The following is a 144,179-nucleotide window of genomic DNA, read 5'->3' as shown; positions in this document are numbered from 1 at the left end:
AGCCCAGAATTTTGCAGAATTTTAATGCATGTTGGTGCCGTTTGTTAATTCATGTATCCAGCAATGCAGATGGAGATGCTGCTAAGTGACATCAGGTTGCCCACCCTTTACCCCCACCCTATATGACTTGATTGGCATCCATAAGGATAAGGGTCATCATCATAAGCCCATCATGAGTCAGTGGGAGACCAAAATCTGAGTAATAGCTACACACTTTACTATGTGATTTAATGGTAAAGAATACTAAAACTAACAGAATAGGACTCTTAACCAAAAGCATTCACAGTGTGTGGCGAGGATGGCGTAATTACATAATGTAGAAGAACTTCTTGGTAACTTTCTCCATTGAATGCAACTTTCGGGAAAGAACACAGGACATTCTAAACCTAACAGTTATCATTGTAAGTAAGGCTATGTTCACACGTTGCATTTTTGCAGCTTTGTAAGCAACATTTTTGTAACTTAAAAACTGCTTTTGACAGTACCGACAAAAGCTATGAGATTTCAGAAATCTCATTAATAAACTTGTTTTTTTTTCTGATTGAATTGGAAATCTGCTGCATGTCAATTCTAAGCGTTTTGGCAATGTTTTTTTTTAATTATGGAAAGCAAAAATGCAGCAAAAACTCTGCTATCAGGTTGTGCGCAGTTTCTGGTAAAGAAAAAACACACGCAGGTACAACAGGATGCGAAACCCATTTATTTTTGTGATTTTCCCAAGTAGAAAACATAATGTCTTTGTTTTGTCGCATGAACATGAATTTTAGTTTATTTTTTATTGTAATGTAATTTGCACTTTTTTTAAATGCAATCTCTTTATTTCCCCCACTCAAATCATCATTAAATTAGTGATAATTAGATTGTTTAATTTAAGACATAATTAATGTCCTACCTTTTCAATTTTGTTCAGAATATTCACTATTTTTTCAGACACACAAAAACTATTTTTTAAAGCAATCCTTGTGTGTCTCCCACTCCAAGCATAGTTTAATTGATTTAGTGATAATTAAATTAATGGTGTGTTAAAGTAAACAATGTCCTAATTAGGAAACGTAAAAAACATTTCCCCCTAAAAAATTCAATAAATCAAATTGCCCCTTTTTTTGCAAAATTGTTTCCCATACTTCGTGCATTGGTGGCCTAACATCTTGCATTGTTTACGCTTGCAAGGTAGAAGCAAAGCTGAACTTTTGGATCCTGAAAAATGCAGCAAAACACTCAGCTAAAACACAGAAAAAATTCAGCAAGAAAAAGCAGCAAAAACCGCCTGCAATTTGGTTGTAGCTTTTTTAGTGCCAAGAGATCAGGTTCTGGCTGAAAAAAAATGCCGCAAAAATACAAAGTGTGAACATAGCCTAAGAGTACTACCCTTCGATTGCTTTTTGGACAGGAAGAAGCAAGCAGGAGGTAATATGCAGGGTGGTCCAAAAGTAGGTGGACAGAAAATAATAACATTTGAATTAGGCTGTTGCTGTAACTGGGGAACAACTTGATTCATTAGAATTTTGAGATGCTTATCTCCTGTGACTGTTCCATCAAAAAATATTAGTCCTAAAACACCAAAACTTGAAATACCACCCCAAACATTGACACCAGGCTCATTTAGTTGTTGCTCTAATGTTAAATGCATGTTCTCATTTTACCAGTAAATACAATTATGTCTGTTAATATGGCCGGATGATGTGAAAGAAGCTTCATCACTCCACATAATGTTATCGAAAATTACTGGATTTTGTTTGATAAATATCCCCCTTCATAACCTTAATACACTATCTGTCCACCTACTTTTGGACCACCCTGTATATTAAATATACATTTACACACACCTGAAAGTCCCAATTCTTTTGACGTTTTTCATTTTACATTACCTGCGGTATTTAAAAGGGTTATCCAAGAAATGTAATTAAATAAATAACACACATTTAAAATATTAAACATTTTTCCAAATATCATTACTCAGCAATAAGGTATGCTTTATCGACTGCACAGTCAGGATTTTAAATATGGCAACTGCCTGGACATGCAGTAGGACGGGCTGCATGACCACATGACAGACGCACTAAAACTGTCAGGTTGACTGAGATGGATGTTCATTCTCAGTCTGATAAAGAAAGGTGTTTATCTTCTCCTTTAGTCCGGCTCCACTCAGTGTCCTGTCAGGCTGACTGCACAGAGGAATGTGTGTTCACTATGCCTGACAGGACGCTGCTCTGTCAGTGACCTCTGTCTCATGCTTCACACAGCCCATCCTACTCTTATTGGGTGTAATCAGAAATCTAGGACAAGTTTTGATTGATAGTAGCTGCCATCTTGAAATCCTGACAGAGTGCAGTAGATGAAGAATATCTTTTTGCTATATAAAAAGGTATTTACAAGAATGTTTAATATTTATGTATTGTTTATTTTAGTACATTTCTCGGAGGAACCCTTTAATATTTGTGAATGGCTGTAAGAATTTTTGTTGATTTTTTTATCATTTACTATGCTTTATAAAGATTCCTGAAATCTTGCAATTTTCGCTCTAACCACTAATCTTCATAATGGTCTTAACTTTACAGCAGTCACCTCATTATTATTACAAGAAGAGTACAGCTGCTCATCCAATCATTGTTAGGCTTAATACCTGCAGCCTGCAGCATTGAGCAGTCAGATGATCGAAACCTGCAAGGAAGAACATTATGAAAGCCTGACATTCTATTCTGTAAGTAATTGGTGAGCTAGAGCTTGGGGCCCACCTGAGGATTTTCCGATCCTCTGGTGGGCCAGCCCAATGCAGACTTATTAAAAGATCTTTATTCACTTTCCTGGAGACACTGCTGCTGTTGTCCTTGGCTATGACATAGCTCCCTGCTGCATGTCACAGCTTAGCTACTCTCCCCTAAAGTATTTGCAAACAGTGCCAATTAACCCCACAGGAGCACAGTCACTGTGGTGGGAGGACTTGTGATTGCCATTTAGCTGCCTGCCCAGATGTTTTTGGCTGTAATGCCTTCTCTCCTCTCCGGTCTCATCAGCACAACTTGTTGCTCTTGTCTCTTCCTCACCAAACCAGACTCCATTCCTTCAACTGGCATCCTGCCATCTATTCCTTCTGCTCTCATGGTTATATAGCATCCTGTCCATTGGCTTGCTTTCTTCCATGGGTGTGCAGCTGAACCGCAGTGCTAAAGAAAGAGGTCATTTTTGATAGGGGCTTTGGCCAGCTGACCAGTTTGGCCCCTTGGCTCTATCAGTGCACACTGTACTGACTTGTGGAGCAACAGAGCAGACAGAAATATAAGGATCGCTGCTGAACAAGTATGCACTCAGGACACTGCAGAGGGGAGGGAGGACTAACGCTAGTCTCCTAATCACACTTTCTGCCTTGCAATCCTCCAAATAGCTGTATATTTCATGCCAACACCCCCCTCCCTCTAGAAATGCACCAGATTTGCTATTAGGTCCGCCAAAGGAAGGGGAGGAGTTACGATGGCCCCACCCCCCGCTATTTGCTCTCATACACACTGGACCTCGACATACTGGCAAATGTGGCCCTGCCTACCTGAAGAGGTAGAGCAAACATGCAGGGGAGCTCATCATAAATCATAACCTAAACTTTACAAGCTAATATCTCTGCAACAAAGATGAGAAATTAAAAAAATTAAAATAAAAGATACTTTATTATATTTATACGATTCCATGATGTGGCGCCAGTTTACCATGCAAAACTGGTGAAAGGTCCTATTTACATTTTCTTATTCTCCACATTATTTTAGCCACTTTCTCAGGGTAAATATGAAACCCTTTGGAATACTTTTTTGGAGAGAGAACAATTTAGAATCAGATAAGTTCATATTTCATTTTATCTAGATTTACATTACTATTTCTTTGTACCGTCAGTAATTTTTATGAATGCAGTAAGTAAAAAGCCAAACTTCCCCACTAATGTGCAGCCACAGTAACATCTTTCAAAGGGTTTGACAACACCAAGCACCTGATTAAAATTACAGCTCAGTTATGGCTGACAATAAAGCAAGTCTGCAGCGGTGATAAATGTCTTTTATGTAGACTTCGCACAAATTACCCCCTCTACATAAATTGCCTCTGAAAGAAGGAATATCTTCCCATTTACCATCTTTTTGTAACTGGGATGTGAATACACTATCTGGAGAGAAACTACAAGACAAGACATTAGAATCTCCCAGAGCTACATTATATGGCAATGACAATTATAAGCCATAAATTCATTTTTCACAGTCCATACTGACCATAGCCTCATTTCACAATCTTGCAATCAAAGGGATTAATTACCAGATTACATTTATAGGCAATACAGTATAATTGCAGCCTTTGAGGTTGCCTCAACTTATTAAATTGGTTAAATTGCAAAAAGCAACTTTGCAATTTAAATCTTTTTATTAACCCCTTCCCACCATAGCAAAATTTAGTATTTTATTTTTTTCCTCCCATTCTTATAAACGTGATACCGTTTTTAATTTTGCAAACCACATAGCTATCATGTATGGCGGCTTGTTTTTTTTTTGTTAGTCAGGTTTTTAATGACACCATTGATTTTACCATACAGTGTATTTTAAAACAGGAAAAAAATCCAAAGTGGTTAAATTGCGAAAAAACTGCAATCGAAAATTATTTTTGAGTTATGCTTTTACGGCATTCCTTTTACTGTAAGAATGATTCTCCATGTCAGTTCTAAGAAGGCGATGCCACACTTGTCCAGTTTATTTTTATTACATCAGAGGTGAAAAAAATTGCAAATTTTATATAAAAAAAAAAGAAAAAAAACAAAACAAAACACACCAATGTTTGTATCACCATTTTCCTAGTCCCATAACTTTTGAAATTTTCAGCTAACTGAGCTCTGTGACAGCTTTTCACATTTTTGGTATGGAGGTTACTGAATATGTTTTTTATTCTTTCTTAATATGTTTATTTTAAATGAGAAAAGGAGGGGTGAATAAGTTTTTTTCCATATATGTTAAAATATACATACATATTTAAATATATATGGACAAGAAAAAATCTAAAAAGTTGAAACCACCCCTCCTCTTCTCATTTAAAATAAATATATTAAGAAAGAATAAAAAAAACATATTCAGTAACGTCCAGAAAAGTCCAACCAACCAAAATAATAAAAAAAGTTCATATATACTACATATATGTATATATACACATATACACATACATTGCATACATACAGGTGCTTCTCACAAAATTAGAATATCATCAAAAAGTTCATTTAGTTCAGTTCTTCAATACAAAAAGTGAAACTCATTATATAGAGTCATTACAAACAGAGTGATCTATTTCAAGTGTTTATTTCTGTTAATGTTGATGATTATGGCTTACAGCCAATGAAAACACAAAAGTCATTATCTCAATAAATTAGAATACTTTTTAACAGCTTGAAAAATGATTTTAAAATCCGAAATGTTGGCCTACTGAAATGTATGTTCAGCAAATACACTCCATACTGGGTCGTGGCTCCTTTTGCATGAATGCGGCGTGGCATGGAGGCGATCAGCCTGTGGCACTGCTGAGGTGTTATGGAAGCCCAGGTTGCTTTGATAGCAGCCTTCAGCTCGTCTGCATTGTTGGGTCTGGTGCCTCTCATCTTCCTCTTGACAATAACCCATAGATTCTCTATGGGGTTAAGGTCAGGCGAGTTTGCTGGCAAATCAAGCACAGTGATACTGCTGTTTTTAAACCAGGTGTTGGTACTTTTGGCAGTGTGGACAGGTGCCAAGTCCTGCTGGAGAATTAAATTTTCATCTCCAATAAGCTTGTCAGCAGAGGGAAGCATGAAGTGCTCTAAAATTTCCTAGTAGATGGCTGCGAAGACTTTGGTCTTGATAAAACACAGTGGACCTACACCAGCAGATGACATGGCTCCCCAAACCATCACTGATTGTGGAAACTTCACACTAGACCTCCAGCAGCTTGGATTGTGGCCTCTCCACTCTTCCTCCAGACCCTGGGACCTTGATTTCCAAATGCAATGCAAAATTTACTTTCATCTGAAAACAACACCTTGGACCACTGAGCAACAGTCCAGGTCTTTTTCTCCTTGGCCCAGGTAAGACAATTCTGGCGTTGTCTATTGGTCATGAGTGGCTTGGCACAAGGAACGCGACACTTGTAGCCCATGTCCTGGATACGTCTATATGTGGTGGCTCTTGAAGCAATGGTCCAGCAGTAGTCCACTCCTTGTGAATCTCCCTCAAATTTTCGAATGGCCTTTTCTTAACAATCTTTTCAAGGCTGTGGATATCCCTGTTGCTTGTGCACCTTTTTCTACCACACTTTTTCCTTCCACTCAACTTTCCATTAATATTCTTGGATACAGCACTCTGTGAACAGCCAGCTTCTTTAGCAATGATCTTTTGTGGCTTACCCTCCTTGTGGAGTGTGTCAATGACTGCGTTTTGGACATCTGTCAAGTCAGCAGTCTTCCCCATGATTGTGGAGCCTACTGAAACAGACTAAGGGACCTTTTTAGACGATTAGGAAGCCTTGCAGGTGTTTTTTGTTAATTATTCTAATTTACTGAGATAATGACTTTTGTGTTTTCATTGGCTGTAAGCCATAATAATCAACATTAACAGAAATAAACACTTGAAATAGATCACTCTGTTTGTAATGACTCTATAATATTTGAGTTTCACTTTTTGTATTGAAGAAGTGAAATAAATTAACTTTTTGTTGATATTCTAATTTTTTGAGAAGCACCTATACATATACATACATACATGTGTATATATAATTTTCCTTTTTATCCCCCTAATGCAGTGTTTCTCAACTTCAGTCCACAGGACCCCCCAACAGATCAGGTTTTCATGATCTCCTTAGTATTGCACAGGTGATGGAATTATTATCAAGGCATTAAAAAATGCCACAGGTTCTCTCACCTGTCCAATACTAAGGAAATCCTGAAAACCTGATCTGGAGTTGAGAAACACTATCCTAAGGGGACTTGAACTTATGATTATTTGATCATCAGTTGTATATATTACAAAACAGCTGTATTGTAGTATATACAGAAAATTACAATCGCCTATTAAACTTAATCAAAGGCACCATCATGGCAACCCATAAGCACCCCGAGATATTATCTTGAGTAAGAGGCGATGGGATTGTGAAATGGAGAGCCCCAGAACACAGCAGCAATTGAGGGGTAATAGAAGTGTTCGCAGCTCAGCTCCTGAGCCTGCTCCATGCACCTCTGCCTGACTTGTCATGTACTTGTATGGTGAATGCTGGGAAGGGGTTAAAGATACTGTTCTTTTTCAAAAATGGTGTGACTTTTAAATCTATAGATTACTGCTCATTGCCTAAGTTACCAGCCACCTCTGCTTTCTATCAAAGGTGTCCAGTTTCCTAGGCAAGAAATGTGCGATTGCAACTCTTTAGGCCTCATTCACACGTCTGTATTTATTAAACATATCCGTGAAAAAATGGTATCGGTGTCATCAGATGGATAAAGAAAGAAATTACAAATCTTCTCCTATACTTTGCAATGTTAAACGCGGATTGTACACTGATGCCATCTGTGTGCTTTGCCTGTTTTCACTGACCCATAGACATGTATTGGCCCTTTTCATCTATGCTGCTGAAAAAAAAAAGGACATATATCTGAGTTTTGCACAGAGATGGTCGGTGAACACGGACGGACATGTGAATAACATTGTAGATTATAACTGGTATGTGTTGTATCCGTGATAAAAACCGATACAACACGTACGTGTCTAATGCAGGTGCCGGAATGCAATGCACAGAGACACAAGGCGAGAACAGTCAGAGATGAATATAAACAGTTTATATATATATAACATGTATTCTGAACAAGGGATTGTCAACAAGGGTAATGAACAGTAATTTGAAATATTAGCAAGATACAAAGTCTCTCAAAGTAATGTGGTGCCCTCAGTCATGGGAGACACCACGTGAGTTCTTTAACTCTGTATATGGCCCTAGCGGGGGTCACCGGTTATTCCCGCTAGGCCGAAAGTCTTTTCCGGACAAATTCAATTAGATCACGTTGAGCTCCTTTAACCCCAACCGTTCCCCTCCCAACCTGAGTACCTAAACCCAATTGGCCCCGGTACCGTGAGTGAACAGTAGAAGTGACGGCCCTGTTCACTTATGCAGCTCCTCTGCTTTCACTGGCGTGACTTTCCTGGCTCAGCAGTCTCTCAACTCCTCTCTTCTTTGCTGTTGGAGGCAATCTCTCAAGCCTTGGGTAGGGGGGTCAAGACCTCATCTGTCGGCGGGCGACGTCGGGTTCCGCAAACTCACTCAGCACCGCATGCAGGCTCCGAGTCTCCTCAGCAGGCACAGCACTCGGGTCACATCTGTGAGGGATCTGGAGCTCTTCCACCGGCGCCCGGCTGTGGCACCTCACAGACCTCTGGCTTAGGCCTGCCACACGGGGCTTCTCAGCACGCAGAGAACGCGTCTCCTCCTCTCTGCTGCTTGGCACCAAAAACTCCTCAGGCTTGGAGCGCTGGCCTCTTATCTCCAGGAACTCCTTCCTGGAAGTCACCTGATCGGGTCCAGCATCTAAATCTGCTCTCTCTTCAACTTCTCTTGTATATCTTGGTTCCGCTTGACTGTGTCTGGCCAGCAGATGGCAGTCTCTCTCCATCTTTGAAGCATCATATCAGAGTTCTCTTAAAGGCTCTCTCGCCTCTGCTACACGTGCAACACTAACGTCTGAATGAGGCCTTAGAGCTTGCATGCACTGCTCTGAAGCTGGCTTTATAGCTAGATCTGGCCAGCATTAACACTTCTCTGATGCTGAAGAGGCAAAGCTGCTTCTGTTTGCAACATGGGAGACTACATAGTTTGGTCCTGCATTGTAATTGTGTCGCTGTTCTTAATCTTCAGGAGTGCACTGCCCCCTCAGCAAGCGGAAAGCAAGGAAGCAGACGAGCTAAACACAAGACATTCCTTTTAAACATACATGTGATGTAACATCCCGTCCTTTGTCAGATCGCCGTGTATGGAGTAGCTTAGGAGCTGAACCAGCATCATGCCAAGCAGATGCTGGCTGTGTTACACAAGCACAAGAAAAATGGATAAAATGGAAGTTATTACCTGCTCGTAATTCAGCCTTTGAGCCTCAGAAATCTCTTTTGGTTTGGCTTCTAAAATGTAGTCACATAAAAAAAAAACCTTTATAAAGTATAGACAAAGTTACACTTTTCCATTTTTTAAAAGCCAGCAAAAAAGGAAAGCATAAAGAAAATCAGCCAACAGAAACATTAATTTTGCATCAAAGAAAAAAACAACTTTTGACATGTCTGTTATGAAATCTTCATTAATATCGGTGCATTCAGTTAAACTCAGTTTTTTTTATTATGCCCAATCCGAAACTCATGGCTTAAAATGGTTAATCTGAACCAACAGTACAATACACTAAACTGGAATTTGTAGCTGCCATGCCCAAAACACAAGCTTGGGAACCAAATTTTACCACATAATGGCACAAGCACAAAGTGTTCCAGTCCCGATGCTGAATGCTTTCAGCATCAGAGTTTTCAAGCTTAAACTGTATTAAAGGCCACATATTTAGTGAAGCCTGAAATAAATCAGATTATAATATCATACGTAAAATCACAGTATAGACATAATAATGATATGCAAATACTAAAAACGAAAAGTAAAAACTCATCGAGTATGAGTACCACACCCAGAATTATATGAACTTGCATGCCGTGGCTGTCATTAATGAGGTTTTTAATAGTTACGTGAGGAATGTTCTGCCACGTTGAATGCAAATTATCAAAATTTGTTTCTTGCAGCTCACTTTGTAGTTCCTGACCAATCACGTTCCAGATATGCACGATGGGAGACAAGTCCGGAGATGCTGCAGGCCATGGTAGCACGTTTAAGTCATACAGGCTGCTCACAGTAGCATGAGCAACATGTGGCCTGGTGTTGTCATGTTGAAAAATGGTTTCTGTTACGCTTGAGAAATGGCCATATCACTGATTCCACAACTGAATCAATGTAATACTAAGCTGTTCATGTACCCAAAATAAAAACTAGAGGGGTCCGGCAACAGTACATTATGAAACTGCACCCAGGAGAAGGGCCAGTTTAATGTTCTTTATAAAGGTCTTTTCATGGCGTTGTCCAAGTGGTCTCCAGACCAATCTCCAGCTATCACTGTGTCCAGCAATGAGTCTCTCTCTTGTCTTGAAGAATTCATACCTCCAATTCAGCCAACATTGTTGTCCTGCTCTCCTTCATGATAGCCTTTGAGAGCAGTGGCATGTGGTCAAAGGAACATCTGTAGCTGAACATCTCTCTCATAGCCCAACGTGATGCAAATGCCTTCTGATGGTTTGTGTGGACACTGTTTGAAGCCTTAGGCTTGGGAAGTGACGTCCAATTTCACTTACAGTACAGATTGGATCACCATGCACCATTCTTCTAATCTGACAATCCATCTATGAAGAAATTCATCTCTGTGCACCTCTTTCTAGTTCATTGTCGTTCTCCCAACCACTGGGACAAACAATGAACACTGCAGACATCTCGGTGTATGTGCGTTACGGTCTGCTGGAGGGATAAACCAAGGCCTCCCACATTAAGGGCTTGCTCACAACGTATAAATCGGACGAGCGCAATCCAATTAAAATTTGGATTGCACTCGGTCCAATGTTATACTATGGGGAAGTGCAGATGTGCAATTATTTTCTCATGCCGATTTGCGGTTGTATTAAACAGACATTCTACACCACTATCAGAAATCTACTCTAACAGTCCTTGTAAGGACTACTTCTGAAGAATATTAATCCTACTTATTGCCTAACTAGTGCTGAGTTTGTGGAGACATAGTATAGTACAGAATAAGGTCCATTGCACATTCTTTCTGCTTGCTGGAACTCCTATCAATGGCCTTAGATACCAAGACTAATAGTATTCCTTTTGCTCTTAATCCTGATAATTTTGGTGAAAAGCAATATAATACACTATTTTTACTGTTCCATTTGCTTGTTAGCAACATACAGCCAGATTTGGTTGATTTGAATAGGATTGCTGTATTGTGCAAGCTGAGAAACTTGTCCATCATCTCAGGTGGTCAAATATTATTGCAGTATTAATCCTGATTTTTTTGTAGAAACTGCAAAATATTATACTGCATTGAAAGTCTGCTACTTGTGTGTCCAAAATATATCCACACTTGCTCGCTTACCAATAGCATCGTTATAGCGACACTACCCAAAAGAATCTGTCATTAGATGTGATCAAATACTGCGGTATTAATCCTGACATTTTTTTGCAAGCTGCAAAATATTAAGCTCCATTTAAAATGGGCAAAGCGTGTGGTAAGGGACGGGGAAGTGGACGTGATGCTGATGGTGCACTCAGAGACCGAGGCCATGGGTAAGATGAAACTGTGCCTGCTGAGGGAGCACAACAAGCACCCACATCATGTCGACCTAGCTTACTGTCCCACTTTCTACGGGGCCGCGGAACACCACTCCTGAAGCCAGAGCAGTGTGAAAAGGTTGTTAGTTGGATACTTAAATATTATTTGCTAAGTCTGTGTCTACCTTTAGTAAGTAACATTAAACTTTATTAACCATTTTTTGAAAGAATAAATATAAGTACTTCAAGTGAACACTATGATCTCCAATCATGAAAATTAGTAATGTATTCCCATAATTAAATATCTATAACGAATCATGCCAATATGTATATTATCCATGGTGGAAAAAACCTATAAAACGAAATAATACTAATATATAAAGAAGAAAGGTTTTTCATTATTATTATTATTATTATTATTTATTATTATAGCGCCATTTATTCCATGGCACTTTACATGTGAAAAAGGGGTATAATACAAGAACAATTACAATAATCTTGAACACAATGTGACAGCGACTGGTACAGGAGGAGCGAGGACCCTGCCCGTGAGAGCTCACAATCTACAAGTGATGGGTGAGGATGCAGTAGGTGAGGGTAGAGCTGGTCGTGCAGTGGTATGGTGGAGCGGTGGTGCGGGGGGTCGTGTAGCTAGCTCATTAATCAATGAGGTTTCATATCTTTGTGTTATCCCAGATGCTGCACCTTTATTCTTTTAATCCTCTTTAAGTCTTTTATTCACTATTTGTATTACAACCACGATTTCTTCTCTTTGTTACAGTCTTGGTTATCCTTCCACTGCCATCAGTCCCACTCCGCAAGCTGATGAGACTCTCTAAAAGCAGATTATGCAGAAAGTAATCAGCCAACCCGAGCATCCACGCACAGTCCACTCTAAGGTGAGTACATGAAAGTACCCATTAGTGCAATACGAAAAAAAAAAAGCAAATAAACTGGAGCAGTGGGCAGCAAACAACAGAATGGTTTTTAACAGGGAAAAATGCAAAGTACTACATCTGGGCAATAAAAATGAAAAAAGCATATACAGAATGGGAGGAATAGAGCTAAGCAACAGTACATGTGAAAAAGACTTAGGTATACTAATAGATCATAGACTGAACATGAGTCAACAGTGTGATGCAGCAGCAAAAAAGGCAAATACAATTCTGGGATGTATTAACAGAAGCATACAGTCTAGATCACGTGAAGTCATTATCGGTCTTTACTCCTCTTTGGTCAGACCTCATCTGGAATACTGTGTACAGTTTTGGGGACCACATTTTAAAAAAGACATAGACAAACTGGAGCAAGTTCAGAGAAGAGGGACCAGAATGGTGACTGGTCTGCAAACCATGTCCTATGAGGAACGGTTGCAGGATTTGGGAATGTTTAGCTTGCAAAAAAGAAGACTGAGAGGAGACTTAATAGCTGTCTACAAATATGTCAAGGGCTGTCACATTGTAGAAGGATCATCTTTATTCTCATTTGCACAAGGAAAGACTAGAAGCAATGGGATGAAACTAAATGGGAGGAGACACAGATTAGATATTAGAAAAAACTTTTTGACAGTTAGGGTGATTAATGAGTGGAACAGGCTGCCACGAGAGGTGGTGAGTTCCCCTTCAATGGACGTCTTCAAACAGAGGCTGGACAGACATCTGTCTGAGATGATCTAGTGAATCCTGCTTTGAGCAGGGGGTTGGACCAGATGACCCAGGAGGTCCCTTCCAACTCTACCATTCTATGATTCTATGATTCTATGAGGGTGATCAACAATTTAAAAATATAAAACATAAAATGTCAAGCTTAGCCCCTGTATTTTGAAGCCTATAACATATAAATTCATACTTTAATCAATGCTACACTATTATTAATAATGATTTACAACAATCTAAAAAAAGGACCCAAAGCCAAAGCTTTCATTTAGGCCATGTGGAGAAAGGGTAGCCAGCCGGTATATCCACCTGCCCTTCAACTGTGCCAGTACCTTGCCCAGATCCTCACCTCTCAATCCCATTCCTACTTAGTCGATACCTCTGATCGTCAGGCACTAAGCAATTTATTTAATTGTATTACAGATTTGTTTTTCCACCTAGGTGACTTTGTATATCAATTAACATTTTCTGACATATCAGCAGTTCACTGTATTTTGATATATGTTTAGCTCTAGGTCTTTAACATCAGATGTTTTTTTTTGGATTGCTGTTTTTCCTCTCCATTGTGAGGTTCCCTTCCCTGTTCTTCTGATATTGTCTTGACTGTTTTTAGTATTTTCATCAATAAAATTCTATTTTTATGATGTTGTGTAGCTAGAGTCTCTTTTTCCTTGGTCTGTGACTTTGACCAATTGAGATCGTGAAGCTTTATGACTGTTTAAAATGTCTAGCAGTAATTTATAGTGTTGAGAGAGCACTAACATGCTCGGGTGCTCGAAGCTCGGGCTCAGCTCACCGTGATACACTTGTGCTCGACCCGAGCAACAAGCCCAATGTTAGTCTATGGGAGACCCTAGCAATTTTGCGGCGGCACCCCCGGCAGTCTGTAGAAAGCCTAAAAAGTGCCCAAAACTATAGTGACAGTGCTCAAATCACATGGGGACAGCATGGTGATCGCCCCAGGAAGCATTTCTAACCCCCAGGACACTGCTGTCAACAACGTGGTCAGAGGTATTAAGCCACTTTTACGGGCTCACAATAAAACGTTCAAAAACTAAACTGAAACTGTTTTCCTGTGAAATATGTTAAGGAACATCCTTTCCAGGGTAAAGACTTGTGTATAAGGTAAAATAACCAAAAACAAAAATACTCCTCCACACCTTGGGCTATGTTCACAAGTAGCTTTTTTTATACGTTTTTGCACTTTTGTATTGCTTTCAACCATGACAAATGCATTCAATGGGAAATGTAATTTTAACATTTTAAAACCTTATCTGGCCATGTGCTGTGTGACACATGCTTACAGTGTTGAAAACAGTTGGGAACAGCATGGGGAAGAGCTGTGGAGTTCAAAGTAGTTTAACAAGACGGTTTTAATGCCCCTTGGAAGAGACATGGAGGTCACAGTAGCTTAACAAGATGGTTTTAATGCCCCTTGGAAGAGTTGTGTATGTCGCAATGGAATAAAAAGACAATATCAATGCCCCGTGGAAGAGACTTGGAGGTCACAGTAGCTTAACAAGATGGTTTTAATGCCCCTTGGAAGAGTGGTGGAGGTCACAGTGGAATAAAAACACAATAACAATGCCCGGTGGAAGAGACGTGGAGGTCACAGTAGCTTAAAAAGACAAATTTAATGCCGCTTGGAAGAGTTGTGGAGATTGCAGTGGAATAAAAACACAATATCAATGCCCCGTGGAAGAGACATGGAGGTCACAGTAGCTTAACAAGACTGTTTTAATGCCCCTTGGAATAGTGGTGGAGGTCGCAGTGAAATTAAAACACAATATCAATGCCCCGTGGAAGAGACTTGGAGGTCACAATAGCTTAACAAGATGGGTTTAATGCCCCTTGGAAGAGCTGTGGAGTTCAGAGTGGTTTAACAAGACGGTTTTAATGCCCCTTGGAAGAGTGGTGGAGGTCGCAGTGGAATAAAAACACAATATCAATGCTCCATGGAAGAGACTTGGAGGTCACAGTAGCTTAACAAGACGGTTTTAATGCCCCTTGGAAGAGCTGTGGAGTTCAGAGTGGTTTAACAAGACGGTTTTAATGCCCCATGGAAGAGTTGTGGAGGTTGCAGTGGAATAAAAAGACAGTATCAATGCCCCTTGGAAGAGACATGGAGGTCACAGTAGCTTAACAAGACTGTTTTAAAGCCCCTTGGAAGAGTGGTGGAGGTCGCAGTTGAATAAAAATACAATATCAATGACCCGTGGAAGAGACGTGGAGGTAACAGTAGCTTAACAAGATGGTTTTAATGCCCCCTGGAAGAGTGGTGGAGGTCGCAGTGGAATAAAAACATAATATCAATGCCCCGTGGAAAAGACGTGGAGGTCACAGTAGCTTTACAAGACGGATTTAATGCCCCTCGGAAGAGCTGTGAACTTCAGAGTGGTTTAACAAGATGGTTTTAATACCCCTTGGAAGAGACGTGGAGGTCACAGTAGCTTAACAAGACTGTTTTAATGCCCCTTGGAAGAGTGGTGGAGGTCGCAGAGGAATAAAAACGCAATATCAATGCCCTGTGGAAGAGACGTGGAGGTCATAGTAGCTTAACAAGACGGTTTTAATGCTCCTTCGAAGAGTGGTGGAGGTCGCAGTGGAATAAAAACACAATATCAATGCCCCGTGGAAGAGACATGTAGGTCACAGTAGCTTAACAAGACGGTTTTAATGCCCCTTGGAAGAGTGGTTGAGGTCGCAGTGGAATAAAAACACAATATCAATGCCCCGTGGAAGAGACGTGGAAGTCACAGTGGCTTAACAAGACGGTTTTAATGCCCTTTGGAAGAGCTGTGGAGTTCAGAGTGGTTTAACAAGATGGTTTTAATGCCCCTTGGAAGAGTGGTGGAGGTTGCAGTGGAATAAAAAGACAATATCAATGCTCCTTGGAAGAGAGGTGGAGATCACAGTAGCTTAACAAGACGGTTTTAATGCCCTTGGAAGAGCTGTGGAGTTTAGAGTGGTTTAACAAGACGGTTTTAATGCCCCTTGGAAGAGACGTGGAGGTCACAGTAGCTTAACAAGACTGTTTTAATGCCCCTTGGAAGAGTAGTGGAGGTCGCAGTGGAATAAAAACACAATATCAATGCCCTGTGGAAGAGATGTGGAGGTCACAGTAGATTAACAAGACGGTTTTAATGCCCCTTGGAAGAGTGGTGGAGGTCACAGTGGAATAAAAACACAATATAAATGCCACGTGGAAGAGACGTGGAGGTCACAATAGCTTAACAAGACGGTTTTAATGCCCCTTGTTAGAGCTGTGAAGTTCAGAGTGGTTTAGCAAGACGGTTTTAATGCCCCTTGGAAAAGACGTGGAGGTCACAGTAGCTTAACAAGACTGTTTTAATGCCCCTTGGAAGAGTAGTGGAGGTCGCAGTGGAATAAAAACACAATATCAATGCGCTGTGGAAGAGATGTGGAGGTCACAGTAGATTAACAAGACGGTTTTAATGCCCCTTGGAAGAGTGGTGGAGGTCACAGTGGAATAAAAACACAATATAAATGCCACGTGGAAGAGACGTGGAGGTCACAATAGCTTAACAAGACGGTTTTAATGCCCCTTGTTAGAGCTGTGAAGTTCAGAGTGGTTTAGCAAGACGGTTTTAATGCCCCTTGGAAAAGACGTGGAGGTCACAGTAGCTTAACAAGACGGTTTTAATGCCCCTTGGAAGAGTGGTGGAGGTCGCAGTGGAATAAAAAGACAATATCAATGACCCTTGGAAGAGTGGAGGAGGTTACAGTGGAATAAAAAGACAATATCAATACCCCGTGGAATAGTCATGGAGGTCATAGTAGCTTAACAAGACGGTTTTAATGCCCCTTGGAAGAGTGGTGGAGGTCGCAGTGGAATAAAAACACAATATCAATGCCCCGTGGAAGAGACGTGGAGGTCACAGCAGCTTAAGAAGGCGGTTTTAATGCCCCTTGAAAGAGTGGTGTAGGTCGCAGTGGAATAAAAACACAATATCAATGCCCCGTGGAAGAGACGTGGAGGTCACAGTAGCTTAACAAGATGGTTTTAATGCCCCTTGGAAGAGCTGTGGAGTTCAGAGTGGTTTAACAAGGCAGTTTTAATGCCCCTTGGAAGAGTGGTGGGGGTCGCAGTGGAATAAAAAGACAATATCAATGCCCCTTGGAAGAGAGGTGGAGTTACAGTAGCTTAACAAGACGGTTATAATGCCCCTTGGAAGGGCTGTGGAGTTTAGAGTGGTTTAACAAGACGGTTTTAATGCCCCTTGGAAAAGACGTGGAGGTGACTTTAGCTTAACAAGACTGTTTTAATGCCCCTTGGAAGAGTGGTGGAGGTCGCAATGGAATAAAAACACAATATCAATGCCCTGTGGAAGAGACATGGAGGTAACAGTAGCTTAACAAGACTGTTTTAATGCCCCTTGAAAGAGTGGTGGAGGTCGCAGTGGAATAAAAACACAATATCAATGCCCCGTGGAAGAGACGTGGAGGTCACAGTAGCTTAACAAGATGGTTTTAATGCCCCTTGGAAGAGCTGTGGAGTTCAGAGTGGTTTAACAAGGCGGTTTTAATGCCCCTTGGAAGAGTGGTGGGGGTCGCAGTGGAATAAAAAGACAATATCAATGCCCCTTGGAAGAGAGGTGGAGTTTACAGTAGCTTAACAAGACGGTTATAATGCCCCTTGGAAGGGCTGTGGAGTTTAGAGTGGTTTAACAAGACGGTTTTAATGCCCCTTGGAAAAGACGTGGAGGTGACTTTAGCTTAGCAAGACTGTTTAAATGCCCCTTGGAAGAGTGGTGGAGGTCGCACTGGAATAAAAACACAATATCAATGCCCTGTGGAAGAAACGTGGAGGTAACAGTAGCTTAACAAGACTGTTTTAATGCCCCTTGGAAGAGTGGTGGAGGTCGCAGTAGAATAAAATCACAATATCAATGCCCTGTGGAAGAGACGTGGAGTTCACAGTAGCTTAACAAGACGGTTTTAATGCCCCTTCGAAGAGTGGTGGAGGTCGCAGTGGAATAAAAACACAAAATCAATGCCCCGTGGAAGAGACATAAAGGTCACAGTAGCTTAACAAGACGGTTTCAATTCCCCTTGGAAGAGTGATGGACATCGCAGTGGAATAAAAACACAATATCAATGCCCCGTGGAAGAGACGTGGAGGTCACAGTAGATTAACAAGACGATTTTAATGCCCCTTGGAGCAGCTGTGGAGTTCAGAGTGGTTTACCAAGACGGTTTAATGCCCATTGGAAAAGACGTGGAGGTCACAGTAGCTTAAGAAGACTGTTTTAATGCCCCTTGGAAGAGTGGTGGAGGTCGCAGTGGAATAAAAAGACAATATTAATGCCCCTTGGAAGAGTGGTGGAGGTTACAGTGGAATAAAAAGACAATATCAATGCCCCGTGGAAGAGACGTGGAGGTCATAGTAGCTTAACAAAATGGTTTTAATGCCCCTTTGAAGAGTGGTGGAGGTGGCAGTGGAATGAAAACACAATATCATTGCGCCGTGGAAGAGACATGGAGGTCACAGTAGCTTAACAAGCATATTTTAATGCCCCTTGGAAGAGTGGTGGAGGTTGCAGTGGAATAAAAACACAATATCAATGCCCCGTGGAAGAGACGTGGAGGTCACAGTAGCTTAACAAGATGGTTTTAATGCCCCTTGAAAGAACTGTGGATGTTCAGACTGGTTTAACAAGGTGGTTTTAATGCCCCTTGGAAGAGTGGTGGAAATCGCAGTGGAATAAAAGACAATATCAATGCCCCTTGGAAGAGACATGGAGGTCACAGTAGCTTAACAAGACAGTTTTAATGCCCCTTGGAAAAGCTGTGGGGTTCAGCGTGTTTAACAAGATGGTTTTAATGCCCCTTGGAAAAGTGGTTTAGGTCGCAGTGAAATAAAAAGACAATATCATTGCCCCTTGGAAGAGTGGTGGAGTTCACAGTAGCTTAACAAGACGGTTATTATTCCCCTTTGAAGGGCTGTGGAGTACAGAGTGGTTTAACAAAACGGTTTTAATGCCCCTTGGAAGAGACGTGGAGGTCACAGAAGCTTAACGAGCCGGTTTTAATGCACTTTGGAAGAGTGGCGGAGGTCGCAGTGGAATTAAAACACAATATCAATGCCCCGTGGAAGAGACTTGGAGGTCACAGTAGCATAAAAACATGGTTTAATGCCCCTTGGAAAAGTGGTGGAGGTCGCAGTGGAGTAAAAACAGAATATCAATGCCCCGTGGAACAGACGTGGAGGTCACAATAGCTTAACAAGACGGTTTTAATTCCCCTTGGAAGAATTTTGGAGTTCAGCGTGGTTTAACAAGATGGTTTTAATGCCCCTTGGAAAAGTGGTGGAGGTCGCAGTGGAATAAAAACACAATATCAATGACCCCTGGGAAGAGACTTGGAGGTCACAGTAGCTTAACAAGATGGTTTTATTGCCCCTTGGAAGAGCTGTGGAGTTCAGAGTGGTTTAACAAGACGGTTTTAATGCCCCTTAGAAGAGTGGTGGAGGTCGCAGTGGAATAAAAAGACAATATCAATGCCCCTTGGAAGAGAAGTGGAGGTCACAATAGCTTAAGAAGACTGTTTTAATGCCCCTTCGAAGAGTGGTGGAGGTCGCAGTGGAATAAAAATACAATATGAATTCTCCGTGGAAGAGACGTGTAGGTCACAGTAGCTTAACAAGATGGTATGAATGACTCTTGGAAGAGCTGTGGAGTTCAGAGTGTTTTAACAAGACAGTTTTAATGCCCCTTGGAATAGTGGTGGAGGTTGCAGTGGAATAAAAAGACATTATCAATGCCCCTTGGAAGAGACGTGGAGATCACAGTAGCTTAACAAGACTGATTTAATGCCCCTTGGGAGAGTGGTGGAGGTCTCAGTGGAATAAAAACACAATATCAATGCCCTGTGGAAGAGAAGTGGAGGTCACAGTAGCTTAACAAGACGTTTTTAATGCCCCTTTGAAGAGTGGTGGAGGTCGCAGCGGAAATAAACACAATATCAATGCCCTTTGGAAGAGAGTTGGAGGTCACAGTAGCTTAAGAAGACGGTTTTAATGCCCCTTGGAAGAGCTATGGAGTTCAGAGTGGTTTAACAAGACGGTTTTAATGCCCCAAGGAAGAGTGGTGGAGGTCGCAGTGGAATAAAAACACAATATCAATGCCCCGTGGAAGAGACGTGGAGGTCACAGAAGCTTAACCAGACGGTTTTAATGCCCCTTGGAAGAGTGTTGGAGGTCGCAGTGGAATATAAACACAATATCAATGCTCCGTGGAAGAGACGTGGATGTCACAGTACCTTAACAAGACGGTTTTAATGACCCTTGGAAGAGCTGTGGAGTTCAGAGTGGTTTAAGAAGACTGTTTTAATGCCCCTTGGATGAGTCGTGGAGGTCGCAGTGGAATAAAAAGACAATATCAATTCCCCTTGGATGAGTGGTGGAGGTTACAATGGAATAAAAAGACAATATCAATGCCCCATGGAAGAGACGTGGATGTCATAGTAGCTTAACAAGACGGTTTTATTGCTCCTTGGGAGAGTCGTGGAGGTCGCAGTGGAATAAAAACACAATATCATTGCCCCGTGGAAGAGACGTGGAGATCACAGTAGCTTAACAAGACTGTTTTAATGCCCCTTGGAAGAGTGGTGGAGGTCGCAGTGGAATAAAAACACAATATCAATGCCCCGTGGAAGAGACGTGGAGGTCACAGTAGCTTAACAAGACGTTTTTAATGCCCCTTGGAATAGTCGTGGAGGTTGCAGTGGAATAAAAAGACAATATCAATGCCCCTTGGAAGAGACGTCGAGGTCACAGTAGCTTAACAAGACTGATTTAATGCCCCTTGGGAGAGTGGTGGAGGTCGCAGTGGAATAAAAACACAATATCAATGCCCTGTGGAAGAGAAGTGGAGGTCACAGTAGCTTAACAAGACGTTTTTAATGCCCCTTTGAAGAGTGGTGGAGGTCGCAGCGGAATAAAAAGACAATATCAATGCCCTGTGGAAGAGACTTGAAGGTCACAGTAGCTTAACAACACAGATTTAATGACCCTTGGAAGAGTGGTGGAGGTTTTCAGTGGAATAAAAACACAATATCAATGCCCTTTGGAAGAGAGTTGGAGGTCACAGTAGCTTAACAAGACGGTTTTAATGCCCCTTGGAAGAGCTGTGGAGTTCAGAGTGGTTTAACAAGACAGTTTTAATGCCCCTTGGAAGAGTGCTGGAGGTTGCAGTGAAATAAAAAGACAATATCAATGCCCCTTGGAAGAGACGTTGAGGTCACAGTAGCTTAACAAGACGGTTTTAATGCCCCTTGGAAGATCTGTGGAGTTCAGAGTGGTTTAGCAAGACTTTTTAATGCCCCGTGGAAGAGTGGTGGAGGTCGCAGTGGAATAAAAACACAATATCAATGCCCCGTGGAAGAGACGTGGAGGTCACAGAAGCTTAAAAAGACGGTTTTAATGCCCCTTGGAAGAGTGTTGGAGGTCGCAGTGGAATATAAACACAATATCAATGCTCCGTGGAAGAGACGTGGATGTCACAGTAGCTTAACAAAATGGTTTTAATGACCCTTGGAAGAGCTGTGGAGTTCAGAGTGGTTTAAGAAGACTGTTTTAATGCCCCTTGGACGAGTGGTGGAGGTCGCAGTGGAATAAAAAGACAATATCAATTCCCCTTGGAAGAGTGGTGGAGGTTACAGTGAAATAAAAAGACAATATCAATGCCCCATGGAAGAGACGTGGAGGTCATAGTAGCTTAACAAGAAGGTTGTAATGCCCCTTGGAAGAGAGGTAGAGGTCGCAGTGGAGTAAAAACACAATATCATTGCCCCGTGGAAGAGACGTGGAGATCACAGTAGCTTAACAAGACTGTTTTAATGCCCCTTGGAAGAGTGGTGGAGGTCGCAGTGGAATAAAAAGACAATATCAATGCCCCGTGGAAGAGAGGTGGAGGTCACAGTAGCTTAACAAGATGGTTTTAATGCCCCTTGAAACAACTGTGGATGTTCAGAGTGGTTTAACAAGGCGGTTTTAATGCCCCTTGGAAGAGTGGTGGAGGTCGCAGTGGAATAAAAAGACAATATCAATGCCCCTTGGAAAAGTGGTGGAGTTTACAGTGGAATAAAAAGACAATATCAATGCCCCGTGGAAGAGAAGTGGAGATCACAGTAGCTTAACAAGACGGTTTTAGTGCCCCTTGGTAGAGCTGTGAAGTTCAGAGTGGTTTATCAAGACTGTTTTAATGCCCCTTGGAAAAGACGTGGAGGTCACAGTAGCTTAACAAGACTGTTTTAATGCCCCTTGGAAAAGTGGTGGAGGTCGCAGTGGAATAAAAAGACTATATTAATGCCCCATGGAAGAGACGTGGAGGTCATAGTAGCTTAACAAGTAGGTTTTAATGCCACTTGGAAGAGTGGTGGAGGTCGCGGTGGAATAAAAACAGAATATCATTGCCCCGTGGAAGAGACGTGGAGGTCACAGTAGCTTAACAAGACTATTTTAATGCCCCTTGGAAGAGTGGTGGAGGTCGCAGTGGAATAAAAACACAATATCAATGCCCGGTGGAAGAGACGTGGAGGTCACAGTAGCTTAACAAGACAGTTTTAATGCCTCTTGGAAGAGCTGTGGAGTTCAGAGTGGTTTAACAAGACGGTTTTAATACCTCTTGGAAGAGTGGTGGAGGTTGCAGTGGGATAAAAAGACAATATGAATGTCCCTTGGAAGAGTGGTGGAGTTTACAGTGGAATAAAAAGACAATATCAATGCCCCGTGGAAGGGATGTGGAGGTCACAGAAGCTTAATAAGATGGTTATAATGCCCTTTGGAATAGTGGCGGAGGTCGCAGTGGAATAAAAACACAATATCAATGCCCCGTGGAAGAGACTTGGAGGTCACAGTAGCTTAAAAAGACGGTATAATGCCCCTTGGAAAAGTGGTGGAGGTCGCAGTGGAATAAAAACAGAATATCAATGCCCCGTGGAAGAGACGTGGAGGTCACAGTAGCTTAACAAGACGTTTTTAATGCACCTTGGAAGAGTGGTGGAGGTCGCAGTGGAATAAAAACACAATATAAATGTGCCGCGGAAGAGACGAGGAGCTCACAGTAGCTTAACAAGATGGTTTTTAAGCCCCTTGTAAGAGTGGTGGATGTCGCAGTGGAATAAAAACACAATATCAATGCCCCGGGGAAGAGACTTGAAGGTCACAGTAGCTTAACAAGACGGTTTTAATGCCCTTTAGAAGAGATGTGGAGTTCAGAGTGGTTTATCAAGACGGTTTTAGTGCCCCTTGGAAGAGTGGTGGAGGTCGCAGTGGAATAAAAACACAATATCAATGCCCGGTGGAAGAGGCGAGGAGGTCACAGTAGCTTAACAAGACGGTTTTAATGCCCCTAGGAAGAGTGGTGGAGGTCGCAGTGGAATAAAAACACAATATAAATGTGCCGTGGAAGAGACGTGGAGGTCACAGTAGCTTAACAAGACTGTTTTAAAGCCCCTTGGAAGAGTGGTGGAGGTCGCAGTGGAATAAATATACAAGATCAATGACCCGGGGAAGAGACTTGAAGGTCATAGTAGCTTAACAAGACGGTTTTAATTCACCTTGAAGAGTTATGGAGTTCAGCGTGGTTTAACAAGATTGTTTTAATGCCCCTTGAAAGAGTGGTGGAGGTCGCAGTGGAATAAAAAGACAATATCAATGAGCCCTGGGAAGAGACGTGGAGTTCACAGTAGCTTAAAAAGATGGTTTTATTGCCCCTTGGAAGAGCTGTGGAGTTCAGAGTGGTTTAACAAGACGGTTTTAATGCCCCTTGGAAGAGTGTTGGAGGTCGCAGTGGAATAAAAAGACAATATCACTGCCCCTTGGAAGAGTGATGGAGTTTACTGTGGAATCAAAAGACAATATCAATGCCCCGCGGAAGAGAAGTGGAGGTCACAGCTTAACAAGATGGTTTTAATGCCCCTTGGTAGAGCTGTGAAGTTCAGAGTGGTTTAACAAGACTGTTTTAATGCCCCTTGGAAAAGACGTGGAGGTCACAGTAGCTTAACAAGACTGTTTTAATGCCCCTTGGAAAAGTGGTGGAGGTCGCAGTGCAATAAAAAGACAATATCAATTCCCCTTGGAAGAGTGGTGGAGGTTACAGTGGAATAAAAAGACAATATCAATGCCCCATGCAAGAGACGTGGAGGTCATAGTAGCTTAACAAGAAGGTTTTAATGCCCCTTGGAAGAGTGGTGGAGGTCGCAGTGGAATAAAAACACAATATCATTGCCCCGTGGAAGAGACGTGGAGGTCACAGTAGCTTAACAAGACTGTTTTAATGCCCCTTGGAAGAGTGGTGGAGGTAGCAGTGGAATAAAAACACAATATCAATGCCCGGTGGAAGAGACGTGGAGGTCACAGTAGCTTAACAAGACAGTTTTAATGCCCCTTGGAAGAGCTGTGGAGTTCAGAGTGGTTTAACAACACGGTTTTAATGCCCCTTGGAACAGTGGTGGAGGTCGCAGTTGAATAAAAAGACAATATCAATGTCCCTTGGAAGAGTGGTTGAGTTTACAGTAGAATAAAAACACAATATCAATGCCCCGTGGAAGAGACGTGGAGGTCACAGAAGCTTAACAAGACTGTTTTAATGCCCTTTGGAATAGTGGCGGAGGTCACAGTGGAATAAAAACACAATATCAATGCCCCGTGGAAGAGACTTGGAGGTCACAGTAGCATAAAAAGACGGTATAACGCCCCTTGGAAAAGTGGTGGAGGTTACAGTGGAATAAAAACAGAATATCAATGCCCCGTGGAAGAGACGTGGAGGTCACAGTAGCTTAACAAGACGGTTTTAATGCCCCTGGGAAGAGTGGTGGAGGTCGCAGTGTAATAAAAACACAATATAAATGTACCGTGGATGAGACGTGGAGGTCACAGTAGCTTAACAAGACTGTTTTAAAGCCCCTTGGAAGAGTGGTGGAGGTCGCAGTGGAATAAAAACACAATATCAATGCCCCGTGGAAGAGACGAGGAGGTCACAGTACCTTAAGAAGACGGTTTTAATGCCCCTAGGAGGAGTGGTGGAGGTCGCAGTGGAATGAAAACACAATATAAATGTGCCGTGGAAGAGACGTGGAGGTCACAGTAGCTTAACAAGACTGTTTTAAAGCCCCTTGGAAGAGTGGTGGAGGTCGCAGTGGAATAAAAACACAATATCAATGCCCCGGGGACGAGACTTGAAGGTCACAGTAACTTAACAAGACGGTTTTATTTCCCCTTGTAGAATTGTGGAGTTCAGCGTGGTTTAACAAGACGGTTTTAATGCCCCTTGGAAGAGTGGTGGAGGTCGCAGTGGAATAAAAAAACAATATCAATGACCCCTGGGAAGAGACGTGGAGGTGACAGTAGCTTAACAAGATGGTTTTATTGCCCCTTGGAAGAGCTGTGGAGTTCAGAGTGGTTTAACAAGATTGTTTTAATGCCCCTTGGAAGAGTGGTGGAGGTCGCAGTAGCTTAAGAAGACGGTTTTAATGCCCCTTGGAAGAGTGGTGAGGGTCGTAGTGGAATAAAAACACAATATCAATTCTCCATGGAAGAGACGTGTAGGTCACAGTAGCTTAACAAGATGGTTTTATAGACCCTTGGAAGAGCTGTGGAGTTCAGAGTGTTTTAACAAGACGGTTTAATGCCCCTTGGAAGAGTGGTGGACGTTGCAGTGGAATAAAAAGACAATATCAATGCCCCTTGGAAGAGACGTGGAGGTCACAGTAGCTTAACAAGAAGGTTTTAATGCCCCTTGGAAGAGTAGTGGAGGTCGCAGTTGAACAAAAACATAATATCAATGCCCCGTGGAAGAGACGTGGAGGTCACAGTAGCTTAACAAGATGGTTTTAATGCCCCTTGGAAGAGCTATGGAGTTCAGAGTGGTTTAAAAAGACGGTTTTAATGCCCCTTGGAAGAGACGTGGAGGTCACAGTAGCTTAACAAGATGGTTTTAATGCCCCTTCGAAGAGTGGTGGAGGTCGCAGTGGAATAAAAACACAATATCAATGCCCCGTGGAACAGACGTGGAGGTCACAGTAGCTTAACAAGACAGTTTTAATGCCCCATGGAAGAGTGGTGGAGGTCGCAGTGGAATAACAACACAATATGAATGCCCTGTGGAAGAGAGGTGGAGGTCACAGTAGCTTAACAAGACGGTTTTAATGCCCCTTGGGAGAGCTGTGGATTTCAGAATGGTTTAACCAGACGGTTTTAATTACCCTTGGAAGAGTGCTGGAGGTTGCAGTGAAATAAAAAGACAATATCAATGCCCCTTGGTAGAGACGTTGAGGTCACAGTAGCTTAACAAGACGGTTTTAATGCCCCTTGGAAGAGATGTGGAGGTGACAGTAGCTTAACAAGACTGTTTTAATGCCCTTTGGAAGAGTGGCGGAGTTCGCAGTGGAATAAAAACACAATATCAATTCCCCTTGGATGAGTGGTGGAGGTTACAGTGGAATAAATAGACAATATCAATGCTCCATGGAAGAGACGTGGAGGTCATAGTAGCATAACAAGACGGTTTTAATGCCCCTTGGAAGAGTGATGGAGGTCGCAGTGGAATAAAAACACAATATCATTGCCCCGTGGAAGAGAATTGGAGATCACAGTAGTTTAACAAGACTGTTTTAATGCCCCTTGGAAAAGGCTTGGAGGTCACAGTAGTTTAACAAGACTGTTTTAATGCCCCTTGTAAGAGTGGTGGAGGTCGCAGTGGAAGAAAAAGACAATATCAATTCCTCTTGGAAGAGTGGTGGAGGTTACAGTGGAATAAAAAGACAATATCAATGCCCCATGGAAGAGACATGGAGGTAATAGTAGCTTAACAAGACGGTTTTTATGCCCCTTGGAAGAGTGGTGGAGGTCGCAGTGGAATAAAAACACAATATCATTGCCCCGTGGAAGAGACGTGGAGGACACAGTGGCTTAACAAGACTGTTTTAATGCACCTTGGAAGAGTGGTGGAGGTCGCAGTGGAATAAAAACACAATATCAATGCCCTGTGGAAAAGATGTTGCGTTCATAGTAGCTTAACAAGACGGTTTTAATGCCTCTTGGAAGAGCTGTGGAGTTCAGAGTGGTTTAACAAGACGGTTTTAATGCCCCTTGGAAGAGACGTGGAGGTGACAGAAGCTTAACAAGACTGTTTTAATGCCCCTTGAAAGAGTAGTGGAGGTCGCAGTGGAATAAAAACACATCAATGCCTCGTGGAAGAGACGTGGAGGTCACAGTAGCTTAACAACATGGTTTTAATGCCCCTTGGAAGAGTGGTGGAGGTCGCAGTGGAATAAAAACACAATATAAATGCCCCGTGTAAGAGACATGGAGGTCACAGTAGCTTAACAAGATGGTTATTATGGCCCTTTGAAGGGCTGTGGAGTTCAGAGTGGTTTAACAAAACGGTTTTAATGTCCCTTGGAAGAGACGTGGAGGTGCCAGTAGCTTAGCAAGACAGTTTTAATGCCCCTTGGAAGAGTGGTAGAGGTCGCAGTGGAATAAAAACACAATATCATTGCCCCGTGGAAGAGACGTGGAGATCACAGTAGCTTAACAAGACTGTTTTAATGCCCCTTGGAAGAGTGGTGGAGGTCGCAGTAGAATAAAAACACAATATAAATGCCCCGTGGAAGAGACGTGGAGGTCACAGTAGCTTAACAAGACGGTTTTAATGACCCTTGGAAAAGACTTGGAGGTCACAGTAGTTTAACAAGACTGTTTTAATGCCCCTTGTAAGAGTGGTGGAGGTCGCAGTGGAATAAAAGGACAATATCAATTCCTCTTGGAAGAGTGGTGGAGGTTACAATGGAATAAAAAGACAATATCAATGCCCCATGGAAGAGACATGGAGGTCATAGTAGCTTAACAAGACGGTTTTAATGCCCCTTGGAAGAGTGGTGGAGGTCGCAGTGGAATAAAAGCACAATATCATTGCCCCGGGGAAGAGACGTGGAGGACACAGTAGCTTAACAAGACTGTTTTAATGCACCTTGGAAGAGTGGTGGAGGTCGCAGTGGAATAAAAACACAATATCAATGCCCCATGGAAGAGACGTGAAGGTCACAGTAGCTTAACAAGACCGTTTTAATGCCCCTTGCTAGAGCTGTGGAGTTCAGAGTGGTTTAAAAAGACGGTTAAAATGCCCCTTGGAAGAGTGGTGGATGTCGCAGTGGAATAAAAAGACAATATCAATGCCCCTTGGAAGAGTGGTGGAGTTTACAGTGGAATTAAAAGACAATATCAATGCCCAATGGAAGAGACATGGAGGTCACAGTAGCTTAACAAGACGGTTGTAATGCCCCTTGGAAAAGACGTGGAGGTTACAGTAGCTTAACAAGACTGTTTTAATGCCCCTTGGAATAGTGGTGGAGGTCGCAGAAGAATAAAAAGACAATATCAATTCCCCTTGGAATAGTGGTGGAGGTTACAGTGGAATAAAAAGACAATATCAATGCCCCATGGAAGAGATGTGGAGGTCATAGTAGCTTAACAAGACGATTTTACTGCCCCTTGGAAGAGTGGTGGAGGTCGCAGTGGAATAAAAACACAATATCATTGCCCTGTGGAAGAGACGTGGAGGTCACAGTAGCTTAACAAGACTGTTTTAATGCCCCTTGGAAGAGTGGTGGAGGTCGCAGCGGAATAAAAACACAATATCAATGCACTGTGCAAGAGATGTTGCGTTCACAGTAGCTTAAGAAGACGGTGTTAATGCCCCTTGAAAGAGCTGTGGAGTTCAGAGTGGTTTAACAAGACGGTTTTAATGCCCCTTGAAAGAGTGGTGGAGGTCGCAGTGGAATAAAAACACAATATCAATGCCCCGTGGAAGAGACGTGGAGGTCACAGTAGCTTAATAAGTCGGTTTTAATGCCACTTGGAACAGTGGTGGAGGTCGCAGTGGAAAAAAAACACAAAATCAATGCCCCATAGAAGAGACGTGGAGGTCACAGTAGCTCAACAAGATGGTTTTAATGCCACTTGGAAGAGCTGTGGAGTTCAGAGAGGTTTAACAAGACGGTTTTAATGCCCCTTGGAAGAGCTGTGGAGTTCAGAATGGTTTAACAAGATGGTTTTAATGCCCCCTGGAAGAGTAGTGGTGGTCGCAGTGGAATAAAAGACAATATCAATGTCCTTTGGAAGAGAAGTGGAGGTCACAGTAGCTTAACAAGACGGTTTTAATGCCCACTTGGAAGAGCTGTGGAGTTCAGAGTGGTTTACCAAGACGGTTTTAATGCCCCTTGGAAGAGTGTTGGAGGTCGCAGTGGAATAAAAACACAATATCAATGCCCCATGAAAGAGACTGGAAGGTCACAGTAGCTTAACAAGATGGTTTTATTGCCCCTTGGAAGAGCGGTGGAGGTTGCAGTGGAATAAAAACACAATATCAATGCCCCGTGGAAGAGACGTGGAGGACACAGTAGCTTAACAAGACGGTTTCAATCTCCCTTTGAAGAGTGATGGAGGTCGCAGTGGAATAAAAGTACAACATCAATGCCCGTGGAAGAGACGTGGAGGTCACAGTAGATTAACATGACGGTTTTAATGCCCCTTGGAAGAGCTGTGGAGTTCAGAGTGTTTTACCAAAACGATTTTAATGCCCCTTGCAAGAGTGGTGGAGTTGGCAGTGGAATAAAAACACAATATAAAAGCCCCGTTGAAGAAACTTTTAGGTAACAGTAGCTTAACAAGACAGTTTTAAAGCCCCTTGGAAGAGTTGTGGAGGTCGCAGTGGAATAAAAACGCAATATCAATGCCCCAGGGAAGAGAATTGAAGGTCACAGTAGCTTAACAAGATAGTTTTAATTCCCCTTGGAAGAGTTGTGGAGTTCAGAGTGGTTTAACAAGACGGTTTTAATGCCCCTTGGAAGAGAGGTGGAGTTCACAGTAGCTTAACAAGACAGTTTTAATGCCCCTTGGAAGGGCTGTGGAGTTCAGAGTGGTTTGACAAGGCAGTTTTAATGCCCCTTGGAAGAGACGTAGAGGTCATAGCAGCTAAACAATACTGTATTAATGCCCCTTGGAAGAGTGGTGGAGGTTGAAGTGGAGTAAAAACACAATATCAAAGCCCCGTGGAAGAGACGTGGAGGTCACAGTAGGTTAACAAGATGGTTTTAATGCCACTTGGAAGAGTGGTGGAGGTCGCAGTAGAATAAAAACACAATATCAATGCCCGTGGAAGAGACGTGGAGGTCACATTAGCTTAACAAGATGGTTTTATTGCCCCTTGGAAGAGCTGTGGAGTTTAGAGTTGTTTAACAAGACGGTTTTAATGACCCTTGGAAGATTGGTGGAGGTCGCAGTGGAATAAAAACACAATATCAATGCCCCTTGAAAGAGATGTGGAGGTCACAGTAGCTTAACAAGACGGTTTTAATGCCCCTTGGAAGAGCTGTGGAATTCAGAGTGGTCTAAAAAGACGGTTTTAATGCCCCTTGGAAGAGTGGTGGAGGTCGCAGTGGAAAAAAAAACACAATATCATTGCCCTGTTGAAGAGACGTGGAGGTCACAGTAGCTTAACAAGACGGTTTTAATGTCCCTTGGTAGAGCTGTGAAGTTCAGAGTGGTTTAACAAGACAGTTTTAATGCCCCTTGGAAAAGACGTGGAGGTCACAGTAGCTTAACAAGACTGTTTTAATGCCCAATGGAAGAGTGGTGGAGGTCGCAGTGGAATAAAAAGACAATATCAATTCCCCTTGGAAGAGTGGTGGAGGTTATAGTGGAATGAAAAGACAATATCAATGCCCAATGGAAGAGATGTTGCGGTAACAGTAGCTTAACAAGACAGTTTTAATGCCCCTTGGAAGGGCTGTGGAGTTCAGAGTGGTTTGACAAGGCAGTTTTAATGCCCCTTGGAAGAGACGTGGAGGTCACAGCAGCTAAGCAAGACTGTTTTAATGCCCCTTGGAAGAGTGTTGGAGGTCGCAGTGGAATAAAAACACAATATCAATGGCCCGTGGAGGAGATGTGGAGGTAACAGTAGCTTAACAAGACGGTTTTTATTCCCCTTGGTACAGTGGTGGAGGTCGCAGTAGAATAAAAACACAATATCAATGCCCCGTGCAAGAGACATGGAGGTCACAGTAGCTTAAGATGACGGTTTTAATGCCACTTGGAAGAGCTGTGGAATTCAGAGTGGTTTAACGAGAAGGATTTAATACCCCTTGGAAGAGAGGTGGAGGTCGCAGTGGAATAAAAACACAATATCAATGCCCCTTGGAAGAGACGTGGAGGTCACAGTAGCTTAAAAATACGGTTTTAATGACCCTTGGAAGAGCTGTGGAGTTCAGAGGGGTTTAAAAAGACGGTTTAAATGCCCCTTGGAAGAGTGGTGGAGGTCGCAGTGGAATAAAAAGACAATATCAATGCCCGTTCGAAGAGAGTTGGAGTTCACAGTAGCCTAACAAGACGGTTTTAATGCCCCTTGGAAGGGCTGTGGAGTTCAGAGTGGTTTGACAAGGCGGTTTTAATGCCCCTTGGAAGAGACGTGGATGTCACAGTAGCTTAACAAGACTGTTTTAATGCCGCTTGGAAGAGTGGTGGAGGTCGCAGTGGAATAAATACACAATATCAATGGCCCGTGGAAGAGACGTGGAAGTCACAGTAGCTTTACAAGATGGTTTTAATGCCCCTTGGAAGAGTGGTGGAGGTCGCAGTGGAATAAAACCACAATATCAATGGCCCATGGAAGAGACGTGGAGGTCACAGTAGCTTAACAAAACAGTTTTTATGCCCCTTGGTGGTGTGGTGGAGGTCGCAGTGGTATAAAAACACAATATCAATGCCCCGTGTAAGAGACATGGATGTCACAGTAGCTTAATAAAACTGTTTTAATGCCCCTTGGAAGAGTGGTGGAGGTCGTAGTGGAATAAAAACACAATATAATTGCCCATTGGAAGAGACGTGGATGTCACAGTAGCTTAACAAGACGGTTTTAATGCCCCTTGGAAGAGCTGTGGAGTTCAGAGTGGTTTAACAAGACGGTTGTAATGCCCGTTGGAAGAGTGGTGGAGGTCGCAGTGGAATAAAAAGACAATATCAATGCCCCTTGGAAGAGTGGTGGAGTTTACAGTGGAATAAAAAGACAATATCAATGCCCCATGGAAGAGACGTGGAGGTCATAGTAGCTTAACAAGATGGTTTTAATGCTCCTTGGAAGAGTGGTGGAGGTCGCAGTGTAATAAAAAAACAATATCATTGCCCGTGGAAGAGATGTTGCGACCACAGTAGCTTAACAAGACGGTTTTAATGCCGCTTGGAAGAGCTGTGGAGTTCAGAGTGGTTTAACAAGACGGTTTTAATGCCCTTGGAAGAGTGGTGGAAGTCGCAGTGGAATAAAAAGATAATAACAATGCCCCTTGGAAAAGTGGTGGAGGTTACAGTGGAATAAATAGACAATATCAATGCCCCGTGGAAGAGACGTGGAGGTCACAGTAGCTTAACAAGATGGTTTTAATGCCCTTTGGAAGAGTGGTGGAGGTCGCAGTGGAATAAAAACACAATATGAATGCCCCGTGGAAGAGACGTGGAGGTCACAGTAGCTTAATAAGTCAGTTTTAATGCCTCTTGGAACAGTGGTGGAGGTCGCAGTGGAATAAAAACACAATATCAATGACCCGTGAAGGAGGCTGGAAGGTCACGGTAGCTTAACAAGATGGTTTTAATGCCCCTTGGTAGAGTGGTGGAGGTCGCAGTGGAATAAAAGCACTATATCAATGCCCCGTGGAAGAGACGTGGAGGTCACAGTAGCTTAACAAGACGGTTTCAATTTCCCTTTGAAGAGTGATGGAGGTCCCAGTGAAATAAAAACACAATATCAATGCCTCGTGGAAGAGATGTGGAGGTCTGTTATGTTCTGCTACCAGAGCTAAGGAAAGAGAGGAGATCTGTCCCTACGATAGAACTCAGCTTTATCCCTACGATGTAACAGGGGACCTGATCCTGCGATCAGACCTGCTAAAGTCCTAAGCTAGTCTGTACGGAGACCTATAGATGTGGGCAAGGAATCCCTACAAGTACTAAGGACTGGGAGGAAAATGGGACACCTCCTAACAGAAATAGTAGCAGACAGACAAACAAACAAAATATATAGAACACTGAGGTCCGTAGACCAAGCAAACTAACAGAGTTAGATACAGAGCACAGGCTAGCTAGAAAGTAGTTATACAATGAAGTCCAGCAAAGCCAGAAGGGCGGAGCAGGATTAAATAGGCCAACAAGGTCATGTGACCAGCAAAGGAAAAAACCTAAGAGCAAGGTTCTAACAGTACCCCCCCTTCTAAGAGGATCCTCCGGATCCCCTAGGACGAGGCTTATCAGGAAATCTCCTGTGAAACGCTCTGATAAGTCTGGACGCGGAAACATCATCTGACCTCACCCAAGAGTTATCCTCGGGTCCGAAACCTTTCCAGGCCACAAGATACTGCAAACTACCTCTATACCGTCTAGAGTTAAGGATGCGAGAAATTTCATATTCCCCGTCCTCCACCACCGGAGGAACAGAGGCAGAGGCGTCACCATCCGACACAACAGCTTTTTTTAACAGAGAGACATGAAATACCGGATTAATTCTCCAGGAGGTAGGAACCTCCAACCTAACAGCAGATTGGTTGACAACCTGAAGCACCTTAAAGGGCCCTACAAACTTGGGACCCAATTTCTTAGAAGGAATCCTCAACCGCAGATTCCTAGAGGACAACCAAACCATGTCACCAACAGCGAACAAAACCTCCTGTCGTTTCCTATCAAAGTAGTCTTTAGATTTTCTGTTGGCCTCCTGAAGATTACCACGCACATCCGTCCAAACTCTCTCCAAATCACCGGAAAAATTCTCCTCCTCAGGCACGGCAGATCCCAACTTGGAGAACGACCCAAACGACGGATGTCTCCCAGAACAACAAAAAAAAGGCGAACAACCAGCAGAAGAAGATGTATGATTGTTCAGAGCAAATTCAGCAAGTGGCAGAAACTCAGACCACCCCTCTTGATTGTCTGCCACAAAACAACGCAAAAACTGCTCAACATCCTGGTTTTTCCTTTCTGTCTGGCCATTAGATTCAGGATGATATCCGGACGAGAACGATAAATGAACTCCCAACCTGTCACAAAAGGCACGCCAAAAACGAGCCACGAACTGAGGACCCCTATCAGAAACAATGTCAGTAGGAACGCCATGAAGTCTGACAATTTCCTTGACAAAGGCCTTAGCGAGAGTTTTAGCGCAGGGCAGTTTGACGAAGGGAACCAAGTGACACATCTTGCTAAAACGGTCCACGACCACCCAGATGACAGTAAAACCCTCAGAGGGGGGAAGGTCAGTTATAAAGTCCATAGCCAAATGTGTCCAAGGAGCACTGGGAACCTCCAAAGGACAAAGCAACCCCGCAGCAGGAGTATGTGAGGACTTAGATCTAGCACATATAGTACATTGACGCACCCACTTAATGACTTCCTTCTGCCATCCAGGCCACCAAAAACTGCGACCCACCAGTCTCTTGGTCTCAGAGATTCCGGGATGACCTGCCAACCGAGATTCGTGACACTCAACAAACAAATCTCTCCTAAAGGTCCCAGGCACAAACAACCTCCCATGAGGAGTGTTAGATGGGGCATTCTCCTGTGCTTTAAGAATCTCATCTTCCAAAACGGAGTCCAAAGCAGCTATCACAACACCTTCTTGTAAAATGTTCTCCTCTTTCTCAGCACCGACTATGGGAGAAAAACTGCGAGACAAGGCATCCGCCTTAACATTCTTAGTACCAGGGATGTAAGTAACGGAGAAATTAAACCGCGAGAAAAACAGTGCCCAACAAGCCTGACGGGCATTCAGGCGCTTGGCAGCATCAAGATATATCAGATTTTTATGATCCGTAAGAACCTGAACGGGAAATTCCGCACCTTCCAAGAAGTGGCGCCAGTGTTCAAATGCGAGTTTAATAGCCAATAATTCCCGATTACCAATATCGTAATTCAGTTCAGTCTCCGGAAATTTTTTTGAAAAAAAGGCACAGGGATGTAATCCATCCCCGTTATCCTGAGACAATACTGCGCCAACCCCCACAGAGGAAGCATCAACCTCAACCAAAAACGGCTTAGTCACATCAGGCTGCATAAGGATGGGAGCAGAGGTGAACTTCTCCTTGAGATACACAAAAGCTTCAATAGCCTCAGAAGACCACTGAACCGCATCAGCACCTTTCCTGGTGAGATCGGTCAGAGGTTTGACAATACTAGAAAAATTTTTTATGAATTTTCTGTAATAATTGGCGAAACCTAAAAACCTCTGTATCGATTTCAAACCAATAGGCCTAGGCCATTCCTGTACAGCTTGAACTTTAACCGGGTCCATCTCAAAACCTTCGCTGGAGATAATGTAACCCAAAAAACTAATTCTCTGTACAGCGAACTCACATTTCTCCAGCTTAGCAAAAAGCGAATTGTCCATTAACAACTGTAATACCTCACGTACGCTCCGCCAATGAGACTCCAGATCCGGCGAATAAATCAAAATGTCATCCAAATACACAACCACATTTTTGCCGATCAAAGGTCTAAGGATGTCATTAATAAGATTCTGAAAAAATGCAGGAGCATTAGTAAGACCAAAAGGCATAACCAGATTCTCAAAATGACCCACAGGAGTGTTAAAAGCAGTCTTCCATTCGTCACCCTCCTTCATGCGCAACAGATTGTATGCCCCCTTAAGGTCAATTTTAGAGAACCACTTGGCCCCCATTAACTGGTTAAATAAATCAGGAATCAATGGCAGTGGGTAAGGATTGCGTACAGTAATTTTGTTAATCTCACGAAAATCCAGACAAGGACGTAAACCGCCGTCCTTTTTTTTTACAAAAAAAAATCCAACCGCCACAGGAGACTTAGAAGGCCTAATGTGACCGGCGGCCAAACTTGTCTGTATGTATTCCTCCAAAGCCTTCCTCTCAGGAATAGTAAGGTTAAATAAACGACTTTTAGGAAGAGTCGCTCCAGGGACAAATTCAATAGAACAATCATAGTCTCTATGGGGAGGCAAAACCTGCGATTCCTTCTCAGAAAAAACTCTCCAAAAATCCTGAATAGGAACAGGCAATTCTCCCCTATCCAAAGCTGCAATACGCCCGTTACAACACTTGTCATAACATTTATGGCTCCAGGATTTAATTTCACTGGTAGACCAATCCAGTACAGGATTGTGAAATTTTAACCAGGGCAATCCCAATATTACTGGAGAAGGCAAGTTATTCAAAACTACCAAATCCAATTTCTCATGGTGAACACCATTAATAGTGAGAGGAAATTCACAGACCTTGAGAGTAATATTCTTCAAAGGGGAACCATCCACAGAAACCACAGCAATGGGGGATGATAAAGGTTCGGGTTTTAAATTGAGTCTTTCCAAGAATCCCCCATCAATTACATTCAGAGTAGACCCACAATCGACAAACACCCGAAATTCCATTAATTTTTCCTGAGCAATCGTGGAAGCAGCTAAAAATACACCCTTGGAATTTAAACAGGCAATACGGGCATGACTGACCATTTTTTTTTCTTTCTTCATACGAAGCTCACAGCCTTTAATCAAATGACCAGATTTTCCGCAATAGAAACACAAGCCTTCAAAAAATCTACGGTCTTTTTCTTGAGAGCGAGGTGCCACCGATCCAATCTCCATCGGTTCACCACTGTTAGTACACACATTCTCATAACCAGAAACTGACATAGCAGAGGATTTGCTCTCATTAACCGTTGCACGCAGTCTCCTATCCACCCGTATAGCTAATTGCATAGCCTGTTGCAAATCTTCAGGTGTAGGATAAGCAATTAGCAGGTCTTTAACCCTTACATTGAGCCCAGCAAGAAATAGACTTTTCAGAGCAGAATCGTTCCACCCTGTTTGAGTAGACCATCGACGGAAATGAGTACAATATTTTTCCACATTACCTGATCCCTGTCTCAAACGTCTTAGCTCAGTCTCAGCTGATGCGACACGGTCAGGATCATCATATAATAGCCCCAAAGCAGAAAAAAAACTATCCACTGATCTGAAGCATGTATCACTAGGTTGCAAAGAAAAGGCCCACTCCTGAGGCTCTTTGCGCAAAAGTGACATTATGAACCCTATGCGCTGGGATTCATCCCCAGAGGACTTGGGTCTCAAACGAAAATACAATAAGCAAGCATTTTTAAATGAAAAAAATTCTCGGTGTTCACCAAAAAATAAATCCGGCAAACATACCTTAGGCTCCAAGAAATGTGCTCCAGGACAGTTACTCACGTGCTGACGGAGCTCGGCCACCTCCAGAGAGAGTCCCTGCAGGCGATGAGCCAAATCCTGAACCGACACCATGATGGAACAGAAAAATCTTTCCTTAGAGAATTTGCAGGCTGGACTTACTGTTATGTTCTGCTACCAGAGCTAAGGAAAGAGAGGAGATCTGTGCCTACGATAGAACTCAGCTTTATCCCTACGATGTAACAGGGGACCTGATCCTGCGATCAGACCTGCTAAAGTCCTAAGCTAGTCTGTACGGAGACCTATAGATGTGGGGAAGGAATCCCTACAAGTACTAAGGACTGGGAGGAAAATGGGACACCTCCTAACAGAAATAGCAGCAGACAGACAAACAAACAAAATATATAGAACACTGAGGTCCGTAGACCAAGCAAACTAACAGAGTTAGATACAGAGCACAGGCTAGCTAGAAAGTAGTTATACAATGAAGTCCAGCAAAGCCAGAAGGGCGGAGCAGGATTAAATAGGCCAACAAGGTCATGTGACCAGCAAAGGAAAAAACCAAAGAGCAAGGTTCTAACAAGGTCACAGTAGATTAACAATACGGTTTTAATGCTCCTTGGAAGAGCTGTGGAGTTCAGAGTGGTTTACCAAAACGGTTTTAATGCCCCTTGGAAGAGCGGTGGAGGTCGCAGTGGAATAAAAACACTATATCAGTGCCCCATGGAAGAGACGTGGAGGTCCCAGTAGCTTAACAGGGCGGTTTCAATTTCCCTTTGAGGACTGATGGAGGTCGCAGTGGAATAAAAACACAATATCAATGCCCCTTGGAAGAGACGTGGAGGTCACAGTAGCTTAACAAGATGGTTTTAATGCCCCTTGAAAGAGTTGTGGAGGTTGCAGTGGATTAAAACACAATATCAGTGCCCCGTGGAAGAGACATGGAGGTCACAGTAGCTTAACAAGACGGTTTTAATGCCCCTTGGTAGAGCTGTGAAGTTCAGAGTGGTTTAACAAGACTATTATAATGCCCCTTGGAAGAGACGTGGAGGTCATAAGAGCTTAACAAGATGGTTTTAATGCCCCTTGAAAGAACTGTGGATGTTCAGAGTGGTTTAACAAGGCGGTTTTAATGCCCCTTGGAAGAGTGGTGGAGGTTGCAGTGGAATAAAAAGACAATATCAATGCCCCTTGGAAGAGACATGGAGGTCACAGTAGCTTAACAAGACGGTTTTTATGCTCCTTGGAAGAGCTGTGGAGTTCAGAGTGTTTAACAACATGGTTTTATTGCCCCTTGGAAAAGTGGTTTAGGTCGCAGTGGAATAAAAAAACAATATCATTGCCTCTTGGAAGAGTGGTGGAGTTCACAGTAGCTTAACAAGACGGTTAATGCCCCTTTGAAGGGCTGTGGAGTTCAGAGTGGTTTAACAAAATGGTTTTAATCGCCCTTGGAAGAGAAGTGGAGGTGACAGTAGCTTAACAAGACTGTTTTAATGCCCCTTGAAAGAGTGGTGGAGGTCGCAGTAAAATAAAAACACAATATCAATGCCCCGTGGAAGAGACGTGGAGGTCACAGAAGCATAACAAGATGGTTTTATTGCCCTTTGGAAGAGTGGCGGAGGACGCAGTGGAATAAAAACACTATATCAATGAACCGTGGAAGAGACTTGGAGGTCACAGTAGCTTAAAAAGACGGTTTAATGCCTTTTGGAAGAGTGGTGGAGGTCGCAGTGGAATAAAAACAGATTATCAATGCCCCGTGTAAGAGACGTGGAGGTCACAGTTGCTTAACAAGACGGTGTTAATGCCCCTTGGAAGAGAAGTGGAGTTCAGAGTCGTTTAACAAGACAGTTTTAATGCCCCTTGGGAGAGTGGTGGAGGTCGCAGTGGAATAAAAACACAATATCAATGCCCCGTGAAAGAGACGTGGAGGTCACAGTAGCTTAACAAGATGGTTTTAATGCCCCTTGGAAGAGTGGTGGAGGTCGCAGTGGAATAAAAACACAATATAAATGCCCCGTAGAAGAGACGTGGAGGTCAAAGTAGCTTAACAAGACGGTTTTAAAGCCCCTTCGAAGATTGGTGGAGATCGCAGTGGAATAAAAACACAATATAATTGCCCCGTGGAAGAGACGTGGAGGTCACAGTAGCTTAACAAGACGGTTTTAATGCCCCTTGGAAGAGCTGTGGAGTTCAGAGTGGTTTAACAAGACGGTTTTAATGCCCCTTGGAAGAGTGGTGGAGGTCGCAGTGGAATAAAAAGACAATATCAATGCCCCTTGGAAGAGTGGTGGAGTTTACAGTGGAATAAAAAGACAATATCAATGCCCCGTGGAAGAGACGTGGAGGTCACAGTAGCTTAGCAAGACGGTTTTAATGCCCCTTGGTAGAGCTGTGAAGTTCAGAATGGTTTAACAAGACGGTTTTAATGCCCCTTGGAAGAGACGCGGAGGTCACAGTAGCTTAACAAGACTGTTTTAATGCCCCACGGATGAGTGGTGGAGATCGCAGTGGAATAAAAAGACAATATCAATTCCCCTTGGAAGAGTGGTGGAGGTTACAGTGGAATAAAAAGACAATATCAATGCCCCATGGAAGAGACGTGGAGGGCATAGTAGCTCAACAAGACGGTTTTAATGCCCCTTGGAAGAGTGATGGAGGTCGCAGTTGAATAAAAAAACAATATCATTGCCCGTGGAAGAGACGTGGAGGTCACAGTAGCTTAGCAAGACTGTTTTAATGCCCCGTGGAAGAGTGGTGGAGGTCGAGGTGGAATAAAAACACAATATAAATGCCCCGTGGAAGAGATGTTGCGATCACAGTAGCATAACAAGACGGTTTTAATGCCGCTTGGAAGAGCTGTGGAGTTCAGAGTGGTTTAACAAGACGGTTTTAATGCCCTTGGAAGAGTGGTGGAGGTCGCAGTGGAATAAAAAGATAAAAACAATGCCCCTTGGAAGAGTGGTGGAGGTCGCAGTGGAATAAAAACACAATATAAATGCCCCGTGGAAGAGACATGGAGGTCACAGTAGCTTAATGAGACGGTTTTAATGCCCCTTGTAAGAATGGTGGAGGTCGCAGTGGAATAAAAACACAATATCAATGCCCCTTGGAAGAGACGTGGAGGTCACAGTAGCTTAACAAGATGGTTTTAATGCCCCTTGGAAGAGTTGTGGAGGTCACAATGGAATTAAAACACAATATCAGTGCCCCGTGGAAGAGACGTGGAGGTCACAGTAGCTTAACAACACTATTTTAATGCAGCTTGGAAAAGTGGTGGAGGTCGCAGTGGAATAAAAACACAATATTAATGCCCCATGGAAGAGACGTGGAGTTCATAGGAGCTTAACAAGATGGTTTTAATGCCCCTTGAAAGAGTGGTGGTGTTCTGAGTGGAATAAAAACACAATATCAATGCTCCGTTTAGGTCACAGTAGCTTAATAAGTCGGTTTTAATGCCCCTTGGAACAGTGGTGGAGGTCGCAGTGGAATAAAAACACAATATCAATGCCCCGTGAAGGAGGTTGGAAGGTCACGGTAGCATAACAAGATGGTTTTAATGCCCCTTGGTGGAGTAGTGGAGGTCGCAGTGGAATAAAAACACTATATCAATGCCCCGTGGAAGAGACGTGGAGGTCACAGTAGCTTAACAAGACTGTTTAAATTTCCCTTTGAAGAGTGATGGAGGTCCCAGTGAAATAAAAACACAATATCAATGCCTCGTGGAAGAGATGTGGAGGTCACAGTAGATTAACAATACGGTTTTAATGCTCCTTGGAAGAGCTGTGGAGTTCAGAGTGGTTTACCACAACGGTTTTAATGCCCCTTGGAAGAGACGTGGAGGTCACAGTAGCTTAACAAGATGGTTTTAATGCCCCTTGGAGGATTTGTGGAGGTCGCAGTGGAATTAAAACACAATATCAGTGCCCCGTGGAAGAGACGTGGAGGTCACAGTAGCTTAACAAGACGGTTTTAATGCCCCTTGGTAGAGCTGTGAAGTTCAGAGTGGTTTAACAAGACTGTTTTAATGCCCCTTGGAAAAGACATGGAGGTCACAGTAGCTTAACAACACTATTTTAATGCACCTTGGAAGAGTGGTGGATGTCGCAGTGGAATAAAAACACAATATTAATGCCCCATGGAAGAAACGTGGAGGTCATAGGAGCTTAACAAGATAATTTTAATGCCCCTTGAAAGAACTGTGGATGTTCAGAGTGGTTTAACAAGGCGGTTTTAATGCCCCTTGGAAGAGTGGTGGAGGTTGCAGTGGAATAAAAAGACACTTTCAATGCCCCTTGGAAGAGACATGGAGGTCACAGTAGCTTAACAAGACGGTTTTAATGCTCCTTGGAAGAGCTGTGGAGTTCAGAGTGTTTAACAAGATGGTTTTAATGCCCCTTGGAAAAGTGGTTTAGGTCGCAGTGGAATAAAAAAACAATATCATTGCCCCTTGGAAGAGTGGTGGAGTTCACAGTAGCTTAACAAGACGATTATTATGCCCCTTTGAAGGGCTGTGGAGTTCAGAGTGGTTTAACAAAATGGTTTTAATCGCCCTTGGAAGAGTGGTGAAGGTCGCAGTAAAATAAAAACACAATATCAATGCCCCGTGGAAGAGACGTGGAGGTCACAGAAGCATAACAAGACGGTTTTATTGCCCTTTGGAAGAGTGGCGGAGGTCGCAGTGGAATAAAAACACTATATCAATGAACCATGGAAGAGACTTGGAGGTCACAGTAGCTTAAAAAGACGGTTTAATGCCTTTTGGAAGAGTGGTGGAGGTCGCAGTGGAATAAAAACAGATTATCAATGCCCCGTGTAAGAGACGTGGAGGTCACAGTTGCTTAACAAGACGGTGTTAATGCCCCTTGAAAGAGTGGTGGAGGTCGCAGTGGAATAAAAACACAATATAAATGCCCCGTGGAAGAGACGTGGAGGTCACAGTAGCTTAACAAGACGGTTTTAATGCCCCTTGGAAGAGTGGTGGAGGTCGCAGTGGAATAAAAACACAATATAAATGCCCCGTGGAAGAGACGTGGAGGTCACAGTAGCTTAACAAGATGGTTTTAAAGCCCCTTCGAAGAGTGGTGGAGATCGCAGTGGAATAAAAACGCAATATCAATGCCCCAGGGAAGAGACTTGAAGGTCACAGTAGCTTAACAAGACGGTTTTAATTCCCCTTGGAAGAGTTGTGGAGTTCAGAGCGGTTTAACAAGACAGTTTTAATGCCCCTTGGAAGAGTGGTGGAGGTCATAGTAGAATAAAAAGACAATATCAATGCCCCATGGAAGAGACGTGGAGGTCACAGTAGCTTAACAAGATGGTTTTATTGCCATTTGGAAGAGCTGTGGAGTTCAAAGTGGTTTAACAAGACGGTTTTAATGCCCCTTTAAAAATGAACTTTTTAGAATTTACCAAATGGCTGCAATGAAACAAAGAGTGAAAACGTTAAAGGGGTTTCCGTAACCACTGTGTATATATGTATATGTGTAAAATATATATACATACGTGTGTATATATATATATATATATATATATATATATATTATAATAGAAACACAGCAGGGTCTTTGGTCTAAAAAACAGACTCTCAAATGAAACCTCAATGTAATCACATTGTACAGCCCCTGCACCTCCTCCTCCTCTTCGGTCTCCATCTCTGAAATGACAACATCAGTTGCAAGCTGGAAGCACTGCAGCACTGCCTCGGTCAAGCGGCAACAAGCTGTGCTGAAGATAATATGCTTAGGTGACAAACCGCACACCGCTGCAGAGTTGTTGAAAGCTGAAACAGAGCAAACAGATCTGTGTCTCTCACCGCTGAACATACTGCCAGGCATGGTCATGTGTGACAATGGCCAGAACCTAGTGGCGGAGAAATGACAGCCGGAGTAGATACAGTTTCCCTCTATGCCAGTCCTTTCATCTACCTAAAGAATATGACTGTGGTGAATTACAACTCTCACTCTGGCTAAGGAAAGCCTGTGTGAAGGTTTCCAGACACTCTATGGGTGCTTTTTTTTTTTTTTTTTTTTATTGTGGACTGGCTCCAGCAATCTATAAGACTTAAGATGCAATCTAGCACCTTGGCAAAGTCCCAATTCTGTTTTCCCTCTGATATCTAACAAACAGGTCATGCTGGAGAAACTTGCACCTACTGCCACTCAGTGTCTTCAGCTCCTTTGTGAGAAACTAATGTTTGGGCAGCCAGTCTACCAAATAAAATTCCTGAGATGGAAATTGTGGATGGCTTCACTTCTGGTACTGGGTGCTAATACCAAACCATGTCGTGCCATTCTCTGGATATTCCAGGCTGGTTGGAGACGCTCATTCCCACAGAAAAGTACCAGTGTCATGGAACAACAAGGAGATGTCCGGCGGACGGCACAACGCACGGATGCAATGGGAGATAGAGGGGGGAAGGAGGGCCCTAGCAGTAGGGAACAAGGGAAGGGACACCTCCTGACACCTGTTATGTTCTGCTACCAGAGCTAAGGAAAGAGAGGAGATCTGTCCCTACGATAGAACTCAGCTGAATCCCTACGATGTAACAGGGAACCTGATCCTGAGATCAGACCTGCTAAAGTCCTAAGCTAGTCTGTACGGAGACCTATAGATGTGGGGAAGGAATCCCTACAAGTACTAAGGACTGGGAGGAAAATGGGACACCTCCTAACAGAAATAGTAGCAGACAGACGAACAAACAAAATATATAGAACATAGAGGTCCGTAGACCAAGCAAACTAACAGAGTTAGATACAGAGCACAGGCTAGCTAGAAAGTAGTTATACAATGAAGTCCAGCAAACCCAGAAGGGCGGAGCAGGATTAAATAGGCCAACAAGGTCATGTGACCAGCAAAGGAAAAAACCTAAGAGCAAGGTTCTAACAGTACCCCCCCTTCTAAGAGGATCCTCCGGATCCCCTAGGACCAGGCTTATCAGGAAATCTCCTGTGAAACGCTCTGATAAGTCTGGACGCGGAAACATCATCTGACCTCACCCAAGAGTTATCCTCGGGTCCGAAACCTTTCCAGGCCACAAGATACTGCAAACTACCTCTATACCGTCTAGAGTTAAGGATGCGAGAAATTTCATATTCCCCGTCCTCCACCACCGGAGGAACAGAGGCAGAGGCGTCACCATCCGACACAACAGCTTTTTTTAACAGAGAGACATGAAATACCGGATTAATTCTCCAGGAGGTAGGAACCTCCAACCTAACAGCAGATTGGTTGACAACCTGAAGCACCTTAAAGGGCCCTACAAACTTGGGACCCAATTTCTTAGAAGGAATCCTCAACCGCAGATTCCTAGAGGACAACCAAACCATGTCACCAACAGCGAACAAAACCTCCTGTCGTTTCCTATCAAAGTAGTCTTTAGATTTTCTGTTGGCCTCCTCAAGATTACCACGCACATCCGTCCAAACTCTCTCCAAATCACCGGAAAAATTCTCCTCCTCAGGCACGGCAGATCCCAACTTGGAGAACGACCCAAACGACGGATGTCTCGCAGAACAACAAAAAAAAGGCGAACAACCAGCAGAAGAAGATGTATGATTGTTCAGAGCAAATTCAGCAAGTGGCAGAAACTCAGACCACCCCTCTTGATTGTCTGCCACAAAACAACGCAAGAACTGCTCAACATCCTGGTTTTTCCTTTCTGTCTGGCCATTAGATTCAGGATGATATCCGGACGAGAACGACAAATGAGCTCCCAACCTGTCACAAAAGGCACGCCAAAAACGAGCCACGAACTGAGGACCCCTATCAGAAACAATGTCAGTAGGAACGCCATGAAGTCTGACAATTTCCTTGACAAAGGCCTTAGCGAGAGTTTTAGCGCAGGGCAGTTTGACAAAGGGAACCAAGTGACACATCTTGCTAAAACGGTCCACGACCACCCAGATAACAGTAAAACCCTCAGAGGGGGGAAGGTCAGTTATAAAGTCCATAGCCAAATGTGTCCAAGGAGCACTGGGAACCTCCAAAGGACAAAGCAACCCCGCAGCAGGAGTATGTGAGGACTTAGATCTAGCACATATAGTACATTGACGCACCCACTTAATGACCTCCTTCTGCCATCCAGGCCACCAAAAACTGCGACCCACCAGTCTCTTGGTCTCAGAGATTCCGGGATGACCTGCCAACCGAGACTCGTGACACTCAACAAACAAATCTCTCCTAAAGGTCCCAGGCACAAACAACCTCCCATGAGGAGTGTTAAATGGGGCATTCTCCTGTGCTTTAAGAATCTCATCTTCCAAAACGGAGTCCAAAGCAGCTATCACAACACCTTCTTGTAAAATGTTCTCCTCTTTCTCAGCACCGACTATGGGAGAAAAACTGCGAGACAAGGCATCCGCCTTAACATTCTTAGTACCAGGGATGTAAGTAACGGAGAAATTAAACCGCGAGAAAAACAGTGCCCACCTAGCCTGACGGGCATTCAGGCGCTTGGCAGCATCAAGATATATCAGATTTTTATGATCCGTAAGAACCTGAACGGGAAATTCCGCACCTTCCAAGAAGTGGCGCCAGTGTTCAAATGCGAGTTTAATAGCCAGCAATTCCCGATTACCAATATCGTAATTCAGTTCAGTCTCCGAAAAATTTTTTGAAAAAAAGGCACAGGGATGTAATCCATCCCCGTTATCCTGAGACAATACTGCGCCAACCCCCACAGAGGAAGCATCAACCTCAACCAAAAACGGCTTAGTCACATCAGGCTGCATAAGGATGGGAGCAGAGGTGAACCTCTCCTTGAGATACACAAAAGCTTCAATGGCCTCAGAAGACCACTGAACCGCATCAGCACCTTTCCTGGTGAGATCGGTCAGAGGTTTGACAATACTAGAAAATTTTTTTATGAATTTTCTGTAATAATTGGCGAAACCTAAAAACCTCTGTATCGATTTCAAACCAATAGGCCTAGGCCATTCCTGTACAGCTTGAACTTTCACCGGGTCCATCTCAAAACCATCGCTGGAGATAATGTAACCCAAAAAACTAATTCTCTGTACAGCGAACTCACATTTCTCCAGCTTAGCAAAAAGCGAATTGTCCATTAATAACTGTAATACCTCACGTACGCTCCGCCAATGAGATTCCAGATCCGGCGAATAAATCAAAATGTCATCCAAATACACAACCACATTTTTGCCGATCAAAGGTCTAAGGATGTCATTAATAAGATTTTGAAAAAATGCAGGAGCCTTAGTAAGACCAAAAGGCATAACCAGATTCTCAAAATGACCCACAGGAGTGTTAAAAGCAGTCTTCCATTCGTCACCCTCCTTCATGCGCAACAGATTGTATGCCCCCTTAAGGTCAATTTTAGAGAACCACTTGGCCCCCATTAACTGGTTAAACAGATCAGGAATCAATGGCAGTGGGTAAGGATTGCGTACAGTAATTTTGTTAATCTCACGAAAATCCATACAAGGACGTAAACCGCCGTCCTTTTTTTTTACAAAAAAAAATCCAACCGCCACAGGAGACTTAGAAGGCCTAATGTGACCGGCGGCCAAACTTGTCTGTATGTATTCCTCCAAAGCCTTCCTCTCAGGAATAGTAAGGTTAAATAAACGACTTTTAGGAAGAGTCGCTCCAGGAACAAATTCAATAGAACAATCATAGTCTCTATGGGGAGGCAAAACCTGCGATTCCTTCTCAGAAAAAACTCTCCAAAAATCCTGAATAGGAACAGGCAATTCTCCCCTATCCAAAGCTGCAATACGCCCGTTACAACACTTGTCATAACATTTATGGCTCCAGGATTTAATTTCACTGGTAGACCAATCCAGTACAGGATTGTGAAATTTTAACCAGGGCAATCCCAATATTACTGGAGAAGGCAAGTTATTCAAAACTACCAAATCCAATTTCTCATGGTGAACACCATTAATAGTGAGAGGAAATTCACAGACCTTGAGAGTAATATTCTTCAAAGGGGAACCATCCACAGAAACCACAGCAATGGGGGATGATAAAGGTTCGGGTTTTAAATTGAGTCTTTCCAAGAATCCCCCATCAATTACATTCAGAGTAGACCCGCAATCAACAAACACCCGAAATTCCATTAATTTTTCCACATTACCTGATCCCTGTTTCAAACGTCTCAACTCAGTCTCAGCTGATGCGACACGGTCAGGATCATCATATAATAGTCCCAAAGCAGAAAAAAAACTATCCACTGATCTGAAGCATGTATCACTAGGTTGCAAAGAAAAGGCCCACTCCTGAGGCTCTTTGCGCAAAAGTGACATTATGAACCCTATGCGCTGGGATTCATCCCCAGAGGACTTGGGTCTCAAACGAAAATACAATAAGCAAGCATTTTTAAATGAAAAAAATTCTCGGTGTTCACCAAAAAATAAATCCGGCAAACATACCTTAGGCTCCAAGAAATGTGCTCCAGGACAGTTACTCACGTGCTGACGGAGCTCGGCCACCTCCAGAGAGAGTCCCTGCAGGCGATGAGCCAAATCCTGAACCGACACCATGATGGAACAGAAAAATCTTTCCTTAGAGAATTTACAGGCTGGACTTACTGTTATGTTCTGCTACCAGAGCTAAGGAAAGAGAGGAGATCTGTCCCTACGATAGAACTCAGCTGAATCCCTACGATGTAACAGGGAACCTGATCCTGCGATCAGACCTGCTAAAGTCCTAAGCTAGTCTGTACGGAGACCTATAGATGTGGGGAAGGAATCCCTACAAGTACTCAGCACTGGGAGGAAAATGGGACACCTCCTAACAGAAATAGTAGCAGACAGACGAACAAACAAAATATATAGAACATAGAGGTCCGTAGACCAAGCAAACTAACAGAGTTAGATACAGAGCACAGGCTAGCTAGAAAGTAGTTATACAATGAAGTCCAGCAAAGCCAGAAGGGCGGAGCAGGATTAAATAGGCCAACAAGGTCATGTGACCAGCAAAGGAAAAAACCTAAGAGCAAGGTTCTAACAACACCAACCTGTGTCTGTCCCTATTTTCCGTACCTATCGTCCTTAGACGGGTCTTTCTCTCAGTGCGCGATCACGTGCCTAAGCCCTCGCTGGTTCTGGACTTAACCTGGCTAGTTCACAGGCCAGTGAGACACTAGTCTCACCACTGCAATAGGACACACAAGAAAGGGAAGACTAACAATAGGAAGATAACAACATAAAATACACTTATCTCACCAACAGAAAACTTCACCTCTACAATAGCAACGAACACCACAGCTTCTCCAAAGACTGGCTCCTTCAAAGAGGTCAGCATAGAATGAACTATAACCATTGGTCAGCTGATGGATCATGTGGCTATTTAAAGGGAGGTGAGAGTGTCACCAACCAACATCAGCTGACCATTAGCAAAAGGCTGCCACCAAGAGACTAACATTATCCCTAGCTTGGCCAAAAGGAAAAAGGAAAAAAATACATTTAAATTACAGCATAACCAGAGCTGCCACGAATCTCCAAATTATTTGTGACAACCAGGAAGCTAAGGAGATGGTGGCCTCTACAATCATGAAGGAGTTTGCTCGTTGTCTAGGAGACCGACCACCACTGCTGTTTACCTTGTGAACATAGTGTTGAAGCTTTATTGACCCAGGGCCCACAATCCTCTGGGTCGGGAGGATGTGTTCTATCCCAGGGTCCGACTGGGTCCCGGCTTCCACTATATTAACTCAGTGTGCCGTTAGTGAGATGTACCATCCCTGGCCACAAGCACTTGTCCATGTGTCTGTGGTTAGGTGGTCCTTCCCCGTAACTGCGTTGGTGAGGGTACGGGTAATGTTCTGGGACCCGTGCTTGTATAAGGCAGGAACGGCACACCGGGAGAAATAGTGGCGGCTGAGGACTGAGTACCGAGGGACAGCCGCCACGAGGTTGCGGAAAGCTTCCGCCTCCACGACCCTAAAAGGCAAAATTTCTAGTGCAAGCAGTCGAGAAATGTGGCAGTTTAGTATTGTAGCCTGTTTGGCTCGTATATGCGCTTGCATTCCAAGGACTGGGGTAGGGACAACTGAATGCTGAAGGACAACTGAGGAATATGCCAACTCCAAGCAAAAAAAAATATCCCTGATCCGCACATTCCTCAAACAAGAATCTGCAAAAACAATTGTTCTTGCCCTCATCATCTCCCTCCTCGACTACTGCAACCTCCTGCTCTGCGGCCTCCCTTCTCGCACCCCTCTAATCTATCCTAAACTCTGGTGCCCGACTAATCCACGCCCGCCTCCGCTATTCCCCGGTCTCTCCTTTCTGTCAATCCCTTCCCTGACTCCCCATTGCCCAGAGACTCCAGTTCAAAACCCTAACCTTGGCATACAAAGCCATCCACAACCTGTCTCCTGCATACATCTGTGACCTAGTCTCCCGATACTTACTGCGCGCAATCTCCGATCCTCACAAGATCTCCTTCTCTACTCCCCTCTTTTCTCCTCTGCCCACAATCGCATACAAGATTTGTCCCGTGCATCCCCCCCTACTCTCTAACTCTTTACCCCAACATATCAGGCTCTCTTCTACCGTGGAAACCTTCAAAAGGAACCTGAAGACTTACATCTTCCGACAAGCCTACAAGATTATTGTAATTGTTTTTGCTATCTATACCCCTTTTTCACATGTAAGGCACTATAATAATAATAATGTGGTCCAGACTCACGCTACGGAGACTGGACCGTGTGGAAGACAGGGTGGTGATGGTTGCAAACTGAGTGAAAGCATTATCTTTTTAGCTGCTATCCAACCAACAACCCTTTCACACTAGTCTGCCTTCAAGAGTGGTATTCCACGCCCCGTAGAAAGTGGGACAGGAAGCTAGATCGACATGATGTGGGTGCTTGTTGTACTACCTCAGCAGGCACAGTTTCATCTAACCCATGGCCTCGGCCTCTGCGTGCACCGTCACCATTACGTCCACTTCCAGGTCCCTTGCCATGCACCTTGCCCATTTTAAATGGAGTTTAATATTTGTCACGTTGCCAAAAATGTCTGTAGTATTACCGCAGTAATATAGCATCATGTCTAATGACCACAGTTTTAGGCAGTGACCTGGGAGTCAGAGATGCTTCCAGGGGTCTTGCCCATACTGTTCCCATGTCATTTCAGCACTGTATGGTGGATGTGTCTGATCATGTCTCACACACATGACCAATTAAGATAGTAAATGTTAAAATTACATTTACTGGTGAATGTATTTTTCACCGTTGAAAGCAATGCAGAAACGCATCAAAAACGCTACATGTAAACATAGGCCAAGGTGTGGAGGAGCATTTTTGTTTTTGGTTATTTATTTTGCCTTATATACAAGTCATTACCCTGGAAAGAATGTTCCTTAACATTTTTTTCCAGGAAAATCCATTTTAGCTTTGTTTTTGTATGTATTATTGTGAGTCCATAAAAGTGGCGTAATACTCTGACCACATTGTTCACAGCAGTGACCTGGGAGTCAGAGATGCTTCCAGGGGTCTTCCCCATGCTGCTCCCATATCATTTTAGCACTGTTCTTATCGATTTGTTCAATTTTTAGGCCCCCTCCAGACCTCCGATGGGGGGGCACCGGAAAATGCTTGCGTTTCCCATTTACTTACATTGGGCTCGTTAGTCGGGTCGAGCACCCGAGCATTGCGATTTGCTCGACACAAGCACCCGAGCATTTTAGTGCTCACTCATCACTATTCCTTACCTTTCCTCTTTGCTCAGTATGTGGTCAAATAATTGGTGGCCCCTCATAGTCCTCCACATAGTATAATGGGCTCAACACAGTGTAATGGGCCCCGCATAGTCCTTCATACAAGTAAACAATTATTCACCTCTCCCCGGTCCCTCGCTGCTCCAGTCTTGGCACGAGCAATCTGAAGCTCTTCAGTTCCCGGCACTGCGGGCGCGGAGTAGTGACATCATCACGCCCTATGCACTGAAACATCAGACACAGAGAGAGAATGATGGCTGCGGGAGTGTCAGCTGACAGCTCCCTCTGTTGTCATTGCTTTCAACTATATCGGCATCCAGGATGCCGATACAGTTGAAAATGTGATGCTGGGCAGGGGGTGGCCTGCCCGGAGTTGCAGGCCAAATATGCCCGCCCCGGGGGCCAGATTTGGCCCGAGGGCCAGAGTTTGATATGTGTGATTTAAATGATGAACAATTCGATCATAACTCACGACACACAAACAGTGTTTATATAGGATGAGAATCATGAATGAAACAGTTGAATAGTGATAGTTACATCGTAACATCGAGCATTGTGTTGCAAGTGAACAATCTTCATTTACATTACACAATTGTGTAAGCTTTTTTTTTTAGACACATCGATCAGTTGCTCAACCCACTCACATTACACAATTATCGTAAATAATAGGTCATTAACGTTCGACTCTGAACGATTATCAGCTAGTGTAAATGCACCTTAACAGTTGGCTACCACTGGTAATCATTAGTATGGATCTCATATGCAGATTGCATCTTGTAATTTATCTGCTTGAGATAATATTTAAAAGTATGTTAAAATGCATTTTTTTTATTGCAGGGTGGTTCAGATCTAATCATTAATGGAAATGGACCGATTGTCAAGCAAAGCACAAAGAATAAATGGTTATTTTTCAAGGGCAATACTAAAGACAATGCAGGACAAGTAAGCATTTATGGTGCCAATGTTTAATACATTTCTGTATTTACCGTATTTTTCGGACTATAAGGCGCACTTTTTTCCTCCAAAATTTTGGAGGAAAGTGGGGGGTGCGTCTTATAGTCCGAATACTATATTTTTGTATGGCCGCATGGTGGTGGGTGTGGGGGAGCGGCTGCGGGGATCAGCGGGGCACAGGAGGCAGCAGCCGCCTGCTGCAGCTTACACTGTGCCCGCTACTAAAGAAAATGAATATTCCCTGCTCCCCACGCCCATTTTTTTTTTCAGGCAGCATGATGGGGGCTCAGAGGGTGCCATACATACCAGAATGGGGGCTCAGAGGGGTGCCATGCATACCAGGATGGTGGCTCAGAGGGCACCATGCATACCAGGATGGGGGCTCAAGAGGTGCCATGCATACCAGGATGGGGGCTCAAGAGGTGCCATGCATACCAGGATGGGGGCTCAAGGGGTGCCATGCATACCAGGATGGGGGCTCAAGGGGTGCCATGCATACCAAGATGGGGTATAAAGAGGTGCCATGCATACCAGGATGGGGGATAAAGGGGTGCTATGCATACCAGGATGGGATGGGGGGCACTTATATCAGGAAGGAGGGGCCATACATACCAGGATGGAAGATATTAACAGAATTTGGGCACATTACCCCAATACCATTGTCAGCAGCAGACCCCCTCCCCCATAACAGGGCATCATGACCACATTTTTTGCTTACATTTTTTTTTCCTATTTCCCCCCTTTAAAACCTAGGTGCGTCTTATGGTCCGGTGCGTCTTATAGTCCGAAAAATACGGTATATATAAAAATAGTGCATTATATTTACTTTTTTTTTTACGCAGTACAAAAGAAAAATTAAGCTGAAAAAGAGAATGGATAGCACCTCCAAAAACATACGTTGATCTAATGCCTCTCGGCAAAACTATATAAAACTGAACATGAGGTTCTTAGTTTAACATTCTGATCAGACTGTATGAAGCCCACTGCCACGTCACGGCAAACCTCGTAGTGGGTCCTAACATTTCCTGCCTGAACAGGAGCGGAGCCGTGCGCCAACCACCACCGCAGCGACAATGCACCAGCAGGGCGGGCGGCCTGGTGCCTCGCAGCACCCATGCTGCAAGGCCGAGTCCCCATGACTCCAGGCCGCGCCGCCCCACAAGCACAAAACCACAGCAACATTGGCCGACACACTGCACCAGCACCACAAGAAAGGAGCATTGTGACTCACCTTCCTCAAGTGAGAGCAAAAATCGGCTGGACCCTCTTTGCAGTCTATTGCTAATAAAATCTTCCCACGCTGTCAGTGACGTGCATGAGGTGAGCTGAGTTCATTGGACATGACCTCGGCTCATCTTTATGCCGTCACAGCCAGACACTGAGGAGCGCAAGCATGCCTGAGCTTCTCAGTGTCTGCGGCATGGCAAGCTGGATGGCAGCGTTCTGCTGCGGTCCAGCCTGTCATCTCGATGTAACAGAGCTGGAGCTGTCCTGGGAACCATGGAAAGGTAAGGATGAGGTTGCTTTATTATTTAACTTTTATTGCAGAAGACATTGGCTTCAGCTGGAATTAGCGTGATGGTAAGTATGGTTTAATTTAGAACAGTAAAGAATTGTGTGTTTATTTCAATTAAAGGACTTTATTCTGGGTGTTTGTGTTTTTTTAACTTTGACTATGGGGTTAGTAATGGGGTGTCTTATAGACGCCTCTCCATTACTAACCTGGGCTTGATGTCAGCTGGCATTATAAGCTGACATCAACCCCAGACCTATTACCCCACTGCCACCGCTACAGGGCAGTGGGAAGAGCGAGGCTAAGTGCCAGAATTGGCGCATCCTATGGATGCACCATTTCTGGGGCGGCTGACGCCTGGTGTTTCTAGCCTGGGAGGGGGCCAATATTCATGGCACCCTTCCTGAGCTATTAATATCAGCCCCCAGCTGTCTGCCTAGCCTTTGCTAGCTATTAAAATAGGGGGGACCCCACGTCATTTTTTGGGGGGTCCCCCATTTTAATAGCTAGTAAAGGCTAGGTATTCAGCTGGGGGCTGATATTAGTAGCCTGGGAAGCTCCATGGGTATTACCCCTTTCCCAGGCTTCAAACATCTGCCCCAGCCGTCTGCTTAACCTCCGCTAGAGACTAAAATTACGGGCAACCCCACGCCAATTTTTTTTTAATAAATCCTTTATTTTAACACTAAATGACAAGTACAGTAATCAAAACTATCACTGTACTTCTTATATATGTGACTGACATGTTTCTATGTATCTAATCTATGTGTGATGCTCTATTCTTTCTGTTATAAATTGTCGGGTACCGATGCTGAATTGCCGGCCGGCTATTTTAAAGAGACGGTGCATGAATACACTATTATTTTTTTTAATAAATCCTTTAACACTAAATGACAAGTACAGTAAGCAACACTGTCACTGTACTTCTTATATATGTGACTGACATGTTTCTATCTATCTAATCTATGTGTGATGTTCTATTCTTTCTGTTCTAAATTGTCGGGTACCGGTGTATGCCGCTGCTCAATTGCCGGCATTTCATGTAATACATTCTACATTATTCTTAGTTGTTTTCCTTCATGTAGAATTAACCTACAAGGAAAGAAAGGGTTTATTTTCATTCCGATATTTGTGTCCCATTGACTTGCATTGGTTTCCGGTATCGGAATCGGCGATATCCGATATTTTTTGGGTATCGGTCCGATCCAATCCGATCTGATATTTCCCGATATTGGAAGGTATCGCTCAACACTAGTGTCAACCCATCTTCTGAAAATGGAGGGATGAAATCACTGCAGGAGGACAATGTTCAGAGGGAACTGGAAAAATGTAATCTGTGCTGGCTGCATCTTTACCCCAATGGCTGGCTATGGCAGTACATCAGTGTCATCTAGTTATGTCTTCGAGGACAATTGGTCCCCTGAGTCATATATCTGTCAAATAGCAAGTAATTTTTCATGTTATTTTCCCCAATATATCACAAAACAAGTATTATGGCATGTGTTGCCCCAAACATCTGACCTCATAAAACTCTTTTGAAGACTTTGACAGTGTTTGATAGTTGATATTACAAACCTATGCAGCCTTGCCATTGTAATAGTGGTTTATAGCAATTAAAGGCTACAATATATACATGCTGTTAAGATGCCAAATTATTGTTCCTTGTAGCAAACTGTCTTTTTAAAGCTTGGAACAGTTTCACATCAGTGTTTCCTAAATCGTAGAAATCAGCAGGTTACAGATGTATCATGTATATGAAGCTTTGAAAATCTGCTCTTAAGTGTGTGTTCACACGTAGTTTTTTTTCTGAGTTTTTGAAGCAGAAACTTTACAATTTCCCAATCAAAACTCAAGTTTTTATTAAAGAAGTTATCCGGGACTATTGTATTTTTTTCTTATGGGCCTAAGAACTGACAGGCAGGTAGTTGCGACCTACATGCCTGTTCTGCCCAGCACCAATCTCTGCCAACTTAGAGCGGTCCCAGCTCCTGCCGGTGATTCTGTGGCTTCCAGTGACGTTACATTGACAGAGTCGTTGCTTTTTTCCGCTCTGCTCTGTAGATGGGGCGTTACTGCTGATGTCATGCTGATGGACAGCCACCTCCCCTCTGCCTAATTGCGGGGAGCCGGCTGTTAATCAGCATGACTTCAGCAGTTACGCCCCATCGAAAGAGCAGCCTGAGAGCGTGAAAGCTGCTCTGTTGACATAAGGTCAAATGAAGCAGCAGAGCAGCTGGCCGCAGCCATCAGTGACCGCTCTGAGCCGGCGCCGGGCAGAACAGGCAGGTAGTTAGCAACTACTTGCCTGTCAGTTATTAGAAAAAAATAAAATAGTCCCAGATAACCCTTTGTGGTTTTGTAGAGTTTGTGCTCCTAAAGAAAACTTAGTGTGAACATAACCTAAAAGTGAAATGGGGCAGTAGAGTTCAAAACTTCACATAATTTCAGTTTTGCTAGGCACTTCTGAAATTGTGGGTGTTTTTTTTTGTTTTTAAACCAGAGGAAAAATTACACCTCATCCCACTCAGTAATATGATATTGTGGTTCTCTGCTGCACCGTACCACTCATTCTGATTAGGTGATAAATTGCTGCTTTATGTTGTGCTAATTATTCCCATGAACATTGCCTTCCTCGATTAACAATTTATACCAAAGATAATTATGGTTAATCCCCTGCATATTAGATGATAAGGCTTTAAAAGTATGTTGCTCTTGTTGGCCAAATGTATTGTTTATATACTGAAGAGCCATTTCTAGGTAAAATGGACTTTAGTCTTATCACAGTGGTTGTGTTCTACCAATATGTCAATTAGTGTAACTAAACCTTCAAGAGATGAATTGACACCATGTTGTATATACTGCATTTCCAGACCATACTGCCAGTGGCTTTACAATTTTGTTGGATTTTTTTTTGGCCCTATATGTTTAGCAATTATAACTAGAGTTCCCTTAAGTCCAGTACTACTGTGATAGAGGTATCATGTTTTTTGGGTGTCTCATCTTTTGAAGGACAGTGACATCTCTGTATTACTACTATTTGATGTTGGTTTTTTTTTTCAGTTCCTTAAAAGGAATTTGTCTACAAGTTTTTGCTAATTAATCAGCAGGGGATTGTCACTAGAAGTCTAGCTGTAAGCTATGTGTAACTATTCAAGAGCACTGTGTAACCACATCCACATCACTGATTGGTGGCTTTCTGCCTATGCACAGTGTATACAGAAAACTGTCCATCAGTGGTGTGGGCGAGGTTATAGTTATGCTCTGTGATTTTATCAAAATTTAAGCAAGAAACCCAGTAAAGTGACACATTGCTGGAATTAGGGCCTTTGTCCGTAAATCATGGAGCTCTCAGATTGGGGTAGCAAAAACATGGTGACTGATTCCCTTAAGGAAATTCCTTGTTGAAATTCCTCCCTCTTAGCACTGAAATTAGAGTACAACAGCCACAAAAAGTAAATTAATTGGGAATAAATGTGTTTGGAATGAGCTCCTCTAATGCGAAGCCTCCAATATACTTGATGCTCACACTTTCCATGTGAATAGTCTACAGAGCTCTGGAGGGGCAGGCAGAGAGGAGTTTAGTTTCTCTGCAGCCATTATACATACATCCTGATTTAACATAAAGTACAGTGTGTGGTAACTGTGAGCACTTTAAAACCGAAGAGTCTCACCCCTTCCAAATCTCCTGTCGGAACTAGGTTTCCTTTGGCAAGCTGAAGGCAACAATTCCAGCATATTTGAGTGTGTACATATTATTACACAGATGTACTGTATTATGTTCAGGGTTACTCAAAAATGACATAAAGCTGTATTTGGTCAAAGTGCATATGTAGATTAGAGCAAATCATTATCTCATATCATTTGGCTCAGGCAGTAACAGAAACCTACTAGTTCATGTGTGTGCCTCATAATTGTGTAATGAACTTTCCATGAACTAGCTGTGAATCCTCTGGATAAAGCCAGACTATTATTTGTGTATATACCGCCATAGTCACCCAGCCAGTGTCCTTGGGTTTTGGTTTGTATGTAAAACATGTTATGTCTATGTAAGGTGCCCCAGCGAGGTAGTCGTGGGCGAGCTGTAGCCCACTCTTGCTCTGCACCCTACAGACAATTCGTGTCCTCCTCTGATGTGTGGCTGTGTATGTGGGGCTCTCCACTTACTTCAAACCATCCGATCGTGGCTGTCTCCAGGCATTTCTCTTCTGGGACCAGGGCAGCAATAAATTCAGAGGACACGAGGTTCTTAACCAGAACTTGAACTTTACTTGGGGAAGAGGAATATGTACAATGTTTACAGGCAGATATAATGGATAAGGCCCGACAGGTTATCATCTCTCTCACAGGCGCTGGTAACTCCTTCAGCCCTGGTTCCCTTTTTAAGTGAAGCATCTCTGTGACTCTAATCTCTGGCCCAAGAGACTCTTCTGAAGTACCAACAGTGATCTGGATCCGATATCTCTCCCCCACGTCTTAGCCTGGAGTCCTATTTATCTTCCTCTGCTTCCTGCAGACTAGAAGTGCCCCGGGTCCTCACTACCTTTGATGAGTTTCTTCGGCCGGCTAACAGGACTCTTGCTCTTGCGTAGGGAGACTTTCACACTGGTGATCCCACTGTCTGAGGGTTTGGAGCTCCCGTCTACCCTAGCAGCCAATATATATTCAGGCTGCCTGTATGGTTCTCTGTCCTATCTCTTAATAAAGAATCACTTCCTGATTCTGGAAACTAAACACAGATTTTCCTAATGTGCCCACCCTCAGTGAGCTGTCATCACACAGAATTAACTCATCACTGTCTGTGACACTGCTAGCAGACTCAACCTGACATCTGCACCCAGGACAGTGGCATCTTGTGGCTGTTTTCAGATACTGCAGTCCACAAGGAATTATGCCAGGAACAAGCGCTATGTCACTCAAGGCTTGATCAGGGCACTAAGTTCCCCCTCTACTCTACTGACTGGACCACTAAAGCTAACCCCTTAGCTTGGTCTACCAACAGTTCAGAGAGGTCTGACTTCAGGAACACTTCCTTTAACTATCTCAGTGCCAAGGGAAGGCTACGCCCTTCCCCACTATTACATCTACATAGAGGATCTGATGATTTATTTGTTAATTCTCGTCATAATGTCCTTGGAAGTGTTTTTCTGGAACATTGAGTTACATTATTTCTGAAGATGCTCAAACATAGAGATGAGGCAAGTGTATCATACAGACCGAGGATACGCTCACGTAAAATGTTGTAGGCTGCGTTCACACATTGTGGCCACGGTGTGTAGTATGTTTTGTTTTTTTGCCACAATCATGGTAGAACAGAAATATATTGTTATAAATTGCGTCCACAAGTAGTGAACGAATCCTTAGGCTATGTTCACATGTTGCATTTTTTTGAAGTTTTTTTTATGCAAATTTTAAGCTTATAGTATATAGTACCAGCAAAAGCTATGATATTTCAGAAATCTCATGCACACACATTGGGTTTTTTTCCTGAATGAATTGGAAAACTGCTGCGTTTTTGAAAACTGCAGCATGTCTCTTCTTTCAGCATTTTTGCAGCGTTTGTGCAAAAACACAACAAAAATGCAGCCAAAAATACTGGTATCAGGTTTTGCTGTGTGAAAAAAGCAGGTACAGCAGAATGTGAAACGCATTTATTTTTGTGATCTTCCCAACTTTTAACCATAATGTCTTGGTCTCCTCACACTAAGCGAGATTGCTAGCGAGATCGCTGCTGAGTCACAAGTTTTGTGATGCAACAGCGACCTCAGTAGCGATCTCGCTACGATTGACACATAGCAGCGACCAGGCCCCTGCTGTGAGATCGCTGGTCATGTCGGAATGGTCTGGACATTTCTTTGATCGTTGAGGCTGGGTAGCATGCATCGGTGTGTTTGACACCTTACCAATGACCTTGTTGACGACTCAGACACAGAAACGCATAGGCGTGCATCGTTATACAGATCGTCACGGGTCGCCGCATCGTTGCTGCGTCGTTGGGAAGATCTGACTGTTTGACATCTCACCAGCGACCACATAGCGACGCAGCAACGATCCCTGCCAGGTCGTATCGTTGTCGGGATCGCTGTAGCATCGCTTAGTGTGACGGGGCCTTTAGAATGGCAGTTAGGATTAGTACAGTTTAATTAAATTAGTGATGTGCATAAAGTAAACATTGGCTGACCAAGGTGTGAAATTAAACAATACCCAACCAACTCAAGGACTGACCAAATTGTGAAAGTAAAGTGTCCTACAAACTCAATGCTCTGCCAATATCTTAGGAAAACAACTCCTGATCAATTCACCCCCCCTCCCCGGTTATATTTGTAATTGCTGTAATTGTGTATTTTTTCATGAACTCATGTAAACTTTTTTTTTTGTTCTGAATAGTCACTGTTTCTTCAGACATAACAATATTTTCCGACTACACTAAATAAATTGATCAAATTGCCTTTTTTTCCAAAATAGTTTTATGGGTCTTTCATTCGTGACCTAACACCTTGCATTGTTCATGCTTCTGTGGTGGTGGTGATCCTAAAGTATGCAGCTAAACCTGCTTTTTGTAATCAGCTTCTTTACTGCCAAGAGAGCAGGTTTTGCCTGCAGAAAAAAAAGCAACAAAAACGCAACGTGTGAATATAGCCTTACAGTGTCTTGTATATGGTAATTAAGCTGGATACAATGTAGATTATTTTATGAAATACTGGCACCTGTGAAATATTTCCTACTATTAATCATAATTTATATGTTCACATGAAATCAATCCACAAGGGTTATTAAAAATAGAGGATTTGTGCCAAAAAAAAAAATATAACCATTTTAAGTAAACTTCTCTCCTTTGGTTTCTAATTCATCAAGCTGGCATATGGGTAATTTCACCATCAAAGGATGGATACGGCTCCTTCATTCATAGCTAGAACTGACAATTCTGGAATTATGTACAAACATTATTGTGGGCGTTCAATAAAAGGATTCTTTGGTATTAAAACAAAAGATTTCTTTTTAAGTCAATCACACCAGTTCATACTCATTTTGCACTTTTGCATGTCTTTACTTTACCATTCCTTTAGACAGACACCAAATGTACAACCATAATTCAATAGAAGTTGTGATGTTGTGTAAATATAAAGAAAACAAGAATGCAATGATTTGAAGTCTTATAGCCATATTTTATTCACACCAGATGATAAAACATATAGTACAAGATAAAAGTTACACATTTTTCCATTTCATTTGCAAAAAATAATTAACTAATTTAGAAACAGAGATGAGTTGCTGCCATAAAATTTTGGCCAGGGCCATATCGATCATTTTAATGCAGTTCTGCCTGAGGGCACATGGCTCACAATCATCCAATATTGACCGTCCGCTTTGTCTCTTGTGCACATGGATTTCTCCAGAATCTCTGAATCTTTTGATGAAATAATGTGCTATAGGTGGTGGGATATTGAAAGTTTTTGCAATTTCAGGTTGATGAACATTTTTCTGAAATTGTTCCAGAATTTTTAGACACAGTTGTTCACAGATTGGTGAACCTCTGACAATCTTTGCTTCTGAGAGACTCTGCCTTTCTAACATGCCGTTTTTATACAAATTCACTTGATTAAGTTGAAAATTAACCCTTGAGCTGTTTTTCCTTAGTACCGCTTACTTTTTCAGATTTTTGTTAACCTTGTCCCAACTTTTTTTTTTTTAGATGCCATTCATTTTTAGATGAGTTAATTTTTTCAAATTAAATAGAAAAATGTCCAACTTTCTTCTTATGATCTGTGTTCTGTTGTGAATAAAATATTACTATGGGAGATTTCCAAATCATTCCATTCTTATTTTCATTACATTTTACACATTGTGCCAAAATTTTTGAAATTGTACAGCATTATTATGCAAAGTATTTTAGGTTACCTTCAACTAAGAGTACTGATAACCATTTCTAACAAGTGTGCTAGCCATTAATATGGAAATAGTGTGGCATTATATATGTACAATATATAAAGAAGTTTCAAATATTTTAGTATGTTTACCTTTGCAATGTATTTTCTTTTTGTTCTTTACCTTTACACCCATTTTTTTTTATTTGTTTTCACCATTTCTTTCTTTATGTAAAGGTGATACTGGTAGTTTATGGTAGGTAACAGAGCTAAATTAGTATGAACTCTTCTCAGGGGATCCGTTCTGACACTCTACCTCATTCTACCCGATGTTCTCCTTGAATAGTGAATGTAACTCATATTTCCTGCTTTACTATAATTCTTTTATTATTGTGTTCTGTTAAATATTTTTTTACATTGTTTTTTTTTTTATATAAATAGAGAATGGTTTTAGCTGTTTTACTCTGCCTTTTGTTTAATTATTCATTTTATTGGAGAAATGAATTGCTCCATGAGTCTTGCCAGAAAGTATAACTATTGAAATGCCAAATGTTTGTTTATGCTGTGATAAGTCAAAATATCAGTGAGTTGCACAGTTCTAATAAAGTTTTTTTTTCTTTTTATTAAACTTGGATGAATTATGGTGTTAATTATTTTATTAATGTGTTCCAACTTAAAGGGGTTGTCCGGTCAAAGTGATAAGACTACAGTCACTCTGTGTGACTGCAGACTTATGACTCCCCCCAGCGCACGCACTGTGCGCCTCTGGGATTTGCAGGTTTCAGGCTCGGTAATAGAAGGTATGTAAAAACTATACATACCACCGGCCATTCAGCGCCGCCTCGCTCCAGATGTATGAATTTCCCCAGTGCACGCACTGTGCGCTGCGGGGATTCGCCAGTATGAGACCCGGTACCGGAAGGTATGTATGCGCACTATACATACCCCCGGCCAAGGGGCGCGGTCTTGGTCTCCATAAACTTGTATGGATGGATTGTGGGCCTCTCCACTCTTCGTCCAGACTCTGGGAGCTTGATTTCCAAATGAAAATTGTAACTCTGGGACCTTGTGAAGTGTGTCAATGACATTCTTCTGGACATCTGTCAAGTCAGCAGGCTTCCACATGATTGTGGAGCCTACTGAAACAGACTAAGGGACCTTTTTAAACGCGTAGGAAGCCTTTGCAGGTGTTTTTTGTTAATTATTTTAATTTACTGAGATAATGACTTTTGTGTTTTCATGGGCTGTAAGCCATAATCATCAACATTAACCAAAATAAACACTTGAAATAGATCACTCTGCTTGTAATGACTATGTAATATATGAGTTTCACTTTTTGTATTGAAGAACTGAAATAAATTAACTTTTGGATGATATTCTCATTTAGTGAGATGCATCTGTATTTTGCAATATTACAATCTGTGTTTAAATATTTTTGTAATCTGATTTGTGTATGATGCACTCATCACTAGTGCTGATGCAAGTGCTCGTTGCTCGGGTATTCACCGAGTATCGCAGGTGCTTGAGTGACATGTTTGAGTCCCCGCGGCTGTCAGACTGCCACTACATCTGGGGATTGCTTGTGTTTGTCAGGCAATCCACACATGTTTTGTGGCTGTCTAACAGCCGCGAAACATGCTGACGCGGGGACTCAAACGTGTCACCGCGATACTCTATGCATAACCAAGCACCCTAGGCAAACTCGAGTAACAAGCACTTGTGCTCATCACTAATTAGCACTAAATAGTATAAGATGGTGAAGTGAGAAAAATATCAACATAAATTACATTTATGGGATCCAATAATTTAAAATTGGCATGTGCATATGTATTCAACCCTTTTGCTACGAAACCCCTAAAAATTTTCGGCGCAAGCAATTACCTTCATAAGTGACATGCTTAGTGAAAGGAAGTCCACCTGTGTGCAATCTAAGTGTCACATGGTCTGTCAGTATATACACACCTTCTCTGAAAGGCCACAGAGGCACCACTAACCAAACAACACCATGAAGGCCAATGAGATCTCCAAACAAGTGTGAGGCAAAGTTGTTGAGAAGTGTTGGATTATAAAAAAAAATGTTTGATGATCCCCCAAAGCACCATCAAATCCATTATCAACTGGAAGAAACATGGTACCACAACAAACCTGCCAAGAGACCCCGACCCACCAAAACTCTCAGCCCGAGCAAGGAGGGCATTAATCAGAGAGGCAGCACAGAGACAAAAGGTAACCCTGAAGGAGCTGCAGAGTTCCCAAGCAGAGACTGGAGTATCTGTTCACATGACGACAATAAGCTATACACTCCATAGAGATGGCCTTTATAGAAGAGTGGGCAGAAAAGAAGTCTTTACTTACACACACAAATTGTAAGGCTCGTTTTGAGTTTGCCAAAAGACGTGGGAGAGTCCCCAAATATATGGAGGAAGGTGCTGTGGTTAGATGAGACCAAAATTGAACTTTTTGGCCAATAAAATAAACTCTATGTCTGGCGCAAAACCGACACAGCTCATCACCCCAAGAACACCATCCCCACAGTGAAACATGGTGATGGCAGCATCATGCTGTGGGGATATTATTCAGCAGCAAGGACTGGGAAAATGGTCTGAGTCAAGGGGGAGATGGACGGTGTGAAATACAGGGACATTCGACTGTCCACATCTAATGTGGGTAAATGAACATTCGATAAAATGAACCAGGCGTAGATCCCAAATGATTGTCCATACCTTTGGATGACTAGACAACTATAATAGCCGCACCCATCCAGCCTTCAACTCTATTTGCCATTCGTTACATTTGGGAGCCTCCTCCCCAAATAAAAAAAGCTGTGTTCGCTACTTCCTCCTCCGCGTCTTCTACCTACACAACCACGTCCACCTCCTAATCCTCTTGGACCTCTTCCTTCTGGTTCAAGATTCTTATTTTTTATTTCTACTATGCTTAGCGCAGAGACAGGATGCAGCTGTATTGAGGGACAGCATTGGGTTTTGCGTGTACACAGTTTTACAAAAACACTGTCTGTGTACTCTGCACACATGTCTGTTATAGTACCGTGCGTAGCCGCTGTGTGTATTCCCCATGTCTGTGGGAGTAATGTGCCTTTAAGCCACTGTGTGTATTATTGAACCCATATCTGTGGGAGTAATGTACTTTGAAGCCGCTGTGTGTACTCTGCAACCCTGCCTGTGGGTGAAATTTATTATTCACTTCTGTGGAGGAAATGTATAAATATGCTATGTGGATGAAATTTTTAACTGGACTGCCGGTAGAAAGCCTTGCTGCGGACCGTCAGCTCGATCCAAAATCATATTACCAGCTTTTCATTCGCGGCATTTGTAACATACGCTACTAGAGAAGATATTTTTGAGCTGTGGGGGTACTGTGCCCCATTGTCTGGGTGTGAAATTTTTAGTCCTCTTTCTTAGGAAAATTTGGAAAAATGCTCTGTGAGTGAAATTTGTTATCCGCTTCTGTGGGATAAATGTGGGAACATGCTCTGTGGGTGAAATTTGTAAGCTGCTAATGTAGGGGTACTTTGCCCCATGCTCTGTGGGTGAAATTTGTAAGCTGCTAATGTAGGGGTACTCTACCCCATGCTCTGTGGTTGAAATTTGTTGGCTTCTAATGTAGGGGTGGGTACTCTGCCCCATGATCTGTGGGTTAAATTTTTAACTGATCTGGAAGTAGTAAGCCTCAGTCTCTGTGAGGGCACTGTTAACATTTTTATGTTATTCATTTACTTCCTAATTTACCATGATTGCTATGGTGAAAGAACCGATTCAAGTCATTTTCCTTTCACATTTGTTTGCAGGGCAATTGTCATGCACCACAAAGCCATACGCTACCAGAAATCAGTCGTCCAGTCAGTCTGTATAAAAGACTGATGGTGTCAGCGAGTAGTCGTGGGTTACTGTGGAATTAGCAGTTACCGTACCGGGGGTATATACACATATTCCATGCGCTGGAATCGGAGGTGTATAGACCATACACTCACTGTTAGTTTCCCAATAACCGGCCTATTAATGGACACGGCCTGCGGCCACATGTTGATCGTCGGTCATTCGCGTAATTGTCTGCACGGCATGGGACAGCAGAGAGCTGTTCGTGACAAAAAGATAACAGTGGGTGGATCTGCGTGACCTTTCAGGTTGTGATCTTTGAAAGACTGTCATTTTGATATTGATTTTCATGGTAAGTACACCAGTCAAATCAGATTTAAGAGACATAATGAGTTTTGCAGTGCGTAATGTGAAAGCTGCTAACAGATCCACTTTTAAGATGTATTCCCATCTTAAACATTTGTGTCCGTAGAATATGCTGTAAAGGTCTGACAAATGCTGTTTTCACATATATAGTCCACACCTTTTTTCAGAATGGGTGTTCTCTCTCCTGCTTTTAGTGTTGAAAATTTTTTTCGTGATGAAAATAATTTCAATGCATTTTTTCTTGCTTTGATGGTTTTTTTTTCAGGTTCCATTAACCTTGGCGCATGCCACTCATTTACTTTCAGGTTTGGGGTCATGTAGCCAGTTCAGCTTACTACAATTATAACTTTACATTGTGGCTTCCCATTCCCACCATCTTTCTCCTGCCACTATACCTCCTTGTTCTGTAAGGCCAACGACACCTCCTTTTTCCATCTCTATCCACTGAATACATCTCTTGCTGCATTAATATATTCTATTCCCATTACATCCCCTTGCACCAGGTCCACCTTTCCATATGTAATGGGCTGGAGGCTATTGAATGGTGCATGGTGTGGAGTTATTGCGGGGTAAGTAAGCGACTATGGAATATGACCGTCCTCTATGATCTGTGATATGCAGGAACTTTAGTGGAGGAGACTACACTTGGGTTACAGAGCAGTAGCTGATGATGTTCTCCCTATCCCATGTACAACATGTAATTGATGATGTAGTGCATATTGGGGCAATGACATTAGTCTTGGGAAGCCATATGACAGATGGCCATAACATCACTGTCATGATGGAAAAGAATCATCAGCAAGATCATGTGGACCAGCTCCCCGCAAAAAAAAATCAGATTAATTCTTCATTCCTTGTTATTTGTAACATTCACCACAGCAGTCCAAAATTAAAATAATAGTATCAGAAGAGAGAACAGAATATAAAGAAGACACAGACACAATGAATAGAGTTTAATAATTTTTATTCTTATCATCAAATTTAGTTTAATTTAATCATCCAGTGCCATTAATATGATTTACTGCATAAAAGGACGTGAACCAGAGGAAGGCAAAACAACCCCATGAGTGGGGAAAAATTCCTTCCTGACCCCAAGTACTGGCGATCAGCTAATCCCTGGTTCACTGCAGTGTCAGCTCTGGATGGGGCCCTGTCACATCTTTTATACATATACTTAATCTTTTTTACTTATACATATCCATTTTAACCTATAATTATTATTACTTACCTATGTTTATCCTTTCTTACTTATACTTATCTTTTCTCACCTATACTTATGTCTTTTCTTTTTTTTGTTGAATTTTAAAAATACTTATCTTTTTTACCTATACTTATCCTTTTTACCTGTTTTACCTATAATTTTAGTTTCTTACCTATATTTATCCTTTCTTACCCATGCTTAACCTTTTTTTAATTTTGTTGAATTTTAAAAATTCAAAAAAATTCTTACCTATTGATATTCTTTTTTTCCCCTATATTCATCTTACCTATACTTATCCTTTTTTACCTTTTTTTTAATACTTTATGCTTACTTATACGTATCCTTACTTACCTATCCTTATCTTTTTTTTCTTATTTTTATTGAATTTTTAATATACTTATCCTTTTTACCTATATTTACCTATACTTATAATTTTAGTTATCCTTATGGTGGTCCCTGATGATGTTGAACATCCGATCTTCTGATCTTCTCTGCATGGTCTTCTGGAAGCTCAGGTACACAGCTTGCTCTGATATTATTGAGCTGGTGTCTTGTTGAGGGTTTTCTAGTTGGCAAATGAAAACCCTCTGAATACGGCCTGGTCCTCTGGTGTTATCGATAACTCAGCCTCTGCCGCTTGGATCTTGTCAAGCTTAAAAGCACGGAACCTGGGTTTAGGCTTAGTTGGCTACAGAAAAAAATGCAGAAAAAAGTCATGGTGAAATTGGTGACTAATCAAAACCGTCTCAACTTGAAGTATTGAAAAAAAAATTAAAGGAACGTTTTCAGATGTAAATATTATATCTTACAATATCAAAACCAGCACCACAAGCATTGCAGTTCAAGACTAATCACTTCAATGAGCTGCAGTGCCACTAATAATCTCTATGGCCAATCATACTTCTGTGTCATCATGTATAGGTTGCAGAATTACATGCAATAGCTCAATTATGGTTAGAACGAGAGGTTTCTAAATAAGTACAATCAGTACTTGTCACTTCATCTCTGAACACTTTGACCTGTTAACAGAAACTTTCCGAATTGGGACAGCTCTATCAGTTTTGTTTTTGACAAAATTGGTTCTTGTTTTTTTGTTTTATTTTTCTTCTGGGCAAAATCAGCAGTGGAGGCTATAAAAAGAAGTATTATTGAAAATGTAAACTAATCTTTAGATTCACTTGCAAGTCTGTCTGAAAAAATTATCAAAATGTTGTGAACTGGTCCTTATGGAGAGAGCTCATTTCAATTTTTTTTAGTGAAGGGTTGTCTTCTCTAGCTCCAGCTACTGATGCTTATGTAATGCTTTGCCAGATTAAATGGCTTGCACCTGACAGAATATATAACTAGTTAATTATTTGCATATAGCCTGCAAAAGAGTCTGAAAGAAGTGCAATACTATAGATGAGACATGCACCGTTAATAAATTAAATTGTCCAATCAGCCTGATCATCTATAATAGTAATGTAAAGATTAACGCCATCCAAATAATTTTCCAACCCTGACATTAAACATAATGTATCACAGAGCCAAAAGCATGAAAGATTGTGGGAGAGTATCTTATTCAGATCCATGTGACAATTCTGTACATATACTTACTACATGGATGTATGGTGGGGCCATCCTAAGGGCTTCCACTGAGACCCAATCAATTCGCTGGAAGAAGGGGTGTTCTCGGATGTTACCATTGACTCCTAATCTCTGGACAGGATCTTCCTGGAGGAGCTGTTCAATGATGTCTTTGGCGCCGGAGGAAGATTCATCAAAGAGTGACGGATGGTAGTTACACTCACTGGTCAGCATTTCGTTTAAGATGACACCAAACGAGTACCAGTCTACTCCGGCGTTATACTCCTCCTTGTCCAGGATCTGCCATAGAGAAGCATTATTAGTAGTGCTACCTCTTGTATGTCACCGTACTTTTATGTCACTCATATTGTTATGTGAGTCCATAGTCAATGACAGTACGTCTTACTACATAAGTTTAAGTACATTGTTAAGTACATTGTTTTCGTTTTTTCCTCCCCTTCTTCCAAGAGCCATAACTTTTTTATTTTTCCATGCACATAACCGTATGAGGGCTTGTTTTTTGCAGGACGAGTTGTACTTTTGAATGACACCAATCATTTTATTATGTGATGCACTGGAAAGCGGAAAAAAATTTACAAGCGAGTTGAAGTTGCAAAAAAAAAGTGCAATTTCAATTTGTTTTCTTAATTTACCATGTTCACTATACGGTAAAACTGACCTAGCAATTTGATTATCCAGGACAGTACAATTACACAGAAACCAAAAGTATAGTATTTTTTATTTTTTTAAGTGGTGAAAAAAAATTCTGACATTTGTAAAAATAAAACCCTTTGCTTGTGTCACCCTTTGTGACACCCCTAACGCTTTACATTTTCAGGATATTGTGCTGTGTGATGGATTATTTTTTGCGCCCTGAGATGACTTTTTATTGATACCATTTTGGGGTAGATACAGTGTTTTAGTCACCTTTTATTGCATTTTATTACAATGTTGCAGTGGCCAAAAAATGTAATTCTGGTGTTTTGATTTTTTTCACATTATGCCTTTTACTGATCAGATTAATTCATTTTATATTTTGATAAATGCTGGCTTTCACAGGAGTACTGACATGACAAGCACGGAGATCTTCAGCAGACCCCCGACTGTCATGGTAATCCATCGGCGCCCCGTGATCATGTCATGGGCGTGCCAATGAACGTGTGGAAAAAAGCGCGTCCTTGTAAGCATGCCTGGCACGTGTTAAATGCCACTGTCAGATATTGAAAGCGAGATTTAACAGGTTAACAGCCGCAGGGGGAGCAGTGTTATACACTATCCATGTAGACATGCAGGCTAGGAGGAATAGGAGACGTTGCTCCTCCCATTTGGTGATTGTGGGGTACATAGCAGTGAAGCACCCAGAGTTCACACATTTTTCACCTGTTCTGGGGATTGGTGATATATTGACAATCCTTTAAAAGGGTTTTCCAGTACTTTTATATTGATGACCAGAAGAAGTCATCAATATAAGAATGGTGGGGGCCAACACCCAGCAGTCCCACTGATCTGCAGATCACTGTACTACCCACTAAACAGTACAGAGGTGCGATGTTCTGCTCTGTTTACATCAGGTTGCCGCCAGAGGTAAGAACAGCTAATCAGTGTGATCGGATCCCAAATGATTTTATATTGATGAACTAGCCTAAATAAAGCTCATCAATGTGAAAGTATCCAAAAAACTTTTAAATACAAAAAATAAAAACCTTCTATTCTCACCTCAGGAGCCATGTAACCCACGGTCCCAGCGAAACTGGTGGCTGTCCGGTCTCCGTGCATGTTCTCAAGTGCAAGACCGTAATCCGTGATCTTAACGTGGCCCGTATCAGTCACCAGGATGTTCTCGGGCTTTAGGTCTCTGTAAGAAAAAGAAAAGTAACCTGAGTATAAAGTAAGTGTTCTTCCTATATCTGTGGTGAAATGATGACATACGAGAATAAACATATTTTCTCTTAGTGTTGCACTTTCCTCTGAGATAACTCCTTTACTGTATTCCCTGTACCACTGTAGGGATCCCTGTGTTACATGTGACGGCCGCTCACCTGCAGCGTCCTGACAGTGATACCATATAGGACTACTAGACACCAGATACAGGGCATCAGTCTGCAGGTCACCAGGGTGGAGGGACTGCGTGCAGCTAAGCTTTAAGGTCTCGTGCACATGATCATATTTTCTCTTAGTGTTGCACTTTCCTCTGAGATAACTCCTTTACTGTATTCCCTGTACCACTGTAGAGATCCCTGTGTTACATGTGACGGCCGCTCAGCTGCAGCGTCCTGACAGTGATACCATATAGGACTACTAGACACCCAATACAGGGCATCAGTCTGCAGGTCACCAAGGTGGAGGGACTGCGTGCAGCTAAGCTTTAAGGTCTTGTGCACATGATCATATTTTCGGTCTGAATGCGATGCAACAAAACATCGGATAGCACTCGGACCAATATCATTCTATGGGCCGTGTACATGTGCGATTTTTTTCCTCAGACCGATCGCAGCATTCCCGAGTTGGATCAAATGAACAGGTCACACTCGGCTATGCAAGTCAAAGAGTCCATGGAAAACATCGGACTGCACTCGGATGATATCTGAGTGCAGTCCAATTTCCAAGGACTGACAGAATGGAGAAGATGGAGATTTTTTTTTCCATCTTCTCGTCATCAAAAAAAAATTTGATCACACTGATCACACTCTAATTAAATTCTGTTCAGAGTTTAATGAAAGTGTGATGTGCATAATCATCCAGATTCTCTTAGATGAGAGAATATACGCTGGTGTGACCCAGCCTCACACGGACTACATTACCTGTGGATGATGCCCTTAGAATGGAGGAACTGGATCCCACACACTAGTTCGGCGGCATAGAATCTGACAAAGAGAAAATGAATAAGTATCAGATCCCATAGAGAGTAAACTTGGGAATTCATATTAGTCAATAGGAGCATTATTCTATATTATTCCATCATAGGACCATTTTCTATCATTACACTAAGCATTTTCATTTCAGTTACTTTACCCAACAATCAGAATGAATCTGAGCTCCTGAAGAGACTGTTATAAAGTATTTCCACATTCAGAAGTAGAGAGACTCTCAGGACCGACATGTCAGGAGTGGAAGTAACACTATGACCTTCAGTATCTAACTGGTCTTTTATATACAACCTGGATTAGAGGTTTTTTTAAAGGGGTTTTCTGATCTCAGAAGAAAAGTCTGCAGTCACTCTATGTGACTGCCGAATCGTGACGTGTAAAAAGCGCATACTGTCACTATTGCAGTCTCGAGAATACATGTCTGAAAATTACATACTTATGCTTATATGCCGACTATACTCGGGAACGTCTCTCAATTCTCTCCTATTGAAAGAAGCCGGTGAGACTAGTCAACATGTGATCACAAGTATGTAAATTGTACACGTGTGATAAAAGGATCGCCCACCTGAATGGGGAATACAGGGAAATCGGGACCATTGCTCACAATTTGGCAGTCTGCAGTCTTGTAGCGTGACCGCTGACTTTTCTTCTGAGACCGGACAACTCCTTGAACACATTACCTGGCACTGGTGATGTCAAGCGGCCCCTTCCTGTGTAGAAGTTGGTAAAAGTCCCCGCAGCTCATGTATTCCATACCAAGGAAAACATTCATCTGTAACATGGAACATTTGCATTTATTATACAGTAAAGACAAATTGAATAAAAGTCATCCAATACAATATGTGCACTCTAAATGCTGCAATTCAAAATACAACATTTCATGCAACATTAAATAAAGATCTTCAAACAGCAAAAGTGACAGAAGAATACAAAAGACACAGCTTTTAGGCTGCAGAGAAGAAAAAACAAAATGAAAATTGCTGCTCTCTTACAGCCTCAGCTGCTTCTTTATGGGGATAAAGGCGTTGTTCAGGATAGAAAAAATACTCACTTTTCTTCCAGAAAAAAAGTGCTACATTCAAGACTATAGAGAGCCATTTTGTTCTGAACAATAATACCCACTATACCAACTCTGTACCCTCTATACCACCTCTGTACCCTCTATATCACCTCTGTATACTCTACAACACCTCTGTAAAATTTGTCCCTGGCAGAGGTATTGTCCATTGAGCAGTGAAGTCTGTAGTGCATGCAGTGACATTAGTTAAAGGGGTTTTCCACTCTTATGATGTACCTATCCTTAGAATAGGTCATTAATATCAGTTTGGCAGGGTCCGATCAGCTGTTACCATCTCTCCCAAAAGTTGGATGTAAACAGTATATGGAGCAAACAAGGTTTAGTGGTCACTCCTGGTACTGCAGGACGGCTCCTATTCAGGCGAATAGGTCATCAACGTCAAAAAAGTGGCAAAACCTTTCAGCACTAAGCAGTCACAATTCTACCTTGGTCTGGAATCCAAAGTCTGCGTGGACGAGGAATGGGCTTCCAGATGCCAGCTGAAGAACTCGCCTCTCCACCATGACATCCAGCCTATCACCTCCGGCTAGCAGGGCTCTTTTGCTGATGATCTTAACAGCAAATTCTTGGCGGGTTAAAGTATCTTCCGCCATCAGGACCTTTCCAAAGCTGCCGAAGCCGAGCACATGGTGGAATAATAATCTCTCCTTGATGGAATGAGAGATTGTGCTGGAGCTGGATGGCCGAACACCACTGCATCCTATCAGGGGAGAAAAATGGAAAATATTACAATAAATCTAACGTTTACAGGACATTATTCAGACTGAGGAAATCTTCTGTTCTAAGTAAAGCTTGTACTTCATTTTGTAAACTGTGTAAATGGATTTTATTAACAAGCAACTTAGTATTCATGCAATCAATCTTACATGGTTTTGTCTGTTAAAAAACAGAAGTCATAAAATTATTATATTATTTCCATTATACACTTGGCTGTGATGAGGTTGGTCAATATGAACATTTAAAGGGTTTTTCCATAATGACACTTTTCACTAGAGACAAATCGCATGGATTTTACCGGGACATTCCATTTACAGTGAATTTATTCTCAGCAAATTCAGTTTCCTTCATTCAGCTCTGGAGTATTGGAGTATAATAAAACTCTCAAAGCATAGTAAAGGTAAGATCTAGAAAAAAAAGATCCAAAAAACTAATATCTCACTTCTCACTTATTCTGCTCTCTGTCCCTCACTAGGTCCTTGACCTTACTCATTACTGCCAGCGTGCACTGAAGGAACCCGGTCATCTTCACACTAGGCCAGGACTTCCGGCCTTGACTCGGCCTGGCATGTCCCTGCGCATGCAAAGGAATATCCCAAGCCTACTCGCAGCTGGAAGTCCTGGTCTAGAGTCAAGAAGTAAGTCATGATGTTACGACCTGCATCATGCCCTTACGGTGAGCACTCTAGACCAGGACTTCCAGACACAGGGACATCCAGGGTCTACTCACAGCCAAGCGTAAAGATGCCTGAGGTGTCAGTACACCGTAATGGTAAGTAGAGGTGTTGAGGACCGTAGGGGGGACAATGAGCAGCAGAGACATTCATTTTTTTTTAGTCTTTTGCTGGCCCTGTACAGCTCAACAAGATGGTGGCGACCATTTTGCTGAATTCCTTCTGAGCAAACTACTAAAAATATGGAAAAGAATACTGATTTTTGTAAAAGTCAACTTCACTTGAATAAATTCTCCCAACTCCAATTATCACCTATATTATTCTGGGACCCTCATGATCAAAAGAACAAGACACCCGCAGTCGACCAGTGAAGAGGGATTTGATAGGGTGGTGGTGAAAAATGCATATTGCTATTTACAACTCAATATTTATGGACTGATGGAAACAGCAAAGTGCTACAGTATTCTGCTGGCAACTCTAGATGGGACACCTGAAAAGATGTTGAACCATGTTGTACCTTTAGCAGCAGTTTATTGTTAATCTGGAGCGCAGCGCTAGCCACAAATGCTTTCTAGGAGTTCCCTCGCTCTAGGCATGTGGACGGGCATGTGGTCGACCATTTAGAAGGATGCTGCAACTGTCACTCCAGAGCAGAGATGTGGTAAAGCACTTACTGCAGAATGCCAAGAGCATTTCAGAGTCACAGAACTCACAAAAACCGGGATCAACGTTCACCTGATTAAAGCTACATTTTCTCAGTCACGATGCTGCTAAACATTTAAATTTGCAGATAAACCTGCTGACAGACTCCTTTTAAGAAAATCACTCCAGAATTTTTTTCCCCATATATAAAGATTACTCCCCATCAATATTCTAGCTGTTTAACCAGTTTACGCCCAGGCTGTATCCTCCTATTCCTGACCATACACATGTTCAGGTTTTATCATACATGCACTTTTAAGGGATCTAAAAAGAATGTTCTTGCTCAGATATTCAAAAGTTTTGCCTTTTTTTTGCAATACAAGGGGCTTAATTTTTATGTCATTTTTATATTCCTTTTTTCTAGTTGATATCATTATAAATAAAGGTAGGAAATATGTGTCTATTTTTCACTTTTTTTCCCCACAAAGGATGAGTAAAACATTTTTAAATTGCATTCCCCTTTTCATAGAAATGAATTTTAGATATTGAACATATTTTCTTTTCAATGGAGGCAGGGCTGGAAACAGTGATTCAGACTGGCAGGGTCTCCTTTTTTTAGTTTCGTTTTTTCATTTATGAATTTTTTTCCTATTTTATTTTTGCTTTTTTCATTTATTGTTTCATATATTTTACATACTATGCCCACCATACGACCTTAAAGGCCTTTGAGTGACATTTTAACATATTAATATTCTTGTTATTTCTAATTTTCCCTGTAACTGAGGTTGGTATATTAGCCCCAGTTGCAGGAGAATTTCAGCCTCCTGCCTGCAGGGTACAGCTGACCTGATCTCCTACAACCCAGCTGCTCCTGTTCCCTCCCTACAGCTAGCGATCACATGTTTCCTGGATCTGGCAGCATGGTCAGTGCTTCCTAATCTCTTCTTAATCGGCATACAAAATTACTGGTTTAGCACTGTGTATACAGCTATAGAGATGGTTAGTATGCTACTAAGCCATGTTTTACCTTCTGTCTTGAAAGTCTGGCTGTGTATGACAATATCCATGTATTTATTTTACTCAGTTATATAGCGCCATTAATTCCACAGCGCTTTACAGACATCATCACTGTCCCCATTGGGTCTCACAATGTAGATTCCCTAGATTATGTCTTTGGAGTGTGAGAGGAAACAGGAGAACCCAGAGGAAACCCACACAAACACGGGGAGAACATACAAACTCCTTGATATATAGCTGCACTCTAAAATACCAAGAATAATAAATTTAGAAAATTGGAACTCATAGGCATAGCTAGGGGTTGGGTTCAGGGGATCGAAACTTCTTAGTGGGCCCCTAACCAGAAAACCATGATTACAGCTATGGTGATGCACCCTACTAGTGGATGTAGGAGAACCTCAGCAGATGACAGAGCTGTTACTAAAAGAAATCTCCATACAAAGACCAATATAGATATTACCGCCATATGGTGACATATAGTGGTAGATACCAGCCCTGCAGAACATATAAGTGATTACAGTACAGTTATAGATAGTGACTTACAGCTAATGTTCTTTCTGGAGGAGTCGTTCACTTTTCCCATCTTTTCCATCTGGTCCAGACCGACACAGCAACTTCTTCCAGCCAGGACTCGTCTGCAGAGATTACAGCACAGACACATTAGACGTCTCACGTTTCAGGCACCATCTCCATCTACCCCCAACCTACCCAAAATCCTTATCCTGCTGAGCCACTGCTGCCGGATGTGTCCCTATTACTGCACCTGCTGTGTGGTACTGTGTGCCCTCTAATTTTCCTCCTACTGGAGCCCTAGATTTCTCTTTCATTGCATTCGTAAAGTATGGCCATACTGTACCCCATACAATATAATTGCCCCATACCTCTCCACACTGTATAATGGCCACCAAACTGCATGATGGACCCCACACAAACCTTCACTGTATAACTGCTTACATATAGTTTAAAGGCCCCCACATAGTCCTCCATACAGCATAATGCACCTCATAGTCCATACCGCATAATACACCCCACAGCCCATACAGCATAATGCACCCCCATAACACATACAGTATAATGCACCCCCATAGCCCATACAGTATGATACACCCCACAGCCCATACAGCATAATGCACCCCCATATAGTATAATGCACCCCATAGCCCATACAGTATAATACACCCCATAGCCCATTCAGCATAATGCACCCCCATAAAGTATAATGCACCCCATAGCCCATTCAGTATAATGCACCTCATATATTATAATACACCCTATAGCCTATACAGTATAACGAACCTCCATATAATATAATGCATCCCATAGACTATTCAGTATAATGCACCCCATAGTCCATACAGTATAATGCACCACCATATAGTATAATGCACCCAGTAGCCCATTCAGTATAATGCCCCTTATTCAGTATAACGCAACCCATTCAGTATAATGCACCCCATAGTCCTCAGTACAGTTTAATTGCCCCCACAATGTTCTAAATAAAATAATAAAATACAATACTCACCTCTCCTCCTCGCTCCCCGCTGATCCGGTGGTCGCAGCTTGTGCTCTAAGCATCACACATCTCAGCATAAATGACGCCACGTACTGGCATCATCGCGCTGAGACGTCAGACACCAAGGAAAAATGATGGAGGAGGAAGCATCAGCTGACGCTCCCTCCTCCATCGCTTTCAACTGTATCGGAAGATGCCAATACAGATGAACTTGCGGGGGGCCCCCAGTTCACGGGCCCCATAGTGGCAGTGCAGGGAGTTGTCTCTCTGCTCTGCCGCAGAGTTTAACTGTATCGGCGCATGCTGATACAGTTAAAAATAGTGTAGCTTCGGGTGGGACCCTCAGAGCGTGGGGCCTGAATGATTTAAAATATTTTAATATCAACTGTAGCAGCTATAATCAAATAAATGGTCAAATGCTATTCAAGATCATGCAAGGCAGGTTTGAAATGGTAGATAAATCCCTATTATAACTCTAGTCTTACTCTACCTTACCGTGGAGGTTGGCACCCTGAACCTGCGCAATGGCACCCCCCTCGTACGTCCTTGTCTGACCCTGTATGGCCCTACAGAGAGAAGAAAGGTAGGACTAAACCAAACATGGCTTTTTATCTAAAAAAACCTTTGTCTAAGAAAACTAAATGTGAGATAACCCACTGCATACATATACTGGTATAGTCCTTTATTCAGATTCATCTAATATTTATTATCAGTGTCTCTCTATACTGTGTTGATTTGTGTCATAGGGAGACAGGAAATTCCATGTATCTATAAGACAAACAAAAGATCGTAATACCTATAGTCCTAGAAAAGCCCTACCTTACTAAAGAGGTTGGCACCCTAAATCTGCGCAATGGCGCCCCTGCTCGACGTCGACTTTCCCTATCTGACCCTATTATGCCCTAAGATAGGAGAAATGTAAAGAGAATGACAAAAAAGTACAAGAAAAAGATATGCTATATCCTGTAATGAACTAGACAACGACCATTAGTACAATTATGGTCACTCTCTTTTAACCATAGAGATGGGTTAACTCAATCATATACAAAGAAATCTAAAATTGTTAAACAGTTTATAGTGAAAAAATAGGGTAGAAAAGATCAGTTGTCACTAGAATTTAAATATATATTAGGAAAGGATACAGAACCACAAAGCTAGACACACAAGAGATCAATAATTCATAGGTAGACTATAGGCCATATACAAAAAAACATATAACAAGGTGTATTAATATTCCACTTAGCCCTCAAAAACAAATCTTACATATCAATCTCTTATTGCCCCATGTCGCAATTAATCAAGATGTCAAACGACGGAGAGTGGTCATGTATAAGATATCCCCTTATCAATCTATGCAAATACACTGTTCACTTTTGCACCAAGGTGCCATGACTTATGTACATAATTAGCCCACCCCTACTCAGCATGAAATCCATAGTATGCCTAATTTCTCAGCGCGTTTCCCCTTCAATGGGTTCATCAAGAGAGCATACATCAAAATGATATATCAAAAACAAGATTCATGGACTTAGATTAAACCCTCATTCAGTCATTGGTTTAATGCAGCTGTGATAGGGAGATCATGTCCTTCTATGTCCACCTCAGGAAAAATATGCCACAGGTACTCCTGAGAGTCATGCCTCCTTTTATATTTCCCTCCTTACATTGCCCTTCCGGTTCATAGCATAGCGTCAGCGGTGGGACACATATGCATTCCATACTGCTGTTGTATCCGGCCTCTAGACCCCCTAACTACAGTGCGATATATGTCCTAACACTTTGTGCATGCACCACCCTGATACACATGTCGCCACTTCCGGTTTAGTATCCCAATGTATGCGATGGAACGCAAACGTGCCCCTCATCCTGCGGCTGCGCACACAGGCACCCGTCACCTGTGCAATGAGATGAGCGGCGCTGAGTTTCCGCACATCCTAGCACATATACACATCACAGTTGGGGCGTCTTATTGCATCAGTAGCAACTCCAGATATCTCTCAATCCATAGCTGCATTTTCACTGCTAGCAAAGTCTAATGCTACATGCAGATGTTAACAATGAATGTTATGGATCATAAGGAGTGTGTGTAAAATATTTAATGTGATATCTTGTTCCAGTAACCACTTACATCTAAGTAGGGGGGAGGACCTAAGAACTGTATTGTAAAGGTATATACAATTCATAAAAAGAATGACATTTTCTTTAGTAGATATCAAGGAAATTATTGGATATTACGAATATTACGGAGTAGAATTTTCTTTAATAGATATTCGACATAGAGGCAACGGATCAACAGGAAGCTTAACCTATAGCCTTAGCAAGATAAATCATGTACTTATAATTGAGGCCATACATAAGTGTTTAACTAATACAATTCAAAACCAAGGTAATGGCCAAACTCCTCTTCGGGACAGTGGCCATATAGCAGGCTCTCAAAATCAGGGAACAGAGCAGCAGTGAGTTTTGACCGGCATTAGGCAGAAGAAAATCTAGCCCAACCAATGTTGGCCAAATAGACAAGGGGGGTCCAAAAGCGGGGACTAAACTGGAAAACACAGAGGGGGTGGGGAGCATTAAGGGTAAATGGAACCATTAGATAAAACAGCCAAAATGCAATTGGTCGTTTAGGCCATATGGTCTAATGCTTTTCATTCGGTAGATCCATCTAGCCGTTCTTTGTAAAATCAAGTGGTCCCAATCCCCGCCTCTGTTGTGTGGTGCAACTACTTCAATCACTGAGAAGCTGTAACATACCTGGCGGCGTCCTTGCATAGTGGTCCATCTCCCACTGTGCAAGAGCGCGCACTTGATCTCCAGTCCAGTCTGCTAGCCTGGCTTCCCTCCATGCTGTCTGTTTGCTTCTGTGTCTGCTGCTTAAGGGCGGCGCCCGATCACTTCCTGCTTTTTGTACCTGCTGCAGGCACACCCCTTGTGTGTCCTCAGCCTATTGCTGTCTGTCATCTGGTATTTAAACCAGCTGCTCCAATTAACCCATGCCTGAGCATTGTGTTCTGTCAGTTGGCTTCTGGTCACTGATATGCCAGGTCCCGTTTATGTTTCCTGCCTTCGGTATCAGTTCCCGTGTCTGAACTGTGTCCTGTCTGTATTATCTTCTAGCCTGTTGTCTTCTGCCTATCCTGGAGGCTGTATTTCCAGGCCTGTGTGAACACGCTCCTGCCTGTTCGTTCCGCCTTCTAGGGGCCGCATACCTAGACCCGCTCCTGTATCTTGCTGTTGTGTCTGTTCTTGTCTGAATACTCTCCTAGCCTGTTTTGTTTTTCTCTATGTCCGTGCCTTCCCTTTTTCTGCAGAGTCTGAACTCGTACCTAACTCCTGCTCGTTGTCACTGTACTTCCGTTTGTGAGTTTGTGGTCCACTCGCTACTTCTCTGCAAGTACCCTGTGGGTATCTGGTTCTGCCTTTCCCTTCCTGTCTGTTCCGTTTGAACTGAGCCCTGTCCCCTCCGCTCTGCCTTGCTTGCCGCTTCGGCGGTTTCGCTTGCTCAGCCCTGTCCACCGCGTCTGCGGTTTCGCTTTGCTCAGCCCTGTCCACCGCGTCTGCGGTTTCGCTTTGCTCAGCCCTGTCCACCGCGTCTGCGGTTTCTCTTTGCTCAGCCCTGTCCACCGCGTCTGCGGTTTCGCTTTGCTCAGCCCTGTCCACCGCGTCTGCGGTTTCGCTTTGCTCAGCCCTGTCCACCGCGTCTGCGGTTTCGCTTTGCTCAGCCCTGTCCACCGCGTCTGCGGTTTCGCTTTGCTCAGCCCTGTCCACCGCGTCTGCGGTTTCACTTTGCTCTGCCCTGTCCACCGCGTCTTCGGTTTCGCTTTGCTCTGCCCTGTCCACCGCGTCTGCGGTTTCGCTTTGCTCTGCCCTGTCCACCGTGTCTGCGGTTTTGCTTTGCTCAGCCCTGTCCACCGCGTCTGCGGTTTTGTTTTGCTCAGCCCTTTTCAACGTGTCTGCGGTTTCGCTTTGCTCAGTCCTGTCCACCGCGTCTGCGGTTTCGCTTTGCTCGGCTTTGTCTACCGCGTCTGCGGTTTCGCTTTACTCAGCCTTGTCTACCGCGTCTGCGGTTCTGCTCTGCTCAGCCTTGTCTACCGCGTCTGCGGTTCTGCTCTGCTCAGTCTTGTCTACCGCGTCTGCGGTTCTGCTCTGCTCAGCCTTGTCTACCGCGTCTGCGGTTCTGCTCTGCTCAGCCTTGTCTACCGCGTCTGCGTTTCTGCTCTGCTCTGCATTGTCTACCGCGTCTGCGGTTCTGCTCTGCTCTGGCTTGTCTACCGCGTCTGCGGTTCTGCTCTGCTCGGCCTTGTCTGCGGTTTCGCTTTACTCTGTTTGTTTACCGCATCTGCGGCTCCGAATTTGTCTCCCAGTCTGTACTGGACCCTACCCAGCCTGCGCTCTAGTCTGCCTGTTCCTGTATTCCCCAGTGTGGGTCAACAGCCGTGTCCGGAGTCTGACCTGGAGTAGACCCTGGTCCCTCTGCTCGGTTCCTTCCTGGTGCACTGGCGTCGTATGCCGTCGTACGACCTTGGTCGGATCGGGCAGATACTTAGTTATGCCCCTCCAGACACTCTCCGGTTCATGGCACAGTGGAACCACTAAACACGCACACGCCAGTCAGTCCGGGCGTTTGCATTACAGCATGCTCAGGCCATGGTTCCCGTTGAGCCCCACGGCCTTCGCTGTCTGAGACGTTTTCCAGCGAATACGTGCATTAAAAAAAAAAAAAAAAAAAAAAAAATATATATATATATATATATATATTTTTTTTTTTTTTTTCTTTAGCTGAGTTCCAGGCGAATTACGCAACCGTCCAGATGGATCTTTCTGCACTCGTTCCTGCGGATCCGCCACGGTACTATGGGGATCCAAGACAGAGTCGTGCATTTGTGGAGCAATGCATGCTACACTTCAAGTTCTACCCTCTTTGTTTTCCCACCGATCAGGCTAAGGTGGGATTCATGATGTCTTACCTAGCGAGTGATGCCTTGAAATGGATCACCCCCTATGGGACGCACAGGGTCCTATCGTCCTGGACATAATGGCCTTCCTGGTGGCCTTTCTAATGGTCTTCGATGATCCTAACCCGGACTCTCTTGCTGAAGCTTCACTTCCCAATATCCCGGAGCAGCCCCGATGGGTAATGTGTGTGGGTAGCGCACTAGTCCTCCTACCCGAAGAGACTACTGCCCATCCAGAATCCACACAGGATGACTACGCTCTTCAGAATACTTCTCCCAACCTCAAGAGGCAGTCCAGACGTGCTAGGCGTAGAGGCAAGCCGTCACGCCTGGGTCTGTCCTCCCAAAGACCTCCTGATCCCAACCTTGAATTCCCTGCTGAAGCTTCATTTCCCTGTTTCCCGGAGCAGCCCCTACGGGTAACATGCGTGGGTAGCGCACCTGTTCTCCTGCCCGAAGAGACTTCTGCTCACCTAGAATCCTCCGGGATACCACCTGATGACAAATGGAGAGAGACTTCCCTACACCCGGTACCCGATACTTCGTCCGCTCCGTCCTGTGAGCCTGACAATGGGTACCTCAAAGCGGTAGTTAACCCCGAGTCTCTACACCCCTCCGACCAGGCGGAGGACCTCCAGTTGTCTCCAGAACCCTTCGGGGTGCTACCTGGTAGCAAATGGACAGAGTCTTCCCTATACTCTGTACCTGATACCTCGCCCGCTTCGTCCAGTGAGTCCAACCTAGTGTACTCCGAAGCAGAGGTTATCCCCAAGTCTCTACACCCCTCCGACCAGGCGGAGGACCTCCAGTTGTCTCCTGAACCCTTCGGGGTGCTACCTGATAGCGAATGGACAGAGACTCTCCTATACTCGGTACCTGATACCTCGCCCGCTTCTTCCAGTGAGTCCGACCTAGTGTATTCCGAAGCAGAGGTTATCCCCGAGTCTCTACACCTCTCCGACCAGGCGGAGTACCTCCAGTTGTCTCCTGAACCCTTCGAGGTGCTACCTGATAGCGAATGGACAGAGACTCTCCTATACTCGGTACCTGATACCTCGCCCGCTTCTTCCAGTGAGTCCGACCTAGTGTACTCCGAATCAGAGGTTACCCATGAGTCTCTTCACCCCTCCGACCTGGCGGAGGAGCTCCAGCTGTCTCCTGAGCCCTTCGGGGTGCTACCTGGTAGCGAAAGGGCAGAGACTCTCCTATACTCTGTACCTGATACCTCGCTCGCTTCGTCCAGTGAGTCCAACCTAGTGTACTCCGAAGCAGAGGTTACTCCCGAGTCTCTACACCCCTCCAACCAGGCGGAGGACCTCCAGTTGTCTCCAGAACCCTTCGGGGTGCCACCTGGTGGTGAATGGACAGAGACTTTCCTATATCCTGGATCTGATACCTCGTTCGCTTCTCCTAGTGAGTCTAACCTAGTGTACTCCGAAGCGGAGGTTACCCCCGAGTCTATGCCCCCCTCCAACGCGGCGGAGGACTTCCAGTTGTCTTCTGTACCCTATGGGGTGCCACCTGAAAATATGTGGAGAGAGACTTCCTTGTGTGCTGTTCCTGGTACTCCACCCGTTTCGTCTGTTGCTGAGGATGGCTGGATAGGAGGTGGCATCCTAGCTAACCAGATGAGACCAGTTTTTCCTGTGGACAGTGGAAGTGATCTCCTCGAAGTGAAGGATTGGTCCTCGAATTCCCTGCGGAACATTCTGGCAGGCCTGAAGAAGAGGGGGCATAAGGGGGGGGTACTGTAACATACCTGGCGGCGTCCTTGCATAGTGGTCCATCTCCCACTGTGCAAGAGCGCGCACTTGATCTCCAGTCCAGTCTGCTAGCCTGGCTTCCCTCCATGCTGTCTGGTAGCTTCTGTGTCTGCTGCTTAAGGGCGGCGCCCGATCACTTCCTGCTTTTTGTACCTGCTGCAGGCACACCCCTTGTGCGTCCTCAGCCTATTGCTGTCTGTCATCTGGTATTTAAACCAGCTGCTCCAATTAACCCATGCCTGAGCATTGTGTTCTGTCAGTTGGCTTCTGGTCACTGATATGCCAGGTCCCGTTTATGTTTCCTGCCTTCGGTATCAGTTCCCGTGTCTGAACTGTGTCCTGTCTGTATTATCTTCTAGCCTGTTGTCTTCTGCCTATCCTGGAGGCTGTATTTCCAGGCCTGTGTGAACACGCTCCTGCCTGTTCATTCCGCCTTCTAGGGGCCGCATACCTAGACCTACTCCTGTATCTTGCTGTTGTGTCTGTTCTTATCTGAATACTCTCCTAGCCTGTTTTGTTTTTCTCTATGTCCGTGCCTTCCCTTTTTCTGCAGAGTCTGAACTCGTACCTAACTCCTGCTCGTTGTCACTGTACTTCCGTTTGTGAGTTTGTGGTCCACTCGCTACTTCTCTGCAAGTACCCTGTGGGTATCTGGTTCTGCCTTTCCCTTCCTGTCTGTTCCGTGTGAACTGAGCCCTGTCCCCTCCGCTCTGCCTTGCTTGCCGCTTCGGCGGTTCTTGCTTGCTCAGCCCTGTCCACCGCGTCTGCGGTTTCGCTTTGCTCAGCCCTGTCCACCGCGTCTGCGGTTTCGCTTTGCTCAGCCCTGTCCACCGCGTGTGTGGTTTCGCTTTGCTCAGACCTGTCCACCGCGTCTGCGGTTTCGCTTTGCTCAGCCCTGTCCACCGCGTCTGCGGTTTCGCTTTGCTCAGCCCTGTCCACCGCGTCTGCGGTTTCGCTTTGCTCAGCACTGTCCACCGCGTCTGCGGTTTCGCTTTGCTCAGCCCTGTCCACCGCGTCTGCGGTTTCGCTTTGCTCAGCCCTGTCCACTGCGTCTGCGGTTTCGCTTTGCTCAGCCCTGTCCACCGCTTCTGCGGTTTCGCTTTGCTTAGCCCTGTCCACCGCGTCTGCGGTTTCGCTTTGCTCAGCACTGTCCACCGCGTCTGCGGTTTTGCTTTGCTCAGCCCTGTCCACCGCGTCTGCAGTTTCGCTTTGCTCAGCCCTGTCCACCGCGTCTGCGGTTTCGCTTTGCTCAGCCCTGTCCACCGCGTCTGCGGTTTCGCTTTGCTCAGCCCTGTCCACCGCGTCTGCGGTTTCGCTTTGCTCAGCCCTGTCCACCGCGTCTGCGGTTTCGCTTTGCTCTGCCCTGTCCACCGCGTCTGCAGTTTCGCTTTGCTCTGCCCTGTCCACCGCATCTTCGGTTTCGCTTTGCTCTGCCCTGTCCACTGCGTCTGCGGTTTTGCTTTGCTCAGCCCTGTCCACCGTGTCTGCGGTTTTGCTTTGCTCAGTCCTGTCCACCGCGTCTGCGGTTTCGCTTTGCTCAGCCCTGTCCACTGCATTTGCAGTTTCGCTTTGCTCAGTCCTGTCCACCGCGTCTGCGGTTTCGCTTTGCTCAGCTTTGTCTACCGCGTATGCGGTTCTGCTCTGCTCAGCCTTGCTAACGCATCTGCGGTTCTGCTCTGCTCAGCCTTGTCTACCGCGTCTGCGGTTCTGCTCTGCTCTGCCTTGTCTACCGCATCTGCGGTTCTGCTCTGCTCTGCCTTGTCTACCGCGTCTGCGGTTCTGCTCTGCTCGGCCTTGTCTACCGCGTCTGCGGTTTCGCTTTACTCTGTTTGTTTACCGCATCTGCGGCTCCGAATTTGTCTCCCAGTCTGTACTGGACCCTATCCAGCCTGCGCTCTAGTCTGCCTGTTCCTGTATTCCCCAGTGTGGGTCAACAGCCGTGTCCGGAGTCTGACCTGGAGTAGACCCTGGTCCCTCTGCTCGGTTCCTCCCTGGTGCACTGGCGTCGTATGCCGTCGTGCGACCTTGGTCGGATCGGGCAGATACTTAGTTACGCCCCTCCAGACACTCTCCGGTTCATGGCACAGTGGAACCACTAAACACGCACACGCCAGTCAGTCCAGGCGTGTGCATTACAGAAGCTTATACTATCAAGGTCTCCCCCATGTATATTCCTTACATGGTTGGAGATGGGGGTGTCGCGAGCATTCACAATGTCCCCTATATGCTCCCCCCACCCTCCCCCGCAGTTCACACTTCGTCTTTCCCATATAGTCTTTCGGACAAGTACATTGGCACAAGTATACTACTCCCATCGTTTTGCAGATGGCAAAATGTCTGCACTATGTTTTTCCAGTACTTGTACTTGAAACATTTTTGATCTACAAATATATTTGCAGAATTTACATCTTCCACAGCTAAAAGTGCTATTTTCTCTATTCTCTAACCACGTTATTTGTTGTCTAATCGGAGAGTAGTTACTATGTACCAATTGATCACAAATTGATCTTCCCCTTCTATATGTTATAGATGGATAATCAGGGATGAGGTCACAAATTTCTGGGTCAGTTTTTTTTATATTCATAGTTGGACTGGGGAGTCTGGGGCCCACAGGGGGAATTGACCCTAGGGGCCCACCCTACAGCTATATGCAAATACCTGTTAGCTGTTATCCTCGTTATAGTGGGGCGTCGACTGTAAATCACAGGCGGCTCCTGCCCATCTACTGTGCACCACTATAACTGGGACGTACGATTACGGTAGTTTGAATTAAAGGGTTATTTGATGAAAACAAGTTATCACCGATGCACAGGTTAGGTAGGTGATATCTTATTGATCGGTGGAATCCGAGCATTGGAAACTGCATTGATCGGAAGAATGGGGAACTTTTATACCTGACAGGTCACTTTTATCCCCATTTTAAAATGCAGCAGCAGGTGGGACGTCTGACTGCAGCTCCATTCATTCTCTTTGGGGCTTCCAGAAAAAGTCAAGTGCAGCCACTCAAGGAATGAATGGATCAGTGATCAAGTCGTACATACCGCTCCATACTAATGGGGATAAAAACTCCACATACTGACGATCGGTGCAGGTCCCAGCAGTCAGTCCCCCACCAATCAATAACTTATCACTTGTCCTTTGACCACGTTCACACGTTCAGTATTTTACATCAGTATTTGTAAGCCAAAGCCAAGAGTGGAACAATAAGAGGAAAAGTAGAAAAGAAACACGTCACCACTTCTGTATTTATCACCCACTCCTGGTTTTGGCTTACAAATACTGATGTGAAAAACAGGTATATATAGGTAATACAGTGACAATCTCCATTCTGAATTATGGGCCCAATATAGTCCCCCATACAGAATTATGGGTCACATATAGTCCCCCACACAGAATTATGGGCCGCACATAGTTTCCGATACAGAATTATGGGCCCCACAGTCCCCCATACAGAATTATGGGCCCCACATAGTCCTCCATACAGAATTATGGGCCCCACATAGTCCCCCATACAGAATTATGGGCACCACATAGTCCTCCATACAGTGTAATGGACTCCATGTAATGCTGCAAACAGTGTATAATGGGCACCATATAATGCTATATACAGTATATATTTGCCATATATAATGCTGCATACAGTGTATAATGGCCATATATAATGCTATATACAGTATTTAATGGCCATATTTAATGTTGTATACAGTGTATAGTGGGCCCCAGACCCCATATAATGCTGCATACAGTATATAATTGGCCCAATAAAATGCTGCATACAGTATATAATGGCCATTTATAATGCTTTCTACAGTGTATAGTGGGCCCCATATAATGCTGTATACAGTATATAATGGCGATATATAATGCTGTATACAGTATATAATGGGCCCCATATAATGATGTATACAGTATATAATGTGCCCCATATAATGCTATATACAGTATATAATAGGCCTGATAATATGCTGCATACACTATATAATGGGCCCCATATAATGCTGTATACAGTATATAATGGGCCCCATATAATGCTGTATACAGTGTATAATGTGCCCCATATTATACTGCATACAGTGTATAATGGCCATATATAATGCTGTATACAGTCTATAATGGGCTCCATAAAATGCTGCATACAGTATATAATGGGCCCAATATAATGCTGCATGCAGTATATAATGGCAATATATAATGCTGTATACAGTGTATAGTGGGCCCCATATAATGTTGTATACAGTATATAATGGCCATATATAATGCTGTATACAGCGTATAATTGTCCCCATATAATGCTGTATACGGTTTATAATGGGCCCCATATAATGCTGTATACAGTTTATAATGGGCCCCATATAATGCTGTATACAGTGTATAATGGGCCCAATATAATGTTGTATACAGTATATAATGGGCCCCATATAGTGCTGTATACAGTATATAATGGGCCCCATATTTTGCGGCATACAGTGTATAATGGGCATATATAATACTGCAGACATAAAACATAAATGAAATGCTCACCTCTCCCATTCCCTGACGGTCCGGTATACTCAATCCGCCTTCTGACTGCAGTGCTCAGAGCAGAGGGCAGTAGTGACATCACCTCGCCCTCTTCCCTGGGACAGAAGACGACGCATCTGAATCAGAGGACGCTGACGTCACAGGAGCTACGTGGAATGAGGAGAGGTGAGTATTTGAGAAGGAGAGAGGGGGGTGAGTTCTCATTCTCCCTCCTGGGAGGGCTCTCCCTCCCCCGGCTCGTGGGCCCAATAACGTGCCGGTGTCCCTTCCCCCCCGGGCTGCCATCCATGGTCATCGCGGCGGGTCAGGTCTTCGTGCATGCGTGCACACGCCCCTGACTCCCACGCTTTTAAAGGGTCCGTGTCCCTAAAAAAAAAATTTTTTTTCCTCTTCCTCTCCTTCTTCTTTCTCTGGGGCCTACCGAGCATTTCACCAGTACCCCACCAGGCCAGTCGGACCCTGAATACATTTCAATGTCTCTCAATCACCCCCCTTACGTCTCCTGATTGGTCATCAAAATTGCCAATAATTCTCATTAGAGATTCAGAGTTATCATCCTCTTTGTTACTGAGCAGGGTAGTCCTTTCTCTTCCAATAGATATTTTGAATGCCTCATTAAGGACTTTCAATGGGTAACCTCTGTCCAAAAATCAATTTTTTAGGTATCCAGCCAATTAGTAAAATCTTGAGACCGAGGAACAATTTCTCCTAACCCGAAGGTACTGTCCCTTCGGTATCACCCTTCTCAGGCTGGGTGGATGATGGCTATTCCACCTTAGCAAGTCATTTGTAGCAGTGAGTTTGCGAAAAGTTTCAGTGGTAATATGTATGCCCTAAGGTATCCCTTCCCTTTTTAATATCAAGGAAATTGATGGAGTTGTAAGCAATTTCATAAGTGAGTTTTAAACCAATAGTGTTGTTATTTAGTTCGCCAACAAAGTCAGAAGAGACAGGGCGTCCCCCGACCAAAGGAACAGGATATCGTCCTGATCTTTTTCACATAATTTCCTTGATATTAAAATTGGTAGGGATACCTTAGGACATATTACTGCTGAAACTTTTCACAAACCCACTGCTACAAATTACTTTCTAAGATGGGATAGCCATCATCCATCCAGCCTAAGAAGGGGGATACCGAAGGGACAGTACCTTCAGATTAGGAGAAATTGTTCCTCTGTCTCAAGATTTTACCAACAGGCTGGAGACCTAAAAAGTAGATTTTTGGGCAGAGGTTTCCCACCAAAAGTCCTTAATGAGGCGTTCAAAACATCAATTGGAAGAGAAAGGACCACCCTGCTCAGTAACAAAAAGGATGATGACTCTGAATCTTCAATGAGAATTATTGGCAATTTTGATGACCAATCAGGAGATGTAAGGGGGGTGCTTCAGAGACATTGGAATATATTAAAAACTGACCCAGAAATTTGTGACCTCATCCCTGATTATCCATCTATAACATAAAGAAGGGGGAGGTTAATTCGTGATCAATTGGTACATAGTAACTACTCTCCGATTAGACAGCAAACAACATGGCTAGAGAATAGAGTAAATGGTATTTTTAGGTGCGGAAGATGTAAATTCTGCAAATATATATGTAGATAAAAATGTTTCAAGTACAATTACTGGAAAAACATATCAGTGCAGACATTTTGCCAACTGCAAAACGATGGTAGTAGTATACTTGTGCCAATGTACTTGTCCGAAAGACTATATGGGAAAGACGAAGTGTGAATTGCGGGGGAGGGTGGGGGAGCATATAGGGGACATTGTGAATACTCGCGACACCCCAATCTCCAACCATGTAAGGGATATACATGGGGGAGACCTTGATAGTATAAGCTTCTCAGTGATTGAAGTAGCTGAACCACACAACAGATGCGGGGATTGGGACCACTTGATTTTACAAAGAACGGCCAGATGGATCTACCGAATGAAAAGCATTAGACCATATCGTTTAAATGACCAATTGCATTTTGGCTGTTTTATCTAATGGTTCCATTTACCCTTAATGCTCCCCACCCCCTCTGTGTTTTCCATTTTAGTCCCCACTTTTGGACCCCCCTTGTCTATTTGGCCACCATTGGTTGGGCCAGATTTTCTTCTGCCTAATGCCGGTCAACACTCACTGCTGCTCTGTTCCCTGATTTTGAGAGCCTGCTATATGGCCCACTGTCCCGAAGAGGAGTTTGGCCATTACCTTGGTTTTGAATTTTATTAGTTAAACACTGATGTATGACCTCAATTATAAGTACATGATTTATCTTGCTAAGGCTATAGGTTAAGCTTCCTGTTGATCCGTTGCCTTTATGTCGAATATCTGTTAATGAAAATTCTACTCCGTAATATTCGGAATATCCATTAATTATTCAATAATTGCCTTGATATCTACTAAAGAAAATGTCATTCTCTTTATGAATTGTATATCTCTTTACATTGGACCTCCCCCCTTAGATGTAAGTGGTTACTGGAACAAGGTATCATATTAAATCTTTTACACACACTCCTTATGATCCATAGCATTCATTGTTAACATCTGCATGTAGTATTAGACTTTGCTAGCCGTGAATATGCAGCTATGGATTGAGAGATATCTAGAGTTGCTACTGATGCAATAAGACGCCCCAACTGTGATGTGTATATGTGCTAGGATGTGCGGAAACTCAGCGCCGCTCGTCTCATTGCACAGGTGACGGGTGCCTGTGTGCGCAGCTGCCGCAGGGTGTGGGGCACATTTGCGTTCCACCGCCTGTGTTAGTCCAGAACCGGAAGTGCTGACACGTGATATGAAAGTGTGACTCTCCTGACTAGAAGAGTGATTGGTCACGGAGTGCGCAGCTGCGATATGGAGCGCATTTGTGTCCCACCGCATACATCGGGATACTAAACCGGAAGTGGCGACATGTGTATCAAAACAGAGCATGCGCAAATTGTTAGGACATACATAGCACTGTAGTAAGGGGGACTAGAGGCCGGATACAACAGCGGTATGGAACTCATATGTGTCCCACCGCTGACGCTATGCTATGAACCGGAAGGGCAATGTAAGGAGGGAAGTATAAAAGGAGGCATGACTCTCAGGAGTACCTGTGGCATATTTTTCCTGAGGTGGACATAGAAGGGCATGATCTCCCTATCACAGCTGCATTAAACCAGTGACTGAATGAGGGTCTAATCTAAGTCCATGAATCTTGTTTTTGATATATCATTTTGATGTATGCTCTCCTGATGAACCCATTGAAGGGGAAACGCGTTGAGAAATTAGGCATACTATGGATTTCATGCTGAGTAGGGGTGGGCTAATTATGTACATAAGTCATGGCACCTTGGTGCAAAAGTGAACAGTGTATTTGCATAGATTTATAAGGGGATATCTTATACATGACCACTCTCTGTTGTTTGACGTCTTGATTAATTGGGACATGGCGCAATAAGAGATTGATATGTAAGATTTGTTTTTGAGGGCTAAGTGCAATATTAATACACCTTGTTATATGTTTTTTGTATATGACCTATAGTCTACCTATGAATTATTGATCTCTTGTGTGTCTAGCTTTGTGGTTCTGTACCCTTTCCTAATATATATTTAAAATCTAGTGACAACTGATCTTTTCTACCCTATTCTTTCACTATAAACTGTTTAACAATTTTGGATTTCTTTGTATATGATTGAGTTAACCCATCTCTATGGTTAAAAGAGAGTGACCATAATTGTACTAATGGTCATTGTCTAGTTCATTACAGGATATAGCATATCTTTTTCTTGTACTTTTTTGTTATTTTCTTTACATTTCTTCTATCTTAGGGCGTAATAGGGTCAGATGGGGAAAGTCAACGTCGATTGTGGGCGCCACTGCGCAGATTTAGGGTGCCAACCTCTTCAGTAAGGTAGGGGTTTTCTATGACTATAGGTATTACGATCTTTTGTTTGTCTGATAGATACATGGAATTTCCTGCCTCCCTATGATACAAATCAAGACAGTATAGAGAGACACTGATAATAAATATTGGATGAATCTGAATAAAGGACTATACCAGTATATGTATGCAGTGGATTATTTCACATTTAGTCTTCTTAGACAAAGGTTTTTTTAGATAAAGCCATTCATTGTTGGTTTTGTCCCACCTTTCCTCTCTCTGTAGGGCCATACAGGGTCAGACAGGGAGAGTTGATGTCCGCGCTCGGGCGCTATTGCGCAGGTTCAGGGTTCCAACCTCTGCGGTAAGGTAGGGTAAGACTAAGCTCATAAAAGAGATTTATCTATCGTTTCAAACCTGCCTTGCATGATCTTGAATAACATTTGGCCATTTGATTATAGCTGCTATAGTTGATACTAAAATATTTTAAATCTAAATAGAAGTGATGTTTTAAGATTAGAATCCTTATACCTTGTTTAAGTCGGTGATTTTTGTAATTTTTCTATAGCAATATTGCAGTTCCATTTTTTCCATTATTCCATATGCACATAATGTAGCGTTTACCTATTTTCTATGGCAGTAATGCTGCTCTAAATGTATTATTCTTAGTATTTCAGAGTGCAGCTATATTTTCTCTTAGAATTATTGTCTTAGCTGGCACCTGTACACACTAGTTTGATATGCTGATCAGTTTTTTTGGTTGGCTGTGTGTGACAGCCAGCTCCCCACCCCACAGCTTCACGATCTTGTGCTAACTGCTTACACTCCACTGACATTTTAGAACCTCACTGCAGAGTAATGAGTGGACTGCCCAGCAATGTATAATCTATGGTTCATGTAGAAGAACTTTATTTCACCTCATCTGTTATATCTACACATCCCCCTTCATTATAGGGAATTGGGTCATGTGATCTCCAGTCTGACAACTAATCCTGTACATGCACTAATGTGTTGACAGGAAGTCAGTCTCTGACGTCATGTGATCTGTACGATGACCTCATCACCTATCAAATCCCTCCTGGCAGCTCAGACTCTCCCCGCACCCCCAGCCTCAGCCTCCTTGTCCCTCTGTACGTCCTCCCATGCAGCTAAAGATATCTTTGAAGACTTCAATCAACACTATTCTGAGCCGATATCCCTGGCTCAGAAATCAAGAAGAGGAATAGAGGTAATTCTAAAATCAAGTTTTTATTAATGAAATTAAAAACACATAATGCAAAATAAAAGTTAAAAGGGAACCGTATAACCCGTGCACATATGGGCCATGAGCCGCCCAGATAGCAGAGCTATAATACGAATAGCTGGCAATGTCCCTGCACAGATATCCAGAAAACAGGCTGTAATTAATGATAGCATATAGAGTTTTAGGCTGTCACCTGCAAGCAGGGGTGGATTAAGAGTAGCCAGGGCCCCGGGCAGTTTAGAAGGCGTGGCCCCCCCCCAGGTACCAGATGTATCACGTGACATCACACGATCCTCTTTGATAGATCATGTGATAGGTCATGTGAGTAACACACAGATGTTCTGCTCACATCTATAGACGGAAAATGACGGAAATGTTTTTCCATTATGTACAACCCTATACATAACATAGCGCTATATATAGCAGAGCAGGGTGGGAGATTAATGTTCCTGAGGGGCCATGACTGTTGTGGAGGCTGAACCAATAGGCTGAAATTAATTCTGCTCAATATTAATATTAACAAAATAATAATAAAAAATATATTAATTATATGACTTAATATTGAGCAGAATTAAGTACGCTGACATCCCCCTTTATACAGTATGAGTCCCCACACAGCCCCTTGATACAGTATGAGTCCCCACATAACTCCCTATGCACAGTATAAGCCCCACACAGCTCCCTATATACAGTATGAACCCCACTTGGCTCTCTATATACAGTATGAGCCCCCAAATAGCCTCCAATATACAGTATGAGCCCCCGCATAGCTCCCTATATACAGTATGAGCCCCACATAGCTCCCTATATACATTATGAACCCCCCATAGCCTCCTATATACAGTATGAGCCCCCAAATAACCTCCTACATACAGCATGAGCCTCCAAATAGCCTCCTATGTACAGTATGAGCCTCACATAGCTCCCAATATACAGTGTGAGCCCAACATAGCCTCCTATATACAGTATGAGCCCCTGCATAGCACCCTATATACAGTATGAACCCCGCATAGCTCCCCATATACAGTATTAGCCCCAAATAGCCTCCCTATATAGAATATGAGCCCCAAAATAACCTCCTACATACAGTATGAGCCCCAGCATAGCTACCTATATACAATATGAGCCTCACATAGCTCCCTGTATACAGTATGAGCCCCCAAATAACCTCCTACCTACAGTATGAGCCTCCAAATAGCCTCCTATATACAGTATGAGCCACCAAATATCTTCCTACATACAGTATGAGCCTCCAAATAGCCTCCTATATACAGTATGAGCCCCCGATAGCCTCCCTATATACAGTATGAGCCCCCATAGCCTCCATATATACAGTATGAGTCCCCAAATAACTCCCTATGCAAAGTATAAGCCCCACATAGCTCCATATATACAGTGCTAGCTATTGAGCCAGCTCTACGCCCAGGTGGCAAACATTTTTATTGGTATATGGTCTCCCATCTTGGTAATTTGTGCTGCCCCCATCCTGGTATTTGTGCTTCCCAATCCTGTTCCTCCATCCTATTACGTGCTGCCCTCATCTCTATCCTGGTATGCATAGCACCCCTCACCCCCAATCCTGGTATGCATGGCACCCCTCACCCCCAATCCTGGTATGCATGGCACCCCTAATCCCCAATCCTTGCATGCATGGCACCCCTCATCCAGGTATGCATGGCTCCCTCATACCCAATCCTGGCATGCATGGTACCTCATCCCTATCCTGATATGCATGGCACCCCATCCGTCATCCTGATATACATGTTACCCCTCATCCCTATCCTGGTATACATGGCCCCACATCCGAATCCTGGTATGCATGGCCCCCCAGATCCCTATCCTGGTATGCATGGTACCCCTCATCCCTATCCTGGTATGCATGGTACCCCTCATCCCAATCCTGGTATGCATGGCACCCCTCATCCCCAATTCTGGTATGCATGGCACCCCTCATCCCCAATCCTGGTATGCATAGCACCCCTCATCCCCAATCCTGGTATACATGGCACCCCTCATCCCCTATCCTGATATACATGGTACCCCTCATCCCTATCCTGGTATACATGGCCCCTCATCCGAATCCTGGTATGCATGACCCTCCCCCCAGATCCCTATCCTGGTATGCATGGTACCCCTCATCACAAATCCTGGTATGCATGGCATCCCTCATCCCCAATCCTATTATGCATGGCACCCCTCATCTGCAATTCTGGTATGCATGGCACCCCTCATCCCCAATCCTGGTATGCATGGCACCCCTCATCTCCAATCCTGGTATGCATGGCACCCCTCATCCCCAATCCTGGTATGCATGGCACCCCTCATCCCCAATCCTGGTATGCATGGCACCCCTCATCACCAATCCTTGTATGCATGGCACCCCTCATCCCCAATCCTGGTATGCATGGCACCCCTCATCCCCAATCCTGGTTTGCATGGCACCCCATCTCTCATCCTGGTATGCATGGCCCCCTCATCCCAAATTTGATATACATGGCACCCCTCATCCCAATCCTGGTATGTATGGCACCCCTCATCCCCAATCCTGGTAAGCATGGCACCCCTCATCCCCAATCCTGGTATGCATGGCACCCCTCATCCCCAATCCTGGTATGAATGGCACCCCTCATCCCCAATCCTGGTTTGCATGGCACCCCATCTCTCATCCTGGTATGCATCGCCCACTCATCCCAAATTTGATATACATGGCACCCCTCATCCCAATCCTGGTATGTATGGCACCCCTCATCCCCCCAATCCTGATATATATGGTACCCAATCCCTCATCCTGGTATGCATGGCTTCCTCATCCCCAATTCTGGTATGTATGGCACCCCTCATCCCCAATCCTGGTATGTATGGTACCCCTCATCCTGGTATGCATGGCACCCCATCCCACATCCTGGTATGCATGCTACCCTGCATCCCTATTCTGGTATGTATGGTACCCCTCATTCTGGTATACATGGCACCCTTCATCCCAATTCTGGTATGTATGGCCTGCTCATCCCTCAATCCTGGTATGCATGGTACCCCGCATTCCTATCCTGGTATGCATGGCACCCCTCATCCCCAATCCTGGCATGCATGGCACCCCTCATCCCCAATCCTGGCATGCATGGCACCCCTCATCCCCAATCCTGGTATGCATGGCACCCCTCATCACCAATCCTGGTATGCATGGCACCCCTCATCCCCAATCCTGGTATGCATGGCACCCCTCATCCAAAATCCTGGTATGTATGGCACCCCTCATCCCCCATCCTGTTATGCATGGCACCCCTCATCCCCAATCCTGGTATGCATGGCACGCCTCATCCCCAATCTTGGTATGGATGGCACCCCTCATTCCCAATCCTGGTTTGCATGGCACCCCATCTCTCATCCTGGTATGCATGGCCCACTGATCCCAAATTTGATATACATTGCACCCCTCATCCCAATCCTGGTATGTATGGCACCCCTCATCCCCCCAATCCTGATATATATGGTACCCAATCCCTCATCCTGCTATGCATGGCTTCCTCATCCCCAATTCTGGTATGCATGGTTCCCCTAATTCCTATTTTGGTATGCATGGTACCCTCATCCTGGTATGCATGGCACCACATACCTCATCCTGGTATGCATGGTACCCCACATCCCTATTCTGATATGTATGGTACCCGTCATCCAGGTATACATGGCACCCCTCATCCTGGTATGCATGGCTCCCACATCCCCAATCCTGGTATGTATGGCCCCCTCATCCCTATCCTGGTATGCATGGCACTCCTCTTCCCCTAATCCTGGTATGCATGGCACCACATATTCCTATTCTGGTATGCATGATACCCCTCATCCCTATTCTAGTATGCATGGTACCCCTCATCCTGGTATGCACAGCACCCCATCCATCATCCTGGTATGCTTGGTACCCATAATTCCTATCCAGGTATGCATGGTCCTCCTCATCCCCAATGCTGGTATGCATGGAACCCCTCACCCCCCAATCCTAGTATGCATGGCACCCCTCACCCCCCCAATCCTGGTATGGATGGCACACCTCATCCTCAATCCTGGTACGAATGGCACCCCTCACCTCCCAGTCCTAGTATACATGGCCCCCCTCACCCCCTAATCTGGGTATGCATGGTCCCCCTCATCCCCCCAATCCTGGTATTCATGGTACCCCTCATCCCCCAATCCTGGTATGCGTGGCCCCCTCATCCCCCAATCCTGGTATGCGTGGCCCCCTCATCCCCCAATCCTGGAATGCGTGGCCACCTCATCCCCCAATCCTGGAATGCGTGGCCACCTCATCCCCCAATCCTGGAATGCGTGGCCACCTCATCCCCCAATCCTGGAATGCGTGGCCCCCTCATCCCCCAATCCTGGTATGCGTGGCACCCCTCATCCCCCAATCCTGGTATGCGTGGCACCCCTCATCCCCCAATCCTGGTATGCGTGGCACCCCTCACCTCCCAATCCTGGTATGCACGGCCCCCCTCACCTCCCAATCCTGGTATGCATGGTACCCCACATCCCTATTCTGATATGTATGGTACCCGTCATCCAGGTATACATGGCACCCCTCATCCTGGTATGCATGGCTCCCACATCCCCAATCCTGGTATGTATGGCCCCCTCATCCCTATCCTGGTATGCATGGCACTCCTCTTCCCCTAATCCTGGTATGCATGACACCACATATTCCTATTCTGGTATGCATGATACCCCTCATCCCTATTCTAGTATGCATGGTACCCCTCATCCTGGTATGCACAGCACCCCATCCATCATCCTGGTATGCTTGGTACCCATAATTCCTATCCAGGTATGCATGGTCCTCCTCATCCCCAATGCTGGTATGCATGGAACCCCTCACCCCCCAATCCTAGTATGCATGGCACCCCTCACCCCCCCAATCCTGGTATGGATGGCACACCTCATCCTCAATCCTGGTATGAATGGCACCCCTCACCTCCCAGTCCTAGTATACATGGCCCCCCTCACCCCCTAATCTGGGTATGCATGGTCCCCTCACCCCCCAATCTTGGTATGCATGGTCCCCCTCATCCCCCCAATCCTGGTATTCATGGTACCCCTCATCCCCCAATCCTGGTATGCGTGGCCCCCTCATCCCCCAATCCTGGTATGCGTGGCCCCCTCATCCCCCAATCCTGGTATGCGTGGCCACCTCATCCCCCAATCCTGGAATGCGTGGCCACCTCATCCCCCAATCCTGGAATGCGTGGCCACCTCATCCCCCAATCCTGGTATGCGTGGCACCCCTCACCTCCCAATCCTGGCATGCATGGCACCCCTCACCTCCCAATCCTGGTATGCACGGCCCCCCTCACCTCCCAATCCTGGTATGCACGGCCCCCCTCACCTCCCAATCCTGGTATGCACGGTCCCCTCACCCACCAATCCTGGTATGTATGGCATCCCTCACCCCCCTAATCCTGGTATGCATGGCACCCCTCACCTCCCAATCCTAGTATGTATGGCACCCCTCATCCCCAATCCTGGTATGCATGGTCCCCCTCATCCCCCTCCAATCCTGGTATGCATGGTACCCCTCATCCCCCAATCCTCGTATGTGTGGCCCCCTCATCCCTTTCACGCTGCACACATACAAAAAAAACCACTTATACTCACCTTTCTTCCCTGTGCTCCAGCACTGCGGTGTCCTGTTCTGCCGGGGGAGAAGTGCGGTGCCGGAGTATGCGCGTGCCCATACCGCGCTGTCTGACGCCATTTTGCTGAAAACACACTGCAAATGTGTCTTCAGTAAAATGGCGCCGGATAGCGCTATGCTCATTCGCCGACTCCGATGCCTTCACTCCTGCCCCGGTCTCCGGCGAGAAGAGAGGCGCAGCGTCAACGATCCTCCTGGTCAGGTAAGTATGTAAGTATGGCGCCGAAGATCGCGGTATGCGTTCAGTGTCTATGCATACCGAGATCTCCGGCGCCATACACTCTTCTTACCTGTGACGGCTCCATGCGTTTTTCTGTCTGGAGCCAGAGGCGTGTCGCGCTTGCGCAGTCTATAGAGGCTTCAGACAGAGGGACGCTTGTAGCGTTATATTATACACTGTGTTCCAAATTATTATGCAAATAATATTTTCTCAGATTTTCCCAAATTACCTATATGAATTGCAGTCGTTGTAATTTTCCAGTCAAATAACTATTAGAGTACAATTGAAAGGCTTTTGTACAAACTGCCTATGATAACAGTATATTTTTAAAAAATAAAAAACTCAAGCTGCACTCAAAATGCATGTTCCAAATTATTATGCACAGCAGAGTTTTCAACCTTTTCATTTTAATAAAGAACAAAAAAATGGTCATTTTTGAAATTATAAGCATTAGCAGGTTATTACAAACTGAAATCAAACAGTTTTCAACTCAAAACTTTATTCTAGGTGATGTTACATTTGCACATTAGACCGCTTGTTCGAAAGGAGCTTCTGAACTCTCTCGTCCATTGAATTTGTCGGTTTTGGATGGTTTCTGCTTTAATTGTTTTGCATGATGACAGAATACCCTCCCAGAGCTGTTGCTTAGATGTGAACTGCCTCCCGCCATCATAGACACTCCTTTTGATGATGCTCCAGAGGTTCTCAATGGGGTTGACATCAGGGGAGCATGGGTGCCACACCATAAGTTTGTCCCCTTTTATGCCCATAGCAGCCAGAGATGCAGATGTGTTATGTGCAGCATGAGACGGGGCATTATCATGCATGAAATGATCTCGATGGTCCAGATGGATGGAGTGGAGGATGGCTGGTTGATGGACACCCCATGCAAACACGGCTACGGCGCTAACAAGGAGGAGGTGGAGTAATGTTTTGGACTGGAATCATGGGGAGAGAGATTGTCGGCCCTTTTAGGATCCCTGAAGGGGTAAAGATGAACTCCATAATGTATGTTGAGATTCTCAAACAGCACTTCTTTCCATGGTTCAAGAAGAAGAACCGTGCATTCCGCAGCAAGATCATTTTCATGCATGATAATGCCCCGTCTCATGCTGCACATAACACATCTGCATCTCTGGCTGCTATGGGCATAAAAGGGGACAAACTTATGGTGTGACACCCATGCTCCCCTGACCTCAACCCCATTGAGAACCTTTGGAGCATCATCAAAAGGAGTGTCTATGATGGCGGGAGGCAGTTCACATCTAAGCAACAGCTCTGGGAGGGCATTCTGTCCTCATGCAAAACAATTAAAGCAGAAACCATCCAAAACCTGACAAATTCAATGGACGAGAGAGTTCAGAAGCTCTTTTCGAACAAGCGGTTTGAGTTTATTGTTTTAAAAATATACTGTTATCATAGGCAGTTTGTACAAAAACCTTTCAATTGTACTCTAATAGTTATTTGACTGGGAAATTACAATGACTGCAATTCATATAGGTAATTTGGGAAAATCTGAGAAAATATTATTTGCATAATAATTTGGAACACAGTGTGGATGAGCCCCACATACCTTCCTATATACAGTATGAGCCCCCAAATAGCCTCCTATATACAGTGTGAGCCCCCAGATAGCCTCCTATATACAGTATGAGCCCTGCATAGCCCCCTATATACAGTATGAGCCCCACATAGCTTCCTATATACAGTATGAGCCCTCATATAGCCTCCTATATACAGTGAGCCCCCAGATAGCCTCCTATTTACAGGATGAGCCCCCGCATAGCTCCCTATATACAGTATGAGCCTCCCTATATACAATATGAGCCCCCCACATAGCTCCTTATATACAGTATGAGCCCCACATAGCCTCCCTATATACAGTATGAACTCCTGCATAGCTCCTTATATACAGTATGAGCCCCACATAGCCTCCCTATATACAGTATGAGACCCCCATAGCCTCCCTATATTCAGTATCATCCCTCCACATAGCCTCCTATATACAGTATCAACCCCCCACATAGCCTCTTATATACAGTATTAGCTCCACATAGCCTCCTATATACAGTATCATCCCCCCACATAGCCTCCTATATACCATATCATGCCCCCACACAACCTCCTATATGCAGTATCATCCCCCCACATAGCTCCTTATATACAATATGAGCCCCAAAATAGCCTCATATATACAGTATGAGTACCACATAGCTCACTATATACAGTATGAGCCCCACATAGCTCACTATATACAGTATGAGCCCCCAAATAGCCTCCAATATACAGTATGAGCCCCCGCATAGCTCGCTATATACAGTATGAGCCCCAGCATTGCTCGCTATATACAGAAAGCCTCGCATAGCTCCTTATATACAGTATGAGCCCCACAAAGCCTCCCTATATACAGTATGAACCCCCCATAGTCTCCCTATATATGGCATGAACCCCCGCATAGCTCCTTATATGCAGTATGAGCCCGACATAGCTCCCTATAAACAGTATGAGCCCCACATAGCCTCCCTATATACAGTATAAGCCCATATAGCCTCCCTATATACAATATAAGCCCCCCCACATAGCTCCTTATATACAGTATGAGCCCCCCATAGCCTCCCTATATACAATATGAGCCCCCACATAGCTCCTTATATACTGTATGAGCCCCACAAAGCTTCCTATATACAGTATGAGCCCCCAAATAGCCTATATACAGTGTGAGCCCCCAGATAGCCTCCTATATACAGTATGAGCCCCCGCATAGCTTCCTATATACAGTATGAGCCTCCCATAGCCTCGCTATATACAATATGAGCCCCCCACATAGCTCCTTATATACAGTATGAGCCCCACATAGCTCCCTATATACAGCATGAACTCCCGCATAGCTCCTTATATACAGTATGAGCCCCACATAGCCTATCTATATACAGTATGAGACCCCCATAGCCTCCCTATATGCAGTATCATCCCTCCACATAGCCTCCTATATACTGTATCATCCCCCCACATAGCCTCTTATATACAGTATTAGCCCCACATAGCCTCCTATATACAATATCATCCCCCCACATAGCCTCCTATTTACAGTTTCATGCCCCCACACAGCCTCCTATATGCAGTATCATCCCCCCACATAGCTCCTTATATACAATATGAGCCCAAAAAAAGCCTCCTATATACAGTGAGTCCCACATAGCTCACTGTATACAGTATGAGCCCCACATAGCTCACTATATACAGTATGAGCACTCAAATAGCCTCCTATATACAGTATGAGCCCCCAAATAGCCGCCTATATACAGTATGAGCCCCCAAATAGCCTCCTATATAATATGAGCCCCCAGATAGCCTCCTATATACAGTATGAGCCCCCGCATAGCTCGCTATATACAGTATGAGCCCCGGCATAGCTTGCTATATACAGTATGAGCCTCGCATAGCTCCTTATATACATTATGAGCCCCACATAGCCTCCCTTTATGCAGTATGAACCCCCGCATGGCTCCTTATACACAGTATGAGCCCCACATAGCCTCCCTATATATGGTATGAACCCCCGCATAGCTCCTTATATACAGTCTGAGCCCGACATAGCTCCCTATAAACAGTATTAGCCCAAGATAGCCTCCCTATATACAGTATAAGCCCCCATAGCCTCCCTATATACAATATGAGCCCCCCACATAGCTCCCTATATACAGTATGAGCCTCACATAGCCTCCCTATATACAGTACAGTATGAACCCCCGCATAGCTTCCTATTTGCAATATCATCCCTCCACATAGCCTCCTATATACAGTATCATCGCCCCACATAGCCTCCTATATACAGTATCACCCCCCCACATAGCTCCTTATATACAATATGAGCCACAAAATAGCCTCCTATATACAGTATGAGCCCCACATAGCTCACTATATACAGTTTGAGCCCCCAAATAGCCTCCAATATACAGTATGAGCTCCCAAATATCCTCCTATATACAGTTTGAGCCCCCAGATAGCCTCCTATATACAGTATGAGCCCCCAGATAGCCCCCGCATAGCTCGCTATATACAGTATGAGCCTCGCATAGCTCGTTATATGCAGTATGAGCCCCACATAGCCTCCTTATATACAGTATGAACCCCCGCATAGCTCCTTATACACAGTATGAGCACCACATTGCCTCCCTATTTTCAGTATGAGCTCCCTATACACAGTATGAGCCCTCCATAGCCTCCATATATATGGTATGAACCCCCGCATAGCTCCTTGGATAAAGTATGAGCCCGACATAGCTCCCTATAAACAGTATGAGCCCGACATAGCTCCCTATAAACAGTATGAGCCCCACATAGCCTCCCTATATAAAGTATGAGCCCCCATAGCATCCCTATATATAATATGAGCCCCCCACATAGCTCCTTATATACAGTATGAGCCCCACAAAGCTTCCTATATACAGTATGAGCCCCTATAGCCTCCCTATATACAATATGAGCCCTCCACATAGTTCCTTATATACAGTATGAGCCCCCTATAGCCTCCCTATATACAGTATGAGCCCCCCCACAAAGCTCCCTATATACAGTATGAGCCTCACATAGCCTCCCTATATACAGTACAGTATGAACCCCCGCATAGCTTCCTATATGCAGTATCATCCCTCCACTTAGCCTCCTATATACAGTATCATCGCCCCACATAGCCTCCTATATACAGTATTATCCCCCCACATAGCTCCTTATATACAATATGAGACCCAAAATAGCCTCCTATATACAGTATGAGTCCCACATAGCTCACTATATACAGTATGAGCCCCCCATAGCTCAATATATACAGTATGAGTCCCACATAGCTCACTATATACAGTATGAGCCCCACAGAGCTCACTATATACAGTGAAAAGAAGAGAGGCGAGAAGAGAGGCGCTGCGTCAACTCTCCTCCTGGTCAGGTAAGTATGGCGGCGAAGATCGCGGTATGCGTTCAGTGTCTACGCATACCGCGATCTCCGGCACCATACACTCTTCTTACCTGTAACGGCTCCATGCGTTTTTCTGTCTGGAGCCAGAGGCGTGTCGCGCTTTCGCAGGCTATAGAGGCTTCAGGCAGAGGGAGGCTTGTAGCGTTATATTATAGATGAGCCCCACATAGCTTCCTATATACAGTATGACCCCCCAAATAGCCTCCTATATACAGTGTGAGCCCCCAGATAGCCTCCTATATACAGTATGAGCCCCCGCATAGCTCGCTATATACAGTATGAGCCCTGCATAGCCTCCTACATACAGTATGAGCCCCACATAGCTTCCTATATACAGTATGAGCCCCCAAATAGCCTATATACAGTGTGAGCCCCCAGATAGCCTCCTATATACAGTATGAGCCCCCGCATAGCTTCCTATATACAGTATGAGCCTCCCATAGCCTCGCTATATACAATATGAGCCCCCCACATAGCTCCTTATATACAGTATGAGCCCCACATAGCTCCCTATATACAGCATGAACTCCCGCATAGCTCCTTATATACAGTATGAGCCCCACATAGCCTATCTATATACAATATGAGACCCCCATAGCCTCCTTATATGCAGTATCATCCCTCCACATAGCCTCCTATATACTGTATCATCCCCCCACATAGCCTCTTATATACAGTATTAGCCCCACATAGCCTCCTATATAGTTACATAGTTAGTAAAGCCGAATAAAGACTTGCGTCCATCAAGTTCGACCTGTTAGTTCTGTAATTGCTAAAGTTGATCCAGAGGAGGGCAAAAACCCCAAATGATTTAGCCAATCTTCACCTGAGGAAAAATTCCCTCCCGACTCTGAAACCAGCAGTCAGAATAAATCCCTGTATCAACCTACTATTTTATTCTATTTTTAAGTATATGCAGAAATCTGCCTGGTATCTAGAAAAGCATCCAGTCCCCGCTTGAACTGGTTTATTGAATCCGACATTACCGTCTCCTCACTCAGTGAATTCCATATTCTCACTGCTCTTACCGTAAAGAACCCCTTCCTATGCTGGTGCTGAAACCTTTTCTCTTCCAGTCTTAGTGAATGCCCTCTTGTTACCGTAATATCCCTCCTTTTGAACAAATCCCGGGCAAGGTCTCTATACTGTCCCCTAACATATTTGTACACATTTATTATGTCCCCCCTCAACCTTCTCTTTTCCAGGCTGAATAGTCCTAGTTTTGCCAACCTCTCTGGGTATTGCAGTCCCTCCATTCCCCTTATTAATTTTGTTGCCCTCCTTTGTACCTTTTCAAGCTCATTTATATCCTTTCTACATATTGGGGCCCATAACTGAGCACAGTATTCCAAGTGTGGTCTGACCAGTTCTTTGTACAGTGGAAGAGCAATGTTCTCATCCTTTGCAGCTATACCTCTTCTGATACATCCCATTACCCTGTTTGCCCTTACAGCAGCGGCCTGACTTTGGGCACTCCAATTTAGTTTGCTATCAATCAAGATGCCCAAGTCCTTCTCCATCTCTGAATTCCCCAATGATTTCCCATTCAGTGAGTACTGGTGACTTCCATTTTTCCTTCCCATATGTATGACCTTACATTTCTCCTCGTTAAACCTCATTTGCCATTTAATGCTCCACCTACCCAGCTTATCCAAATCCCTCTGTAGGTCTGCACTGTCCTCTTTTGTATTAATTGTTTTACATAACTTTGTGTCATCTGCAAATATTGATATTTTACTATTTATCCCGTTGACTATGTCGTTAATAAAGATATTAAATAACATTGGGCCTAGTACAGACCCCTGTGGTACCCCACTAGTGACGCTTACCCAATCTGAGTATATTCCATTTATAACCACCCTCTGCCTTCTATCCTTTAGCCAGTTAGCTACCCACTTGCAGACATTTTCCCCCAGCCCCATCATTCTCATTTTGTATACCAACCTATTATGTGGCACGCTATCGAACGCTTTTGAGAAGTCGAGATACACGACATCCACTGGTTCCCCCTGATCTACTCGAGATCTACCTCCTCGTGGAAGTCAATCAGGTTTGTTTGGCAGGAGCGATCCTGCCATACAATATCATCCCCCCACATAGCCTCCTATTTACCGTTTCATGCCCCCACACAGCCTCCTATATGCAGTATCATCCCCCCACATAGCTCCTTATATACAATATGGGCCCAAAAAAAGCCTCCTATATACAGTGAGTCCCACATAGCTCACTGTATACAGTATGAGCACTCAAATAGCCTCCTATATACAGTATGAGCCCCCAAATAGCCGCCTATATACAGTATGAGCCCCCAAATAGCCTCCTATATAATATGAGCCCCCAGATAGCCTCCTATATACAGTATGAGCCCCCGCATAGCTCGCTATATACAGTATGAGCCCCCGCATAGCTTGCTATATACAGTATGAGCCTCGCATAGCTCCTTATATACATTATGAGCCCCACATAGCCTCCCTTTATACAGTATGAACCCCCGCATGGCTCCTTATACACAGTATGAGCCCGACATAGCTCCCTATAAACAGTATTAGCCCAAGATAGCCTCCCTATATACAGTATAAGCCCCCATAGCCTCCCTATATACAATATGAGCCCCCCACATAGCTCCTTATATACAGTATGAGCCCCACAAAGCTTCCTATATAAAGTATGTGCCTCACATAGCCCCCTATATACAGTATGAGCCCCCATAGCCTCCCTATATACAATATGAGCCCCCCCATAGCCTCCCTATATACAGTATGAGCCCCCCCACATAGCTCCTTATAAACAGTATGAGCCCCACAAAGCTCCCTATATACAGTATGAGACTCACATAGCCTCCCTATATACAGTACAGTATGAACCCCCGCATAGCTTCCTATATGTAGTATCGTCGCCCCCCATAGCCTCCTATATACGGTATCATCCCCCCACATAGCTCCTTATATACAATATGAGCCACAAAATAGCTCACTATAAACAGTTTGAGCCCCCAAATAGCCTCCAATATACAGTATGAGCTCCCATATATCCTCCTATATACAGTATGAGCCCCCAGACAGCCTCCTATATACAGTATGAGCCCCCAAATAGCCTCCTATATACAGTATGAACCCCCAGATAGCCCCCGCATAGCTCGGTATATACAGTATGAGACTCGCATAGCTCGTTATATAAAGTATGAGCCCCACATAGCCTCCTTATGTACAGTATGAACCCCCCCATAGCTCCTTATACACAGTATGAGCCCCCCATAGCCTCCCTATGTATGGTATGAACCCCCGCATAGCTCCTTGTATAAAGTATGAGCCCGACATAGCTCCCTATGAACAGTATGAGCCCGACATAGCTGCGTATAAACAGTATGAGCCCGACATAGCCTCCCTATATACAGTATGAGCCCCCATAGCCTCCCTATATACATTATGAGCCCCCCACATAGCTCCTTATATACAATATGAGCCCCCAGTAGCCTCCCTATATACAATATGAGCCCCCAACATAGCACCTTATATACAGTATGAGCCCCACAAAGCTTCCTATTTACAGTGTGAGCCCCTATAGCCTCCCTATATACAATATGAGCGCTCCACATAGCTCCTTAAATACAGTATGAGCCCCCCGTAGCCTCCCTATATACAGTATGAGCCCCCCACATAGCTCCTTATATACAGTATGAGCCCCACAAAGCTCCCTATATACAGTATGAGCCTCACATAGTCTCCCTATATACAGTACAGTATGAACCCCCGCATAGCTTCCTATATGCAGTACCATCCCTCCACATAGCCTCCTATATACAGTATCATCCCCCCACATAGCTCCTTATATACAATATGAGCCACAAAATAGCCTCCTATATACAGTATGAGACCCCCATAGCCTCCCTATATGCAGTATCATCCCTCCACATAGCCTCCTATATACAGTATCATCCCCCCACATAGCATCCTATATACAGTATTAGCCCCACATAGCCTCCTATATACAGTATCATCCCCCTACATAGCATCCTATATACCGTATCATGCCCCCACATAGCCTCCTATATGCAGTATCATCCCCCACATAGCTCCTTATATACAATATGAGCACCAAAATAGCCTCCTATATTCAGTATGAGTCCCACATAGCTCACTATATACAGTATGAGTCCCACATAGCTCACTATATACAGTATGAGCCCCCAAATAGCCTCCTATATACAGTATGAGCCCCAAATAGCCTCCTATATACAGTATGAGCCTCCAAATAGCCTCCTATATACAGTATGAGCCCCCAAATAGCCTTCTATATACAGTATGAGCCTCGCATAGCTCCTTATATACAGTATGAGCCCCACATAGCCTCCCTATATACAGTATGAACCCCCTCATAGCTCCTTATATACAGTATGAGCCCCACATAGCCTCCATATGTACAGTATGAGCCCCCCATAGCCTCCCTGTATACAGTGTGAGCCCCCCGTAGCCTCCCTATATATGGTATGAACCCCCGCATAGCTCCTCATATACAGTATGAGCCCGACATAGCTCCCTCTAAACAGTATGAGCCCCACATAGCCTCCCTATATACAGTATGAGCCCCCATAGCCTCCCTATATACAAAGAGCCCTCCAAATAGCTCCTTATATACAGTATAAGCCCACCATAGCCTCCCTATATACAGTATGAGCCCCCCACATAGCTCGTTATATAGAGTATGAGCCCCACAAAGCTTCCTATATACAGTATGAGCCTCACATAGCCTCCCTATATACAGTATGAGCCCCTATAGCCTCCCTATATACAATGAGCCATCCACATAGCTCCTTATATACAGTATGAGCCCCCCATAGCCTCACTATATACAGTATGAGCCCCCCACATAGCTCCTTATATACAGTATGAGCCCCACAAAGCTCCCTATATACAGTATGAGCCTCACATAGCCTTCCTATATACAGTACAGTATGAACCCCCGCATAGCTTCCTATATGCAGTATCATCCCTCCACATAGCTTCCTATATACAGTATCATCGCCCAACATAGCCTCCTATATACAGTATCATCCCCCACATATCTCCTTATATACAATATGAGCCCCAAAATAGCCTCCTATATACATTATGAGTCCCACATAGCTCACTATATACAGTATGAGCCCCCCATAGCTCAATATATACAGTATGAGCCCCCAAATAGCCTCCAATATACAGTATGAGCTCCCAAATATCCTCCTATATACAGTATGAGCCCCCAGATAGCCTCCTATATACAGTATGAGCCCCTGCATAGCTCGCTATATACAGTATAAGCCCCGCATAGCTCCTTATACACAGTATGAGCCCCACATAGCCTCACTATATACAGTATGAGCCCCCATAGCCTCCCAATATACAGTATGAGCCCCCCATAGCCTCCCTATATATCGTATGAGCCCCCCATAGCCTACTTATATACAGTGTGAACCCCCGCATGGCTCCTTATAGACAGTATGACCCCAACATAGCTCCCTATAAACAGTACAAGCCCCACATAGCCTCCCTATATACAGCATGAGCCCCCATAGCCTCCCTATATGCAATATGAGCCCCCCACATCGCTGCCTATATACAGTATGAGCCCCCCATAGCCTTCCTATATACAGTATGAGCCCCTTATATCCTCCCTATATACAGTATGATCCCCCCACATAGCTTCCTTATATACAGTACGAGCCCCACATAGCTCCCTATATACAGTATGAGCCTCACATAGCACTATGTGCAGTCACAAACTCTGGCACCACACTCCTCCAGCCTCGCCAGAGATCGAGGACGCGCTGCAAGGGAGAGGGGAAAAGGTGATTCGGAGTGTTGTTTTTTTTATGGATGGAAGAACAACAGAACAGGCAGAATGGGGGAGCATTTACCAGGATGGGAGACCAGGATGGGGGAACATATTCCAGGATGGGGGGAGCATATATCCGGATGGAGGAGCATGGACCTGGATGGGAGACCTGGATGGGGGAGCATATACCAGGATGGAGGAGCATGTACCTGGATGGGGGAGCATATACCAGGATGGAGGAGCATGTACCAGCATGGGGGACCTGGATGAGAGGACCATATACCAGGATGGGGGGAGCATATACCAGAATGGGGGACCTGGATGGGGAACATATTCCAGGATGGGGGGAGCATATACCCAGATGGAGGAGCATGTACCAGGATGGGGGAGCATACACCCTGATGGGGGAGCATTCAGTTTCAGTCATGGGGTCTGGCCCGGCGTTGGTTCAGTCATAGCTTTGAGAATACAGAGCGGCCGATGTAACCCCGGCCCTGACTGACAGCCGACGTCAATGTAGAGCCTCTGTCAGTCAGGCACTGTCCCGCCCCCATGACTGAAACAGAATGCTGGCGAGGAGAATGGAGTTAATTTTCTCCCCGCTGCATTCAGCTGCTGGGCAGCATAGTAATATTGTTAATCTGCAGATATATGCAGGGTAATAGCGTTATTTCTGATGAAAGGATCCCTTTAATTTTGTAGCACAATACTTCAATGAAATGATGCCGGAGTCGGTGCATGCGCTTACCACGCTATCTATTTACATCTGCACCAAATCTGCCAGTCACAAATAAGCAACGTGTGCAGAAGTCTTCAGAGTTCTCATTCACTTTGCAACAGGAAATCCTTCAAGTTTTGTGACAAATCTGCAACGAAAAAAACGAAGCAAAAACACAACGTGTGCACACAGCCTTAGGGTATGTGCATACGGACAGGAGCCGCCTGCGGTCCCGACACTGTGGAATAGCTTCTGCCCTCATTATCTAAATGAGTGGCGCCATTTTTTTTTCACATGCGGACTTTCTTCATAGAGGTTAGTATATGGGGAAAGTTCACATGCGGACCTGCAAGAGAAATTGACATGCTGCTGGTCTGAAAAACACGCTGCATGTCAGTTTCCACCAGTGATCTGCAGCCAACATACGCATAGTGGACATGGGATCTCTAGAAATCCCATCCACTATGCTGTAACATCTAGCCACTGCGGGTATGACGCTGCATAACACGCAGCTTCAAACCCGCAGCGTCTCCTGACCGTGTGCACATACCCTTACAGTAGGGCTGTCTACTGTGCCCAAAACAACCAATCACAGATCAGCTTTCATTTTATCAAAGCAGGTTGAGAAATGAAAGCTGAGTTCTGGTTGGTTGCTATGGACAACAAAGACAATGTAATGAACAGTTTTGATAAATGAGTCTGTGAGACTGTGCATTATACATCAGGGGACAGCAGCTCCATGTCACTGATCTATCACTGCTGTCAGGAGATGGGATCAAGAACAACTGATGAGAATCTAGTAATATGGGTGATGTGGGCTGCATTACAGGAACCATATAGGTGAAGACCTCAATATGGAGGATAACGCCGACATGGCACAGCCGCTACAGCAGGTACACAAGGCAGACACAAGGATCTCTAAATGTACGGTGCTGAGAAGCTACAGCAATACTCATGAAATAAACCTCCAAAGAGACGGACAATCCTTTACACGTATCACTAGGATTATTATTATTCTTTATTATTATGGCGCCATTTATTCCCTGGCGCTTTACATGTGAGATGGTGTAAAGACAAGCACAATAATCATGAACAATACAAGTCAGAGACTGGTCCAGGAGGAGAGAGGACCCTGCCCGTGAGGGCCACAGTCTACAAGGGATGGGTCAGGGTACAGTAGGTGAGGGTAGGGCTGGTCGTGCAGCGGTATGGTGGAGCGAGGGTTACTGCAGCTTGTAGGCTTGTCAGAAGAGGTCGGTCTTCAGGTTCCTTATGAAGGTTTCCACGGTAGGCGAGAGTTTGATGTGTTGTGGTAGAGAGTTCCAGAGTAGGGGGGAAGCACGGGAGAAACCATATATGAGATTGTGGGAAGAGGGGATAAGAGGGGAGTAGAGAAGGAGATTGCAACATTCTAACATTCGCACAAATTTGGCATTTAATTGGACTGTGTGGGTTTGTCCACTACTTGTCATCCCCTTCTGGAATGCTACAGGGCCTCAAATAAACGAAAAACACTTCACATTTACCAAGAGACTCAATGCCAACATCGCTGGAATGGCGTCATTCCAGGAGGGATGTGTTTTTTTTTATTTCAGACAATGCAGCATTTAAAGGGGCTATGTCACCAATGTTTTGACACCTAATCTGAGATATAATATATATAGAGAGATATATAATATTTAAACAGAATTGTGTCATTTTTTGGGCTGTATGCTGTTGTTTTGCTAAAATCACTGTTTTATCAGCAGGAGATTATCACTAAAGGACTGCTGCCAGGTAGTCATCTAGATTCATGAGCTCTGTATAACCCTGCCCCCACCACTGATTGGGAGCTTTCTGCCTATGCACAGTGTACACACACAGAAAGCTGCCAACCAGTGTTATTAGAACTGGTAAATCTGTAGCAGATAAAACTGTGATTTTATCAAAATTATACAATGTAGCCCAATGAGTAGTACATCATTGTTACAAAGGTCTCTGCCTCTATATCTTACTGCTCTCAGATAGGATAACACAAAACTGCTGCCAGATTCCCTTTGAAAATGTGTTAGCATTTTCCATGTGTTGTAAATCTCAGCAGAACTGAACCTGGACATTACACAATGATAAGAACATTTCACCAAGCTTTGGGAACAGATAACTCTAACCACTTTATATTGGTAAACTGCCCACAACCCCTATACTCATCTGCTCTAATATAAAACTGGTTTTGGTAATTTTTCATTATAAAGTTAGATTTGGAACCATTTTGCTGACTTTATTCCTGGATTACATGTGGAGGTATAAAACATGTACAATAACGTTCCCTATAATTACTAGTTACATTTCTCTTCTTACCTGAGCTTCCCACGTCTTCTTTCTTCTGACTATTAGTCTTAATGATTGGTGTCTTTCGTTCCTCTGAACAGTCCAGGTCGATCCTTCTGTTCTTCGGTCCTTTACTCTGGCCTATGACGTCTTCATCCACTCGCTCCTTCTCTGGGGTGGGAGACATCTTCCGTCCTGAGTCTGTTTTTTTTCTCTTTTTTCCCTTCCTGTTGGGGTTTTTGATAGAAGACTTCTCATCAGCCGATGAGTCCATGTGTCTTCTGTTCTTGAGTCCTTCACTCTTGGCAATGATGTCCTCGTCCACTCGCTCCATCTCTGGGGTGGGAGACATCTTCCATCCTGAGTCTCTTTTTTTACTCTTTCTTCCCCTCTTTTTGTTTTTTTTGATAGAAGACTCCTCATCAGCCGATGAGTCCAGGTGTCTTCTTTTCCTCGCTTTCTTCCTCCCTAAAACCTCCTTCTCCATAATATCGCTTTGATCACAGTCCGCAGACAGCTTCTTCACAATCACCAGTCAACTCCAACTGTCACTTTCCTAACTGTCAACTGAGCACACGGGCACCTGGATGGCACTGGTCATGTGATCAGTAACTGACCAATAAGAATCCAAGGTGTATGCTACAGTATAAGGATGGGAATGTATCAGTTTGATATAAGGGCTGTAATAAAATTAAATCTGTTTCTGTTCTACTGTTTTTAGTTAGTTGATTTAAACTTTATCTTTTCCATTTTTCATCACTTCAGTATTATCTCACAGATAATTTTAGGATTTTAGGGCCCATTTTAACAATATGCTGTATTATTTATCCACATCAATGAACTATATACCTGACCATTGTACTTATTGAGAAATAGTTGACATCTCTATATTATTTGCATCGACAGGCTGCAAACAAAGCAAGCGAGATGAGTTTCTCATCCACTGCTGTACTCGGCATAAACAGCGGCTGAAATAACAAAGCTAAGTATAATAATGTTTGTTTTGATTGCTGCCTATGCAGAGCACAGAAGTCTATGACAAACTCATTTTGACTTCAGTGCTATGTATAAGCCGTGGCTAAAATGGTAGAAAATGAGCAGCTAATTATTGAAGCCAGCTCTAATCATGTGCAGGGCATATAACCAGTGTTCATTCATTCGCTGCTCATTTTCTGTTGTCTCAGTCTCTGCTTATATAGAGTGAAGCACTCGAGATGAGTTTGCCATCGGCTGTTGTGCTCTGCTTAGGCAGCGACTTATATGATAAAGCTCACTTCATTACAATTTTGTAATTTTGATCTTTGCTTATGTAGAGAGCAGCAGCCACTGGCAAACTCACCTCCACTTCTGCGCTCGGCATACGTAGCGTTGCGTGGGCATCCGCTTTGCTGCTCAATACTGTCTTCATTTATTTTATAGAGCTGCTTTTATAGTTTTACATTTTTTCTAACTCGAACTAGTGTTACAAGTAGGGCAAGAGCCTGGTTTAGGATTAGGTCTATGGTTAGGAAAAGGGCAGGGATTAGGGACCAGATTAGGAATAGGGTTATGGTTAAAGTTAGGAATAGGGTTAGGGTAATAAAATTGTTACATAAAAATGTAATAAAAAATACAAAGCAAACAATTGAATAATGTATAAAGTTATATATATTTAAAATTTGAGATCTGATTTCAGCAAAAAGCAGAAAAAAAATTAAGAGTTGAAATCATAAAGTATAATTACATCAGTATTTTTCTTAAATTACAATACATGTGCAATACTGGGCTTTTGGAAAGGACTCAGGGAGTGCTACTGGTTCACGGGTTAGGGGGCACATACTTGTCTTGTCCTGGGTGCTTGCAACCCACCCTGTGACAGTGTGCCATCAGCATAGTATACAGCAACCAGCAAGGTTTTATATTTTATTTTTTTTTCTGCATTTTTTCATCTGTAGCCTAAAAGACAAAGGTAATATTAAATGCTCTACAAACATCAGGCTTTTTTTATTGTGCGACAGCTCACTTTAGGTGTGTTTTTTGACAAGCCCTAAGTGTGGCGTTTCTTTCATCTGTTTTCCCATAAGATTCTTTGTAGAACTTAAAAAGGCATAAAAAAAGACACAAACATATCTGAATTAAATAAAATGCCATTTGGAAAAGCTGGTAATAATATGCATGAAAACAATGGAGTTATTTACAAGCAAAAAAAATCCACAACAAAATGATGTGTGAAAAGAGTCTACTGGTGGTCTTTATAAAAGTGGTTGTGTCCTCTTGTCCTCTGAAGGACGCTGCTCTCCTGCCTCCGGGCTTCCTGCTCACTGGGGGTATTGTGCTCTTGCTTAAAGGGGTTGTCCACTACTAGGACAACCCCTTCTCAATCTGATTGCTTGCCCTTGTTAAAATAAAAACACCTATACTCACGTACTGTGCCAGCGTCGTTCCAGTAGTGTCGCAACTCGCAGAGATCAGCTTTCATTTTTTAAATTGCTCTGATCAAGGGAAAGCTCCATGTGAACGGCTCTTATGGGCAATTGTGGGATTAATTGGGTTTTGCAGGCCGTGTCTGTGAAATTCATCCCTAATGTATCCTAGTGTAAATAGTGATATACAGTGGTGTGAAACAGTCTTTCCACCCTTCTTGATTTCTTATTCTTTTGCATGTTTGTCACACTTAAATGTTTAAGATCACAAGATAAATTAAAATATTAGTCAAAGATAACACAAGTAAATACAAAATGCAGTTTTTAAATGGAGGTCTTTATTATTAAGGGAAAAAGAAATCCAAACCTACAGGGCCCTGTGTGAAAAAGTGATTGACCCCTAAACCTAATAACTGGTTGGGCCACCCTTAGCAGCAACAGCTGCAATCAAGCACTTGTGATAACTGAGTCTTTTACAACGCTCTGGAGGAATTTTGGCCCACCCATCATTGCAAAATTGTTGTAATTCAGCCACATTGGCGGGTTTTCACAGCATCTCAATCGGATTAAGGGCAGGGATTTGACTAGGCCATTCCAAAGTCTTAATTTTGTTTTTTCTTAAGTCATTCAGAGGTGGACTTGCTGATGTGCTTTGGATAATTGTCCTGCTGCATAACCCAAGTGCGTTTCATCTTGAGGTCATGAACAGATGGCTGAACATTCTCCTACAGGATTTTTTAGTAGACAGCAGAATTCATGGTGCCATTTACCACAGCAAGTCTTCCAGGTCCTGAAGCAGCAAAACAGCCCCATACCATCACACTACCACCATATTTTACTGTTGGTATGATGTTCCTTTTCTGAAATGCTCTGTTACTTCTATGTCAGATGCAATGGGAATACATTGGGTATTCTCCCAAAAGTCTTGGCAGTCATCAAGATGTTTTCTGGCAAAACGGATATGAGCCTTTATGTTCTTTTTGCTCAGCAGTGCTTTTCGTCTTGGAACTCTGCCATGCATGCCATTTTTGAACACTGACCTTAACTGAGGCAAGTGAGGCCTGCAGTTCTTTGGACGTTGTTGTGGGGTCTTTTGTGATCTCTTGGATGAGTTGGGGTAAGTTTGATTGGTCGGCCACTCCTGGGAAGGTTCACCACTGTTCCATGGTTTCGCCATTTGTGGATAATGGCTCTCACTGTGGTTCACTGGAGTCTCAAAAGTTTAGAAATGGCTTTATAACTTTTTCCAGACTGATAGATCTCAATTACTTTGTTTCTCACTTGTTCCTAAATTTATTTGGATAACAGCATGATGTCTAGCTTTTGAGGATCTTTTGGTCTGCTTCACTTTGTCAGGCAGGTCCTATTTAAGTGATTTCGGGATTGAGAACTGGTGTGGCAGTAATCAGGCCTTTGTGTGATTAGGGAAATTGAATTTAGCTTCCCAAAGATGTGATAAACCACAGTTAATAAATGTTTTAATATGTGGAGCAATCACTTTTTCACACAGGGCCTTGTAGGTTTGGATTTCTTTTTCCCTTAATAATAAAGACCTTCATGTAAAAACTGCATTTTGTGTTTACTTGTGTTATCTTTGTCTAATATTTAAATTTGTTTTGTGATCTGAAACATTTAAGTCAAACATACAAAAGAATAAGAAATCAGGAAGGGGGCAAACACTTTTTCACACCACTGTATTTCATGTTCACTCCCCACCTATCAAGCACAGGGAATATAATATACACCTGTTTATATGGAATATGTGTTCATTTACCTAATATCTACATATATTTCATGTTCATTCCCCACCCATCAAGCACAGGGAATATAATATCCACATGTTTATATGAAATATGTGGTCATTCCCCTATTATCTACATATATTTCATGTTCATTCCCCACCTATCAAGCACAGGGAATATAAATATGCACATGTTTATATGGAATATGTCGTCATTCCCCTAATATCTACATATATTACATGTTCTTTCCCCACCTATCAAGCACAGGGAATGTAATATATACCTTTTTATATGGAATATGTGTTCATTCCCCTATTATCTACATATATTTCATGTTCATTCCCCACCTATCAAGCACAGGGAATATAATATACAAGTCTTTATATGGGATATGTGTTAAGTTCCCTGTAATCTACATATATTCCATGTTCATTCCATGTCCAAGATGCATAAGAAGTCTAGAATACCTCTCCATATTTTTGCACCTATAAGTTATTTTCATTCTTTTTATTTATTCTTATTCTTCATTCTGTTTAGTTCATCCCCTATTGCAGGCAGTGAACCCAGAAGCAGATTGTTCACCTACATGTACATTGTACACTGCAGTGTATTTCTTGTATTTCTTTGTATACTGAGGTGAATAAGAGAGTTTCCACTGGTCTTGAATAGAGATGAGCGTTGTTCTACTCAAACTGTTCGCCAATCTCAAATTCGAGCTGTTTTGGGCGGTGTTCGAGCCGTTCGGCGAACACGAACGATTTGAGAAAAATTCGGCTGTTCGAGGTTATGTTCGATAACTGTTCGTGCACCAAAATCATAACTGGATTTTTTCTCAGTAATGATGAAAATTAATGTTAATACGCAGTTTGAGTGTACAGCGGGGTGGGGGGAGGGGCAGGGGATGGATCTCTGCAGGAATAATGAAGATCTCCATTTTTTTTTCTCTTTCCCGCATTTGCAGTGGGGAGGTGCAGTCTGTCAGCCTATCAGCAGCGCACACACGGAGCGAAGTGCTTTTTTTCACACAAGCAAGGGCATGTGTCATTGGCAGTGTATGTCACATGTCCTTGCCCTATAAGACCAAGCCATTTTCCCCGTCGCCACCATTTTCTCACTGCTGCAGCTGCGTGTTAGACGGCACCGCTGTTGCTGTGTGCGCTATACCTTGTTAATTTCAAGCCAATTTTCGCACAAATCTACAGATAGCTTGGGAGTAGGGAATAGTTGTGATTGCAGTCCTTTTAAGGACTAGGTTACAGCATTTCCTACGACTTTTATCAGGCAGGTCTGTGCTCTTAAATAGATAGGTTGTGGGAGTAAAGACTAATTGTAATTGCAGTCCTTTTCAGGACTAGGTTACATCAGTTCCTATCAGTTTTTGCCAGGCAGGTCTGTGCCAGTGCTGTGCAAGTTTTTTTCACAGCATTTGGCTGAATCTAGCAAAGCTAATCCTTTTTGGCCTATTGCAGAGTGTGTTAGTCAGTGGAGTAGCCTATCTGTGTTGCAAGATATACCACCTGTGTATAGAATACCAATTTTTTTACTGCACCTAGTGAAGTAAAATCTTTTGGGCATAGCATCATTCTATTAGTCCATCTATACTGACCTCCATCAGGTTGCAAATTGAATATAATTTTTTTCTGCATCTAGCTCTGAAAAAATATTTGGCCTTCTAGCAGTGTGTGGGACTTTCTCTATTAGTCCATCTATACTGACCTCCATCAGGTTGCAAACTGAATATATTTTTTTCTGCATCTACCTCTGAAAAAATATTGGGCTTGTAGCTGTGTGTGGGACTTGTTCTATTAATCCATCTATACAGACCTCCATCAGGTTGCAAACTGAATATAATTTTTTTCTGCATCTACCTCTGAAAAAATATTTGGGCTTCTAGCTGTGTGTGGGACTTGTTCTATTACTCCATCTATACTGACCTCCATCAGGTTGCAAATTGAATATAATTTTTTTCTGCATCTAGCTCTGAAAAAATATTGGGCTTCTAGCTGTGTGTGGGACTTGTTGTATTAGTCCATCTATACTGACCTCCATCAGGTTGCAAACTGAATATATTTTTTTCTGCATCTACTTCTGAAAAAATATTGGGCTTCTAGCTGTGTGTGGGACTTGTTCTATTAATCCATCTATACAGACCTCCATCATGTTGCAAACTGAATATAATTTTTTTCTGCATCTAGCTCTGAAAAAATATTTGGCCTTCTAGCAGTGTGTGGGACTTTCTCTATTAGTCCATCTATACTGACCTCCATCAGGTTGCAAATTAAAAATAATTTTTATCTGCATCTAGCTCTGAAAAAATATTTGGGCTTCTAGCTGTGTGTGGGACTTTCTCTATTAGTCCATCTATACTGACCTCCATCAGGTTGCAAACTGAATATAATTTTTTTCTGCATCTAGCCCTGAAAAAATATTTGGCCTTCTAGCAGTGTGTGGGACATTCTCTATTAGTCCATCTATACTGACCTCCATCAGGTTGCAAACTGAATATAATTTTTTTCTGCATCTAGCTCTGAAAAAATATTTGGCCTTCTAGCAGTGTGTGGGACTTTCTCTATTAGTCCATCTATACTGACCTCCATCAGGTTGCAAATTAAAAATAATTTTTATCTGCATCTAGCTCTGAAAAAATATTTGGGCTTCTAGCTGTGTGTGGGACTTGTTCTATTACTCCATCTATACTGACCTCCATCAGGTTGCAAATTGAATATAATTTTTTTCTGCATCTAGCTCTGAAAAAATATTGGGCTTCTAGCTGTGTGTGGGACTTGTTGTATTAGTCCATCTATACTGACCTCCATCAGGTTGCAAACTGAATATATTTTTTTCTGCATCTACCTCTGAAAAAATATTGGGCTTCTAGCTGTGTGTGGGACTTGTTATATTAATCCATCTATACAGACCTCCATCAGGTTGCAAACTGAATATAATTTTTTTCTGCATCTAGCTCTGAAAAAATATTTAGCCTTCTAGCAGTGTGTGGGACTTTCTCTATTAGTCCATCTATACTGACCTCCATCAGGTTGCAAACTGAATATAATTTTTTTCTGCATCTAGCTCTGAAAAAATATTTGGCCTTCTAGCAGTGTGTGGGACTTTCTCTATTAGTCCATCTATACTGACCTCCATCAGGTTGCAAACTGAATATAATTTTTTTCTGCATCTAGCTCTGAAAAAATATTTGGCCTTCTAGCAGTGTGTGGGACTTTCTCTATTAGTCCATCTATACTGACCTCCATCAGGTTGCAAATTAAAAATAATTTTTATCTGCATCTAGCTCTGAAAAAATATTTGGGCTTCTAGCTGTGTGTGGGACTTGTTGTATTAGTCCATCTATACTGACCTCCATCAGGTTGCAAATTGAATATAATTTTTTTCTGCATCTACCTCTGAAAAAATATTGGGCTTCTAGCTGTGTGTGGGACTTGTTATATTAATCCATCTATACAGACCTCCATCAGGTTGCAAACTGAATATAATTTTTTTCTGCATCTAGCTCTGAAAAAATATTTAGCCTTCTAGCAGTGTGTGGGACTTTCTCTATTAGTCCATCTATACTGACCTCCATCAGGTTGCAAACTGAATATAATTTTTTTCTGCATCTAGCTCTGAAAAAATATTTGGCCTTCTAGCAGTGTGTGGGACTTTCTCTATTAGTCCATCTATACTGACCTCCATCAGGTTGCAAACTGAATATAATTTTTTTCTGCATCTAGCTCTGAAAAAATATTTGGCCTTCTAGCAGTGTGTGGGACTGTCTCTATTAGTCCATCTATACTGACCTCCATCAGGTTGCAAACTGAATATAATTTTTTTCTGCATCTAGCTCTGAAAAAATATTTGGCCTTCTAGCAGTGTGTGGGACTTTCTCTATTAGTCCATCTATACTGACCTCCATCAGGTTGCAAATTAAAAATAATTTTTATCTGCATCTAGCTCTGAAAAAATATTTGGGCTTCTAGCTGTGTGTGGGACTTGTTCTATTACTCCATCTATACTGACCTCCATCAGGTTGAAAATTGAATATAATTTTTTTCTGCATCTAGCTCTGAAAAAATATTGGGCTTCTAGCTGTGTGTGGGACTTGTTGTATTAGTCCATCTATACTGACCTCCATCAGGTTGCAAACTGAATATATTTTTTTCTGCATCTACCTCTGAAAAAATATTGGGCTTCTAGCTGTGTGTGGGACTTGTTCTATTAATCCATCTATACAGACCTCCATCAGGTTGCAAACTGAATATAATTTTTTTCTGCATCTAGCTCTGAAAAAATATTTGGCCTTCTAGCAGTGTGTGGGACTTTCTCTATTAGTCCATCTATACTGACCTCCATCAGGTTGCAAATTAAAAATAATTTTTATCTGCATCTAGCTCTGAAAAAATATTTGGGCTTCTAGCTGTGTGTGGGACTTGTTCTATTACTCCATCTATACTGACCTCCATCAGGTTGCAAATTGAATATAATTTTTTTCTGCATCTAGCTCTGAAAAAATATTGGGCTTCTAGCTGTGTGTGGGACTTGTTGTATTAGTCCATCTATACTGACCTCCATCAGGTTGCAAACTGAATATATTTTTTTCTGCATCTACCTCTGAAAAAATATTGGGCTTCTAGCTGTGTGTGGGACTTGTTCTATTAATCCATCTATACAGACCTCCTTCAGGTTGCAAATTGAATATAATTTTTTTCTGCATCTAACCCAGCCAATAGTTTTGGCCTAATACCACAGTTTGGCCACTCAGCTCTGCTCGGTTCCCATCCATTGTTTTTTTGTGCAAACAACTCCAGAGTTGTGAATTAGTTAACCACCAAAATGAGTGGAAAAAGGCCTGCTTCTGGTGGAAAGGGGAATAGGCATGTTGGGAAAGGGGAAAAAAGGTTGTGTCTGTGGGGTAGGTGTTAAAGCAACAGTAACATCTGCAGAAGAAAGACCATCTTCCAGCCAAACTAAAATGTCTACTTCTTTTAGCGGACAATGTGATAAGATCCCTTTCTTACGGCCATGCCAATCGCTACAAATTCCAGATGAGGCACAAAAACAGCAGGTGCTTCAACGGATATCAAGTGCTCCTTTAAGTGGGCTCTCCTCCACATCAACTTCAACATTACAAATACTCCAGTCCTCAAAGGTGTCACCCCAATCGCACTTGCTTCCTCACAGCTCCCAAATCTCCAGCTGCCCGTCTGAGTATGAGGTAGAACAGATGGTTGAGTCTGCAGAGCTGTTTACTCATACTATAGCCTGGGAATCAGAGGTCGACTCCAGCGCTTCTGTAAATCCAGACGAGGAAATGATCTGCACTGATGCCCAGAATCTTTATGAGTCGGATCCAGGACCAGATGCAGAAGGTTCTGACCATAATGTAGACCCTCATTCCCAAACTGTAACTCCTGTTGGTGGAGACAATGAGGAAGACGATGATGAGACTCAAATACCTGATTGGAGCGACAACTTTAGTTTTTTGTCAGGGCAGGAACAGGTTGGCTCTGAGGACGACGGGTGTGATAACGCACAGGGTGATGATGATGAGGTTGGAGATCCCACTTACTGTCAACCCACAGTCAGCCAAGAGATGAGGTCAGCAGAGGAGGTGGAGGAAGATGCTAGTGACGACGAGGTCAGGTTGCGCCTTCCTGGACAGAGACGTAGTACTGGAAGCACGTCAACAACTGCATCCTCAAACACAACTCTGCCTCTCACCACAAGTCGTGGTGGCTCTTCAGGTCGCATGGGTGCTAAGCCTTGCATAGCCTGGGAATTTTTTCAGATCGATAAAGATGACCCAACTCGTGTTATCTGTAACATTTGTCAGCAAAAGCTAAGTAGAGGCCAAAAAATACATAGTTTGAGTACTTCATGCATGAACCGGCACATGGACATGAAGCATAAGTTGCAGTGGGAAGCTCAGTGTGCTACAATGCGGCCTAGCCGGCCGGGCCAACCACCGTCTGCCATATCTTGTGCATCCGCGGCCTCTTCATCCTCTGTGACTGGGGGGACAGCAGTCACACCTGTTTTGAGGCGCAGACCTGCCACCTCTTTACCCGGAACAGCCAGCGTGATTGGCAGGTCATCATTTTCTTTGGAGGTGGTAACACCAGCTGGTGTTGAGCGCTGTCCGACATCGATAGCACCACCTTTGGATCAAGGCAACCTAACATGTCCGCCTGCATCTTCCTCACAGACCGGCAGTTTTCCGGGGACACCCTTATCAACCCCGTCTAAGCACAATAGCCAGCCCTCGGTCCCTCAGATGTGGACAAGTAAAAGACCATTTCCTCCTAGCCATGAGAAAGCTAAGAGGTTGAATTTCACCATCTGCAAGCTCTTGGCTACAGAAATGCTGCCTTTCCGCCTGGTGGACACAGAGGATTTTCGAGACCTTATGTCCGTCGCAGTGCCCCAGTACCAGATGCCCAGTCGGCACTACTTCTCAAAGAAAGGTGTGCCTGCGCTCCACCAGCATGTCGCACACAACATCACCGCTTCTTTGAGAAACTCTGTGTGTGACAGGGTGCATTTCACCACAGACACTTGGACGAGTAGGCATGGACAGGGGCGTTACATGTCGCTGACTGGGCACTGGGTAACTATGGTGACAGCAGGACAAGGGGCTGCTGTCCAAGTCTTGCCGTCCCCACGAGTTGTGCGTCAATCCTCTTTATGTCAAAGTTCCTCCACTGCTTCTGCCTCCTCAACCTCCTCTCGGTCTTCCACCTGCACCCAAAGCCTGTCTGGTCATGCCACAAGCTTTCTAACTGCGCAGAAGGGATCCTGCACACCTCCTTACTATGCTGGCAGTAGGGCTCAACGTCATCAGGCGGTTTTTACTTTGAAATGTCTGGGAAATGTGAGTCACACAGCTGAGGAGTTGTGGTCAGCTCTGGAGAACCAATTTCATGAATGGTTGTCTCCACTGGACCTGAAACCAGGGAAGGCCGTGTGCGACAATGCTGCAAACCTGGGTGCGGCCCTTCGCTGGGGCAATGTCACACACGTGCCTTGTATGGCTCACGTGTTGAACCTGGTTGTCCAGCAATTTTTAGCCCACTATCCCAGACTAGATGGCCTTCTGCAGAGGGCACGGTCGCTGTGTGCTCACTTCCGCCATTCGCATCCCGCAGCTCAGCGACTTACATCTCTACAGAAGTCGTTGGGCCTGCCACTTCACCGGCTAAAATGCGATGTGCCTACCCGGTGGAATTCAACTCTGCACATGTTGCAGCGACTGTCGCAGCACCGACAAGCCCTGGTGCAATACGTTCTGACGTATAGCCTGGGCCAACGAGATCCAGACGTGGGGCAAATCACGCTGGAGGAGTGGTCTCAGATCAGGGACCTATGCACCCTTCTGCACAGTTTTGAAATGGCGACGAAGATGTTTAGTGCTGACGATGCCATTATCAGCATGACTATTCCGGTGATTTACATGCTGGAGCACATGTTAAACAGAATTCGGAGTCAGGTGGTGGCACAAGAGGAGGTGGATGAAGTAGAGGAGGAGGAGTTGTATGCGGAAGGGCTAACATCTGCAAGGTCCAGACGGTCGGCAGCACCAAGGCGGCAGGCATGTGAGGGTGGGGGAGATGGTTTTACCAGGGCGCATGGTAGCAGCCAGACTAGTGAGGAAGGTGCAGGAGCCCAGGAAGAAGTGGAGGACGAACTGATGGAAGACTCATCAGATGAGGGAGACCTTGATCACATTTCTGTTGTGCGAGGTTGGGGGGAGAGGACAGAGGAAGGAAGCATGATTGTTACCTCGCCACCAACACAACAGGGACTTGGTGCTCCTGGATGCGCAACACACATGAGTGCCTTCTTGCTGCACTACCTGCAACATGACCCTCGAATTGGGAGAATTAGAAATAATCCTGACTACTGGGTTGCCACACTGTTAGATCCCCGGTACAAAAGTAAATTTGCAGAAATTATTCCTGCCATAGAAAGGGATGCACGCATGCAGGAGTATCAGCAGAGACTGTTGCAGAATCTTACATGTGCTTTTCCACAAAACACCAGTGGTGCACGTAGTGAATCTCACAGTTCCAACTTGCCAACCGTGGGACCGTCAAGTGTTCAGCACTCAAACCATAACAGAACCACAGTATCTGCTGGTAACATCAATTTTGCGGAATCATTTCACCACTTTTTTAGCCCATCCTTTGCAAGGCCACAGGAGACAAGAAGTCTGACACATAGTCAACGCCTAGAGACGATGGTACAGGAGTATCTCCAAGTAAACATTGAAGCCATGACTGTGTCACTGGACCCTTGCTCTTTTTGGGCTTCCAATATGGATAAATGGCCGGAGCTAGCCACTTACGCCTTGGAGATCTTGTCATGCCCCGCAGCCAGCGTTCTGTCTGAACGTGTGTTCAGCGCTGCTGGTGGTGTGCTGACAGATAAGCGCACGCGGCTCTCCACTGATAATGTAGACAGACTCACGTTCATAAAGATGAACAAATCATGGATCCGAAATGACTTTTCTACCCCTCTGTCATCCTGGGGAGAGTAAAAGATGGATGATTGGTTAAAATCACCCTACCAACCGTTTTAAGCTTTCAAATTACTAATCATGTTTATCTGTATCTTGGCTGGAAAATAATTTGGGCTTTGTAGCAGTGTGCAGCACTGATCCTATTAGGCCATCTATACTAAGCTCCACCAGATTTAAAATTAATAATAATTTTTAGCTGCATCTAGCCCGGAAAATAATTTTGGGGCTCCGAGATGCGCAAGACACATAAGTGCCTTCTTGCTGCACTACCTGCAACATGACCCTCATATTGTCAGAATTCGAAGTAATCATGACTACTGGGTTGCCACACTCTTAGATCCGCCAAACTTTTCGATCAACCTTTTCATTTTAATAAAGACCAAAAAAATGGTCATTTTTGAAATTATAAGTAGTGTTGAGCGATACCTTCCGATATCGGGAAATATCGGATCGGATTGGATCGGACCGATACCGAAAAAGTATCGGATATCGCCGATTCCGATACCGGAAACCAATGCAAGTCAATGGGACATAAATATCGGAATTAAAATAAACCCTTTCTTTCCTTGTAGGTTATTTCTACATGAAGGAAAACAACTAAGAATAATGTAGAATGTATTGGGGGAGGTGGGGGAGACAATAAAGGCATAGAGGTTTAGCCCAGTCAAATGGAATAGCAGGAATTAATATTTTTTTATTATGTTCTGAGTTACGGAAATATTAACTATGTTAAGTATTTTTATATTTTGTCAGATATTTATGTTTCACTACTTCCATGCTCTTCACCTTCTTTTTTACTTCTCCCACACTTTCTCCTTCATCATCCTCAGCATCTTTTTCATCCACTTCTTCTTCACCTTCTTCTTCTTCACCTTCTTCGTATTATTCTTTTTTTTACATTCTTCATATTCTACTTCTTCATCTTCTTCATATTCTTCTTCTTCATCATATTCTTATTTGTGACAGGCATTCCTGTAGTTGTTATCTATAAAAGGTTGGACATTACACCTTTCGTTCTGCCCGTCACAAAAGATTTACAACAGGATTTGTCCGCGTTCAGTTTGGCCTGCAGCAGCAGGTCTTTTCCAGGGGCACCACGAGGAGGAACGGACTCACCCCCATACACTGCTTAGTCATCTTCTGCTTATAATTTAGATATTATCTTTTGCTCTGATTTTTAGTCTTATGCTTAATGTTCTTCCGCTTTTTGTTCTGCAGCTTCTTGTATTTCTGCTTCTTGGTTTTCTGTCTCTTGTTTTTCTGTATCTTGGTGCTTGTCTTCTCTTCTTTGTCTTCTTGGTCAACTTCTTCAGGGTCATCTTCTTGGTCTTCTTCGGGGTGGTCTTCAGGGTCGTCGTCTTCGGGGGTCCTCGTCTTCGGGGTCCTCGTCTTCTTCGGGTTGGTCTTCTGGGTCCTCGTCTTCGGGGTCCTCGTCTTCTTCGGGGTGGTCTTCAGGGTCCTCGTCTTCTTCGGGGTGGTCTTCAGGGTCCTCGTCTTCTTCGGGGTGGTCTTCAGGGTCCTCGTCTTCAGGGTCATTGTCTTCGGGGTCCTCGTCTTCTTAGGGTTGGTCTTCAGGGTCCTCGTCTTCAGGGTCCTCGTCAGGGAGATCCAGAGTGATTACCAAGAACCATTTCAAAAAGCTTGAACTTGGAAATGTAGCAGAAGGTACAAGAAAGCTGAGGAACTACCGAGGACCAGCTGACGGTACTGGAACCCGGATGGATAGCAGAAGGTACAAGAGCCAATGGAACTACCGAGGACCAGCTGATGTTACTGGAACTCGGTTACTAAGCAGGAGGTACCTGTGCCAGAAAGCACTACCAAGGACCAGCAGACGTTGGTGGAACTTGGATACCGAGAAGGAGGCACCTAATCCAAAGGCACTGCCGAGAACCAGCTGACGGTACTGGAACCCGGATGGGTAGCAGAAGGTACAAGAGCCAATGGAACTACCGAGGACCAGCTGATGTTACTGGAACCCGGATGGGTAGCAGAAGGTACAAGAGCCAATGGAACTACCGAGGACCAGCTGATGTTACTGGAACTCGGTTACTAAGCAGGAGGTACCTGTGCCAGAAAGCACTACCAAGGACCAGCAGACGTTGGTGGAACTTGGATACCGAGAAGGAGGCACCTAATCCAAAGGCACTGCCGAGAACCAGCTGACGGTACTGGAACCCGGATGGGTAGCAGAAGGTACCCATGTAAAAAAAAAGTTCAAGGCCGCGAGCCGGCCGCAGTTACCAAAACCCACAGTCCTACAGAGGGTGCTTGTCCTATTGGCACTATGGAACCAGCCTTCATTGCCAGATCCCGCAGCCCACATAGGAGTCACCTAAACTGCAGGCACCATAGAGTCGGCTAACCCGACCGCAACACGACAGGACAACGCATTGGAGGCAAAGTGACGTTGACACTACCCGGAAACAGCTGGCGTGCTGGAACCAGGCTGGGCAGGAGGGAGTACCCGTGCCAAAGACACTGCCGAGAACCAGCTGACGGTACTGGAACCCGGATGGGTAGCAGAAGATACAAGAGCAAATGGAACTACCGAGGACCAGCTGACGGTACTGGAACCCGGATGGGTAGCAGAAGGTACAAGAGCCAATGGAACTACCGAGGACCAGCTGATGTTACTGGAACTCGGTTACTAAGCAGGAGGTACCTGTGCCAGAAAGCACTACCAAGGACCAGCAGACGTTGGTGGAACTTGGATACCGAGAAGGAGGCACCTAATCCAAAGGCACTGCCGAGAACCAGCTGACGGTACTGGAACCCGGATGGGTAGCAGAAGGTACCCATGTAAAAAAAAAGTTCAAGGCCGCGAGCCGGCCGCAGTTACCAAAACCCACAGTCCTACAGAGGGTGCTTGTCCTATTGGCACTATGGAACCAGCCTTCATTGCCAGATCCCGCAGCCCACATAGGAGTCACCTAAACTGCAGGCACCATAGAGTCGGCTAACCCGACCGCAACACGACAGGACAACGCATTGGAGGCAAAGTGACGTTGACACTACCCGGAAACAGCTGGCGTGCTGGAACCAGGCTGGGCAGGAGGGAGTACCCGTGCCAAAGACACTGCCGAGAACCAGCTGACGGTACTGGAACCCGGATTGGTAGCAGAAGGTACAAGAGCCAATGGAACTACCGAGGACCAGCTGATGTTACTGGAACCCGGATGGGTAGCAGAAGGTACAAGAGCCAATGGAACTACCGAGGACCAGCTGATGTTACTGGAACTCGGTTACTAAGCAGGAGGTACCTGTGCCAGAAAGCACTACCAAGGACCAGCAGACGTTGGTGGAACTTGGATACCGAGAAGGAGGCACCTAATCCAAAGGCACTGCCGAGAACCAGCTGACGGTACTGGAACCCGGATGGGTAGCAGAAGGTACCCATGTAAAAAAAAAGTTCAAGGCCGCGAGCCGGCCGCAGTTACCAAAACCCACAGTCCTACAGAGGGTGCTTGTCCTATTGGCACTATGGAACCAGCCTTCATTGCCAGATCCCGCAGCCCACATAGGAGTCACCTAAACTGCAGGCACCATAGAGTCGGCTAACCCGACCGCAACACGACAGGACAACGCATTGGAGGCAAAGTGACGTTGACACTACCCGGAAACAGCTGGCGTGCTGGAACCAGGCTGGGCAGGAGGGAGTACCCGTGCCAAAGACACTGCCGAGAACCAGCTGACGGTACTGGAACCCGGATGGGTAGCAGAAGATACAAGAGCAAATGGAACTACCGAGGACCAGCTGACGGTACTGGAACCCGGATGGGTAGCAGAAGGTACAAGAGCCAATGGAACTACCGAGGACCAGCTGATGTTACTGGAACTCGGTTACTAAGCAGGAGGTACCTGTGCCAGAAAGCACTACCAAGGACCAGCAGACGTTGGTGGAACTTGGATACCGAGAAGGAGGCACCTAATCCAAAGGCACTGCCGAGAACCAGCTGACGGTACTGGAACCCGGATGGGTAGCAGAAGGTACCCATGTAAAAAAAAAGTTCAAGGCCGCGAGCCGGCCGCAGTTACCAAAACCCACAGTCCTACAGAGGGTGCTTGTCCTATTGGCACTATGGAACCAGCCTTCATTGCCAGATCCCGCAGCCCACATAGGAGTCACCTAAACTGCAGGCACCATAGAGTCGGCTAACCCGACCGCAACACGACAGGACAACGCATTGGAGGCAAAGTGACGTTGACACTACCCGGAAACAGCTGGCGTGCTGGAACCAGGCTGGGCAGGAGGGAGTACCCGTGCCAAAGACACTGCCGAGAACCAGCTGACGGTACTGGAACCCGGATGGGTAGCAGAAGATACAAGAGCAAATGGAACTACCGAGGACCAGCTGACGGTACTGGAACCCGGATGGGTAGCAGAAGGTACAAGAGCCAATGGAACTACCGAGGACCAGCTGATGTTACTGGAACTCGGTTACTAAGCAGGAGGTACCTGTGCCAGAAAGCACTACCAAGGACCAGCAGACGTTGGTGGAACTTGGATACCGAGAAGGAGGCACCTAATCCAAAGGCACTGCCGAGAACCAGCTGACGGTACTGGAACCCGGATGGGTAGCAGAAGATACAAGAGCAAATGGAACTACCGAGGACCAGCTGACGGTACTGGAACCCGGATGGGTAGCAGAAGATACAAGAGCAAATGGAACTACCGAGGACCAGCTGACGGTACTGGAACCCGGATGGGTAGCAGAAGGTACAAGAGCCAATGGAACTACCGAGGACCAGCTGATGTTACTGGAACTCGGTTACTAAGCAGGAGGTACCTGTGCCAGAAAGCACTACCAAGGACCAGCAGACGTTGGTGGAACTTGGATACCGAGAAGGAGGCACCTAATCCAAAGGCACTGCCGAGAACCAGCTGACGGTACTGGAACCCGGATGGGTAGCAGAAGATACAAGAGCAAATGGAACTACCGAGGACCAGCTGACGGTACTGGAACCCGGATGGGTAGCAGAAGATACAAGAGCAAATGGAACTACCGAGGACCAGCTGACGGTACTGGAACCCGGATGGGTAGCAGAAGGTACAAGAGCCAATGGAACTACCGAGGACCAGCTGATGTTACTGGAACTCGGTTACTAAGCAGGAGGTACCTGTGCCAGAAAGCACTACCAAGGACCAGCAGACGTTGGTGGAACTTGGATACCGAGAAGGAGGCACCTAATCCAAAGGCACTGCCGAGAACCAGCTGACGGTACTGGAACCCGGATGGGTAGCAGAAGGTACCCATGTAAAAAAAAAGTTCAAGGCCGCGAGCCGGCCGCAGTTACCAAAACCCACAGTCCTACAGAGGGTGCTTGTCCTATTGGCACTATGGAACCAGCCTTCATTGCCAGATCCCGCAGCCCACATAGGAGTCACCTAAACTGCAGGCACCATAGAGTCGGCTAACCCGACCGCAACACGACAGGACAACGCATTGGAGGCAAAGTGACGTTGACACTACCCGGAAACAGCTGGCGTGCTGGAACCAGGCTGGGCAGGAGGGAGTACCCGTGCCAAAGACACTACCGAGAACCAGCTGACGGTACTGGAACCCGGATGGGTAGCAGAAGGTACAAGAGCCAATGGAACTGCCGAGAACCAGCTGGCGGTGCTGGAGCCCAGGGTAAATACTAAAAACAGAAGAGCCAGAGGTGTATTTGGAGGAGGTTTTAAATCCGTACTACAGTGGATGTGGACAAAGCAGGAGAATTTGCCGGACACACAGCTGGGGATCAGCTGACGTTACTGAATCCCAATAACACTGGAGCAAGCGTTGACTGTGCAGACGGCACTTCTGAGCAGCAACTAGCGGTATTGGAGCCCAGGGTAAATACTAAAAACGGAGGAGCCAGAGGTGTAATTGGAGCAAGTTTTAAATAAGTAGCACAGTGAATATGGACAGAGCAGGAGAAATTGCCGTGAACACAGCAGGGGAACAGCTGACGTTACCGAACCCCAATAACACCGCAGCAAGTGTTGACTGTGCAGACGGCACTTCCGAGCGCCAACTGGCGGTGCTGGAGCCCAGGGATAAGAATGAAAACAGAGGAGCCAGAGGTGTAATTCGAGCAACTTTAAAATCTGTAGTAGTGAGAATGTGGACAGAGCAGGAGAAATTGCCGTCCGCACAGCAGGGGAACAGCTGACGTTACTGAACCCCAATAACACGGCAGCAAGTGTTGACTGTGCAGACAGCACTTCCGAGCGCCAACTGGCGGTGTTGGAGCCCAGGGTAAATACTAAAAACGGAGGAGCCAGAGGTGTAATTGGAGCAAGTTTTAAATAAGTAGCACAGTGAATATGGACAGAGCAGGAGAAATTGCCGTGAACACAGCAGGGGAACAGCTGACGTTACTGAACCCCAATAACATGGTAGCAAGTGTTGACTGTGCAGACGGCACTTCCGAGCGCCAACTAGCGGTGCTGGAGCCCAGGGATAAGAATGAAAACAGAGGAGCCAGAGGTGTAATTCGAGCAACTTTAAAATGTGTAGTACAGTGGATGTGGACAAAGCAGGAGAAATTGCCGTCCGCACAGCAGGAGAACAGCTGACGTTACTGAACCCCAATAACACGGCAGCAAGTGTTGACTGTGCAGACGGCACTTCCGAGCGCCAACTGGCGGTGCTGGAGCCCAGGGATAAGAATGAAAACAGAGGAGCCAGAGGTGTAATTCGAGCAACTTTAAAATGTGTAGTACAGTGGATTTGGACAAAGCAGGAGAAATTGCCGTCCGCACAGCAGGAGAACAGCTGACGTTACTGAACCCCAATAACACGGCAGCAAGTGTTGACTGTGCAGACGGCACTTCCGTGCGCCAACTGGCGGTGTTGGAGCTCAGGGATAATACTGAAAACAGAGGAGCCAGAGGTGTAATTGGAGCAACTTTAAAATCTGTAGTAGTGAGAATGTGGACAGAGCAGGAGAAATTGCCGTCCGCACAGCAGTGGAACAGCTGACGTTACTGAACCCCAATAACATGGTAGCAAGTGTTGACTGTGCAGACAGCACTTCCGAGCGCCAACTGGCGGTGCTGGAGCCCAGGGATAAGAATGAAAACAGAGGAGCCAGAGGAGTAATTGGAGCAACTTTAAAATGTGTAGTACAGTGGATGTGGACAAATCAGGAGAAATTGCCGTCCGCACAGCAGGAGAACAGCTGACGTTACTGAACCCCAATAACACGGCAGCAAGTGTTGACTGTGCAGACGGCACTTCCGAGCGCCAACTGGCGGTGCTGGAGCCCAGGGATAAGAATGAAAACAGAGGAGCCAGAGGTGTAATTGGAGCAACTTTAAAATCTGTAGTAGTGAGAATGTGGACAGAGCAGGAGAAATTGCCGTCCGCACAGCAGGGGAACAGCTGACGTTACTGAACCCCAATAACACGGCAGCAAGTGTTGACTGTGCAGACAGCACTTCCGAGCGCCAACTGGCGGTGTTGGAGCCCAGGGTAAATACTAAAAACGGAGGAGCCAGAGGTGTAATTGGAGCAAGTTTTAAATAAGTAGCACAGTGAATATGGACAGAGCAGGAGAAATTGCCGTGAACACAGCAGGGGAACAGCTGACGTTACTGAACCCCAATAACATGGTAGCAAGTGTTGACTGTGCAGACGGCACTTCCGAGCGCCAACTGGCGGTGCTGGAGCCCAGGGATAAGAATGAAAACAGAGGAGCCAGAGGTGTAATTCGAGCAACTTTAAAATGTGTAGTACAGTGGATGTGGACAAAGCAGGAGAAATTGCCGTCCGCACAGCAGGAGAACAGCTGACGTTACTGAACCCCAATAACACGGCAGCAAGTGTTGACTGTGCAGACGGCACTTCCGAGCGCCAACTGGCGGTGCTGGAGCCCAGGGATAAGAATGAAAACAGAGGAGCCAGAGGTGTAATTCGAGCAACTTTAAAATGTGTAGTACAGTGGATTTGGACAAAGCAGGAGAAATTGCCGTCCGCACAGCAGGAGAACAGCTGACGTTACTGAACCCCAATAACACGGCAGCAAGTGTTGACTGTGCAGACGGCACTTCCGTGCGCCAACTGGCGGTGTTGGAGCTCAGGGATAATACTGAAAACAGAGGAGCCAGAGGTGTAATTGGAGCAACTTTAAAATCTGTAGTAGTGAGAATGTGGACAGAGCAGGAGAAATTGCCGTCCGCACAGCAGGGGAACAGCTGACGTTACTGAACCCCAATAACATGGTAGCAAGTGTTGACTGTGCAGACAGCACTTCCGAGCGCCAACTGGCGGTGCTGGAGCCCAGGGATAAGAATGAAAACAGAGGAGCTAGAGGAGTAATTGGAGCAACTTTAAAATGTGTAGTACAGTGGATGTGGACAAATCAGGAGAAATTGCCGTCCGCACAGCAGGAGAACAGCTGACGTTACTGAACCCCAATAACACGGCAGCAAGTGTTGACTGTGCAGACGGCACTTCCGAGCGCCAACTGGCGGTGCTGGAGCCCAGGGATAAGAATGAAAACAGAGGAGCCAGAGGTGTAATTGGAGCAACTTTAAAATCTGTAGTAGTGAGAATGTGGACAGAGCAGGAGAAATTGCCGTCCGCACAGCAGGGGAACAGCTGACGTTACTGAACCCCAATAACATGGTAGCAAGTGTTGACTGTGCAGACAGCACTTCCGAGCGCCAACTGGCGGTGCTGGAGCCCAGGGATAAGAATGAAAACAGAGGAGCCAGAGGTGTAATTGGAGCAACTTTAAAATCTGTAGTAGTGAGAATGTGGACAGAGCAGGAGAAATTGCCGTCCGCACAGCAGGGGAACAGCTGACGTTACTGAACCCCAATAACACGGCAGCAAGTGTTGACTGTGCAGACGGCACTTCCGAGCGCCAACTGGCGGTGCTGGAGCCCAGGGATAAGAATGAAAACAGAGGAGCCAGAGGTGTAATTCGAGCAACTTTAAAATGTGTAGTACAGTGGATTTGGACAAAGCAGGAGAAATTGCCGTCCGCACAGCAGGAGAACAGCTGACGTTACTGAACCCCAATAACACGGCAGCAAGTGTTGACTGTGCAGACGGCACTTCCGTGCGCCAACTGGCGGTGTTGGAGCGCCAGGGATAATACTGAAAACAGAGGAGCCAGAGGTGTAATTGGAGCAACTTTAAAATCTGTAGTAGTGAGAATGTGGACAGAGCAGGAGAAATTGCCGTCCGCACAGCAGGGGAACAGCTGACGTTACTGAACCCCAATAACATGGTAGCAAGTGTTGACTGTGCAGACAGCACTTCCGAGCGCCAACTGGCGGTGCTGGAGCCCAGGGATAAGAATGAAAACAGAGGAGCCAGAGGAGTAATTGGAGCAACTTTAAAATGTGTAGTACAGTGGATGTGGACAAATCAGGAGAAATTGCCGTCCGCACAGCAGGAGAACAGCTGACGTTACTGAACCCCAATAACACGGCAGCAAGTGTTGACTGTGCAGACGGCACTTCCGAGCGCCAACTGGCGGTGTTGGAGCTCAGGGATTACAGTTCAGGTGGTAGAAACATGAACAGAACAGGAGACCTGGATACTGTTGCCAACCAATTATTTATTCTGGAAGAGGACTGGCAAATTCATGAGAGATCCAGGCCTTGTTCATTTTGAGAAAAGTAAGCCGGTCAACGTTATCGGAGGATAGTCGCATGCGACGGTCTGTTAGTACACCACCTGCGGCACTAAAGACGCGTTCCGATAATACACTAGCAGCAGGGCAAGCTAGCACCTCCAGTGCATACTGACTAAGCTCTGGCCATGTATCCAGCTTACAGACCCAAAACTTGAAGGGAGAAGAGCCGTCTGGGAGTACACTAAGAGGGCAAGACATGTAGTCTGTCACCATCTGACGGAAACGTTGCCTCCTGCTGACTGGAGCTGTCTGTGATGGTGTAGACATTTGTGGCGGCGGGGACACAAAACTTTGCCACATTTCGGCCATACTGGTCTTGCCTTGTGCTGAGGCGCTGCTTCTGCTCCCTCTTTGTGCAGAGCTTCCTCCACTGCCTCGACGCACTGAGCTGCTTTGTAAAGCACTAGCAGCACTGCTCTCGGTTGGAATGGAGAACATGATGGAATGCACCAGTGCGTCTTGGTACTCCCGCATTTTACGCTCCCGGTTCAATGGTGTTATGAGGCTTTGTAAGTTGTCCCGGTAGCGAGGATCTAGGAGGGTGGACACCCAATAATCAGCCGTGTTGAGAATGTGGGCGATGCGGCGGTCGTTTCTGAGGCACTGCAGCATGAAATCAACCATGTGCTGCAGACTGCCAACTGGCCAAGAAACGCTGTCCCCTGCTTGAGGCGTGATCTCTGCCTGCTCTGCATCACCCCACCCTCGCTCTAGATACTGACTACTAGAGCATTGTGTACCTCCCTCCTCTGGACAGATGTCTTCCTCATCCATTGACTCCTCCTCATCCTCCTCACAAAGTGTCCCCTGCCTAGGGCTTTGTGAGGAACCACATTGCGCAGACTGTAGAGAAGCAGATGGCATTTGTGACTCCTCATCCTCCACCTCTTCCAAAACCTCGTCCCTTAGTGCTTGCAGTGTTTTTTCAAGCAGGCAGATAAGGGGGATAGTCATGCTGACTAGTGCATCATCTGCACTCGCCATCCGCGTGGAATAATCGAAGGCACGCAAAACGTGGCAAATGTCCTTCATAGAGGCCCACTCAGTGGTGGTGAAGTGTGAACGGCGCGCACTGCGACTTGTTTGCGCCTGCTGCAGCTGGTACTCCATTACTGCTGCCTGCTGCTCACACAACCTCTCCAACATATGTAACGTTGAATTCCACCTGGTGGGTAGGTCACATATGATGCGATGTTCCGGAAGACATAATCGGCGCTGCAGAGCTGCAATGCGTGATCTTGCATTGCTGGAACGCCGCAAGTGAGCGCACTCTATGCGGACCTTGTGAAGCAGTGCATCAAGATCCGGATAGTCCCTCAAAAAACTCTGCACGACCAAGTTGAGCACATGTGCCAGACATGGGATGTGAGTGAGGTTGCCTAGGCCCAGAGCTGCCACCAGATTTCGGCCATTGTCACACACTACCATGCCTGGCTGGAGATTCGCTGGCACAAACCACACGTCACTCTGCTGCTTGATGGCATTCCAGAGCTCCTGCGCTGTGTGGCTTCGATTCCCCAAAGAAATTAATTTTAATACGGCCTGTTGACGTTTGGCCACGGCTGTGCTCATATCGGTCATCATAACAGGTAACCGTTCACGGGTCGATGTGGAGGTAGACCGTGACGGCTCCTGCAGCGCTGATTCAGAGGAACTGGAGTATGAGGAGGAGTCAATGTGTACAGACTGGATTCCTGCAATCCTTGGAGTTGGCAGAACACGTACAGCGCCACTCTCAAGATCTGTACCCGGCTCCACAACATTTACCCAATGGGCAGTGAGGGAAAGGTATCGTCCCTGTCCATGCTTACTGGTCCACGCATCAGTGGTCAGGTGGACCTTGCTACTGACGGCGTTTTGTAGCGCATGTTTAATTTTTCCCTCCACATGATGTTGCAGGGCAGGGACGGCTTGCCTGCTGAAATAAAAGCGGCTGGGCACGTTGTATTGTGGGACTGCCAATGCCATAAAGTTACGGAATGTGTCAGTCTCCACCAGCCTGAATGATAGCATTTCAAGGGCCAGTAGTTTAGCAATGCCAGCATTCAGAGCCTGTGCTCGGGGGTGGTTTGCCGAGTATGGGCGCCTTTTCTCCCATGCCTGTGCTAACGATGGCTGTAGACTGGCCTGGGAGTGTGAGGATGACTGGGAAAGTGGTGCTGTGGGTGGAATTACACTGTGTCTCTGTACAACAGTGCCAGAGATTCTTCCATGGCGATCCTGTGAGGAAGCCGAACCAGCTGTGTGTGAGCTGGAGGAAGAGGCTACAACACGAGCTGAAGAGGTGGTAGGTGGCGCTGTAGGTTGGCCTAGGTCTTCAGTGTGTTTGTGTAACTCCACCACGTGCTTGGTCCGCACATGTTTCCACATATTTGTGGTATTGAGGTTGCTGACACTTTTCCCTCTTTTCACCTTCTGATTACACAGCTTGCATTTGACAAAGCAAATGTCATCTGCAACTGTGTCAAAAAAGGACCAGGCACTGCAAGTCTTGGGAGCGCCCGCTTTGGATTTTGGAAGAGCCATGCTCCTAATGGGTGCCGAAGTGGAGGCTACAGGCAACCAAGTCTGCCCCCTCCCTCTCCCTCCTTTTTGGGCCGTTCGGGGAATCTCTTCCTCAGAGCTGCTCCCACCACCTTCCTGTCCCTCACGCCATGATGGGTCAAGGACCTCATCATCTACACCACCCTCTTCAAAGAACTGCTTCTCCTGGGTAGTCTCGACAGCACAGTACGCACCAGAAAGTGGCACCTGAGTCTCATCATCAGATGCGTACTGAGGTGTGCTGCTGACCATAGGCACTGGCCCACCCGCCTCTTCAGATTCAGAGAGACAAAACGGTTGCGCATCACTGCATACTACCTCTTCTTCAAATTCTCGAATTCTGCTTGGCTGGCCCCCTCTTTCCAAGCCAAGAGATTCAGAGAACAGAAGTAGAGATGGCTCCTGTCCAGGGCTCTCTGACTGCCTGGGCAATTTGGCAGGTGGTGAAGAGACAGATGGGTGCTCTTCAGTGCTCAGGACCTGAGAGGATCTGGAACTAATTGAAGTCGATGCGTTAGCTGCCATCCATCCGACAACGGCTTCAATTTGGTCCTCGCGCAGCAGTGGGGTACGGCTAGCTCCTACAAAGCTGCGCATAAAGGACTGTTCCCTGGTAAAACTGGGGGATGCTGAGTCACTGGTGCCCGCAGCAGGCACAGAATCCCCACGTCCTCTCCCTGCAGGCACAGAATCCTCACGTCCTCTCCCTGCAGAAACTCCACGCCCACGCCCACGACCACGACCACATGCCTTACTCCCTGCCTTCTTCATCTTGGTAGACTGATAAAGATAGGCAGAAAAGTACTAAGGGCTTAGTGTGCTTATTCCTGAACAGCTGCTAACAGGTATAAGAAACACTAATTTTATAAAGTGTGGACTAGACTTTAATATGAGCTAATGTGGCCTACACAACTGTAAAGTGGAGTGTTTGGTGAACTTTATTTAGGTTTTTTTTGTCACAAAAAGACACTGGATGTGCCTAAAGATGTAATAACGATAGTATCACAAACTTTTTGTAGCTATTACAATGTAGGAAGGTAACCTACAATGCAATAGATGAGGCTGCAAAAAATAGGCTAATACTAATCTGGCTGGGGCTGCAGGGCCCAATGCTGCAGAAAGGCTCCTCTATCTACTCCTATATAGTGTGTTTGGAATCAATTTAGCTGAATATGGATGGAACCACCACACTAATAGGAGATATCAGGAAAAATTATGAATTGGCAATAAAGGACAATGTATGAGGCAGTGACACACACTGAGTGCACTACAACCAGACGGGGTTGAAGCACACACTACAGGGTGAGCTGCACTCACACACCAGACCTTGCAGACAGCGGTGAACAGTACAGATGCAGAGCACTGTGCACTAGTGCTGCAAGACGGAAAAAAAATTCTCTATCTACTCCTATATAGTGTGTTTGGAACCAATTTAGCTGAATACAGATGGAACCACCACACTAATAGGAGATATCAGGAAAAATTATGAATTGGCAATAAAGGACAATGTATGAGGCAGTGACACACACTGAGTGCACTACAACCAGACGGGGTTGAAGCACACACTACAGGGTGAGCTGCACTCACACACCAGACCTTGCAGACAGCGGTGAACAGTACAGATGCAGAGCACTGTGCACTAGTGCTGCAAGACGGAAAAAAATTTCTCTATCTACTCCTATATAGTGTGTTTGGAACCAATTTAGCTGAATACAGATGGAACCACCACACTAATAGGAGATATCAGGAAAAATTATGAATTGGCAATAAAGGACAATGTATGAGGCAGTGACACACACTGAGTGCACTACAACCAGACGGGGTTGAAGCACACACTACAGGGTGAGCTGCACTCACACACCAGACCTTGCAGACAGCGGTGAACAGTACAGATGCAGAGCACTGTGCACTAGTGCTGCAAGACGGAAAAAAATTTCTCTATCTACTCCTATATAGTGTGTTTGGAACCAATTTAGCTGAATACAGATGGAACCACCACACTAATAGGAGATATCAGGAAAAATTATGAATTGGCAAAAAAGGACAATGTATGAGGCAGTGACACACACTGAGTGCACTACAACCAGACTTGGCTGAAGCACACACTACAGGGTGAGCTGCACTCACACACACAGACCTTGCAGATAGCGGTGAACAGCACAGGGAACTGTGCACTAGCACTGCAAGGCACAGTGATTTAGAAAGTAGCTTGGGTAAAGCAGTATAGAGCAAATAGGTAGCTAAAACTGTCCCTCAGAACAACAGCGTCCTATCCCTAACTGAATTCACAGCAGAGTGAGCTCAAAATGGCGGCGGTGGCTTTTATAGTGCATCATGACATCATTTCAGCAGCCAATCACAGCCATGCCATTAGTTAAGATGCCTACATGCCTAACAGGATGTGCCCACACTTCTTAGGATCCTCATTGGCTGAATAAAATGAAAATGTCTCATTGCATTATGGGAACTTCCGATTCCGGTATACGATATTGCAATAGTATCGGAATTAAGTATCGGAATTCCGATACCGCGAATATCGGCCGATACCCGATATTTCAGTATCGGAATGCTCAACACTAATTATAAGCATTAGCAGGTTATTAGAAACTGAAATCAAACAGTTTTCAACTCAAAACTTTATTCTAGGTGATGTTACATTTTCACATAGGACCCCTTGTTCGAAAGGAGCTTCTGAACTCTCTCGTCCATTGAATTTGTCAGGTTTTGGATGGTTTCTGCTTCAATTGTTTTGCATGAGGACAGAATACCCTCCCAGAGCTGTTGCTTAGATGTGAACTGCCTCCCGCCATCATAGACACTCCTTTTGATGATGCTCCAGAGGTTCTGAATGGGGTAGAGGTCAGGGGAGCATGGGGGTCACACCATAAGTTTGTCCCCTTTTATGCCCATATCAGCCAGAGATGCAGATGTTTTATGTGCAGCATGAGATGGTGCATTATCATGCAAAAAAATGATCTTGCTGTGAAATACACTGTTCTTCTTCTTGAACCATGGCAGGAAGTGCTGTTTGAGAAAATCCACATACATTATGGAGTTCATCTTTAGCGCCTTCAGGGATCCTAAAGGGGCCGACAATCTCTCTCCCCATGATTCCAGCCCAAAACATTACTCCACCTCCTCCTTGTTGGCGCTGTAGCCGTGTTTGCGTGGGGTGTCCATCAACCAGCCATCCTCCACTCCATCCATCTGGACCATCGAGTGCTGCACGGCACTCATCCGTGAACAAAACAGTTTTGAAATCAGTCTTCATGTAATGTTTGGCCCACTGGAGCCGTTTCTGCTTGTGTGAAGTGGATAGAGGAGGTCGACAGGATGGCGTATGCACAGCTGCAAACCTCTGAAGGACCCTGCATGTTGTTGTTCGGGGGACGTTGGAGGCACCAGCAGCTTCAAAAACTTGTCTGCTGCTATGACAAGGCTTTTTGCCGCTGCTCTTTTAACCTGACGTAATTGCTTGTAGGAAAGAGTCCTCAATTTGCCCTTATCAGCACGCACACGTGTGTACTGTGAATCAGCTACATACTTCTTGATTGCCAAGACACTTCATCCTGATCATCGCACAATGTTGATTGTAGTCATGCCTTGACCTAAACACTCCACAATTTGTTGCTTCTCACCAGCCGACACATCCTTTTTCTTTCCCATTTTGGCAGAAAATGTAGGCTGCTTAATAATGTGAGACAGCCTTCTTAAGTAGTCTTGCCTTTCATTGGACACACCTGCCAAACTAATTAGCACAGGTGTCTGCAATTGCTTACAGTGATATAAAGAGCCCTGACACACATCACCATCAATGAGTTTAACTGACAAACAAACAAATTCTTCCCTTATCACTCCTAAACACTTTTTGCATAATAATTTGGAACACAGTGTACATGTTCTTTTCCACAAAGCACCAGCGGTTCACGTAGTGAATCTTACAGTTCTAACTTGCCAACCGTGGTCTGCATGGAGTTGTTCAATAAAGGGCCCAAAATTAAGATAACATAGATGGGAGAGGTCTCTATGAATAGGAATTCCTAAGTATTTGATACCCTGTGAGGGCCAGGCAAAGGGAAAGTTGGACTGGATGGAATCCTATATGGATTTGGGGAGGGAGACATCGAGGGCCTCAGACTTCGCTGCATTGATTTTAAAATTTGACCATGTAACAAAGTGATCTATTTCAGCCATAACAGCATGGATGGATATATGTGATTGAGTGATATATACTAGGACATCATCAGCAAATAGAGAGCACTTGTACTCGGTGCCTCCCACCTCAATCCACCTAATATTGGGGTTATGGCGAATTGATGAGAGCAGGTGCTCCGTCACTAGGATGTATAAGAGAGGGGACAGAGGACATCCCTGCCTTGTCCCATTGGTGATTGTGAAAGGTGATGAAAATGTTCTGAAGCGCCTCCTGGGCCTTGGGACACCCGGAGCCGGACCCTTTTTGGTGGATGCTGGTGGTTGTAGTCTCCGTGGCGGCGACCCGGTTCCGTGGCTCAGGGCGGTCAAACCAGTGGCGGAACTATTTATGTGGTTTTGATGTTTAAATGTCCGACTACGCCACCCGTGGATTGCGGTCAGAGTGAACCGCCGCTCCAGGGCAGACCGCTGAGGCTGGTGTTGTGGGTGCAGCAGAGCGTAGCATAACTCCCCACGGGAGGAGTATAGCCTCAGGGCAGTGTATGCGGAGGATGGGGGTGATGGTGCAGGGCAGCAGCAGTAACGACAATGAGTCAGTGATGCAGTCCAGGGCCTTTACTCACAGTTCTTATTATCCAGACCACGTCTGCAGGTAACGGCTGCCCACGTCGTACTGTGCTCACCAGGTGAGGGGCTCAGACAACTCCCAGATAACTTTGGAGCGCTTCACAGGACCCCCTTTGTGTGTCCTTTGTCTGGCCTTTCTTACCAACCCTTCTGTCCGGCTGCCTCGGGCCTCCTCTTGGTAAACTTGGCGCCAGTTTCCCTGACCCTATGTGGTGCCTTCCTAGCGGGTGTAGCGAGGGGCTGCGCCACATAAAATGTCACAGCCTCCGGTTTCTAGCTGAGGGTCGTTTCCTGCCTCCACTAGTTTCGGGGACCGGTCTCCCCCTTTGGCCTGACCCCTCCACGCAGGTGGATTCGGGCGTGCGGTGGCGACTCGCCCGTCCGCACCCCTGGGATCCCTTCATTCCTCGTTCCTGGAGCCTTCTCCGCTCCTCTTCCTTCCTTCTCCCTCTTCCAGGCCTGGGCCTCTGTTACTAGGCCCGCCTCCGGAGCAGAGCTCATGCAGAGCCCCTGCTCCCTGCCACTTCTGCTCAGACTTCTCTGCACTGAACTAAGATGGTGCCCACCTTTGATACTCCCTTCTCAATGCACCCAGGAACTGCTTCCTCCCTGCTCCTGCACTACAGGGTTCCCCTTCCTCAGTGTTCCCTCCCCCCACTCCAGCCAGGGACAGGGACTGTCGTGCCCATCTCAGGGGCATATTGGTCGCCCTGCCCCACGGCAATGTGGTGTAATGCATGCAGGTGTCGGGTCCTGATCCACACTCCATCCTTACCTGAGAGTGAGATATCACACCTCTGGGTGAGGTGCAATACCTCTGTAGCAACCGAGCCCTCAGGGTAATACAGTTCCATTTATCTTCAGCCTAGGTGACGTATTGCGATACAGGGCCGTGATTTTGGCTATAAAAGGGTCCCCTAGACCCCTACCCCAAGCTTTTTAAGAGAATCATATATGGCGTGCCAGGAGACTCTATGGAATGCTTTCTCCGCATCCAACGAGAGTATCTAATTACAAATATTTACCTGCATCTAGCCCAGGAAATACTTTGTGCCTAGTAGCAGTGTCTGCTAGTCAGCGGATTATCCCGGCTGTTAAGCAAGCTACACCACCTGTAGTTTTGATACTTAATTTTTTCAAAGGAAATGGTTCGGGACCACGGGATACTCAGTGAAGAGCATCAGGAGGCACCCCAAGGCATAGGGGCTGGGACTGGCAGTAGGATGCCTTGCGGTGGACAGCCGAGCTCGATCCTTATAAAAGCTTTTTAACTGCAGCAGCTTTAGTGGACGCTACTGGAGCTGGAATTACGCGGCTGCTGGCATGAGACTTGCCCTCCAATAGATCCTTGTAAATGGATTTAAAGTGTATTCATTCAAATTAGAGAGACAATTTAAATTAAAAAGCTTAGAGCTGCCTCCACCACAGGGGGGCTCGCTCGACCCACCAGCGGACAGGCACCAGTATTGGGAGAGGGGGGCTGGCCGTCAGGGTTCACCGCGGCTCTGGCACAAACCCGGCGACACGGAGGTGGCACGGGCAGGAGCGGACTGAACGTGTCGGCTTCTCACTTTTTGGATTTTAGAAGGGCATGACATGCCTATATCTGTGTCTCCCCCTCCTTTGACTCCTCCACCTCTTTTCTTTTCGCATGACTATATGTTCTTGTCACTTTTCCATGTGTTAGTTGTGTCTTCAGAGCAGTTTGTCAGCTTTTGGACACCTTTGAAGGTGTTTTCTATGTGTTTCTA

This window comes from Phyllobates terribilis, unplaced genomic scaffold (genome assembly GCF_046119375.1).
Source record: "Phyllobates terribilis strain yellow unplaced genomic scaffold, ASM4611937v1 Scaffold_11__3_contigs__length_659146591, whole genome shotgun sequence".
In the NCBI taxonomy this organism is placed as follows: domain Eukaryota; kingdom Metazoa; phylum Chordata; class Amphibia; order Anura; family Dendrobatidae; genus Phyllobates; species Phyllobates terribilis.
The sequence above is the reverse complement of the archived record's forward strand: the minus strand, read 5'-3'. Positions refer to the sequence as shown.